Raw genomic sequence first — 144,179 nt, forward strand, 5'->3', positions numbered from 1 at the left:
TAACAATCTCTAATGTTGTCGCAGACCTCACATATGTATCTGGACCATTCGTCCCTGACATGAACTAGAACTGCTTGCATTACGCCTTTCTTTCTTGTGGTTTCCCATAGTTGGTCCAGTTTGCTGCGTGTAGGAGATATAACAGCTTCCACTGCCCTTGATGTCTGCTTCCACATCATCTTCAGTGTCGAGCTCCTTCTCTGACAGTACCTGTCTGGATAGGGCATCCACAGCAATTAGGTATTTCCCTGGCACATATTCTGCCAGTACCTTAAACCTTATGAACCCTAACAAGAGTGTCTGGCATCTTAAAGGAACTTTATCTAAATTCATACACTTAATCCAAGGAATCAAGGGCTTGTGGTTTGTCAAAAGACCTTTTTTTTTATAATAAACGTTTTATGGCAAACAGGGTCATAAGTTCAAAGAAAACAATGTACAATATTCAATTTTCCCCCAGTTTCTCCCCAACTCCCCTTTCCTACCCTACACAGAAACCTTGTCAAAAGAAGTTTAAAAGCATTCAGAAATGTTTGTTTGTTTTGTTTTCATGTGAGATTTTGCTATATTAAAAATGAAATGTATATTTTGAAAATATATTTGGAATCATTTGGTAGGTTGCGTATTTTGTAAAATGCTGGGGGCATATCACTATGTTCATGTGATTAATTTTGTAATTGTGTTTTAATTAGAATTCTTTGAATGTGTGAGTAGGCATGTGGAGAAAGGTGAGTTAGTTGACATTTTCATTCGCCTTCTGCAACTAGAAGTATACTAGGTCCCTCATAAGAGTCTCATCAGGAAATTAAAAAGTCATGCAGTAGGAGGCGAGTGTTGCGTCCGTTGGACTCAGACGGCTTTGTCCCACATGCCTCACCTCAATATTTGCTTTCTCCACCAGCCTCGGGAAACTGGCGACCGCCGCATCTGCTTGCCGCACTCTCCGGCGTCCCTGGAACGGCTATGGCAAGGCATTCCGCCATGATTCACCTGAGGGACTCCTAGGGTGCGCACGCTACCAACGTCTTTATTCCGACACTGGCGTGAATTTCGGGGGCATCCCCCTTGAGTGATGTCACAACATCCGGGTATTTAGGCTGCCCATTTGCTGACTGACTTTGAGTTAGCAAGGATTGGATTTGTCCGGTCTAAGCTGCTCTGCCGCTTCTTGCTGCTGGAAGCTCTCCTTACCCGCTGGGGTTCTACTAACTTGGGTACTGCTCCTCGGGGGCCTATGCTTCTTTCCAGGTGCCTATCCAGTATCCAGGTACTCGCTCCTCAAGGGCCTGAGCTGTCTACCTTGGTGCCTGCTACCAATACTTCTACCTGCTGGGAACTCCACTATTACAGCTACAAAGAGTGTGAGTAATCTAACATCTACCAGTCTGTCTCACCTATGTCTCACCTACAGCTTCTTATTGAAAATCTGCATCAGAGCTCCCTATACCATCATTGTGGGACAGGTCTCCACAGCCGAGGACCCAAGACTGCTGCTGCAGGAATCTGCTCACTACTGCCACCTCTGGTGAACTCTACAAGCTGTACAATAAAAACTATCTCTGTGTTTGTGCATCTGAGTCTAGCCTGGTACTGCAGTTCCCCGTGGGGCTCCTCCCCATGGGAGTGGCCATCACTGCAGCACCAAAGAATCCACCAAACACCTCACAACCATAACAGCGATGTCTTGCTGTGTTTAGGTAACTGATTAAAAGAGAGGAAATAAAGTTTAGCACTAAAGTCAGTTTGTCCAATAAAAAGAGGTAAATAGTGGAGTGTCTCAGGGATCTGTACTTTTAACTTATTCATTAATGATCTGGAAAAGGGAGGAATAAGTGAGGTGATCAGATGTGCAGATGACACAAAAATATTCAAGTAGTTAAACACAAGCAGACTGTGATGAACTGCAGAAGAACCTTGCCAGATTCGAGAGCCAAGCATTTAGATGGCAGATGAAACTTAATATGGACAAGTACAAAGTCACACTGACTGGGAAAAATAATCCTAATTAGAGGTAGACACATTAGGAATCACCACACCCAGGAAAAGGATCTTGGAGTCCTTGTGGAAAATACACTGAAATCCTCAGCTCAGTTTATGGTGGTGGTTAACCAAATAGAATGTTAGGGATTATTAGGAAAGGAATTGAGAATAAAACTGGGAATATCATAATGCCTCTGTATAGATACTTGGTGCCACCACATCTTGAGAACAGTGTTCAGTTCTGGTTGCCCCATCTACGAAAAGATAGAGCGGAACTAGAAAAGGCACAGAGAAGGGCAATAAAAATGGTAAAGGGGATGGAACAGCTCACGTATGGAGATAGGCTAAACAGATTAGGGCTCTTCAGCTTGGAGAAGAGACAACCAAGAGGGGATATGATAGAGGTTTATAAAATCATGAGTGAGATGCAACTGATAAACAGGAGCTGTTATTTACGTTTTCAGATAGTACAAGGACTAGAGGACACTCCATGAAACTAGGAACATAAGAAGTGCCATGCTGCCTGTTAGGATTGCCGGCTTGTGGTACAATCCTGCGAGCTGGCACACTCACTTCCATCAGCCACTGACACAGCAAGGCCTGTCTTTGCGGCTGCATGCTGCCGACCAGCCCCAATCCCATCACCCCAGCCTCTGCACTGTGCTGCATCCTAGGGCGCGCGCATGTGCACCTGCATCTCTGTTAAGGGTTTCGTGGTGGGAAATAGCCCTCGGCGCAGCCTGATAACGTCAGGACTTTCTGCATATTTAAACTGGCCAGCCCTCTGGATCCCTGCCTCAGCAATAGGTTTCCTGCAATGTGAGTTGCTCCTGCATTCTTGGTTCCTGTTTGCTTCTGCCTTGCCTTGTCCTGACTTCTTCATCCAGCCTCGCTTTGTCCAGCTCTTCCCTGCCCAGCTGTCTCACTCAGTGACTTGTCATGTGTCTTAGTACACCTATGGCCTGATCTCCTGGCTCTGACCTTTTGCTTTAGATTTGACCATGCTTGCCTGCCCCCTGGACTTGACCTCTTGCCTTGGATCTGACTATATTGCTTTTTGTCTGCTTCGGCCTTTGGCCTGTGCCTGATATCTTCAGCCTTCTGCCTGTCTGGACCCCGGCATGCCCTTGAACTCTTGCATCTGCTACCACCCTAGAGACCTGCCTAAGCCCTGCCGGCCATCAGAACTTGCAGGGGAGACAGCTGGTATAGGTGAAGCTCCAGTCTGTCTCGCTTAAAAGCGTGTTCGTCAGCTGTCGGTATGGGCCTAGTAGGTGTGCCTAAGAGGCTGCGTCAGTTATGCCACAGCACTAAGGGCTTACTTCCACACCGCTCATCACATTGAGTCAGACCAAGGTCCATTGGGCCCAGCATACTGTCTCCGATAGTGGCCAGTCCGTCACAAATACACGGCAGATCCCCATAGTTGATCTATGTCTTCATCTCACTCTCAGGGTTAAGCGCTGGCTTTCCCAAGTCTACCTGGCTAATAACTGTTTATGGACTTTTCCTTCAGGAACTTGTCTATTCCTCTTTTGAACCCTCCTATGTTAGTTGCTGTGGCCACGTCCTCTGGCAACAGATTCCATTGCTTGATTGTGCTCTGAGTGAAAAAAATATTTCTTACAATTTATTTTAAATCTGTCGATTGCTAGTTTCATGGAGTGTCCCCTAGTCCTAGTGTTGTTTGAAAGGGTAAATAACTGTTCCCTTCCACCTCACTCATGATTTTATAAATCTCAATCATATCCCCTCTCAGTTGTCTCTTTTCAAAGCTAAAGAGCCCTAATCTGCTTAGTCTCTCTCCATAAAGGAGCTTTTCTATCCCCTTTATTATTTTTGTCGCCCTTCTCTGTACCTTTTCTATATCTGCTATGTCTTTTTTGACATGGGGCTACCAGAATTGCACTCAGTAGTCAAGGTACGGTCTCATCCTGGATCTATACAAAGGCATAATGATATCCTCAGTTTTGTTCTCTATTCCTTTCCAAATAATTCCAACATCCTAATTGCCTTTTTGACTGATGCCACACACACTGAGCTAAAGACAAACTGGAGAAAGTATTTTTTTCAGTCAACACACAATTAAAGTGTGGAATATGTTTCTGGGGGGATGTGATCAAGGCATCTGGCACAGCTGGGTTCATAAAGGGGTTTGGACAAGTTCCTAGAAGAAAAGGCCACAAACATTTAGTAGCCAGGTAGACTTGGGGAAAGCCACCACTTTTCCCTGGGAGTGGGAAACAAGAAATGGACTTATTCTTTGGCATCTGCTAGATATTTCCTAGAGATCCAGACTGGCCAGTGGATGAGACAGGATGCTGGGCGAGATGGATTTTTGGTTTGACCCAACGTGGCACCACTTGTGTTCTTGTAATAGCAAGCCTCACAGCTCCGTAGGGCAGGACTTGATGGTTGATACTATGGCATTATTATCAAGGATGGGAAGGGCTACCTGGCCTGCTCTAGTCCATCCACCGGACGTTGTCGTGGCACTTGTTGTGCAATTGATAGCTGGGGATGGAGTTGTTGGTCATAATAACAGGAAAGTATCATAAGCTGTATGTGGATGATGGTCCTAGGGTAGAATGTTTACCCCACAATTATCAGTTTGCCGTGAGGGGACATGGCAGAATGATTTCCAAAGACCAGCTCTGGGCTAACCAAATACAGAGCAGGAGTGAGGGCATAGGAACGGTGCAAGACCTGCCAGCTGATTCTGAGTTTTAACCAGAGGGTAAAGCTCCTGAGAGAAAGATAAGGAGAGGGAATAATCTTTTTTAAATTTGCATTTTCTTCCCTGCAGTCTTCTCCTTTAGAGGGTCATTTATCAAATCGCGTTAGGGCGTTATTGCGGACCTTAGGGCCCTAACACATGCGATAAATACCGCATCGCAAATTGCGTATGCAAATTTTTCATTTGTTTTCAGGTGGAAGGAGTTTGGACGGAGTAAATGGAAATGAGAGTCAGAGTGGCGTGTGATAGGGTAACGAAGGTTTTGATGCTGGAAATAACTCCACCTTTTTCCTGTGCGTTGTGCCTGCATTAGCTGTGCGTTACCGGCCAAAAATGTTTTTATCGTGAATTGCGGTGGAGGAGGGGAGGAGAGAGAGAGAGAGCGAGCTCTGTGGAGGCGCACTTATATCTGAACTTTATATTCCACTGTAAGAGGGGGCACTAGTAACTTGGGGTGAGGTTTGTGGGGGACAGTTTTAAATGCACAGTCATACGTACGAACAGCACGTTTACCATCGGTGATGATTTAATGTGATTTGGAGTGATGAAAGGTGAAAGAAGAGTAGATTTGTTCACATTAAATCTTCACCGATGGTAAATGTGCTGTTCGTACGTATGACTATTCATGTAAAACTGCCCCCCCCCCACAACCCAACTCACCCCGAGTTACTAGTGCCCCCTCTTACAGTGGCATAGTTAACTTTTTATGTGAGTATCTACAGAGGCTCTCTCAATAAATTTAACACATGTTGTGGTAAAATACCTATGCGGCACCAGGAAAATTATCCTCACCACAGCCCTTTTTAAATCGCAGGCCCTATTTTTGCTATACTGATAGCAAAATGATGAATCTAGGCCTTAGTTTACCTGAAAGATGCTGGTTTGTTTTTTTTTCCTTTCTGTATGTGTAAAGAATTGTGGGTTACAGAATTTTCAAATGCCATTGATCCATTTTGAAATTTCCTGGCTGTCTCCAATATGTACGCACAGGAAGTTATGCCTACTTCCTGTGCGTACGTTTATAAATGCTTTCCCCAACTGCGTCCTCTGGAATATTTACCGCAACTGTGGGAAAAAATACACTCGTAACTGAGTTAAACCTGTACTTTTCCCCGCACAACCCCCCAGATAATTTTCAAAAGCTGATTTCTATGTATAAACCCCTTTGAAAATGGCCCACCGAAAGTGCTTTTGATGCAGGCTTATCTGAATCCTGCAACTCTTTGAAAGAAAGAAAAAAGGACACCCCTATCACATCTATTAAAAGAATGTAAGCAGGGCACCACAAGGTTAAAAAAATAAATCCTGAAAATAATGAAGTTACTTTATAAGAATTACTAGAAGAATACAATTCTGAAACCTGTTTTGAAAAGTAGACCTAGTTTTCCACAGAATCCCTTCTCTTTGTACCCAGTGGAACTGGCTGTAACCAGTGCAGCTCTGTTCAAAATACACGGCAGCTGCTTCCAGGAATGAATGCAATTTTTTTTTTTTTGCAAGCACCTTCTTCTCCCTCCCTGCCCGAAAGGTGAGTCAGAAAAGATGTCCCCGGCAACAGGGAGGTGTTGCTTTAAAGACGTCTGAGGGTGCTTTGCTAAGAAGGTGACATCAGCGGGCTGGGCTCCGATTCAATGGGAGAGCGCAGAGTGGATGCGAAGCGGAGAGAGAGTAACACACACGCGCGCACACACACACACTCACACGCAGTGACTGGCTGGAGGGGGAAGGAGAGGCAGCAGCGGCTGACAGACAGAGAGGAAGCTCAGCAGCGGCGCTCGGAGGTAGGACCCGCTCTCCCCAATCCCTCGTCATCCTGCCCTCCCGGGGGCTCCTGCCCCCTGCCACCCCCCGGAGCAGAAGCAGCGATCTCCCCTCTACCCTCCCAGCCCCATATTGCGGGGGTCCGGCCTCTTTTGGGGGTTGAAATCTAAGGGGAAAGAGGGCTGTTTCCTCTTTGTTTTTTGTTTTTTTTGTATGTGGGGGGAGGGGAGGAGAGCCGAGGCCGGAGAGTGACAGGGCTCCCCGGCAGCCCCCTTTCCGTTTTCTCTTAATGGGGGGGGGGGCGATCCGCTGCTTGGCCGGGGGCATTACTTTCCCATTGCTCGGAATCGAAGGGTTGATGCCCAGCCTTGGTTTAAGGAAGCTGTTTAAGTGTTATCTTTTTAACGGAACCCCCACCCTGTATTTCCATTAGTGCTGAAGATAAAATACCCCCCCCCCCTCAACACCCCTTCTTAAGTCATTTGGAGGGTGGCATGAGTTCCGACGTGTTTGGTTCTGTTATTATATAAATGAGATTTTGTGTACGGTGGGAGCCAGGCAGGGAGGCTGAGTGTAAGTCAGCTGTTGAATTGATTAATATCTCTCTCCCTTTTGTTCTCATTGGAAAGGGGGGGAGTTCGTTCCCTGTTTTTTTTTAGCTTTTTTTTTTTTTTTTGCCTACCTGCCAGAAAACATCAGGATTAAAAGCGAATCTAAATACCGCGTTTGACCATAAGCAGAAACTATAAGAGGTAGTTGGGATAAGAAAGCAATGGCTTGTTTTTTTCATTCTTACATAATGATCACAATAGTGAAATTGACTCGTTTTTTGTTTTTTTTGCTGTCTCTTGAGATATACATACATATTGGTTTCTGCATCTGTACTGTTCTTTTAAGGAAACAAACTGCAGCCAGGCTGCTTTTGGGATAAGTTGTATATACTAGGTCCTTTTTTTTGTGTGTTTACTTCCTATTTCTGACGGCATTGTGTCAGCCTAATGTATGTTTTGAGGGGTCTTGTTAGAAGCTGAAAAGGGGAAGCAGGTAATTACAAAAAATATTTCGACCAGAAACAAATCAGGTTTATTTTTATAATCAATGAGAGAGACAAGGATTCTCGTTTGCATCGTATTAGGAATGGGATGGGTTAGGGGCGCTTGCTTCTCTTTCTTCCTTTTAGAAGATGCTTTCTGGTTGAAGTACAAGTTGTGTGTGTTTAAATGAGCTTCCAGGACAGTACATTATATATATATATATCTATATCTATATCTCATGGCCCAGTGTTTATGAAAAAGGTGCAGTGCCTGTGTAAGCTGGGCTGGCTGGATTTGGTGCTCAAGGATTTAGAAGGAGGGATCTGTTCGCCTCTTGTTATCTTCTTGTTGACTCTGATAATGTTTGGTTTGCAACCCGTGTCTGCTGGGGGCTCAGGATTACTTGGGGTGTGGGAATACTGGTTTGACTGGTAAGTGTGCGCAGACTGATGGCCTAGAGGTTGGTTGTGAAGTCTTAGCTAGCATGACTTCCCCACCCACCCCCTACTTGAAGCAGTAGAAATACTCTCCCTTTCCTGCCACATCCTGTGATTTGGTGGCTTTATTTTGGTCTCCTGCATCTTCCAGGAGTGTGTGGGGTGGCCTGACCTAGGCTCTGGGCCAGAATTACACACACCTGTCTGTAAATGAAGAAATATTGTGTTACAGCATGGCTGTCCAGGTAGATAAAAGACTGCTTGTTTTCTTTTTCAATACATTATTCACAAGTAATATGTTGGAAGGTGCTGCAGGTCATCATGTGGCGGAAAGAAGATATTGTAACGTTTATAACTTTTGTAATGATTGCAGTACTGAATTTTGAGGCAAGCAGGCGCTTGGCCCTGGTGTATACAGGTATAGCAGCTCTGGATCTTTCTAGGAACCTCTAGTTGGATAAGAGTGCATGCCAAGAACTCCTTTATGAAAAATGTATCTAATACCAATGATTTGGAATCAAAACGTTGGTGTTTAGATATGTAAATAAAATGTTCATAGTTATGATTAGGCGCTAACTGTATTCTAGTGTTTGAAGGAGAAAAGTGAATCAATTTTTCTCAGAAAGGCTAACATTGGGTGCTTAGTTATGGTGACTCCAGAGGAAGGCAAATCCTTGGAGAACTTCAACCAGCTAATTTTTCACAGGTAAAAATTAAAAATAAATAAATATCCGCTCCCTAAGGTGCTGTTTGGATCAGCACCTATCATGATATCTCAAGCTTTGCAATGCCTTAGGTTTACTTAGATAAATGGAAATGAACAGGATGATATCTAATCTGCACACCAACTATCTTGGGCCACATATGAGACATGTATGTGCATTTAAATGTTGTAAATACATTACCGTCTAGATTTCATTCTGTTACTTTATTATTTTTTTATTGCCAGCTAAAGAAATTGCAGGTGTTCCAAAGCTCCAAAAAAAAGACAATTGGAAATTAGTCTCTTATTCATAAATCTAAAATTTCAAATAGATGCTCAGTTTAAATGAATTTCCAGGACAGCACATTTTATATAATTTTTATGCTGAAATCCCTAAGTTGCGGCTGCTCCTGGTTCTCCCAAGTTTAACTGGAACAGGATTGACTGAATACTGATGTGACGTTGCCGCCAGCTTTTGTGACAGCTGCTGTCTTCAGCCTTGGCCTTGTGACACTGCTAATGAGGTCAGATGGACGGTCACATCTGTGTACGCCGGCACCCCAGAATGCTGTGACCTCCATGATTGAGGTGTAAAGAGCTTATTTAAATGCTGTCTGGGCATTTTAATAATTGCCAAGTAAAACTGAACCCACTTAAATGGGCAGACTCTCATATATCCCCATCCAGCTCCTGCCTCTGATGCTTAGGGAAAACATCACAGATTTTCTTTGTGTATGTGTGTGTGTAACACACTTGTAATTAGATCCTGCAGAAAGATTTTCACAAGGAGTTTGTCACCCTTTTTTTTTGTAATATTGAGCCTTGCCACTGGGATGCAACATGCAAGAAGTAATTTGCATCCCTGTCGGGCAGAAACCGGTGGCAGCAGAGCAGCTGTCTTGTTGTTGATTTCACAGTGCAGCCTGCAGCAGGTCAGCTTCTGCTCTGGAAGCTCTTTTTTTTTTTTTTTTTTAATCTTGACATAAGTTTACAGAGACGGGATAACTCATGGGTCTTAAATGCGTAACTACGTTGTACAAACATAACCCCCTCTGAAAACATGATCTTGTGTGTACTTGGCCATGAGCCCTCCAGCACGGCTCGTGATGTTGTAAAGGCCAGGGTTAGCATGTTTAAAATTTGTAGCTGTCCAGCTGATACTGTAAATATTTGCTGTGTTGTAAATAAACATGCACATTTTACATTCATTTAAAACAAAAAGAACCCCCATTGGGGGAAACGCAGACTTCAGAACCAGCTGCCAATCCTCACGTGATCTGCTTATGGTGACGGTTTACTGTAGCTGTACGTCAAGAAGGGGGGGTTTGCCCCACTGCATGCAGGAAGACGTCCTATTTTTTTTTTTTTCCCCCTTTGGGAAATCGGAACTGCATCTCCCTGCATGCAGTGGGATAAGACCAGGACTGGATCAGCTTGCCTCCCTTGACAAGGAGCTATCTGGTTACCCTGTTATTGATGGAACATGTGATTTCTTGTTGTGACCTACCCATATACGTTTTCACTGGTTAGTGGGTGAGCTCTGCCATTCGTGATGACCCGGCTGATCTAACAATGTATTGGAAATATAAACATGTCTCCTAGAACATTGCTTCCCAACACCCAGTCTTTGTAGCCTTCAGTTGAGCTGAATTTTTTTTTTTCAAGGTAACCGAGTTATGTAAATTAACCCGAGTGTATGCCACAGTATATATTAATATATTTCTTGTTCGTAGCCATGTTAGATAGCCTTTATGTGGACACCCCAAGCAATTGAGCACCACAGTTTGTGTGTATGTTTGTGGGGAGGGTGGTTCTAGGAGTCACTATGGACTTTACTGCCCTAAAGATAAATTTGCTTGATAGAAAAATGTGTGAGGATGTGAAATATCTGTTGATAGAAATAATATATAGCCAGAGCTCCTGTGTTGTGTGTGTTGTTTTTTTGTTGTTGTTGCATAATCCCAGAACACATTGCATCTCGCAGTAGAACTGCGATAAAATAATGCTGATCTCCCTGAGATTGGACAGGAGCTAGGCGCCAGCAGGTGTAACGGCTTCGTGCTGTTTTCACTAGCAGGGATGGGGGGGTCCTGGCCATTGAGATTGGTTTGCAGTTTCTTGCTCTGAGACCCAGGTTAATTTGCATAGTTTGGTAATTCGGAAAACTGGCCCTGCTTGCGGCCCTCAAAAGCCTGGGCTGGGGTATCTCCTGTATCAAAGGGGGGGGGGGGTCACTTGAGGCTTGTTAATTAATGGGTATGCATGCCACTTGTAAAATCTTACGCACATGTACAAAATATCCTATATATGCAGAGATTTAGACTATTGCACAGCCATTTGAGTTGCAGGCCTTTGTAAAATTGTATTTGATTTATCACTCTTATCACCCAGTTTTTCAGTAAGGCATTCAAAGCAGTGTTCAAGACAATAAAATTTAATGTTAATAAAATACAGCGATAATCATCAGACAGGTTACCTGTCCACAGAAAGGGGAAAGAGAGGCTAAAAACCTGGTGTAAGGAAGAGTGTTTTGGATGTATTGGGGGCTGGGGCTGGGTAGGGAGCAGCGATAGTCTATAGTGTAAAGATGGCCTACATCTGTCCATGGCAAGAAGAAAGATCCTAAATGAGAAATTCAGATCATATGGCACTAGACATTTAAACTAAAGGACGGGGGTGGCAGAAAGAAGTTGGAATGTCGTTCCTGACAAATACAGGAAGTGAAAGAACAAATTAACAAAATCAGCTCAATAGTCCTACTTTTAAACAAAAGGGCAGAAAAGGTGTCCAGGAAGAGCCAGCAAGCTGCGTAAGAAAAGCTGAAAACCCACGAGCACCGATGCTCGTAGTCTTGAGCAATAAAATCCCAGATCTGCAGGCCCTAATGGCAGAGTTGGACTTGGATATTGTTGCTATTATGGAAACCTGGTTCAGTGAGTCTCGTGAATGGAATAACGGCCATATCGGGCTATGACCTGTTCAGAAAGGATAGAGAGGACAGAAATGGGGGCAGGGTGGCTCTAGATGTCAAAAACAATACCCGAGCAACTGAAATGCAAGGGGTGAGGGGTAAGGAAGAAGCACTGTGGGCTGTCTTAAAAAAAAAAAAAATGAAGTTTCCATTTACACTGCTGTGGTCTACAGATCTCTGAATCAGATTGAAGACCTGGATAGAGATCTGGCTGAAGACATTTGAAAAGTGGGAAGGAAGGGGGGGGATTTTATCTGCCGGATGTGGACTGGAGTTATCCCTGTTGTAGAGTATGTGAGAAGTAGAGAGATTGTGGATGGCCCTTCAAGATAAATGGTGATGGGACCCCCATGAGGAGAGGAGCACTACTCTCAAATGTCTGGGTGGGTGCCACCTAGGCACCAGTGATCATCAGACAGTATGGTTCGATTATGTCAATAGTTAAATTATGTTATATAATTATTAATAATTATTAATAATTAAATAATTAAATTATGTTAAATAATAATAAATAGTTAAATTATGTTAAATAGTTAAATTGTATATATTATACTCATATATTTATTTATTACTATGTTAAATTGATATTCGGTTATATTGTTCCATCTGTTCTATGGTTCCATGTAAAGCCCCTTCTCTTCTGGGCAGTTCATCGTTTTATGTAAACCGGAGTGATTTGTGGTTCTCACAAGAACTTCGGTATATAAAAATTAAAAATAAATAAATAAATGTCAGGCAAGAGGGAGGGAAGTCGCACGAAGATCAAGGTCCTGGATTTCAAAAACCACAGACTTTGGTGAAATGGCGGCATACCTTGAAGAGGAGCTAGGCTGGGAGGAGATGGGTGAGGTGGAACATCAGTGGACGAAGCTAAAAAGAGCTATAACACAGGCGACAAACCTTTTTATGCAAAAAAAAAAGGAAATAAAAGTAAGAGAAACAGGAAACCGATATGGTTCTCCAAGCTGGTGGCTGAGAAAATAAAGGAAAAAAAGAGCAGCCTTCAAGAAGTACAGAGGAACTCAAAAAGAGGAACATAGGGAAGAATATCTGGTGAAGCTGAAGGAAACAAGGAAAGAAATCAGGATTGCGAAAAGCTTGAGCGGAAAAAAGTTTGCCAAAGAGGTAAAGCGTGGTGACAAAATATTCAGATATATCAGAGAGAGAAGAAAGACAAGAGGTGGCCTGGTAAGGACTGAAATGAGACAAGGAACCACAGTGTGGAGAAATATGTGGACAATGCCATGGAGCGAGATGAGATACATCCCAGGCTACTTAAGGAGCTCCGAGAAGTGCTGGTGGGTCTGCTCAAGGACCTGTTCAATAGATCCATGGAGATGGGAGTCCTGCCGCAGGACTGGAGGCAAAGTCAGCAGGGCTTTACCCAAGGCAAGTCTTGCCTCACAAATCTGCTTCATTTTTTGAAGGGGTTAATAAACATGTGGCTAAAGGTGAACCGGTAGATGTGGTGTATATGGATTTTCAGAAGGCATTTGACAAAGTTCCTCATGAGAGGCTTCTAGGAAAAGTAAAAAGTCATGGAATTTGTTGCCAGGGGATGTGGTTAGTGTAGCTGGGTTTAAAAAAGGTTTGGATAAGTTCTTGGAGGAGAAGTCCATTACCTATTATTAATCAAGTTGACTTAGAAAATAGCCACTGCTATTACTGGCATCAGTAGCTTGGGATCTATTTAATGTTTGGGTAATTGCCAGGTTCTTATGGCCTGGATTGGCCACTGTTGGAAACAGGATGCTGGGCTTGATGGACCCTTGGTCTGACCCAGTATTTATTTATTTTATTTAGAAACTTTTATATACCGGTATTAGTGGGGCCATCATACCGGTTCACATTCTAACAAAAAGGCTTGGAAATACATATCAACAGGGAGGAGAACTGGGAGGGGGGTTAACCAAGGGCAGCATGGAAGAATAGATTAAAACAAGAACAAGTAACAATTAACAATATAGTTAGTTCCTTAATATAAGGAAAGTGAGGTCACCAAGGAGTGGTGTAAGAGATGGTGTGAAGGGGAGGATCTATTCTGAGTAAACTTGGTTGAACAGTAGTGTGTTTAGTTTCTTTTTAAATTTGGTCACATGTTCTTATATGGCATGTTCTTATGTTCTAAGGGCAGTTGCGGTCTCCCTTTTCAAAAGTGGTAGCAGGAAGGAGGCTGGAAACTACAGGCCAGTTAGCCTTCCCTCAGTGGTGGGAAGAAAATTAAATGGAGAGACTGCTAAAGGAGATAATGAACTATCTGCAAAGCAGGGGGGGTTACAGGATCTGAGACAACATGGCTTTACCACAGGAAGGTCCGGTCAACAAATCGGAGTGCTTTTTTTTTTTTTTTTTTTTTATTGGGTGACTAAAACAGTGCTAGATGTGGTTTGCTTAGATTTCAGTAAGGCTTTTGATGCAGTCCCAAATAGGCTCATAAATTAAATAATCCTGGGAGTGGGTCCCAAGGTGGTAGAAGTGGATTACAAATTGGCTGACTGACAGACATTCGCGAGTAGTGGTAAATGGAATCTATTCTGAAGAAATAAGAGTGGATCAGTTCTGGGACCCATTCTTTTCAATATCTTTGTGAATGATATTGTGGAGGGGATTAGAAGGTAAAATTTCTCTTTTCGCAGAAAACGCTAAAATCTGCAACAGAGTGGACATGCCTGAAGGAGTAGCAAGAATAAGAAGTGATCTAGGAAAGTTCAAGGAGTGGTCGAAGATTTGGCAGATGGGATTCAGTGCCAAAAAGGCAGAGTCACACACTTGGGGCGTGGCACTCTGAAGGAGTTTATTTATTTAGAGAATTTTATATACCGACAGCCGTTTGCACATCGTATCGGTTTACATATAACTTATAACTAGTTGGGAATGCCCTTACATAGAACAGGAACAAAATGTACAGTAACTTACAATAACAAGATAAACTGTGTAACTGAGAAACTATTTACAGAATTCGATGGTATATAGACCATAATTTGGTTAGAGAGTGTGTTTGAGTAACAGAGTTGTATGTGTAAGGGGGCGGGAGACTGATGTGCACGAAGTGGGAGAGAGACCTCGGAGTGATAATGTCTGATCTGAAGGGGGTGAAGCAGGTGTGACTAGACGATGGCTAAGGCCAGACTGGATGCTGGGCTGCAGGAAAAAGGAGGTGACAATGCCACTGTATAGATCCTTGGTTAGGCCTCACCTGGGATACTGTGTTCAGTTCTGGAGACCTCAACTAAAAAGGATAAGTACATAATAGAAGCGGTCCAGAGAGAGGCGACCAAAATGGTGTGGGGCCTGTATGGAAAGCCATGAGATGAGACTGAAGGACATACCCAGGAGGAGAGAAGAGATGGGAGAGATATGATAAAGACCTTCAAATACCTGACAGGAATTGATGCACAGAAGTCAAATCTCTTCCAATGGAAGGAAAGCTCCAAAACTAGGGGTCACGATATGGAACTCCAAGGGGGAAGGCTCAGGAATACTGTCAGAAAATATTTCTTCAAGAAAGCATGGTGAATTCATGGAATGCCCTCTTAGAAGAGATAGCGAAAGACAAGAACAGTAATGGAATTCAAAAAGGCCTGGGAGAAACAGAGAGGATCCCTGTTGCATGGAGAATGGAAATGATGAAAAGGAGTAACTTTTTTTTTTTTCTATTACACCTAAAGTTTACATTGCTGTTTGGGGGTGGCCTGGATGGAGCGGCAGCTGCTCTGACCCTTAAAAAAAAAAAAAAAAAGCTTGCTGGGTAGTAGATGAACCTTTTTGGTCTTTATTTGCTGTAATTCACTGTGCTACTATGTTGCTCTCGGTTAATAAACTAAATATCAAAAACATACAAATACAATAAATTAAATAAGCTAAGACACACATTGTGACACAAATAAAACTCTCTCCAGCTGATAGGCCACACTACTACATGGTTAAAAAACAAATAAAACAAAAAACCTGCATAGCTCAGCATTAAAAAGGACCCAGAATAAACAGTAAAAACATCAACTAGTGCACCCACTCACATAAATCTTGTTTAAAATACAACCTCAACATGCAGATCAGCTGACTCGGGTCTTGTGACTGCGTGTGTATAAGCTGGTTCTTGTGCTGTTCCTAGTTGTATTGTTTTGTACGTGCTCTCTCTCTCTCTCTCTTTTTAATGCTGTGGAGCGCTGCAGGGGTGAATGAGGGCTTCCGCCATCAGGGTTTGCAATTTCAGCAGTCTGGCTGTTGCACAGGGTGGGGGAAGGGGACACAGTAAACCCGCAGCAGGAGGCTGGGACCCCCTCGGGGTTGAGGCCGGGCTTGTCCTGTCCACCTTCCGATTTCTTGCACAAAGCCGATGCCAGTCCTGTGCCAGATGTTTGTGCTCAGCCTCTGCAGGCTGCTCTTCGTCCTGGCATGCCACCTTTTCAACTTTCGCGCCTTTCTCCCACTGTCTCTGGCTTGCGCTGTTACTTGCAGCCCCATGAATCCATTTAATAGCATTTGGGGCATTTCAGAAAGTGAACCTAAATTGGCTATTTACACACCTTCCTGTCCACCCATGAGCTTCTTTTAACATATTTATGCAAGGGGAAGGGCATTTTATTTATTTGTTTGTTTGTATTCTGCCTTTTTACATATGTGGCCTTAAGGTGGATTACAAAACAAGCTTTAATGAAGAGTTAGAGTACATTGGTCAAAGATCATTTATAGTCGCAGTTGAATCAAATTTACAATAAGAACACATAAGAACATAAGAAAATGCCATACTGGGTCAGACCAAGGGTCCATCAAGCCCAGCATCCTGTTTCCAACAGTGGCCAATCCAGGCCATAAGAACCTGGCAAGTACCCAAAAATTAAGTCTATTCCATGTTACTGTTGCTAATGGCAGTGGCTATTCTCTAAGTGAACTTAATAGCAGGTAATGGATTTCTCCTCCCAAGAACTTATCCAATCCTTTTTTAAACAGAGCTATACTAACTGCACTAACCACATCCTCTGGCAACAAATTCCAGAGTTTAATTGTGCATTGAGTGAAAAAGAACTTTCTCCGATTAGTTTTAAATGTGCTACTTGCTAACTTCATGGAGTGCCCCCTAGTCTTTCTATTATCTGAAAGAGTAAATAACCGATTCACATCTACCCGTTCTAGACCTCTCATGATTTTAAACACCTCTATCATATCCCCCAATGGATAGCATTGAGTGATAACTTCTTTTCCTCTCCACGCTCATTAGAGAATTCCGAGCCTCCCAAATGGCTCTTCTCCCCCCAAGCTTCAAGTAGACTATCCTCTACGAGATTTTGTGCTTTCAGCTGTTTATGCTCCAAAAACCTGGAACTGTCTTGCCTCGCTTTCAGGAAAAAAAAGCTAAGGAATGGCTTCTTTGGTCCCTTCGGCAGTGTCACTCTGGGGCCGATGCAATAAATTACGCCCAGCTCAGAGCATGAGTTAACGAGCCGTTGGACACGCCAGACCGAAACCACCCGATGCCATAAGGGGGATTAGCGCGTCCAAACAACTGCGTAGCTGATAGCGCTCATCCCGTGTAAATTCCATGCAGATAAGGCTATCGGCTGTTACCCTCCCCCGATGCAGTAAGTTCCCAGGCACCCAACACAACACCTCTCAAGGTGGCAAAGTTAATGCCAGCCCCGCAGTCATTTCGTGAGTCATGGGCTTATGAAAAAATACTGTTTTCTATGGTTCCTCCACGGAGAATGGTATTTTGTTCATCTAAAAACCTACAGGTTTTGGTGATTAACAATAAAGGATTAATGAAATGGGTCGATTACAAAAAAAAAAATAATTTCTAGATGCACAATGTACACGCTCCAGCTCGATTTCACCCCTTGCTATTTTGTGTGTGTATATAGTATGTACATCCAGAAACGTTTTTTTTGTTTGTTTTTTAATGGATCCATTACATTAATTCTTTCTTTAGCTCCCTTAGCAATATGTAAGCGCACAGCCGTGTATCCCGGGTGCCCTATGCATTTGAGTGCTAGGGATGCAAAATTTTTCCCTAGTGCGTCCCTTTTAATGCGCCAGCTCATTTAAATATAACATCGAGTGCCCAGGGGAGGTGGCTGTGCACGCGTTAGGAAAACAGGCGCTCAGTACGAGCACTTGTTGTACCGCTCGTTTTATTGCATTGGCCTATCAGTCTTTCCAACCCTTGTACCTGAACTGTCAAGGATTATAAATTGCGAGATACTTGGGGGCTTGTTTATTCACGCACTTGTAGACAAAGCAGAGGGTGTTGAATTGTATCCTGCTTTTGACTGGGAGCCAGTGCAGCTGGTGTAGTATTGGTGTTATGTGGTCGTGTGCTTTGGCCCCTACCAAGATTTCAACATCTGTATTCTGTAGAAGCTGGAGGCGCTTCAGACTGTATTGAGAGATGCCGTTAAATAGAAAGTAGCACTAGCCATTTTGGCTGGTGATTTAATGCGTGTATCACAGTAGTAAGATTGTGTTTATCAAGGTAGTTGCACAGTTGGCGAATCTGGTGAAGATGCATAAAGGGAAGGTTTTACCACCTTAGAGAGATGTTTCCTTTGTGAGATTCTGATCAAATTGAACCCCTAAGCTTCTTACTGACTCCTTAGGTTGTAAGGGGGTATCTGCCAGGGAAAGTAAGGATCGAAGGGTCCAACCTTGATACCTGAGCCAGAGGAGTTCTTATTTGATGGGATTTAAATTGAATTTGCGTTGCTAAGCCATTGGGTTACTGCCATAAGACAGTCATTGAGATTGGCAATGGATGCGGTTTGGTCTGATCCCATTTTTAAGTAGAGTTGGATGTCATCAGCAAAAAATGGTATTCAGTATTGAAGGATTGAATGAGGTCGCAGATTGGGAGACTGTGAATGCTGGAGAGGACGTATTGTATTCTTTTAGATAGTACCCTCAAGGTGTGCTTTAATGCCTAAATAACTTTTGTCTTCTCCTTTTCCTAGAACGTTCTGTGATTTCTTGAGTGTTTGCTGCTGTGGTATACTCACAAACCCTTTTACTCTTTGACTCTAATTACGTAGTTAGTTCTGGCTTGAATATATCCTATCCTCTTTTATTCTATGTTCAGTTCACACTGGCAAACTCATCCAGAATATTAAATTTGGCTGTATAATTTCATCAAGGCTTGCTTTTGGGGGAGGGGTGGCTGCCTCGGGCACCAGCATCACAGGAGTCTCCCCTTGGCAAAGCTGTGTGATATTCCTGATAGTGGCCAGGCCTGTTTCTTCGTTTCTGCTCTAGGCCCCAGTGTGACTAACACCAGTTCTGTGTTTTTATGTTCACACTTAATATTAGAATTGATTCCAAAACTCCATGCACACCCATTGAATTCAGTATTGGTTACTCTTGGAGCCACTAATCCAGGTGTGAATCTACCTTCCTGGGTGAGGTTAGTTTCCCCGGGATTAATGTGGAATTCGACCTTCAGTCTCTCTTCAGGGTATATGCATGTGCATTTGATACGTCACTAAGAGGGTGTGTGAGGAGCATATTAGATGTGACAGAATAGTGTTTGAGAAGAGCATGATATCACAGGGAGATTATAAATCTTCTTTTCTGGGTTCAGGTGCATGGAAGTCGTCTGTACTCTCGAGTAACCAGTGCTTAAGAGCAGTGGGTTGAAAGCCAGGCCTGAAATTTCACTTCTCCCACTGCTGCTCCTTGTGACTTTGGGGAAAGTCTCACTTTATCCCTCACTGCCTCAGGTACCAATTTAGATTGTGCGCCTTCTGGGGCAGGGGCAATACCGCCCGCACCTGGATTTGTAACTCGCCTTGAGCTCGGATTTGGAAAGGCGAGAAATTTTTAGATGTAAACCCTGCGGAGGTAGCCTGTGTTCCATCAGAGAATGACGAGGGCCAGTTCTCAGGCCTTACCCTGGGAAAATGTGCAGGGCTCAGAAGACTTGAATCGGGGCCATAGGGTGCATTTATTTATTTAATTATTCTGTGCCCCTTCCCCCCCTCAATTTATAAACTGCATCATTGGCCATTCAGTGCTAGAAGCGAAGGACAATGTGAAGGACAGGTTGGGGTTCTCTGCCACACCCACACAGCAGATATTTCCAGAACTAAATGTTAGGGGCTTTGTAGAGTTTCTCTTCTGGGGGGAGGTGCAGTAGAATTGCTGTCTTGTGCTTGGTGCTCTGCTGTTTAAGGCTCCCTCACCTGGAAGCAATGCAGTTGGACAGGATATATGCCCGGGGGCGAAAGCCAGGTCCCAAGAAATTTACATTCTGTCATTAGTCTTAGGGGTGGGTATTTTTTGTTTTGTGTTTTTTTTTTTTTTTTTAAAGAGAGCTTAATTAAAAAAAACAAAAACAAAAAACAACCCAGAAATCTCATGCAGAATTTGCTGCCGACATGTTTACTCTTTCTTTTGACGAGCTGCTCTCTCATTCTCCTTACGTGTTTGAAAGATCCTGCTGTAATTAGCATTTCATTTTCCTATCAGGCAAGTGAACTGGAGGCACCCACTAAAAGTACAGAGCTGGAAATGTAAGTTGTGGGGAGGCTGTTAGTGCTCCGCTCGGTGGGGTTCATTCTTCTTTGTTCTGTGTGAGTTTTATGATTTGTGCTCTGGGAAGCTGCCTTGCTCCAGCTGAATGGTAGGAAGCCTTAGGAACTGCTGGGGATTTGGGGAAACAGGATGTCAGAAGGGAAGGGATTTTCTTTTGGATTTGAAAAAAAGATGGTCTGTCTCTTTCTTTAAGTATAATTCCAAGGATCTTTGAAAGAGTGCAAACCCTTGTTAAGGTATATTTTTATTTTATTTTTTTGTGGTTTTATCCTAACATTAAAGAACTTCCCTGTTTTCCTTCTTCCCCCAGCAGTTGGACTGGGCTGGCCTATTGTCGAGGTGCGAGATATGCAGAGACATGGCGGCAGAAGTCTGCCCATCCATCCAATTCATTTAGCATTATATTCCTTATCACTTCCTTAGAGATCCCATGCTTTCTTGAATTCAGATACTGTTTTTATCTCCACCACTTCTCACATGCACCACCTCCCTCTCTCTGTAAAGAAATATTTCCTAAGATTACTCCCCATGACCCCTCATTCTGGAGCCTCCTTTCCATTGTAAAAGGCTCACCTCCTGTGCATGGAAACCTTTGAGATAATTAAATGTCTCTGTCATATCTCCCCCTATCTCGCCTTTCCTCTCTAGGGTATACAACTGGGGGGGGGGAGTTTGTCCTGTCATTGCAACATTATGAGGGAAGGGTGGAGGGGAGGGGTCCTGAGCTAACTCGTGTCACCATGGCAACCAGCGTTGGTGGGCGCGGCACTGGTAGCATTGACAGCAGTAGTGGCAAATTAAAAAAAAAAGGTTAAAAAAAAAAAGAAATGTGTTCTGTATAGGAATAGGACCACTCTTTATCTTCCCAGCTGATCACTGGTGCCTGTCCCCACAGCCAGCTGTTTGATTAGCCCAAAAAAAAAATCTGTGCTTTATTCAGTACCAGTCTGGAGCAAATTTGAGTAACAAATGCAAACACTTTACTAGTAGATTGAAATTTGATGGATGAATGTGCTTTTTTTTTTTTTTAATTACTCTTATTTTTTTCACACATTTGCTTTTTCTTCCCCCCCCCCCCCCACCCGTCCTCCCCAAAAAAGTGGGGGGTTAAGTTCTTGAACACCTTGAAGTGGTGAATGCATTGAAAAAAAAAAAATAAAGTTTTTCTTTGCAAAATCCTTTTTTTTTTTTTCCAGCCAGTTTGTGTTTTTTTTTCAGTAACCAGCACACAAGATTCAGTGCAATTGCAGTTAAAAGGATGCAGGGATCCATGATGCCTCAGCTGTTCATATGCGCAACACACAGAGGCAGGCGAGCAGATTGTTGAAAAATCACACTGCTGCATCTTTTATTTTGTTTTTTCCCACTCGACAACTTCCCCCTGCTCCCGGTTTGAGCTTCTGGCCCAGTCAGTACCTGTCCAAGCAGGTTTCCAATGCCATGAGCCTTCATCTGCTGCTGCGTGGCGCTTGGCCCCCTGTTTCATTTCCTTCCCGTAGCCCAGTCGATACAGCAGTAGCCCTCCGTTCGAGAGAGAGAGAGAAAGAAAGACTGCGCTCCCTCTGGAACATCCTCAGCCCCTTGTCAACCTGAGGAATAGGAGCCAGCTCCAGGAATCGACCCTGGGTCTCCTGCATGGCAACACACATCCCGCTGTTGGACTGGGGCCCTGTATGGCTGTATTTCTCCGGTTATTAGGTTTGTTTTTTTTATGTGTGGAATTATAAACTGTAATGTTTGGTTTTTTGGTTTTTTTTCCTTCCAGCCAGTCAGTTTGACCAAACTGACTTAAATGAGAGAAGGATGCGAAAGGGGGAAAACCGCCTTATAGAACTAGCACACTAGTAACATAATATCTGAGAGGCACGTTTTATCCAAGCAATCTCGGATAGTGGCAGCCCCTAAGGAGCAGGCTATCGCTCTTTTGGTAAAAACCCCTCATTAAATTTTAACACACTATATAATGAGTGATTTAAGTGCTGTGACTGTTTTTGGTTTTTTTTTTTTTTTTTTTTTTTTTCTGAGAATGGCCAATCTCGCCTGTCCCTCTGTTTGGACTGTTAATCTTCCTTATGCATGGCTCTTATGAGTGTAATGTGTAACTGAAGCAGTTTAAACAATATTATCCTCTCCCATAATCTACATAGATGGCAGGTCATAGGTTGGAATTGCAAAAGCTTTCTGTGGGTTTGAAAACTAGAAACTGTTTTGGGGTTTTTTTTCCACAGCTCGTCCTTTTCTGTCTCAACCCGTGTGTAGATTCGGTGGCCAAGATATATATGCGAAACCTCATTGGAATAATATAATATAGCTCCTTCTATGGTAGAAGTGGGAGATGCTGCTTAATGTACTGTAGAAATGTAAAACCCCAGCAAGGGCCACATTTTTGGTGTTTAAAAATTCAGCATTCATGTTCACACCTGTTAAACTGTTTATATATATATATGTGTATCCCATTTCCCTTCCACTACTTCCTTTCAAGCACTTAGGTATAGGTGTTCTCTGGCATTTTCATGGAAGATGCAAGGATTCTTGCCTCTTAAGGTGATCTTTGATGCTCTGTTTACTGCTTTTATTGTTGAATCTGCCTCAGAATCCTGAAGTCAGACTTGATTTCCTCAGAAGAAACTTTTTTTTTTTTAAATTTGATTCCTTTAATTGTATTTCCCTCTGCCCTCAGGCATTAATGTAAATTTTACATTAATATGAGCATATTTGATGGCAAGGTCTGCTGCTGCAGAATCACAAACCTAACTGCTTTGTTTATGATGCTTTTCTCTGCTCTAAGGCTCTTTTGCCCCCTTTTTTTCTTTTTTTTAATTAAAGCCCATTAGAATTCTTGTTGCTATAAAACATTATTACAGGCATAGTAGTGAGAAGCCAGTTTATATATGTGTAAGCACAAGCTCAAACTGAGCAGCAGTGCAGCCCTTGGCTAGCACCTTACACAGCTTCGCTTTGGCTGTTGGTTGCTGCTCAGTAGGAGTTGGTGCTTGGAAGGCAGCAGGAGTGGCGCTTTCCAGCCCTGCAGGTTTGGTGTCTGGTGACACCCTTGGGTATTGGGTGCTGTCCTGTTCAGCTGGGTTTGGAGGAGGTGCACGCTTGTGAAGTGTAACCATCTCTCTCTCTCTTTGTTGCGTGCTGTTCAGCTGTTTTGTCACTTCCTGTTTTTGAGCCTGTTTGCACCAAATGGCTTCCTGCAGGGTGTACTGTACTCTCCTTTCCTGCTTATTTCAGCATTCCAGTACCATTCGGTTTGTAGATGAAAGTGTTCAGAGCCCTCTGCAAGAACCCCACTTTCATAACTTTTTTTTTTTTTTTAATGAAACCACTTGGGTGTGTGGCTGTATCTGGAGACCCAACATTTCCAGGATAGTGTGACAGCTGGTTCAGGAATCCTGGTTTCAGATCACATCCTTTTGTGAAAAAGATGCTTACTGTCATCCTTTTTCACCTCCCAATCCCCCCCCTGCCCTTTTTTTTTAGTCTGCATCTCAAATTACTCTTTGTTTCTTAGGACTGTGCTAATAAATCTGGTTTCTCAAATACTCGCTGTAGGGTTTGCACCTGAACATGAGGAGGGGTGCGTGTGCTTGAGACTGTGCTTACCCACCTCTTTTATAATATCTGAAGCCAGGGAATAGGAATCCGATCGTTCATATAACCTATCAAAGCATTAGCTGAGCCCTGTAGCTATTGGACAAGATAATGACATGCTTACAGGTCTGAATATATTTTTTCTGGCATTCTCTGATGTCATGCTATTGCATCACAGTTGCTATAGAGTTTCTAGTGTCTATTGTGAGCTTACTTGATGGAATTTCTGTTGAATTGGTCTTCTGAGGCTGGTTGTCAGCTCTCCGGAAGATGCAGTATCAGGAAATACATCAACCAAGTTCATCACAATGGGGCAAGTAGTTCACAATACCTAGCGCCCCCCACTCAAAAGGAAAAAAAAATGTAACCGCCAATCAGAAGCCAAGGAGAGTGTGGATTCAGATACCCCCCCCTGGCCTACAGTCGGCTTAATCTGAAGATAACACGACTAGCAAATGTATGCTAAGCTTAACCAGAACTGGACACGGTGTTCTCAAGACAGGCATAAAAATGCACTGGCCAATGGAAAGTACGACGCCTCCTTCCACATTCGGGTTCCGTGGCCAAGGCTGGACAGCGTGGAAGCACTAGCATCCCAGAGCGTCTGTGCAAGGAACCGTCAGAGCGGGGCCAGGGACCTGCAAGACATGTCTGATACTGTAAGTGCCATTTCCCTGGGCACGGAGGGCTTTGGCAGATGCCTTGTTCTTCTAGGGGTTGGAGGTGGGGTGTTATTGGTTTCTACGGCGTGACTGCGACAGGCTAAGCCGCTTCTACTGTATTCTTAACATCCGTCCCCTTGCAATCCCAGTATCCCCCCCTCAAGAGAAGCTGTGCTGCTAATCCTTGATCAGCCCGACTTCTCCGTCATGACCTGGATCATCTGCTGACCCTGTCACCTGGGTCTCTTAAAAAAAAAATGTTCTCTCCTATCCTGAAGACTGGTGTTCATAGTGTTCCTTTCCCAGCTCTGAAACATACAAAAATCATACTGTACTATGAACTAGAATACAGGTGCTAAAGAAGGGAGTGATCCTATGGGCAAGAGGACGTTGGCCATTGAATCCTGGAAGCTGGGGAAATGGCGGAGGAGGTGGGATTCACCCCTTTTGGTGGTAAAGAAGGGAAGAAAATTTGACAGGAAGTGACATCATATGGCTCATTACTTAGATAAGAGGTGCACGACCCCATTCCTTAAGAGCCACAAACGGATGTGGATTTTAGGCTGTCCACAATGAATATTTGTCAGGCCTATTAGTACACATGTGGTATGAGAATCAGGGTTTATTTGAATAATTTGGTTACTGGGCAAATGAGATCTGTTGTTGGCCCTTGAGGACTAGGGTTGTAGGCCACTGCTATGTGGTATCCTATGATCATATTTAAACTAGCAGGACTGCAGGTACAAGCTACTGGTGGGTAAAGAAGAAAATGCTACTAAGTTTTATAAATATACAGACTGTTTTCCACTCATTTTTGTAAAATTGCCCTGTATCTTGGGTGCCCAAATCAGTGTTTCACAACCTTTTCAAACCCAAGGCATACTTAAAGTAACAAAAATATGTGTGGCACATCAACCTCCATAGAGCAGGCAGTGTGGACATGGAGAGGACTAGTATGGTCGAAAGAAGAGCTAGGAAATCACTGAAAGTCTCACCAGTCTCTCTTTCAAATTTTAAAAGAAAGGGAGTGAGGGGATGGAGAGACGCATGAATCCATCACAGTGGAGCAGCTGCCTGTAGGTATAAGTGCAGGAGAAGTCGGTGTAGTGTGGGCAGCTGGGCTCGGTGACTTATCTTGGCTGCTTCATGTGGCTGCCAGAGCTCTTCCACTGCTGCTACTCCCAGCACTCAGTGAGTCACATCCAGTGCTCTGTGCATGCTCTCTCTGTCTCATTCAGCCTGGGGATTAGACAGAGGCTGGAAGGACTCGAGGAGGATGCTGTGTGTGCCGCACAAAGCAGGATCCAGCTATCCATGCCCTGCATGCTGTCCATTAATTGTCACGCTCCAAGGCTCGTGCTGTAGCTAGGAGGAAGGGGCCTCTACACATTAAGATCCACTGCTGGTCTCTCTTGTTGCTGTGAGGTGCTGAGAGTAGAGCCCAGGTGCTGGCCTAGATCTGAGCATCAGGCAGTGGTGACTTTTCCATGGCACATCTGATGAGGACTGAAGGCACACTGGTTAGGAAATCCTGTGATAGACTTCTCGGCTAGTGACCTTGGTGCTGTGACATTACCGTTGGGCGCTTTTTAGAAGAACCTGTTGGGTCAGAGTTTCAGATCGAATGACTTGCCCTCTGACGATGACTACGACCGTTCTGACTTGGATGGTGTTGGAAAGTTCAGAAACAGAGAATCTGATGGTAGATAGATCTTAAGGTCGTTACCCCGTCTGCCTGGTTTCATTTCTTGCCCAGTACTATAGACCTCTGTTGACTTTTGGCTTTTTCTTTACAACTTTCAGGCCTCTGTGTTTATGCCATGCTTTCTTGAATTCTGTCTTTACCACCTCCTCGGGAGGCCATTTCATGAATCCATCACCCTTTCTGTGGAGAAATATTTCCTGATGTTGCTCCTAAGTTGTCTTTCTTGGAAACTCATACCATGACCTCTTGTTCTAAAGCATTTTGTTTCTCGTGAAAAAGATTTGTTTCTTGTTTTATTTGTATCTTTGAGGTATTTGACTATCGTATTCCTATCTCCCTCTCTCTCTCCTCTAGGGCAGAAGTGAACAAACTGGGGGGGGGGGGGGGAGGGGTGTGAATAATCCTGAAGAGGGCACATTGGCTGCCCCATCAAGGAAGGAAAAGCAAAATGGCTATGCTGTCAGATCTCAGTGCCATGGAGACACTGCAAGCTCAGGAGGGGAGGGAGCTGCCCAAACTAGTGAAAACACTGTAAGCATGCAATGCATCTCTTGGGCGAGGGAGAGGAGCTGCTTCCACTGTGACGGGCCTGGGCGGGGAGCCGCCTGCTCTGCGGCAGAACTGGGAGCAACCATTGCGGTGTTCTGCAACCCCCAAGGAGAGCTGCCACCCACAGGCCCCTCAGACTGGGAAGAGTTCCTCCTGTTGCTGGGACCCCTACCCAGGGAGAGAGATCACAGTTGTTGCCTGCCGGGGGGGGGGGGGGAAGCGGTGAGGTAAGAGAAGGAAATGGGCAAAGAATCCGAAGAAAGAGAGAGAGAGAGGAGGTGGAGAAGGGAGAATAAAGGCAAAAAGTGTAAGTAAATAAATAAAGTTAAATAAGCAAAGCATGAGAAGCTAAAAAAGATGTGCAAACTAAGAAAAATACAACAATTGAGACACAAATAGAAAAACTTTGAAAACGGTTAAAAAAAAAAAAAAAAAAAAAAAGCAAAAATAAATAAATATATAAATGAAAGTTGGGCAGGGTGGGATGGAGATGCTCTCAGCTCCTAAAACCAAAAGTCCAACCTTTACCAGTGGAGTGTGTGTGTGTCTGTGACCAGGTGTGGTGTGCCTGCCTCTGTCTGGGTGTGCTATGTCCATCTTCTGTTTCGGGAGAATGTGTTTGTGTGTTCTTTGTCTAGGTGTGGGTTTCTGTCTCTCTGTCTGGATTTGGGGTGCCTTTGCCTCTCTGTGGCTGTCTGGGTATGGGGTAACTATGTCTGTATGTGGGGGGGGGGGGGGTGTCTCTCTGTCTGTCTATGTGGGCGACTTTCTCTCTCTCTCAGTCTGGATGTGGGGTGCCTATTTCTTTCTGTATCTGTCCTGGAGGCCCACCAGATATCCACAATGAATATGCATGAGAGAAAATTTGCTCACCCCTGCCCTAGAGCAGGGGTGAGCAAACATTTTGAGCTGCGGCCCCCTCCCTTTCCATTCGAAATTGGTTGAAGCCCCCTCCCCCCCTCCAAGATGGGTTACACACACCCTATACAGAAAGAAATAGGCACCCCACATCCAGACTGCATGTTATGAAAATTTTCTCTCATGCATCTTCATTGTGGATATCCTGAAAACCTGACTGGCTGGTGGGCCCCCAGGACAGGGTTGGGGGACTACTGCTCTAGGGTATTCATAGTTAGCTCTTTTGGTGCAGATTTTCTAGTGTTTTTTGGTAGCTTTTCTCTGGACCATTTCCATCATGTCTGTCTGTCTCTCCATCTAGCAGTATGGATTCCAAAACTAAGAACATAAGAAATTGCCATGCTGGGTCAGACCAAGGGTCCATCAAGCCCAGCATCCTGTTTCCAACAGAGGCCAAACCAGGCCACAAGAACCTGGCAAGTACCCAAACACTAAGAAGATCCCATGCTACTGATGCAATTAATAGCAGTGGCTATTCCCTAAGTAAACTTGATTAATAGCAGTTAATGGACTTCTCCTCCAAGAACTTATCCAAACCTTTTTTAAACACAGCTACACTAACTGCACTAACCACATCCTCTGGCAACAAATTCCAGAGCTAGATAGCCTTCTAGGGGAGGTCTTGCCAAAAACCTCTGTACAGCTGTATTATTGCCTCCTTTATCTTCTACTGGTTCCCTCTCTCTCTCCCTGTGTGTTCTGCTATCCCTCTGGCACTGGCCTCCATCTTCTCACAGTATTTTGCTTCCTTGAAGACATGGGACACAATCTCCTTCACCTTCTGCCTACTCTGTTAGGGAAGTCCACTCTGCTGAAGACGCTCTAGGTAATGGACTTGCAAAGAGAATTAGGATACATGGGCTAAAGCACTGGAAACAGATTTAGTAGAAGTGCTGGGACATGAACTGAAGACCGTGACGGACTGGACATAAGCTATGAGATTGGGGAGGAAACCGCAGCATCTTTCTAAGCTTTGGGGACCCAGTTAACAACAACATGTGGAAGAGGCGAGAGAGAGAGAGGGAGTGCTCTTTCCAGCGATTGCCCATCCTCCGTGAATACATTTAGTACACCTTGTAGGAAATGCCACCGTTCATTTCCGTGTTGCTCTGCGTGCTAACCGGTAATGCCATATCTTTGGCACGGCTGGCCGATGTCGCGGTTCTCGCTTTTAAAGGGGGAGCAGAGGGCATTTTTTTGTTTGCGAACCATTCAGACCGCAGATAGACCCCCACAACTTTTTTAATCGAGGAAGGTGGCAATTTGTTTGGAAATAGGATGAAAAATGGCCTGTTTTGACTGTGGTGCTGGGACAGCAGCTTCTGAGGTTCCTGCAGGCACGTAGCAACGTTGGAAGTCAAGTTTCTGCAAATGTAAGGGCCTCAAAAAAAAAAAAAAAAAAAAAAAAGTAAATAAATAGAAACGTGGATGGATGTTTTAAAATGGATGCCACTTCTACAATCGCAGCCTCTCCCATGCTTTTGTGGTTACAGGGCTAGATGTATAGAAATAGTCTTTTTAAAAAAAACAAACCCCAGCGAGAATCCTAAAACCTGAAATGAATCAATCTCCTGGGGGCCTGGCTGAAAATAGGTTTCTCTGACCTACCCAAGGCCACTTGTGGTCGAGCTGTGTGCAGTGCTGTAAAAAGATTATACAAGTTCCCTCTTAGCAGCTTATGAACCTAAGAGAAGCAATATTAATGCTGCCGTCCATAGTGGCTGGAAATGTCTTTATAGATTAGTGATTGCAAATGGTGGTGATCCCTGCCGGGCGCAGCTGCCTCTTCCATTACCCTCCCCACTTCCAGTGGTGGTGCTGCTGCAGCGATATTGATACCCTGCCAGGCAGCAGGCTGGATGGGAAGCCACCTCTGGGGCTGAGCCCCTCTGTGCCCTCTTCCGTATGGTCAGCCCTTCCTACGCCCTGCACATGCCTACTGGGATGACTAATTGCCTGCGGCAGCGCTGCTTAGAGAGTGTAATTGAGACCAGCGGCTTTCAAGCGAAAGTTGCAGCGTGACACTTCTCACTTTCCGCACCCCCTTCACACAGATGGGCCTGCTGGTGGGGGGGGGGGGGGGGGCTGTAGGGCAAACCACCTTGGTCACATTTGAGCAGGTTAAGGAAGAGCAGATTCTTGGGGGGGGGGGGGAGTTAAAACCCCCATGGCAGGCATGGACTTCATAATCTTGCTGTTTATGAGGGACACTGACTGCAAGCCCATGTGAGCCACAAGGGTAATCCAAGTCTGGATATTGCTGGCCAGGAGCAGCCGCTGCCGCCCAGCTAATCAAGTAGGAAAGACCTGCTTCACCCAGTAGCCGGTCTGGTGGTTTGTGACTCCTGTGCAGAGATAATAAGCCACCTGAAGCTTGGTGGTGCTTTCTTTTTTTTAACTGGAAAATATGTGGTGGAGTTGGTTAATGGCACTAGCCGCATTCTGAGGCCGAGATGTGGGTAATGATGAGACCTTGGTACAGTAATCTCGCTGCACTTTTCTGGGTCACTACTAATGGAATTGGTCGAGTGTAGCCGAAACCCCTTAAGTCTCCTTCAGCATTTATTTATTTATTTAGAATTTTTCTATTCCGCTTTTCAGCACTTCAGAAGGTACATCAAAGCGGATTACATTCAGGTACTGAAGGCATTTCCCTGTCCCCACAGGGCTTACAATCTTAATTTTGTACCTGAGGCAACGGAGGATAAAGTGACTTGCGCAAGGCAACAAGGAGCTACCAGGCTACTCCTCCTCCACTCTGGCTGCAGAATAAACAGGCTGCTGCAAAATAGTCCTACCAGCTGGCTCCCTGCTGCGGATGTCAATGCAATTATCCCGCCTTGTGCTGAGAGCAGCTGCCTTCCCTTTCCTCCCACCCTCCACTCTTCCGCCCCTGCGGTGCTGGGGGGGGGGGGGGGGGCTGATTTTTATTTCACATATTCAATCAAGATTATTGTTGCCCTGATATAGCGGAACTAGAAAAGGTGCAGAGAAAGGCAACAAAAATTATAGAGGGGATGGAACGGCTCCCCTATGAGGAAAGGCTATCGAAGTTAGGGCTGTTCAGCTTGGAGAAGAGAGGACAGTGGTTTATAAATTCATGAGTGGGGTGGAACAGGTAAATGGAGAAATAGGGACATTCCATGAAACATAACAAACAGATTTAAAACAATTGAAGAGTATTTTTCACTCACCGGTGTCCAGAAAAGGGGCCGGGGGGGGGGGGGGGGGGGGGTTTGATAGTGAGCAGCCGTGTTTTCGCCCGCTGCAGTTGCGGCCACGCTGCACCCTATCACCCCTGTAGCACCAATGAAACAGCTCTAGCTATTTCCGGCGCTACTGCGAGCGATAAGGTGGGATACCTTATCGCCCTCAGTGCTGCAGCCCCCTACTTTGCCTAAACCCCGCCCAAACTCCTCCCCTTTCCCTAATTTGAATGTTGACATCGCAATGTGGTAGTTATCGCATGCGATAACGCCCTAATGCATCCGATAACAGCCCATTGCAATTCGATGAATGGCTAATGCACGATGAAAGTATGAAATTGGTTACCAGAGGTTGTGGTCAAGTTATCTAGCATAGTTGAGTTTAAAAGAGGTTTGGACAAGTTCCTGGAGGAAAAGCTCATAAGCAAGTTATTAGCCAGATGGACTCAGGGCAGGTGGGAGGGAATCCGCTGCCTATCCCTGGAAGAGAGCAGCAAGGATTTGGATGTAACTCTTTAGAGATGTGCATTCTTTTATCATGAAGTAGGCAATTTCAACGAAATTGCCTAATTTGTCGTGGTTCGGGAGACCCGAACCCCTAAACGGATTTTCCCCAAACTTAGTGCGGGGGGGGGGGGGGAGGGGCACATTTATTAAAAAAAACAAACAAACACCCCAACCCTTCAATTTTACTTTATTACAACCCCCCCCCCCCACCATCCTGATCCCTCCCCAATACTTACTAAAAGCCCTGGTGGTCCAGCGGGGTCCAGCGAGTGATGTCTCCCTCTCGGGCCGTCAGGCCTACCATGAATCAAAATGGCGCCGGTGCCCTTTGCCCTTATGTCACAGGGGCTACCGGTGCCATTGGTCGGCCCCTGTCACATGGTAGGAGCAATGGTCTGCTGGCGCCATCTTGTGCTCCTACCATGTGACAGGGGCTGAACAATGGCACTGTGGTAGCCCCAGTGACATAGTAAGGGCAAAGGCTATCGGCGCTATTTTGAATACTGGCAGCCGATGGCCCGAGTGCAGGAGATTGCTCCAGGATCCCCGCTGGACCACCAGGGACTTTTGGCAAGTCTTTGGGGGGAGGTCAGGAATCTTGGGGAGGGATCGGGTTGGTGGGAGGGGTGTTGTAATAAAGTAAAATTGAAGTGTTGGGGTGATTTTTTTCCGACTCGTTTTTTTTCCTGATTCGGGGGTTATTTTTTGATTCGTTTTCTGACTCATTTCCTCCGATTTGTGCCGCCGAAAAACAATCCGCGGGAAAACGAAATTTTTCAACGAAGCGCCCGAACCAAAATCCGACCCAACACGGAAAAACTAAGCTCATCTCTAGTACTCTTTGGGATCTGCTGCGTGCATCCTATTGACCTGGTCACCACTGTTGGGCTTGATGGACCTTTGGTCTGACCCAGCTTGGCACATCTTGTGATCTTTCACCAGAGTGAAATTGAGCCAGTCCGCATAGCTGGCAGAAGGGCTTCAAAGTAAGGGTTCTTTAGCTCATGTAGAGTATTCTCAGACCTAGGCACGCTGCCAGTATTGCTGCTGCTATCTAGTGGCCAGAAAAGAACTGCACGTTTTCACTGGGGCTGCTGATGCACCCAAAACAGAAGCAGGGTATTTAATTTGCTACTATTTTTTTAAATATAGTTTTTCATAATTTGTATTTTGATATGTACAAATGCATGCATATGTATTGCATTTTATTTTCTCTTTTCCCCTGTTTTTCTTCTCTCGGTGGCTTCCTTCTGCCTTGCCCATACTCTCTCCATGAAGAAAGTGTGGGTGGCTTTGGAGGCAGGAGCTTCATAAGAACATAACATATGCCATGCTGGGTCAGACCAAAGGTCCATCAGGCCCAGTATCCTGTCTCCAACAGTGGCCAATCCAGGCCACAAGTACCTAGTAGGATCCTAAAAGGTCAATAGTTTCTATGCTGCTTTTTCCAGGGATAAAACATGGATTCCTCAAGTCCACCTTAATAATGGTTTACAGACTTTTCTTCCGGGAACTTGTTCTACCTTTTTTTTAAACCCATCTACACTAACAGCTTTCATCACATCCTTCGGCAACAAATTGCAGAATTTAAATATGCGTTGAGTCAAAAAAATGTTTTCTCCTATTTGTCTTAAATGCAGTACCTAGTAAACTGTGTGTCCCCTTGTCTGTCTTCTTTTTTGAAAGAGTAAACAATTATTTGTGTTTATCTGTTCCACTCAACTCGTTATTTTATAGTCCTCTGTCATATCTCCCTCAACTGTCTCTTCTCCAAGGTGAAGAGCCCTAATCTCTTCAGCCTTTCCTCATAGGGGGAGCTGTTCCAGCCTCTTTATCATTTTGGTCGTCCTTCTCTGTACCTTTTTCTAATTCTATGTCCTTCTTCTTCTTTTTTTTTTTTTTTTTTTGGAGATGCAACGACCAGAATTGCCCATGTAACTCCTTTTTTATGGTAGGTGACACTCGTCTATGGCCCAGACAGGGAGTTGCTGTATCTAAGCAGGCAGGACCCAGGGCACTGGGTGTTCAATAATAATTTTACTGATTGGTTAAAGTAAAATTAAAGTCCGTCTTTAAATAAGAGTGCAGTTAGTTTATTTTAATACAAGTAGGGTGTCTCATCTTGAGTAGGCGTCCTTTCTTCAGCAAGAACATAAGAAAATGCCATACTGGGTCAGACCAAGGGTCCATCAAGCCCAGCATCCTGTTTCCAACAGTGGCCAATCCAGGCCATAAGAACCTGGCAAGTACCCAAAAACTAAGTCTATTCCATGTAACCATTGCTAATGGCAGTGGCTATTCTCTAAGTGAACTTAATAGCAGGTAATGGACTTCTCCTCCAAGAACTTATCCAATCCTTTTTTAAACACAGCTATACTAACTGCACTAACCACATCCTCTGGCAACAAATTCCAGAGTTTAATTGTGTGTTAAGTAAAAAAGAACTTTCTCCGATTAGTTTTAAATGTGCCCCATGCTAACTTCATGGAGTGCCCCCTAGTCTTTCTATTATCCGAAAGAGTAAATAACCGATTCACATCTACCCGTTCTAGACCTCTCATGATTTTAAACACCTCTATCATATCCCCCCTCAGTCGTCTCTTCTCCAAGCTGAAAAGTCCTAACCTCTTTAGTCTTTCCTCATAGGGGAGTTGTTCCATTCCCCTTATCATTTTGGTAGCCCTTCTCTGTACCTTCTCCATCGCAATTATATCTTTTTTGAGATGCGGCGACCAGAATTGTACACAGTATTCAAGGTGCGGTCTCACCATGGAGCGATACAGAGGCATTATGACATTTTCTGTTTTATTCACCATTCCCTTTCTAATAATTCCCAACATTCTGTTTGCTTTTTTGACTGCCGCAGCACACTGCACTGACGATTTCAATGTGTTATCCACTATGACACCTAGATCTCTTTCTTGGGTTGTAGCACCTAATATGGAACCCAACATTGTGTAATTATAGCATGGGTTATTTTTCCCTATATGCATCACCTTGCACTTATCCACATTAAATTTCATCTGCCATTTGGATGCCCAATTTTCCAGTCTCACAAGGTCTTCCTGCAATTTATCACAATCTGCTTGTGATTTAACTACTCTGAACAATTTTGTGTCATCTGCAAATTTGATTATCTCACTCGTCGTATTTCTTTCCAGATCATTTATAAATATATTGAACAGTAAGGGTCCCAATACAGAGCTTGGTCGAGCTTCCCAATTGGTATAAAATGTGCACTAAAGCTCTCCCAGCAGCTTACCTGGGAGTTCTATGTCAGGGTGCCCTTCTAGCACAGCAAAAACCATCCTTCCTCAATGTCATGTTCAAATCCGAACTCCCAGCCCTGGCTTCTGGTCCCATGGAGGAGGAGATCCGGTGGGTCTCCATGTTCTTACATCCTTCCTTTAGTTGTTTCTGAAAGGACGACAACTCGGGTTGAAAAGTCTGTGGTTCAGGAACCTGCTATAAAAGCCTTGCTACCAGCGAGGACGGGTGGCTTAAACCTCCTCACAACAGCCAGAAAAAAATATATAATACTTTCTTAATCAAAACTCTTCCCAGACTGGGGAGAATGGGCTCGCTGGTCTTCTGCCCCTGCACTCTTGAGTCCAGCCAGCGAGGATGACCTTCTTCAAAGGAGCAGGGTTAAAACACAATCCCTTCCAAAAATAGGATTCTTCTAACCTTCAAGTGCCTCACATAGCCAAGCCTATCGCAGGTACTTGCCTTGTTCAGGGAGTGAATGGGCTCACTGGTCTTCAGTCCTGGACTGCGAGTCCCACAGGGGTTCTAGTGAAAAGAGGTCCTTCCTGTAACTAAGGTTCCAGAGACCCTCTGGCAGGTGGGCACAGGGGAGTCTCCCCTCAAAAAGCAAAAACCTGATGAGGCAGGGAAAAACAGACATCATGACTCTAAATTTAGAGTCTGACCTAAACTGAATCTAGCCACAAAATGGCTGGGTTATATAGCAAGGAGCAACCAATCCCAGCTCTCCAAGGTGGGAGGAGGGCAAAAGGGGATGGAAAGCTCAGAAGTGGTTACTATCTAACTGGAATGGAATTAAGTGCATGTAGTGGCAGACTGGATGGTCCTGCTACACACTCTCACACACTCACTCTCACTCACACTCTCTCTCACACACACTCTCACTCACACTCTCTCACACACACTCACACTCTCTCACACACACACACTCTCACTCTCTCTCACACACACACACACACACTCTCACTCTCACACACTTTCAAGCCCAAGGCACACTTGCAATAACAAAAATAGTGTGGCATACCAACTTATATGGAGAAGACTCATATGGTCAAAAGAAAAGCTAGGAAAGCACCGAAAGTCCCACCAGTCTTACAAATTTTAAAAGAAAGGGAGAGAGGAGACGGAGAGTCGCATGAATCCGTCACAGTGGAGCAGCTGCCTGTATGTATAAGTGCAGGAGAAGGGAGAAGTCGGTGTAGTGTGGGCAGCTGGCTCTGTGACTTATCTTGGCTGCTGCATGTGGCTGCCAGAGCTCTTCCACTGCTGCTGCTCCCAGCACTCAGTGAGTCACATCCAGTGCTCTGTGCATGCTCTCTGTCTCATTCAGCCTGGGGATTAGACAGAGGCTGGAAGGACTTGAGGGTACTGTTTGTGCTGCACAAAGCAGGATCCGGCTATCCATGCCCTGCATGCTGTCCATTCATTGCCACGCTCCAGGACTCATAGGAAGAAGAGGCATGTTCAAGATGCACCAATATGCCATGGCACGCTTGTTGGGTGACAGTGTTCTAGGTGTGATCTCTCACCATGGAGCAATACCAAGGTGTTACGACAGCCTCCATTTTATTCTCCATTCATTTCCTAATAATTCCTAACTTTATGCTTGCTTTTTTGACCGCCACTGCTCTGGGCCAAGGATTTCAAAGTATTGTCCACCATGATGCCCATGTCTTTTTAATAGATGGAAATTCCTAATATGGAACCTGACGTCAAGTAACTACAATGTGGGTTACTTTTCCCTATGTGCATCACTTTGCACTTGTCCACATTAAATTTAATCTACCATTTGGATGCCCAGTCTTCTAGCCTCTTGAAATTTATCACAATCCACTTGTGATTTAACAACTTGGAATAATTTTGAGTTGTCCGCAAATCTGATGACCTCGCTCATTGTTCCCCTTTCCAGATAATTTATAAATATATTAAAAAGCACCAATCCCAGTACAGAACCCTGAGGCACTCCACTCCTATTCTCTGCTTCCTATCTTTTAACCAGTTAGCAATTTTCAATAGGATATTGCCTCCTATCCTACGACTTTTTTTTAAATTTTCTTAAGGGCCTATCATGGGAGACTTTGTCAAATGCCTTCTGTGTTCTCCTTGGAGGAACCACAGAGGATACAGTATTTTTGATATTTTTCATAAGCCCGTGACTCGTGAATGACTTAATGCCAGCTCCGGGGGCTGGCGTTAAATTTGCCGGGTTAAAAAGTGTGCGCTGGTGCCAGGGGATTTACTGCATCAGTGGATGAAAGCTAATAGACTCATCTACATGGAACTTACATGCGATGAGCGCTATCAGCTACGTGTTTCTTTGGACTCACTTTGGACGCACTAATCCTCTTATTGCATCGGGTGTTCCTCTAGCGCATCCAAAATGTGCGTCCAGCCGAGGTTAAACCTGTGCGCTAGAGTGGGCGCACTTTATTGCATCGTCCCCCCCTCAGTCTCTTGCAGGATCTTTATCCCGTTGGATTCTTTGCCATCCCTAACATAAAGCGTCGTTCGCCCACCGAGTTGATCCACCCTATCATTGCGCTATTATTTCTACTCTGCTATAGCACTGTACTTGTTGGCTTTACTCTTTCCATCAGGTCTCTGAGATGCTAATTATGTCTTTTCATTCACTGCTATGCGCTCCAACTCTCCCATCTTACTTTTTAGACTTCTGGCATTAGTATATAGACATTTCAAAGTATGATTTTTTTTGTTTGTATTAACAGCCTGCTCATCAGTTGACAGGGGTATGTTATGGTATTACATCTGCTTTAACAAAAATAGACATTTCAGGATTTGCCACCTTCTGTGATGTCCCTGTTTTCATTTTTCCTGTCAATGTGCTATTCCCTTTACTTGTTCATTCTGTTTAAAAAGTATTTAATTTATAACATTTAATTTTATTTAGTTATTTAAAATGAAATGTGACAATTTCTGCTGATACTGAGCATGGCTTTAGAATCCATGAGCTTAGAGATTCAAAAAGAAGATGAGAACTTTCCTGAGAAAATATAAAAAGAGTGGTCACTCTTATGTTTGTTTGTTTTTTGGGTTTTTTTTTAATTCAAGAATTCAAGAAAAAATGTGCGACTTCACAGTAAGTGTATAATGTATTGCAGGTTCTTATATGTTAAAGTAGATTTTTGTCTACATAGAAAATATATTTGTACGAGCTTAAATATTTAAACACTATGGGGTAGATTTTCAAAGGGTTGCGTGCGTAAGATACGCGCGCAACTTCCGAAAACCTACCCCTGCCTCCCCCTGCGCACGCCAAGCCTATCTTGCATTGGCTCGGCGGCACGCGCAAGACCCGGGACGCGCGTATGTCCTGGGGCTTGTAAAAAGGGGCGGAGCATAGGCGGTCTGGGGATGTGGCGTGGCCTGAGCCTCCAGGCTCAGGGAGGCAGGCGTAACTTCTTCAACAAAGGTAAGGGGGGGTTCTAGGTAGGGGAAGGGAGGGGAAGGTGCGGCGGGGTGGAGGGAACAGAGGCAGGCTGTGCGGAGCGGCGCGCGCAAGTTGCACAATTGTGCACCCCCTTGCGCGCGCCGACCCTGGACTTTATAACATGCGCGCGGCTGCGCACACATGTTATAAAATTGGGCGTAGATTTGTTCGCGCCGGGTTGCGCGAACAAATCTGTGCCCACGCGCAGGTTTTAAAATCTGCCCCTATGTAAATCACAGAATTGGCTTTGCTTTGTTGTTTGAGGTTTTCTTTTGGTCGATTTGATGTAAAGCTTTTATAAAGATTTGCCATCAAACTTTTTATTTACTACTTGGCTTTATATCCTGCCTTTCTGAATCCATAATCACTCAAAGCGGGTTACAGCATATTAGAAAAAATTTGCTTACAAACAGGTCATTTGTATCTTAACATTTTTAGGGAGTAACAGATTCAGATAGAAGCAGGATCTCAATAACAACTTGACAGTAAGGTGTACTGTACTTTATTCACTTTTAGACTTAGAATGTAAATAATCTGCAGTCATGACTAAGCTCCACACCTTGAAACATCGGCCACAGAACTTGCTGCCGCTGCCTGTAGAATCGAGCCACAGTCTGTCTTGGGAAACTGAGGCCCTGGGCACTTCCTGTGGATGGACACCTGGGAAACTTTATTGCCTGCTCCTTTAAAAAAAAAAAAAAAATTCCACTCCTTCTCCCTCTGGCTGACAGAGGCACTTGCCAGGGACTCGTACAGCAGCTTGTGCCGTAAGCTGCAGGGCTGACTGTGTGGCAGGCGAGGTGTGCAAGTCCACCAGCGGCACCTGGCTCACAAAAAGATAGGGGGGGAGGAGGGGGAAGCTTCTCTGGAGGGGTCACATTCTTGGATGCTTCTTGCCTCCATAATTTGGCTCCTCATTAGTAGAACATTTTTTTATTTTATTTTTTTTTATTTGATAAAGCGCCTATATGTATCTGGCCTACACAAGTCGTGCTATGAGCACTCTAATACAACCAGCAGTATTTTTTTTTATTTTTTTTTTTGAGAGGGGGTTTTAATACATCATTATAAGATAACAAAATGATCAGAAAAAGGTTACTTGGTAGTCTGCTATGTCTGCTTTTTAACATTTGTTTATTTAATGGTAAAAGAGGAAGTGAGAATTTTTCTAGTAGGACCCATGAACAGAACTGGTTCAACCAAAACATGCCACGTGACCTGATCCATAGACCAGACACATGCACATCTGTCTACCCAATATTCCTGGTAGTGGGCCTGTTTGGAGGACCCAGTATAGCAGGGTTCATGTACAGCCTGGTGCAGAGAGATGAAGCAGAAAGAACAGAACTGGTGAGATGGATCTTTTTTTTTTTCTGGCTCATATTCCTCATTTGGGAGGGAATGGAGGATATGTGCTGGCCAAGAGGCTGTGTTGTGAGCTCTTGGTAAGGAAAAAGCCCCCTTTTCCTATTGGAGATACAACATTTGGAGTGTGGACTTTGGTAATATTTGAAGCCCGATGTCCTAAAGGGCCCGACAGGCTTATCCTGACCCCATCACAGAACCTGAGTCCTCAAGCCTGCATGTGACTGGAGTGTGGGGTTCAGCAGGGAATGGACGTGTAACCCCCCTTGTAAAAAGAAAAAAGGGGGTTACATTTTTTTTTCTCCCTTTTTTATTTTAACTATTGAGATATATTTATAATGGTGCACATGAATTTATGGGCTGTTATATACCTAATTTATTCCCGTTTTCAAAGCAAACTCATGCACACAAGTTCACTTTGAAAATTATCCCATGAAAAACTACCTCTCCTGATGGGCTTAGAAACACGTGCATACCGGGGGAGTGTGTGTATGTGTTTAATTTTACATGTATAATGTGGCTGGGGAAATTTTCAAAGGGGCTATTTTTGTCAGTAATTCACCGTTGGGAAAATTGCCCTCCTTTATCTGTTATTTTGGTAACCCATGTACAAAGTGTCAGGCCAATAAAGTTCTTCAAATCTGAAAGAGGGGTGTGTGCCTGGAAATCACCATCTGGCTGGAATAATATTTACACGGAGCAGTAATGAGCCCACGACACGGCTCGCGTGACGCAGCACGCCGCTCAGGAGCAGTGCTCCCTTTGCCAGCTGAGTTGTTTTGGCTTGACGATAGCTTTTTACCGAAGAAAAAGTACTGTCCGGAGTAGAATCATGCAGAGGTGCCGTACTGGCTCTTCCAGCTATAGCAGGTACAGGTCGGACGCGGTCCCAGAAAAAGAATAAAGTGTGAGATCCTCAAACCACTTAAGTACTGGGGCAGGACTCTGTGGCGGGGGGGGAGCAATCCTTCCTAGTTCTCCTAAAGTTATCTTCTCCTCTTGTAACCCTTGGACTCCAGGAAGGTTCTCGTCTCCCGCACAAGAATGCTAAAACTCTGCCTGATGAGCGCCCAAGCTCCTTGGCAAAGCCTCCCTCCACCCTTGGAAGACAGGAATCCTCTTTCGTGTCGGAAATGGAGAAGAGAGGAAAACCACCCTCTGCCTTCCAGGAGCCACAGCCGTGCCTCGGGTCTCAGCACCAAGCTTCACTCAATGTCAAACTCCAAATATACCCCCCCCCCCCCCCCCCAACGTGGGACACATTCTGTCACCATTTACAGAACCGCTCACTAACCCATCTTTTGTGGGATGGACCACCTGTAATTTAATTCCTTTGGAACCTGCCAGTGCTGGAATATATATATATATATATATATATATTTTTTTTTTTTTTTTTTTAAACTTTATTTTTAATGCAGTTTTCAATTTTAACTACAAGAAGACTCCTTCACAGAAATTCAGGGCCTACAACCATCAGGAAAAAAAAAAACAACCAACCAACAGAAGAAAGAAAAGAAAAAAAACCCCAAAACATTCCACATTGGCCTCTGATATAGAAAGAAAAAGGAGGCAACCAAGGTAAAACTAAGACAGAAAAAAATCAAGAAAAGAGAAGAGAGAGCAAAATACGAAGAGACAACCTCATAATGACAGCCAGGTTAGTTAGCACTAGATCCCGGCAGTTTATAAGAATCCAGAAAAAAGAACCCTCCGTTGAGAAGGCTCATGGTACACATATCCAACATTATGCAATTTCAAAATTATGTTTACGTGGGTAACGGACAATAAACTGTGCTCCAAGAACCAAAGCCTTTTGGCGCATAGCCGGACATTTTTTCCTCTGACCCAAGTGGACCTTGTAAGTGCTGGAATATTCTTAATAGTTTTATGAGGGAAAACCTATCCCCCTGTACAGAAGCATGTATCTACATAATAGTAAAAATAACAGCAAGATAAAATTCTAGGTTACAGAAAGGACAGTAACACCCCAAGCTGCAGCTGGTGGTGAGGGGAGGGGGCCATCACAGAAGGAATTGGTTAAGAAGAGAGTTTGCCTTTTATTTTTTTCTCCTCTGCAGTTCCTCTCTAATCTTCCTATGGTGTTTGGGTTATGCAACATAGGCTAATGTAGTAATGAGGGCCTGGTTTTCTTTTTTTTTTTTTTTAAGAGGTTGGGGAGGGGGGAAGGGTTGCAACATGAACAGAAGCATTCGAGCTCTATTTGTTCGCTTTCTTTTTCCCCAGCGGTCTTTGTTGCTGGGACCTGCCCTGAAACAGAGAGCTGGATGTGCTTCCAGGAGCTAGGCGGAGGAATGAGGGCTTGCCGCCCGCTGGCGTCTGTCGGAACAGCCAGTTCCTGCCGTGGGGCCAAGCAAGCCACAGAAAGGAGTTCACCTGTTTTGCTGGCGAGGGTGACACGAGGGTTCCCATCCCACGTAATTTTTGTGTCTGCAGCTCTTGTCATGTGGGGGGGGGGGGGGGGGGGGGGGGAGTCCTGGTGACAACGTTTTCAAGCAAGAGAGAAGAAAATTCCTTCAGGGAATTGAACAGTTCCAGTGCAAGCTTGCCTTTTTTTTTTTTTCTATCCCCCTCACTATATTGCCGGCCTTGAGATGAGAGGACACTCTGTGCTGGGTACACGCTGCATGGGATAAGGAAACGGGTTCCAGAGCCTGTTTGTGAGGATGCGGTTCGGAGTATTTTTTTTTTTTTTTTATTGTTGCCGTACCCTGATGATGAAATAGGTGGAAGGACTGAGGTTGGCTTCCGTTGGCACGACCTGTGCTGGCCAGTGTATTGTCCCCGTAAGGCCGTCTCCATAGCGGACGTTTCTCATGATGGAGGGTAGTGGCATGAGCAAGCATTCGCTGCGGGGGGGATTTGCTTTAATGAGGATACACCGGATTTATTTAATAAAGTTGTACAAGCTAGATTGTCGCTTCCTCCTTTTCGGTCTTATTAATACTAAACCGTCTTCCTTGTTTTAACTTCGAATATATTTTTGCTTGCCCTCAGAATAAAAGGCGTGCACCTCTTTGTTGCTCTTATGACCCCAGTAAGCTCTGCCTGTGCCGTTGTCCTGCTTTCCCTGTGCTGGTGTGAGGCATTCGGGGAGGGAAGGGAGTGTCTCTGATGGCGAGCAGCACAGCAGTTGCTCAGTTCTCTTGAGACTCCATGGTGGAAAGAGAAAACCTTTCAGAGTCTTTAAACACCAGTGTCTCCTCAGAATTAGTAAAATAGAAATAGAAAGGGAGTTGTAGATCTTTAATAAAAACAGTCACTTGAATGACCTGTCTAATTCTTTTATTTCTTTTTTGGAAGTAATACAGCCCTTAATATAGTCCAGGGCTCTAATTTTCAGTCAAAGATTTTATTTTATTTTTCCTCTACCGGCAGCTGCCTCCTGCTGCTTTTCGGATTTCTGCCGAATTGGAAATCCGTGCCAGCTGGGGGCTATGGCAAACTGAGCCATCACTCAAAGCTACCTGGGGGTCTTCTCCCTCTCCTCCCTTTTTTTTTTTTTGTTAAATTGCCTCCAGTGTGGAAGTGGCAGCTCTTTGGAGCGTGAGTCCTGAGCCACACAAGAAGCTGTGGCTGTAACGAAATGAGTGGAACTCCTCCTCCTCCCTCCATGGCCTGTGAACATTGCCTCCCCAGTTATCCCCAGCCCCAGCCGGCCTGAGAAGCGCAGGGTTCCAAAACCGAACTGGGCTCTCCTGTGTGGCAGTGCGCGGCAGTATTCACTGGGCCTTCTGTCAGGGAGATGGAAAGGCAGCCGTCCGCCCTCTGCCCTTTTCAGATTTATCCCTTTTACATTCAGGTAGACTTGGGGACTAATTGATTAAAATATATCTGTGCCAATTCTTTTTGTAATGTTAACTAATTCCCAATGTTTGAATGTTATTTATATGTTTTAGATAACTTGATTAAATTCTATTTTACCACATGTAATGTTGTTTCTTTTTAATTGTATGGATTGTTTATGTATTTTATTTGACTGATATTCTTTTACAGAAGTGTTTTATTATCAGTCTTTGTAGTGTGCCTCTCTTTTGTTGGTCTCCTGCATTGTTGAGAAGAAGCATATATAAGAAAGGGAAACTACCACGGATACAGTGCTGGTCACCAGCTAGAGAGAGCAGATAAGAGCTAACCATATGCAAAACAACATCGACAAAACATCATCTGAGAACACCAGTTGAAAAGCGCTCATATGAGAAACAAAGGTGGGGAGGGAAGCTAAACTTAGAAAGAGGTCAAATTCTAGAGCGTGCAAGTAATTAGACAGGAGGAGTGCAGGTCTAAGTCAAGCAAGGACGGGGGCGCAACCTTCTGCTCAGGGCCGAAGGCCTCTGTGAACAACCAGGTTTTCAGGTTCTTCCTATAGGTCATCGGGTCCGGAGAGCATCTTCTGTTCAGAGGCAGGGCGTTCCGAAGGGTTGGGACTGAGCCAGTAAAAGGTCCTTTTCCTTGTGCAGCGGAGTCAGATTTCCTTAGGGTCAAGGACTGTCAGGTGTGTGCTCGGCAGAGGGCGAGCCGGGTTATATAGGGAAGGTCGATTTGCCAGGTAGAGTGGGGCCAGGCCATGGAGGGCTTTGAAGGCCGGGACCGGGGTTTTAAAAATGGAGCGGTGTGAGATCGGCAGCCAGTGCAAGGCTTTCAGCAGAGGAGTGATTGCATTGAGCAAGGTTCGTGCTGCAGAATTCTGGGTGATTTGCAGGCGGTGAGTGATTTTTTTTTTTTGGAAGCCATTAATAGAGAAAGTTGTAATAATCTACTTGGGAGATAACCTAGGCTCGCATGCTAGAGGTGTAGGCAGGGGCATCAAACATTTTGTCGGAGATGCTGAAATTGACACAGGTGGGGGAAAAAAAAGCAGGAAGATTGGAGACTAGTCGGTAGTTACTGCTCTTTCAGTCCCCTTCAAAAGGTGCGCTGTTATGGGACTGTGGGACGTTTGTGAGTAGTAGGAGGAAAGGAACGTCCTCCACTTCCCAATCCCTAGGGTCTTCCAGCCCCCACTCCCCAATCCTTTATTGATGCAAAACTCTTAAATCCGGCACTGGTTTAAGGCCTGCAGATGTGAGCATTGCATGTCTCTCACAGACACCTACTCTGTTATCACTGTCTGGGCCCGGACCTTTCTGCTCCTAATTGCTCCATTTGTGACCAGATGTCCCCGCAAGCGTAGCTATACTGTACCTGGAAGATGGGGGTCCCTGCAGAGCTGCTCTATTTCCTGGATCAAGGCCACGTCAGACTCCTGGTGCCACAAAGGAGCATACCAGGGCATCAGGACTCCAAATCCCCATACTCCCGCAAGTCTGTGGCACCAGCTCCTCAGGTCAAGGGTTGAATAGGAGGAAGAAGAGTGTGTCCAGGTGGCTTGAGGGATCTCCTCCAGGGCTGAAGAGGCTGGCGCCATCAGCACAGAGTTCTGCTGGGGGCGAACCTGTCCTCGAGGCTGAGAAGAGAGGTTATACCCTCAGCATAGGCGCCCCCCCCCCCCCCCCCCCATCCTTCCTGGCGCGGAAGAGCCCCATGGCACCGAGCAATTTGTTCTCCCCAGATATCCTGACACGATCTGTCTCATTGGGGCAGAGCATGCCAGCGTCGTCCAGGACTCAGTCGGTCCCCTTGGAGCAGATTGTCTTGGCACCCTCACTTTCACTGGCGCAGAGCGCTTCCGTGCAGGGGAGCGAGTGTCTTTCCACCTTGGAAGGTAAAGCCCCTTGAGCCGGTCAGCAAAATGCACCGGTGTAGCTTACATGGAGTGTGTCAGAACCAGGTGCTTCTCAGAATGCAAGCCCTGTGCCCCTGAGCTTTGTAATCTGCGCAGCCCGGGTCTAGGTGAGCCTATAGGGGTGTTTAGAAGCGGATGTGTCCCCTTCCCGCTCCAGAGCAGGGGATTCTTCAGCCAGGAGGAGCCCAGCTGTCAGAATTGGTGAAGAATTTCTGTGTTGTCAAGCAGTGCTGAATTTTGCCGTGACATGGTGACATCATCCGACAGCACTGAACGGATCACTTTCTCTGAGACCAATAGAGCTTTGCTCTGCTGAACATTTGTGGGAGTTCCCATGCGAACGTTGTCTCATGAGCCCCCTCAGTCATTGCTTGTCCATCCTGCTGTCCGGATGTTCATCTCTCTCTTTCGCTCTTTCTCTTTCGCTCTTTCTCTCTTTCTCTCTCTCTCTCTTTTCTTTAAGTTTTTCATACAAATCAGTTTCTTTTTCTGCCTTGCTACCTCAGCAGCCCCCACAACAGCATTTTTCATTACATGAAAAAAAAACAAGTTTGTTGAAAAACTGACAGAGTAGCATATCACCAGTGCTGAAAGAGCTGAAAAATGAAATTGTGGCCCTGCTGTTGGTAATTTGTAAACTATTATTAAAATCTTCTATGGTACCTGAAGACAGGAGGGTTGCCAATGTTAACGCCAATTTTTATAAAGGGATCAAGGGGTGCTACAGGAAACTACAGACCAATGTTCTGACTTCTGTGCCAGGCAAAATGGTAGAAACTATCATAAAGAACAAGATTGCTGAACATACAGATGGGCATAGTTTAAAGGGACAAAGCCAACATGGATTTAGCCAAGGGAAGGCTTGCCTCATTAATCTGCTACACTTCTTTTGAAGATCTGGATAAAAGAGAGCCAGCTGATATAGTGTATCTGGGTTTTCAGAAAGCAGTTGACAAAGTCCCTCATGAAAGACTCTTGAGGAAATTAAAAAGTCTTAGGATGGGGGGCAGTGTCCTCTTGGGGATGGGGAACTGGTTAAAAGATAGAAAACAGAGAGTAGGGCTAAATGGTCAATGAGAAAGGTAAACGGTGGAGTGCTCCAGGGATCTGTAATGGGACCATTGCTTTTTAACATCTCTATAAATGACCTGGAAATGGGAACAGTAAGTGAGGTGATCAAATTTGCCAATGACACCAAATTAGTCAAAGTTATGAAATCATAAAAGGATTGTGAGAAATTGCAAGAGGACCTTGCAAAACTGAGAGACTGTGCATCCACATAGCAAATGAAATTTAATGTGGACAAGTGCAAAGTGATGCACTTAGGGAAGAATAACCCAAAATATAGCAAGTTTCCACATTAGGAATCCCCATTCAGGAAAAGGATCTAGATGTCATCGTTGATAAATCGTTGAAATTTTCTGCACAGTGTTCAGCAGCAGCTAAAAAAGCAAAAAGAATGCTAGGAATTATTAGGAAAGGAATGGAAAGTATAACGGAGAATATCATAATGTCTCTGTATCACTCCATGGTGCAACTTCATTTTGAGTAGTGTGTGTGCAATTCTGGTCACATCTCAAAAAAGTGGAATTAGAAAAGATGCAGAGAAGGGTGACCAAAATAGTAAAGGGGATGGAACATTTCCCATATGAGGAAAGGCTAAAGAGATTAGGACTCTTGAGCTTGGAGAAGAGAGAACTGAGAGGAGATATGATAGAGGTCTATAAGATGGGTGGATGAAATGAGAAAAAATGAAATGGTTGTTTATGCTTTCAAAGAGTACAATGACTAGGGGACACACAGTGAAGTTAATAGGTAATACATTTAAAACTGAGAGGAGAAAATATTTTTTTACTCAACGCATAATTAAGCTCTGGAATTTGTTGCCTGAGGATATGTGAAAGCCGTTAGAGCAACTGAGTTTGGAGAAGTTCCTGGAGGAAAAGTCCATAACCCATTATTAAGGCAGGCTTGGGAAAATCTACTTCTTATCCCTGGATTAAGCAGCTTGGAATCTATCTACCCTTTAGGATCCTGCCAGGTACTTGTGACCTGGATTGGCCACTGGAAACAGGATACGGACCATTGGTCTTACCCAGTATGACAAATCTTATGTTATAAATGCCTAGGCCCAAGAAACCTAGTCAGCGGCTTCAAGGATTGCATTTGTGGATGAAAAATATCCATCTCTGGACATGACCTTTTATTGTAGGTGCATCGAGCCCTATCATGATTCCTCCAACTGCTACAATTGTTCTTAGATGTCTCCCAGGTCACAGAAAAATCGAGCCAATAAGATGGCTGAACTCCAGGGTCATCTGAGCTCCTCCTCCTCCTAAGTGAATTCTGTGTGCGATGAGTCAAGCAGATCTCCTCATGCTGTGAATATGGTATCAGAATCCGAGCAGCTTCAAAAAGCACTGGGCATTGACTGACACGATCCCCTTGGAGTATGAAAAACTGGCTCAGAGCTCTTCAGCACCTCTGTTGCAGGGCCCCAATGCAACAGTGTGGAAGATAGTCATTGTCATCTTCTAAACTAGAGGCATTGGCCCTGGCTGCTTTGGTATAGTCTGTGACGCTGAAAGCAAGGGATCTGGCATGGTTGGCACTGTCGGCACCACCTCTGCATAGTCGGCACAAAAGAGCCCTGTGTTACTGGTGCATAAGGTGCCATTGGCGCTGCCAAAGAATTTGACACCTGCAGAGCCCTCATATATAGGCGCTGCGCATCGGAGACCTCAACACAATCGTTGAGGGACCTACTGGATCTGAAGCAAGGGTCTTGGCAAGAGCTTGGGGGGGGGGGAGAGGAGCTGATTCTGTACAAGTCTACTGAGCTCGGAGAGAGTGGTTTGTTCACCACCAATGGATGATGCCACCACTTTTCCTGGCTAATTCATCTTGCTGTCTATAGAGAGCCCTGTTTACGGTAAGCAAATGTGCTTTCTTTGTATTTTTTTAGTTCGTGAAACAAGACGGGCAAGTTGGAGTCTCTCCTCTCTAGGATAGAGAAACTTTTCCCCCATAGCAAGGCCCCAGTGAGTCCTCGGGAGGTCCATACCTTTCTTGAGGGATTGCCAGCAGTGGGAATGAGTCCACTTCCTGACTTAGCTGATTTTCTCCTCCAAGGGAATCTCCCCAGGAGTCGGACTGGGAAGAGATCGTATCAGGAGTTCCTACTTATTCTTTCTCCTTTTGGACAATCAGAGATCACCTCATCTGTTAACATTGTCTTCATTGGGGTCCTGGCTGAATGACACACCGTGGTCAGGTGATGAGAATTCAAGGGATTCCCTACCAGTCCCCTACCACAATATACATGGTCAATTTTTTTTTTCTGTTTTTTTGTTCTTAATTTTTTATTTACTTTTTTTTTTTTTTTTACTTAATGCCATTTTTTAGAGCTGTGATGTAGGTGGCCTACAAAAACATTTAAGTAAATGAAATAAACCTCTCCAGAAGATCTCAAGTATTCTTGCTTTCTTGATAAATGGGCAAAAACATTGTCGATTTAATCTGAGAAATGGATGTTTTTGGATTTGCAATTTTTACAGCCACATGTGGAATCTGTATCTATCTTAATATATGGCCTCCTGAAAGAACTTCAAATGAGGATGTGACAGATTCATGCTTTCTGGTAGCTCGAAAAATTGACTTGCAGAGTCCAGGCAGCTCTAGGTTTTGGTGTAGTCCAGCTGCTGCATCTTTCAGTGTTGGGGAAGTCAGTGTTTAAATGGATGAAGTGCTCATGAGAGCACTCCAGGACACCTCCCAGGAAGGATCCACAGACATTAGATGCCATTGGAAGGGAGATTTTCTAGGATTTTATGCTTGACGTCAAGACTGAGGCGCACCAGCTGTTTATGGTGCAGCATTTGCACAAGTGCATGCTGAAACTAAAACCTTTGGTGAGTTCAGAAGACTTTGGTTAGGCAGAGATCCAGTCTGCCGCAAAGGAGCATGGAAAGTACTTCATCCGATCTGTGTACAAGGCATTCAACTTTGCAAACAGAATTTTGGCAGTGTCTATAGGAGCCAGGAGGCTTGCTTTGCTATGAGTGAGTGGGCTCTGTAACAGTGTTGACAACTGCCTTGTAGATGTTTCCTATATAGGTGACATTTTTTGGGGGGTAAGGTGCAGGAAATGGTGGTTCTAAACTAGGAGCATCAAGCCATTCTGCAATCGCAATATAAAACAGCAGGAGAGTAACCTGGTTCATCCAGTCATCAGTGTGTCTCTTAAAAACACCCGTTTTTCCAGAAGTGGCCTTTCCATCTATTTCAGTGACATCAAGCCCCTCTTATACTGCCTCTGGTGCTGCAGCAACTTCCCTACTGCCTCTGGTGAGGGGAAGGATACAGTCCTTTTTGCCAGAATGGATCTGCATCACCAAGGACAAGTGGGTCCTGAAAATTGTGAAGTATAGCTACTGTTTGCATTCCTTGCACCCTTTTCCAGTCCAGTGGAAATTGGTCTTCAGCTCCAACCCCTCGGTCGGCTCGGCTTCAGCTGAAAGTAGCCTCCCTTCTTCCACAGCAGGCTGTCAGGCATGGCAGAAGATTCTACTTTTTACTTCTTAATACCCCAAGAAGTTCAGGTTGCTGGGGCCTGAACAGATTGCTGGTCTGGGAAAATGTCAAAATTCCCTCCACTCAATTCTCCCCTTCATTTAGTCGAAGGACCAGATGTTCACGTTGGATATGAAAGATGTTGTACGCGCATTCTCATTCACCCTGCCCATTGGAGGTTCCTCAGGTTTGTGGTAGAGGGCATGTACTACCAGTGCAAGGTGTTCCCATTCAGCCTCTCGGCAGCACTGAAAGCGTTCATGAAGTGTTGCACAGTCATAGCTGCGCAGCTCTGCAGGCAGGAAGTCTGTATTTTCCCATACTAAGATGATTGGTTGGTGACAGGCCTGTCTTCAGAGAGTATATTTACCATATTTTTCGCTCCATAAGACGGCACTTTTTTTTTCCCCCCAAAAGCGGGGGGAAAAATGTCTGTGTCTTATGGAGCGAATGTAGCATCATAGACCATGCAAAACCTCTCCCTCGGCGGTTAGCCCTGTTCGGGCATTAAAATAAAGCTCACCGTTTCGACGCAAACCGGCTCCGTTTTTGGGCGGGGGATGGGCGTGCAGCGCAGCATGCCATACTGACTTGTCAATCACGGTATGCCGTGCTTTGCGCCCACCCCCCGCCCGAAAACGGAGCCGGTTTATGGCGAAACAGTGAGCTTTTTTTTATTTTAATGCTTGAACAGAGTTAACTGCCAAGGGAGAGGTTTCACCACCGCTGGAAGTCAGATTAGGCTGAAGCGCGTGTCGCTAATGTGGCATTTCAGATCTTGCCTTCTCTCCCCCAAACCCCCCCCCCCCCCCCCCCCCCGGGCTGAAGTTTCCACCTTCTGGTGCCACCATGGCGTTTGAAGCCTCCTCCACCCACTACTGCTGGAAGCCAGAGAGGGTGCAAGCACTTCTTTGTCAACGCAACAGAAATCAGCTTTCTACAGCTGGCAGCCTTGGGTCATCTGGACTACAGAATCATGGACAGTACTTGATATCCAGGGAGACCACTTGGACAAAATCAACTACGAGTTAAATTTTAGTTGCATGAAATTCAGGGGAAATGGTGCACTCAGTAACATCAGTGACCTTCCTTTTTTTTTTTTTTTTTTTTACAGAAAACTCTCATGTCTTTCAAAAAACAGCAGTTCAAAATAAACAGGATGTGAAAAAGGGCACAGGCTATTCTCCAGTGGATTTAAAGATACCACAAGTTCGAGGCATGGACCTTTCTTGGGAATCCCACAGCAGTGACCTGTACAACTGTAGCTCTTTTGTAATGGGTTCACAAACTTAGAGCGTGCTTAGTAAAAAAAAAAAAAAAAAAATTAAGGGCTATTTTTCCAAAATAAAACAGAAGTCTGCTGGATGCTGTACGGTCTACCTCTGGACAGCCATATCCCACCTCAGATCAAGAAGGTTATGCTGGGTCCAAACAACCAAGGAAGAAAAGAGGAAGATACAGACAGTATAACAGTGAGATACTAGAGGAAGCTATTGCAGTAGTTATGGAAAAATGAGCATTTCAAAAGCACGGGTAATTAGTCCTTTTTATTCTAGGATGTGTTTGATCAGTAAGGTAACTATCTCATTAGATCTATAGTGAAACATCTGTTGACCTGCAAATCTCTCAATGGTTTTTTTTCCTTATTTTCCTCCTTTAAACCCTAGGTGCATCTTATGGTCAGGTGTGTCTTATAGTGCGAAAAATACAGTAAGTCCTCTGTACAACAGTACAGCTTCTCAAAATCCAACTTGATCCCATCCCAGAGGATCCAGTTCATAGAAGCCTAAATACGCACTTCAAGAGCTGCCAAAAGTGTAGGAGTTTGGATGGGCCTCTTGAGATCCTTTCTACAACAGAAGAGTGACAGCAAGGTCCTAGTCCTTCTAGGTCATGTGGCCATGGCGGTACACATGGTTTCTCTGACTCATCTACACGTGCATGATTTCCAATGATCCTTCTGATGCCAGTGGGATTTGCTGTTGTAGCCATTACCCCACTATCAGTAATTTCCGAGATGCAATGATCCCTCTGCTGGTGGACAAACCCGGAGGTTCTGGAACTAGGTCTCTCATTGTATGTCCTGGTACATCAAGTGACCCTAACCACCCACACATCTATTTGAGTTTGCGGAGCAAGCACTGGTGCAGCTTGGACCCAAGGGACATGGTCCCGAGGATAGTGTTGCCTGCAAATCAACCTTCTGTAACTGCAAGCCATCTGATACATACTACAGGCTTTCTCTCATCTGCTCTTGTACAAGAGAATATTAATCCAGGTAGACAATCAGATGGCCATATTCTCTGTAAAAAAAAAAAAAAAAAAGTGACAGGTTGGAACGCCCTCTGCAAAGGGGCCTCTCTGAATCTGGTCATAGGCTGGCAATAAGACACATCTCCAAGCAGCCTACCTACTGGGAATCCAGAATACATTGGTGGACTGTCTCAGTAAAGTTATTTGACCACACAAGTGGTCCTGGGATCAAGAGGGCATGAATGACTTGTTCTGTCTTTGGGGAGCACTGTTAATCAATCTGTTTCCTTGGAGCATAATCGGGAAGTCGAAGCTCTGCTCCATACATATGAGCAACTACAGAGTAGCTCACAATACTCTTGTGTACTCACCAATTCCTCTTATTGCCAGGATTGTCCAAAAGGTCTTTCAGGACAAGGCAAAGGGGATCTTCACAGCCATGACCTGGCCATGACAAATATATCTGTACTTCCTCTATCTATTAGTTCTGCCTCTGAGTCCCTTGAGGGATGTTTCTGACCCTCATGACCTAGGAGTGCGGCAGGCTCTGCCACGCAAGTGTTCCATTGCTGGCCCTCACAGCATGGATGTTGAACGCTCAGTAGTCTCCTCCTTACTCCTTGCTGAAGAAGTGGAAGGCAATCTGATTTCAGCCAGGAAGCCTTTAACCAGAAAATCCTACATTTTTCAAGTGGAAGAGGTTCTTTTCATGCTGTGGGACTAGTCAGTTGGATTCTTTCTGTAGCCCAAAAGACTTGCTTCAGTATGTCCTCCGACCTCAACACCTCTTCAATTACAGCTCATCTTGGTGCCGTTTCAGCATATCATCAGCAGGTGGATGGCGCTTCAGTCTCTCTCTCCACCCTTTAATAGCAAAGTTCATTAAGGGACTAGGGCATTTCAAGCCTTTGGTTAGTAGATCTCCAGTGCAATGGGAACTCAGTGTGGTCTTGGCCCAGTTCATGAAAGCTCCCCTTGAACTTCTTAAGTCAGTAGACTTGAAGTTTCTCACCTGGAAAGCAGAGTCTCTCTCATAGCCATCACCTCAACAAGAAGAGCAAATTATAGGCTTTGATTTCTTATTTGCCGTATCTGCAGTTTTTTCACAACAGGCTTCTTCTTCTACAAACTTGCCCTAAATTCTTTATGAAAGTGGTGTCTGTATTCCACAATAACTAAAGTGTCGTGCTGTCAGGGTTCTTTCTAAGACCACATGCACACAAGGAGCGTGGACTCTTCAGTCCTTGGATTGCAAGGGAGCCCTAGCGTCAGGGCCGATGGAACCACTAGGCCTGGGCCTAGGGCGCTGACCATTAAGGGGTGCAAGCCTTGTGGGGCCATCGGCTGTGAGTGGTGGCAAGGAGGAGGAGTAGAGTTTCAGCTGCTTGCGGACCAGTACTGTCAGGGCTGAGATCGGGGTGGCGGCATGATTGGGGGGGGGGGGGCGGGTGCAAAGCAGAAGGTGCCTAAGGCACCTAATCCCCTTGCACCGGCCCTGCCTAGCGTATTACTTGAAGATAACTCGACCTCATGGTCAAGCTTCTCAACTGTTCGTGTCCTTTGATTGGGAAGGGGCCATTGCCAAAAGGGATGTCTAACTAGCAAATTGACTGTGTAGTGTACTGTTGCATTCTGGCTGGTTTACAGGTTAGAATCTGTCAAGGCTCATCAAGAAAGAGCCTTGGTGGCTTCGTTCACTCATCTCGGGGGAACTTCTATTGAAGACATTTGCAAAGCTGCTACTTGGTCATCAGTTCACTCTTTCACAGCCTACTACTGTCTGGACAGCATGTCCCAAAGAGGGAATATCTTTGGCCAAGTAGATCTGTACAGCCTTATTCACCAAGTAATCGACTGTTCACCAGTGGGGTCCAAGGTTGTCTGTTTAGTAGTTGCTCCCCAAAACAACTCTCAGCTTGGGATTTATGATTGCTTGTTGATGGAAAAAGTAAGTTTGCTTACATGTAAACAGGGTTCTCTGTAGACAGCAGCATAAATCGGCCATGCTTAATATCAGCTTGCCTCCCAGCGAGTCAACTACCTTGCTACGGATTAAGCTCTGGAAGAAACTGAAGGGATCAAGAGACAGCATCCGCATGTGGGAACTCCTCAAATAAAAAGTCTTTCAGAGCATTTGCCGAACTGGGTCCGTGTTAGCATCCTCAGATGATATCACCTACAGGTTATGACTGATTCATCCTGCTGTTTACAGAGAACCTTGTTTACAGGTAAGCAAACATGCCTTGCCTCTGATTTTGGCAAAATAAACTTGCTAGGTGTATATGCTTTTTCCCCCTACCTTCCTCTTTTCCATAAGACTGTGTCCCAATTCAGGTCTCCCTGTTAACCCTTGGAGATGGTAACATGTGAGGGTTGCTGGCTGCCGTTACTAGTTTGCCTAGGATAAAAAGGGAGCAGTGTTTTAGCTCAGCAAAAATAAAATTAGTTAAAATGAAAGTGTCATAGTAGTTGAGGAAGAGGAGCAGTGTCTTTAGATTAAGAAATGTTTAAGGAAGTGGGGGCTGACTGCCTTGAGGAAGGGATTTTAACAGGACTGGAAATGTGGAGGCTTTCGCAGCCTTTTGAACTGCCAAACCTTTTCTTCTGCTTTTTGGTTTTAAACTGTCTTTTGAAGGACTAGGCACTTTGCCACGGTAAAACCAGAGTAAATCAGTTTGAATTTTTAACTTTTTTTTTTTTTTTGAGCCATCTGAAAATTAAGTATTTCCTCAACATTGTTTTGTTTTATGTGCCAAAATAAAACCAGTTCTCATGAGTAATTTAAAGTTATGCTTGAAGGGAACTTGATCCCCGGTGGTTGAATTTGGTACATCTAGAACGGCTGCCTTCAAAAACAGTTTGGGATCTGATGTAGTAGAAGCCCTGACGTTTTTAACGTTTATTGGGAGGATGTTTTGGAGATGTGTTTATGGTGTGGGGTTGTTTGTTTGTTTTTTGGTTTTTTTTTTTGCTTGTGGATTCCTCCTGTTCGTTTGGTTTTCCAGCTCATTAAGAGCCAGGGCAGGGTCTGGCACCATGAACCTTGGTTTGCAACTAGCTGGGGATATTTTCCTCCGTATATTGTATTCTCTCCCAGTTTACATATATTGCAGACACTGCAGCAACAGACCTCTGTCAGGAATCGTGCACCAGGGCTCTTTCTGAAACCCTGTGATCATGGCCCCCTAAACCTTGGCCGCTAGATGTCGCTGTTGTGCAATGGCTGAGATTCCTTTACTCCCCCACCCAGGGCTGTAAGTGCTCCCAGCTCAGCATCCCCCAGCTGACCCAGGGAACAGAAGACCTTGCCCAGAAATCAAATCCAGATCTATTTCTATTGTGTTCTTTTTAAACAGAGCTGGGTAGCAACACAATTAGTTTTAGCTGTCTCCGCCTCTAAACTCTGAGGTCACCAGGACTGCCTGCTTCTCCTGGATTTTGTGACGCTGAAAAATAAAATATTGATAGCTGCTTTTTTTTTTTTTTCAACATACAAATCATTCTTGGCATTTCTGGATAAGATAAAAATTGCTAAGGTTAATGGAATAAGTCTTTTTTTTTTTTTGTTTAAGTACTGAAAAATGTATAAATTGTTTGTACTACTTAATTTCTCAGACTGTGAGCAGCCGAAAATCCTGGTGATAGTGTAATATCATGGAATGCAGAGGCGGAGCCCAAGACTTGTCGTGGTGCCATCCACTCCTGCAAAAAAAATAATCTTATCAGCTTTATAATTACAAGCCCCAATGGGGAGAGAGTGGCAGGGAACTCCAGATTGGACTTTTGTAAAGAATGTTAGTAAATGTAAAAGTTCAACATAAACGTTTAGGTTCCGGTTGAATCTGATGTGAGTTTTGGCATATATATATATATATATAATTTTTTTTTAGTTGTCTTAACACAAAATTTAATTCTACTTTTCAGACTCTTCCCCCACCCTCCCCTAACAACAATGCACAAAGGATTTTCTTGATAAACTTGTCTTCTGAGAACACAAATGGAGGAGAGTTTTATCTCCTGATTTAAAAAAAACAAAACAAAAACCAACTCTGCTACTTTTTCTGTGTTTGAACATTTACTTGCCTGCAGGGAGTTTCATTGGTTTCTTATCTGGATGAGTTATATACCCAGTTAATTTACATGGATAGGGTGTGGCAGCTGCTGGGGAAAAGATGATTTTTAGAGTTGAGCATCTGTCGATCTTTGGTTCTGAAATTGATGGTTTTGTATTTCATTTTTTTTTCTCATTTGCAGAGAGATTTAACCATGGAGCTCAGAGTGGGGAACAAGTACCGGCTGGGGAGGAAGATCGGCAGTGGGTCCTTTGGGGATATCTACCTTGGTAAGTGTGCTTGGGGTGCTTTAACTTAGGAGGGTTGGAAACTTTTTTTTTTTTTTTAATTCTTCTGCTGTATCGGTGCGTAGCGGAGTTAGAAGCCTTGCTCTATGGGCACGAGCTGATCGTGCTATCCAGGGTATCTTCTTCTTGACCTTTGGGGAGCCACTCTTCGTCTGGGGTCTCTGGGCATATGGGAGCGTGGATTTTATTGGCCGCATTTCATCGCTGGCATTTTGCCATGCTGGACTGGTGCGAGGTAGAAGAGGGTTGCATGGCCTTTCTCAGCCTAGTCCCAGACATTGTATCGGGGCTATTCTTAGTTCAGACATCCTGCTCACTCAGCGAGCCCTCGCCAAGACTTTTGTGACTTGGCCTTCTGGCTTTGTGCCACTATGACCATGGATTTCCTGGTGGCCACTCAACTTGTGTCAGGAAGTCCCTGTCCAGACAGCTCCCATTGTCCTCGTTCCCTTTGTCCATGTGGGATGATGTTCCTAGTCCAGCCATATTTGACAGCAGCAAGTCCTCCCTTCCCCCCCCCCCCCCCCCCAGCCATTTTAAAAGGATGAGACTTACATATATTAAGCAGGGCAGGGAACAGTGTTGCAGCAGTACTTTGCACATTCTTTCCAGGGTCATCCATGCTTCGGATTATGCTTTTAGCTTTTTTCTGCCTTTGGCTTTCTGTTAGCCATAAAATACTCCTAAAAGATGCTTCACTCTGGTTATAGTGTTCCTGCCTCCAAGTGAGGTTACGTGATTGACTCAGGGTTACACAGTGAGCAGTGGATGGGGGGGGAAGGGAAGAAGGGGGGGGCTGTGCCAGGGTCTGGATAGCACGGCACTACCCTTTAAGGCCGCTGCAAATGTCTCTCCCTGTCGTGTACGTTCTCTTGTGGTCCTGTGGTCGTCCCTTCCTCAGCCGGGAACCTGCCTTCTAGGAAAAAGCAGAATATCAAAGGCTTTATAAATAAAAAGAGAAAGAATCCGGTCATCGCTCTCCCAGAATTTGGTGACTTCGTGGGGGGGGGGAGATAAATCAGTGATATGGGGGGGGGGGGAAGCTAGGTACCTCTTGAGGAAGAGGGGTGGTTGTGGCTGTGCTTTGTGCATGCCGCACATACAGGGGGGGGGTCATTTTACTAAGCATTTTTCCCAGAGATGCAGAATGGGAGGAAAGCCTGAGTAAAGGAGGGGAGAAATAAGAGCAAGAGCAGATTGTTATAACATTTGTTCAGCATATTTTGGGTATGGATCATACATGTGCTGTAAACTTTCGTTCTTTGAAGCAATAAGTAACTCAAGTCGAAATATGTAGTATTCATATTTTTCTAGTATCCATCTTGTTACTTCAAATTTAAAAAACATTTATTTATTTTTCTAAACTACGTATTTTTCTCCCTCCAGTTAGTAAAATTGTTTTTGCCTCTGACGAATGTAGAGTTGTGCACGCGAACCTTTCTCAGCACAACTGACTGGTCTGCTCCATTGGGTCTGTAGTTTTTTGTTTTTTTTTATTTGCTATAAAGGGAATATTGCACCGTTTCTTTAGTTGGGTATGAGGAGGAGGAGGTGATTACAAGATCCTTCAGCTCAGTTTTGTTTTGCTGGAGTCTGAGCCAGGGGGACATAAAAAGGAAGAGGTGTTTTGGGAGAGGTGGCTGCTGTCGACCGCGTTTATTTTTGTCTTATGCTGAAAACATCAGGAATGAATCTGAGGCCGCCTGGGTGCCGGAAGCTCCAGGGCACATTTGGAGTTCTGCCCGAAATGCATGCAGACCCTTGCTTTCAACAACCCTCCTGGGAGAGTCAGGTTGCAAAGCGTACTGGGGATTTTAGGCCTGGTGGGCTCCCCTCTGCTGTAGAGGGGTTCCTTTTGTCTTACAGCTTTACTTTTTTTTTTCTCTTTCCCTCTCTGCCCCACAGTTCCTCCCCCCAGCTGTTCCCATCTGCTCTGCTGCCGTCTGTCTTCAGTCACTGAGCCGGCAAGGTGCTGTCCGGCTGCCTGTCAGGGCTTTTGTTAAGCAGGCGTTAAAAGCCGCTTCTGGGAAGAAAATGAGAGAATCTGCTCTCTTGCTGTCTGTTCCCCTTGGTTAGATAGTGACATTTAGGTCAAGCTCCCTCTCTCTCTCTCATCAGGTTCCCCCCCCCCCCCCCCCCAATTTTAAGATGGTGAATGAATATAAGGAGCAACTGGGATGCTTTTTTTTTTTTTTCTTTTTCAGTGCCCCTCCCAAAGCATTCTGGGACCGGTAGTGCTGTTTCAGCAGAATTAATGATTTTACAAATCAAATACTTTTGGCTGGAGGTTGAAAAATCAAGACTGGTACCAAATGGCCCAATAAGAGACATCAGGGCTCTGTGGTCACCCCCTTGTCATATCGGGAAGGAAGGTGCTGTTTACAGTAATTTTTGCACAATTAATCCTGTTATAATTAACAGATTTGGGAGGCCCTGATGCGACACCGGGGGCAGCAGCTTTGCTCTAGCACTGCTCCAGGTGGATGGGCGTTCATGCCAGGTAGTCAGAATACACCGTGTAATGCAGGCCCCCCCCCCCCCCAAATTCTGTGGTGATCTTATCAGCCCTTACGTTGAGTGGTTCCTCCCACACACACACACACACACACACACACACACACACCTTCGTGCCAAAGGACACAGAGATTTGTGGTCCTGCTTCTGCTGACACGGGTCTTAGGTTGTTAATGCAGGGATAAAAGGTTGCGGTGTTCTGGGGGGGTGGGGTCTCCTGGCCACCTAACAGTAAATCCTACCCTCTGTGAACGTGTAGGGGGTATCAGGAAGGGCATTTTAAAGGCTGGCCTTGGAGGCTCAGCTGCGAGTGCTTTTTCACCGTCGTGCAAGGGGGGGGGGTGTCCCCGGATTTGTTTCCTGGGCCGCGGGTCTTCCGCTGTCCATGTCACTTGGGACTGGAGCTGCTGCAGAGGCAGCGCTCGCAAAACCTCTTTGGGGTGGGAGGGGTCCACTCCTTGTTCAGCGGCAACACCTGCGGGCAGGATATAGGCTCGACGTTAGCCGAGGTTCAGAGGGAGCTGAAATTTGCAGTCCACAGCTGAGCCCTTGTGATGGCCGGGGCTGAGTTGGGGGTGGGTGGGTAATGCCCGGTTAGTTGGAAATGAAGTCTTACGGAGCTGTAGCCCGGTGGAGGCGGATTCCGATTGAGTCAGAAGCTTTAAGAAACAGAAGGAAACTGCTGAGCAAAAAAACTAAATTAAAAAAGGCTTTTTAGGTAATGGACGTGTCAATCGGAATGCTAGTTACTTAGCGGGACGAGAAACCATGGCTAGAACGATATTATCTGCCTCATTGCTGGCTGTTCGCTTACCTTCAGATACTATGCGTGCTGCTTTTAAAAAAAAAAGAAAAAATGTTTAGGGTTTTTGGGTTTTTTTTAAATAGATTTGCAGACACTAAATGTCATCTTCAGTAATTTTATTTATATTCCGATTCCTTCTCGGCAGTCGCCCATAACATTGCAGGGAATCATGCATTTAAGCCCTTTAAATCTCAGCCTCTCCTGCCAGGTGATCCTCAGTATCCGAAGCTGCTTCTGTTTTCCTTGTAGACTATTCTGCTGGGAGCGGAGTGGGGGATTGTGAGTTTTGGGCCAGGATCCAGCGGGACTGGAAAGGAATTATGAAGGGAAATCTTATTCTGCTCGTATGCAAGTTTTCTCTTTGGAACGAAAAGGGAGGAAGTAAAACGTGTTTGGAGGTTTGTGCAGGTTCTTTTGCGGGCACATGTGACCAGTTTGAGGTGGAGATGTGATCTTTGGCACCAGCGTGTGGACTGCTCCTCATGACATAAGATGGATGCCAGGAGCCAGGCGACCAGGAGTCAGGGGGGAACTGTGGCTTCCAGGCCCAGTTCTGATGGTGACCTTAGGTTAGTCTTTTGTGTACGTCACTTTATCCATTTCTCTATTCAGATATAGGAAGACCCCCCTTTTTTTTTTTTTTAAATACATAAAAAGAGCAGTATGTATTCGGAGGTGGGAATCCCTTTGCCCTTGCCAGCCCCCAGGTATTTGGGCTGCTTGTCAGCAGTGACGTGCGGAGGAAGGTAGGAAGGCCTTCCTCCACCTCAGCCTTGCACTCGGCAGCGTCGGGTTGTCGCCTGTTTTTCCCTTGCATTCAGGCTTTACCGCTCCTTGCGAGTCATAGCAGTGCGCTGCCTCGGGCCTGATCTAGGTGACTCATCCAGTGACGCGGCATCCACTTTCCTGCCATTCGTCAGCTGCTACCGGGATGGTGCTACTGTGTTCAGTCAGTCGGGGAATTCAAGCTGCCAATCGCTTTGTGGAAAAGTGGTATTAAAAAGAAAAGGGTTGGGGGTTTTTTTGGTTTGTTTTTTTTTTAGTAGTAGTAATAACCTTTTAAAAGATAACCGCCTTAGACTTGGGAGTTTGTCTTGTGTCTAGTTGATAGCACTAAGATATTTGATGAACATTAATAAGTGTAAGTTTTTTGGGGGTTTGTTTTTTTTTCAAAAATTGCATTTATTAAATACTTAATAGTCCGCATTTTCTAGTAGCAATTTCTCGGTGCGGATTACAAGCAGACAGCCGTAATGCTCGCAGTGGCAGAAAGTAGTGACATTTACCAGTGGTGATGTCATGCCTCACTCCCAAGTAAACAAACATTCCACGAAATCCTACTAGAAACTGCTCAGATATTTTTTCCCCCTTCTTGCATTTACTGTGCAGACAGTTCAGCCCTCCTCACCCACAAAAAAAAAAAAAAAAGGAGCATGTCTCCACTTCCTCTGACCCCTTGCAGTGCCACCAAAAAAGTACACATGGCTCCAGAGTTGCACGTTTCTTGGAACCTTCCCCTCGCTCTGCCGTTGCCCTACAACCTTATTCAGTTCTCATCTGTCTCTCCCCCACCACCGAAGATCTCTCTCCTCCAGTTTTTCCTTCCAGCCCCCTTCTCTTGCACCCTCGGCTTCACATCTGCCCCACCTGTCCCTTCTGTCTTCCATCTGTCTGTACCTCCCCTTCCATCGTCTTGCCTGTAGTCCTCTTCACTAAACCCCTCTCCCTCTGCCCTCTCTTGCAAAGCCATCACGGTTGCTCGCATGGAGCGAGCTTGTGAGTGGCAGTCTTGGCGACCGACGTTAGTCCAAGGAACGGAATGGCAATGCTTTCTGCTTCCTTTCTTGGAGCTGAGCAGGTTCATTGGACCTGCACAGAGTGAGTCTCTCGTTGAGGATGATGTTAAGCATCTTCAGCAGGTGCCTTTCAGTTCATTTATGTGGTGTTTGATGTCCCTTGACCTGCAGTTTAGACCAGAAGTGTTACCAGGTACTTTCATTTTATTTTTATTTTTTTTGATAATTAATCTGAAGAATCCCTGACTCCTTTCCTAAAACCCAACATTCATGTTGTGTGTAAACCGTCTTAATTAGAGTGGCCTAGAGATTAGAGGAGTGGGCTGAAAACCTGGGAAACCAGTGTTTGAATCCCCACTAACCCCACTGATGCTCCTTGGGACTTTGGACAAGTCACTTTATCTCCCATTGTCTCAGGTACCCACTTAGACTGTAAGCTCTTTGAAGAGGGGACTTAATGAACCTGAATTCTAAACCCCCCAAAATGGGTGTATACTGCCTTGAGCATTATTTGGAAAGGCAGTTTAATTAAATTAAACATGATTTTGTGTTCAGTCATTTTTATTAGTATTTACAACATGATTTTAAAAAGATCGAGTTATTTCACTTACATTTAATGTGATATGGGGGGGGGGGGCTGCCTGTTCTGATCTTCCAATCTGGAGCAAACGATGATTTGCTGCCTTCTTACCAGGTTTGCTCTTCTGTCACTTTCTCCCTCACTATTCTTATACACTCACTCTCCACCCCATCCCCCCTCCTTCACTCTCCAAACCCCTCGTTTGCTACCGCAAGCCCCCTTGCTCACTCTCCTCCCCTCAAACGCCTCTTGCTCACTCTCTCACCCCTTGAAGACCCCTGGCTCTTACCACGCTGGCCCTCCTGCCTTGCTTTGCCATCTCACCCCCTCCAGCTCCCCCTGCTGGCATCCCCCTTTGCTCACCATCCCCAATTCCTTATTCGCTCCTCCAGCCTTAGTTTATTCTTTCTCCCTATTTTTTTTTTATTTATTAAAACATTATGCCGCATTCTCTAAAATTCCAAGTGGCTTACAAAAAAAAAAAAATACATAAAATAACAAGTTGCCACAGTTTGTGCACTTTTATCTGTTTACAGGTGAGGAGGCGGCACACCATGACTCTGATGACCCTGCACTCAGGGGTCTGGCAGGAACCGGGCTGAAAGATCCTGTGGCATTCTCAGATCTTCCTCCTCCTTCCCGTAGCACTCTTCCTTTCCTCCTTACATCAGACCGCATCACAGTATCCACCCCCACGCTGCCACCAGCAGGAGGAAAGCAGCATCGGTGCTGTTTTCCTGCTTCCTGCTCTGCTGGCTAGATTATGAAGTTTGACAGCCCAGGCCTGGTTCCCTGAGCGGGGTTCGGATTTCACAGTGAAGCAAGACAGTCAGTCACTCCTGCCGGTAGGAAAGGCGATCATGCCGGGAGATGAGTTGGGGGGGCCTTACCCATCTGCTTCAGCCATACCCTAGACGTTAACAGCGGCTGGCACATCACTTTTTCCTCCTCGTCCGGTGTCGGGCCTGATGATGTAGGCCGTTCCTTTCCCGGAGCCTAAATCGGGTGAAACGCAAACCGGAACAGCACAGGTTAGAGGCGTGGGATGCGGATGAGACTAGGTGCGCCCATCGTTAACGATGACCCCCATTTCTAATTCAAGGGGCGCTGCCTTTTTCTGTCCCCACTGCCCTCGCTCCCAAGCACTGCTCAGTCTGACAGGCAGCATCCGGTTAGACACCCCCCCCGTCCTCTTGAATGCACAGGGGCGCAGGGCTGGTGGCATTCAGAGCCCTTGTGAAATGGAATCATTGCCAGGTTTCCACCTGCTCCTTTAAGGATGGCAGGGCCATTGTGACGTGGCTGCTCAAACTAAGCATAGTTGGGGGGGAGAGGGATGCAGGGGATGGAGAAGGAGGTGCCCCTCTCACTGTGGCACATCAGAAAGGGGGGGGGGGGACCTTCTCCCCTACTAGGGGCTCCTAAGAGGTAAATCCAGCCCCCGACTGCAGGGCTTTTGTCATCTGTGACATAGACAGCAAGAAAACGACTTTTATGTTACGTTTTGAAAATATCTTGGAAAATGGCAAGGTCCTTTTGCAGAAACTGGCTGTGCATTTGTGTTCTCTGACACTGAGATAAGGGTCGGTGATGCCACTCTACTGGCTTCGGCTCCACAAGAGTACTCACTCGTGAGATTTCTGGGTGCTACACTCAATGTCTTGAGCTCAAAAGAATTTATATAAACGTGATGCAATTATGACACAGTCCATTTTTTTTTCAAATGGTTTTCATAATGTGCAAAATTTCCTAGGACCAAAACACTTAATTTGCTTTCAAAATAGAACATACAAAGGATCGGTTTCCTACCCAGCCAACTTGTCATTTTTTGGCCACATTGTGATCATGTTGGGTATCGTTAAAACCTGCCTTGTCATTAGTTGGTGCTTCATGTTCTAGGACGGGGTGTTTGCAGTCAGAAGTGGCCAGTTCTTTCACTCCCCAGCAATCGTGATGTGCGACACCACTGCACGAGGAGTCACATGGAGGTCAGCAGCTTTACCCCAGTTGTATCATAGCACTTCCTGTCCTGTTGGACCCTCCTGTCCAGTCTCTCCTGCTGGTCTTGGGCGGAGAAGGACTCTGGCAGCTATTGCGGTGTATTAGAGGGTTCCTACTAGGCTCTGTCATGAGAGAGAACATTCTTTGCTGGCAATTTTGGGAATTTGGCGGCAGACGCTGCCTTAAGCTGTGATTGGAGCACTGGTGCTCCCTGTGGTGAAGGAAGGGAAGCTATTGTGTGTGGACTCCTTCTAGCTAACATCAGGGGTAGGGATGAGGAGGCTGCACAAGCACTAGGTTGAAGCTAGGTCTTGCCAACTATAATGCTGTAAGTATGGTCTGAGAGGCATGGAAGGCCTGGTTTTCTGAAATACAGCTTCATATTGAGACTGCAGAACAGTGCCTTTTGGAAGTAAGGTCCTTTTTTAAGACTGAAATTGAAAGAGTTGTAATCTAGATGTCTTGACAAAAAAGGAAATTACAAAAAAAGGAAATTATGCAGTTGACCACTGTGGTCTGCCATTTGGGCCTACTCTCCTGAATTGCTTCTTGGTTAAGGCACACCCTCCAGTTCGGCCTCCCTGACTCTTGATCCCCAGAGATAGTGAGGACTTCACAGCACAGATTTCCTGGACAAGCCTGAGAGTCTTGTTTACCTGTGAGCCATGGGGGCTCTGGAGGCAAACAGAGTTTGATAGTCCAGGTTTTCCCACAAAAGCTATCAATAGAGTCTGGGTCATAACTTGATAGCTAGCGAGAGGCACAGTAATGTTTATGGGATCAGGCTTCAAACTCTTGAAGCTGGATCCTTTTGGTTGTTTTTGTGTGGAGAGGATGACCTCAGGATAGTTTCTGGGCCTTCAAGCAGCTAGAAGCAGAGTTTGAAAATCTGGGACCTTCCGAATGCCTGAACAGACGCTCTTGAGATTCTGCAGCTACTCAAGCTAAAGCATTAGAAATAATGTGTTCAGGCAAACCTCCCACAGGCAATATCCTATGAGGGTCTAGTCTTTATTCTGGTATTGGAGTCACCGAGGAGGCTGATGGTTCCATCTTGTATTATGCAGGCAAGATAGCTGTGTCTTGCAGCATTTGATAGACAAATTCATCAATTAAATGCACACTTGTCCACTGTAGTGTTTAATGAAGGCATATATGGAACCCCAGGTCTCTCCACTGCATTTCTCTTCACTGAGGCATTAGCCTCCAGTGCATACAAAATAGAGAGTGCTCAAACCGAACTCTACAGGTGTTCTGTTGACTTTCTTGATACCAAACGTAATCCATCTGGAGATGGAAATCTTAGAAGTTCTAACTCTGGACACCCCCCCCCCCCCAATCCTTGTGAAACATTGCTCTGCTATTGGTCAGTTCTATAGAATGTGACTTTTCCATACCATTGATTATTGTTCTATTAACCTCCCATTAATGTTTCCGGTTCACTGCTTTGCTGTTGGTCCAGGTAGTACATAGGCTGATCTGCGGTACTGAAACACCAGCGAGACATGTATTTCAGATCGTGTGTTCCTTAAGACTTGCCTAGACTGGGCCGGAAGGACCAGTGCAGGAAGAGGAGTATGAGAAGGCGGGCTAGGGAAGAGCTGTGGTGCAACTTCCAGTTTGAAGCTGCTAGACTCAGTTACACTCCTCCCCCCAACTGTAATCCTCGCCAGTCATTCCTGCTGTAGGTGTTACTGGAACAAGGACTGAGTAGTAACGAGATGGATTTGGTCAGCCCAACAGCTGAACCTGCCTTGTAAGGATCCATGCAGCTGGTCAAGTTTTTGTCCTGTTCCCATCTGCTGCACCAGCTACCCAATCCTGTTTAAGAGGTGTTTGCTGTGCATTAAGTGAACAGTGACATGCGGCAGCAGGTTCAGTGCATGCTTTTAGCAGTTTCTTCACAGGAAGTGCACTGACATTTTTCTGTGCCTATGCTGGGTGGTGTTGCACATTATGGGATGTCCTAGCTCCGAAAGAATCATGCTTTTGAAATAAAAAGTATTTATGTTTCTGTGGTTTTTGCATTACTATGTTCTATTATCTATACTTCATTCAACGAGGTTGTAGCGCACTGTATTAACAAGTCTTGTTAATACAGTGTTGGTGGTGCCTTGCTGTTGGCCCATGGCCTTCTGTGGCATGGATTGTTCGGTGTTGGCTCACAATATGTAGCTAGTCACAATGCTAGGATTTTCTTAAGTATTTTATTTATTTATTAAAGGCTTTTATATACCGACTTTCTTGATACAAATCAAATCAACTCGGTTTACAATGAACTAAGCAGAAAATATAATTAACCAATCAACAAGAGATAAGGAGCATAAAAGTTACATTATAACAAGGAAGCCTTAACCTGGAGTAAGAAATAAAGAGGGGGTGAATGAAAACATAAATAAATAAATACTATATACAAAAGAGGGGGGCAAGGAGCCAACCTCCTTAATAGATACTATGCATGAAATATGGAAAAATTTGAAGCATGGCCACGTGATATTTGACAAATGCCAGTGCTTACATTTTCTGTCCACTCTTTCCTGAAGGGTTTCAGTGTTGTTCCTGGATGCTAAAGGCACCGGGATCCTCAAACCTTTTCTTTACAGTCTTAGAGATCTATGGTATATGTTAACATCTTTTGATCCCATGCAATGTCCTCTGTTAATGCTCAACAGCTACGCTAAGCAAGTATAGAGCCCATGATACGATAATGAAAGAGATGGGCTCTCATCTAGCTCCATTTCAGCGGCATGGGCAGAGTCTCTCTTCTTATCTGTGGATTTATAATCCTTGCTTGTCTGTCTTTAAAAAAAAAAAATAAAATATATATATATATATATATATAACTATGAGTTAATAGATGCAGTAGGCTAATACGAGGGTCAGCTTAGTTTGTGTAGTTGACATGGGTCTGGTTGAGAACTCTGGAGAACAGAGCTACAGATCTGGAGACCCCTGTTTTCTTCTGCTCTGTTCGTTTTGTGACCTCGTAGGGGTTGCTCACCTTCCCTGCACAGAAGCCTAAAGATGGTGGGCTCTTTGAAGATGTGACACTTGCAACAGTATGGATTATCTTTTATGAGACTGGCACTGTATGTATTAATCGTTACTTAATTTTGGAGCCTTTGCTAGATTTCTTTGCTCTGTGCTTTCCTTTCTCGGAACTATAGGGGGCACTACCTTCCCTTTCTGGCAGCTCTCTGTCAGGAGCTTATTGCGATCTCCCCTCCACCTTTTGCAGTGGGTTGCCAGTGAGGAGTCTGGCACTGTCACTGGTGAGCATACACCAGCAGACTGCAGACGTGAGATCAAACAGGGGTGGAAAGGTTTACCTGTCACTTTTACAAAGCTGGGGGGAAACTGCCAGCATGAAGCACATTTTTTGTAAGAGCATCTTGTTCTAGATGTTTCCACCCCTGTCTATACCCTTGTGTTAGCTCAAAGAGGTACAGCTCTATGATATGCACAGAGATTTGCTTTTACAACCTTTATTATAAGCAGGAAAGAGCAAATGCCTGTGGTGTCCCTCCATCCGGGAGGGAGGGAGGGCTGGGCTGGGTTATTTCCATTGTCTTTGGAGGCCTTCAGTTGAGGTTCCAGCTGTCCCTGCTGCTCCATCTGAGCGATTTGTGCTTGTAAGATCATTTAATGTACAGTATACAAGAAAACAAATCTTTGCATCATATAGATTTAAAATACTACAATGCAAAAGTTACGTATTATATTTTGCATATTTATACAGTTCTTTCCCTGATTTCTCCTTTTCTTTGTGCTGTTTTGAAAGAAATTGCTGCCTTTTGTTTGTTTGTTTTGTTTTGTCTTGGTCTTGCTTTCCTCCACATCTGCTCAGTTAAAACCTGTCCCAGCACTGCACACTGCCATTTTAGGATGGGAGAGACGTCCTGATGCCGAGGCCTCATTGGCCTTCATTTACAGCTGCCACGCGGTTCCTCTCCCACCCCCCCCCACCCTTTTCCAGCCATAACCCAGACATTGCAGTGAACATCCTCCCTGTGGCTCTTTTTCTGAACATAGCACACATTATTATGGTTTGAATAGCGCATACTAGACGTGCACACCATGGACACTCCCTGCTCCTCGCGGCTTGCCATCTAGTGAAGACCGACAAGACACGAGTTTGGAGTTAAGACAGCAAGGACATCACAGAGGATTTAAGACAAGTGGGGGTTACATTGAGGAGGGACAGTTTTTGGTTTTTTTTAATTGAATATCAAGATATGACATTTAGGGTCTGTAAATCTTACATGTACCCTGAATCCTACCCACTGTTCGGTAATGACCGCTATTTCTCTCCTCCCCCCCCCCCCCCCCTGGCCATTCCTACTCCTGAGGGGGAGAGGGGCCTGGGAATAGCACCCCCTCCATCCCTGCCAAATAATGCACTGAACAGAAGCTCTGAGTCTGGGAATCTAATCCGGCTCTCCTGCATGGTAGTCGCTGGGCCATTGGGAAAGCAGCCGAAATTCATGGAAATTTGTATTGGCATGAAACACATACACTTGTGTTGCCAAAAGCTGTACATTGAGTGGTTTTTAAAAAAAAAATGCAGGAGGCAGAATCTCTTCCATTTGATTTCTCTCTCTCACCCTTGCCTGTACTTTTTAACCTGCGCCACCTTTTTTTTTTATCTGTGTGTGGACTGCTAGCAAGCGTTGACAGCCTGAACTGGTTTCTCCTGGACCAGACGTCCTTGCTTCACACCTTCCTCCATCTGTCTCACCTGTCCTGTTCTTCATTTCTCTTTCCTTATCTACTGGTTTGAGCTGCAGCTAAAATCTTAACCTTCCAGTTTGGTTTTCTTCACGCACAGCACATGCAGCTTTCCTCGGCCTGGCCCCTTTGTGAGGGCGGCCTGTTCCCAACTCTGCTGGCAGCCTCTGCTGCTGTTGGATGGTGCGGTGTGTTATGGTGGCAGGGACGTTCGCTCAAAGAGCGGGTCTGTTTTTGGTGTTGAGCGATATATATATATATATATATATATATTTTTTTTTTTTTTTTTTCTTTCCTGGGAATTCCACGTAGAGCATGCCAGACTGCACCTATGAATGAACATGCATCTCTGCTTTGTAGCAGTAGCCAGCCTTACTAGTACATTTATGTCACAGGCAGTGTTATGAGGGGATATGAAAGATGCATCGCGCTGGAAGGAGGGTGGGGGTGCTCCCAGAAACAGGTCTTTGTTGTTGAAGAAACCTGGCAGGTGGTGTTCTGGCTATTAAACATGCGATTTAAAAATTTCAGTTAAACTGAACATTTTCTCTTGATTAAAAGGTATAATTTTGGTAATTTACGAAAAGTATTAAGACTGGATTGGAAAGCCTAGGTTATGGAATTTAGTGAGAATGGCTTTGAACAATTCACTCGAAGAATGTTTTAATACAGGCATCGATTTCAGTGAAACCATTGTCTAGCTGCGGCTGTGGAAACTTGTATTTGTTTCACCCAAAAAATGCGGTTTCCAGGCTCCCAGTGGTAGGAGACAGGCAGCTACTGTATCTCTGGCAGCTGCAGATCCACAGGCCCCCACCCCCCAGCACTCGGTGCTGTCCTTGTCAGTGCCTGTGATTTCCCAAAACTGTGGATTCTCTGGCTCCGTGAGTCACAAGAACGCATTCAAAAACCACGAGTGTAAAGTATAAATATATTCCTTTGTGTGATTGCGTTTTTTTTCCTTAGGTTGTTCCCAAAGGGTTCCGAGGAATTGCAGGGGAGCAGCTTAAGGAAATGCAAACATAACTTGGCAGGAAAAATATTTACAGGCTGCAGTGGGCGTGTGAACATTTGAAATCCTGCACAGTACATCGAGGGTTCAAACTTCTCTTTAACTAGTAAATTGTTAAGTGTCCACGGAAGAGGGGGGTGAGCTTAAAACGGACATGAAGGGTGGTCGTCATTGCCAGGTTTCATTAACAGCTGAAACAGATGAAGAGTTTGGTTGGTTTTGTTTTGTTTTGTTTTCAAGTAGTACATCTGCTACAGACCTTAAATAGAGGTGTTACGATCTTATTTTATCCCTTTTGTGTGTGTTTTTTTGTTTTTTTTTTTAATCTAGGTGCTAATATTGCCACGGGGGAGGAGGTGGCAATCAAACTCGAGTGTGTGAAGACTAAACATCCTCAGCTGCACATAGAGAGCAAGTTCTATAAGATGATGCAGGGAGGAGGTGAGAACTGACCCAAATGGCACGGAGGAGTTTGGGGGGGCGGGGGGGGGAGAGGATCAGAGGCCCGAGCAGCGGGAAGGCAGGTACAGTCCTGTGTTTTTCTCTACTCAAGTCGGTGGGGGGGGGGGGGGGGGTCTTCTACCTTGATACGAAGCTTACAGAAAAAGTGTCTAGTTTTATATTTAAACTAAGCGATAAATGAGAAGTTTTGCAAAACAAAGTCAAATGTGTGTGTGTGTGTGGGGGGGGGGGGGTGTATTCGTTGCTTAGGCCACAGCCCTGTGGGGGTGGAGCGCGTTGTGGAAGCGATCCACTCAGTCCCTGGGAGGCGAGGAGAAGAGGTGACTGCCACTTCTGCAGTGACCCCCGTTGACTGATGGAGCGGCACTAAAGGATAGTCACAAAACAAAAAAGAGAAATGTGTGTGTGTGTATTGCTTCAGCATGCAGCATGCCGTTTGAAATGGGGGGTTGGAGTGGGACAGGGTAAGTGGCCTTCCTGCTGCTTGACGGAATGAGAGCTTAGAAAATCTTTAATAGGATGTGTAGTTAATGGGCTTTTGTCATCTTTCCTGGTCTCTCTTCAACCTGCTCGTGACCAGTCGGGATCCCATCTATTAAGTGGTGTGGGGCTGAAGGGGACTATAACGTGATGGTGATGGAGCTGCTCGGGCCCAGTCTGGAAGATCTCTTCAATTTTTGCTCCAGGAAGTTCAGCCTGAAGACGGTGCTCCTCTTGGCTGACCAGATGGTGAGTTGCCTTTACGTGGAGATGGAATTGCCCGTGTGTGATCGCCATGAGGGTTCGTGGGGGTTGTGGCACCGGATGGCAGGGTGGACACCAGCTTTGGTAGAAGCCTCCTGGAAGCCGAGTCCCCTGGCTCGCAGGCCATTGCACGACTGTAAGGGAACCCCGTGTGACTTGCGGTAATGCAGTGGGATTGCATTTCAGATTGGAGGGTTGTTTTTTGTTTGTTTGGTTTTTTTTTTAAATGGAGGGTTTGTTTTTATTTTTTGTTGTTTCTAATTATAGTTTTGCAGAAGTTTTGCATTCTTAGATGCCATCTACAGCAATTTTAATAGTGGTCATTTATCTCACATGAACACTTAAGTGGGAGAAACGCTCCCTCTCTGAACTTTACAATATTTACTCAGGATGCAGAGCTGGGGTGCGAGGAGAAAGGACGGCAGAAGCAGTATCTCAAGACTTCAGCTAATACATTGTGACCCGCCTGGGCAGAGCCTGATGCTTTTCTGTTGTCCGTGTCCTTTAATTTATTAAAGAACACAGAAACTCAACGTGTGGCTTTAGCTGGCTGGACATTTTTGATTTTGGTGCTGTTCCGAAGTCACCGAGTTTAAATCTGGTGGCCAGCGTTCATGTGCTGAAACACATTGAGGGTGGATGGCATTTTTTGGGATACAAATAGGTTTGTTAACTAAGATGAGGGGGGGGCTGTCCTTTCAAAGGGATAGGAGGCTCCCTAGGGCTGAAGTAGCAGTTGATGGACCAGCCCTGCGAACAGCCGAAGGTTTACTAATGGAACCTGATCCTTTCCAGGATGGTCCTGTTGGTAAGGCGGATTCCACCCTTGCTGCTGACCCGGTTTCGTACCTTCCATGGCCCCATTGCTGGGAGCGCTCCCAGCGTGCTCTCTGCTGCCGGGAGGAAGCAGTCCGAAGTGGTTGCGCTTTTGACCAGGCCCTGGAGGGCTGGCTTCAGTCTGTTCGATTGAAGGAATTGCCCTTGTGGGGCTAAAGCCCTGGAACCCAGAGGATGTTGAGGGTTCAATGGGAGGGAAAACTCTCTCTTCGTTTTCCCATCTGGAAGCCTGTGAAACCACCTTGCTTGGGAACCGTTCCATCGTCCTGGTGGTTGACAGAGCTCTGAAGCTCCTGAAGTGGAGCCCGGGAGAGAGGATGAGAGTTAAAAGGGCCTGAAACGTCCAAGGGTATTGCCATCCCACCCTCAAACGGGGGGTTACTTGTGTGCATTGCATTGCAGATCAGCCGCATCGAGTACATTCACTCCAAGAATTTCATCCACCGAGACGTGAAGCCGGACAACTTCCTGATGGGGCTGGGCAAGAAGGGCAATTTGGTCTACATAATCGACTTTGGGCTTGCTAAGAAGTACCGTGATGCCCGGACACACCAGCACATTCCATACCGGGAAAACAAGAACTTGACGGGGACTGCTCGCTACGCCTCCATCAACACTCACCTGGGAATAGGTATGTCCGGGTATGGGTAGGGGGAGGCCACACATACCTCCTAGAAGAAACCTAGAACCCCCCCCAAAAACCCCTGACCGGGTTGTGGTGCCAGGTAGTGCTCGCAGGTGACGTGTGTCTGTGGGGAATTTCACTCCTCTTTTGATTGGCATAGATAAGGCTGTGTGGCCCTCACCCTCCTAACAGTGATCAAAGGAATGTGACCCTGCTGGCATCTCCAAAGGGGACTTCCCTAATCAGCTTGTGCCTGAGTGGATTGCTCAGCTTAACCTTATCCAAGGATAGGTCTTCTTCCAAGAGTTAATTTTGCAGCAGCAGCAGCATTGGTGCCTTCTCGAGGCACATCCAAAGAACATTATCAAAAGGTCTTCCCTGGTCACTAATGGTGGTTTTGTTCTAAAGTTTTTAATATTGGGGGGGGTTTTTCCGGTTGTTATTTAGGGTGGTGGTGGGCTTGGGTTGCTTTTATGTTTTTCTTTGTTTTATATGTTTGTTTTTCTATTTCATCCCAGTGAGGTCTGGGGCTGCCCTGGAGAACATAGCTTCGTTGTCTGTAATCCAGTTTCCTATAAGGAAACTCCTTTTTGTTAGGCTATGCTTCTTCCTGTAAGTGTTCCCCCATCACCCTTTCCTAATAATAATTTTTGAAGCTTTCATCCAATTTCATTTCAGATTCTTGTCATAGTTAGATAGTAAAAGCACCCACTGACTCCTGCCATCTCACACTTTTCACGTGCTTTTCCCACCCCAGCACTTAGAACCAGTCCCCTTTTTATTAGGGAGGCAAGCAAGTTTAATTCAATTAAATCTCTCAGAGAGTGCACTGTGATGTAATTGAGCATTTTTAAAGCTGCCCTGCCATTAGCTAGTGCCTGTGGTCACCAGCTGAATCCATTTTCTTTCCTGGTTTATTATAGGGGTAAAAACCCCAGCTCTAATATTTAATGATGTATTTATTATGCAGAAATTCACATTGTTGTGACTATGTGCAAATTTCTGTCCCAAAGAAAGAAAACTAGGTGTTATTAAATGTTCCTACATCTCCTGTTTTGTTTTGTTTTTTTTAACTTGAATTTTTATTTACAAGATTTGGAACTTTACATACGTATGGAAACAGCTTTAAAGCAACCAATTTAACAGGTTTTAATTTTTTCTGGTTATAAATTCATTTGGAATTTAAAACAAGCAAAATCATTGAGAGTCTTCTTTATGCATGTCAGAAATTTTAATTTTGTTCCTATAATAGTACGAGTGTGTTTGTTTTTCAAGGGTTTGTTTTTTTTTTTAAGTTGCTTTCCTCAGTCACTCCCACCATTGAGTCACCAGTGAATTGGGTGCTGCTGTGTTGCTCGACATCAGAGCCCCTAGTGTCACATGGACACACAGAGAGCAGAGAAACAGCTGCAGAGGGGAGTTGGGGAACATTTTCAAAAACAGCCTGTGGCTATAAGGAATGGTTCACACCTTCTGTGGCAAAGAAGTGTAAAATATAAGACTATATATTAATTTCAGCAAAGAAAGGAGACTAGTAATTCCAGAGGAAGCAAAAGAGCAAGCTGATGATATAAGGGCTCTGCTCTAGTACTGTTACTTTAAAATAATTCCATGCCATGAGGCAATAGCTAATGTTTCAAAGTCTGAACCTTGCATCAACACATTCTGCTTTTAAGACATTAGTGGTTTTGAAATTCGGTAGCCTCCGTGTTTGTTGTAACCCTCTTAGTCCAACTGTATCGCTGTAAATGGGCTATAAACACTTTTAAATAAATACATTTGAGTACGCTGAACAGTGTTTGGAAGAATCATACGCTCCTGATGGAGATTACTTTTGAAACAGGGTAGAGAGAAAGGTGCAGAAGGTCCCCAAAGACCGGCCACGTTTTGTTTTATTTTATTTATTTATTTATTTATAGGTTTTTGTATACCGATCTTCCTCAAAAGATATCAAGCTTGGTCCAGGCAAATGTAGATCTCTCTTCTCATCAAGCTGTCAGTACGTCCTTTGATCCCTCTGGGATCCAATCTGGCCAGGCTAACTCAAGAGGAGGGTTGTTTTGTTGTCTGAGCCTCCCTTCCCTCAACTTGATAGCATAGATGTTGAGCCCTCAGTAGTCTTCTCATTGTCACTATTGAAGGACATTGTGATTTTGGCCAGGAAGCCTTTTACCAGAAGAGCGTATAGTTTTAAATGGAAGCATTTTTCATTTTAGGGTCAGGCAAGCTCTCTGATCCCATCCGTCTCCAAACAATCTGCTTCAGTACTTTTTTTCCTCCTCTTTGGGCCTCAGTATGTCATCTGTTGCTCTGTACCGATATTCCCAAACCTTATGATACCCATAAAAATTGCAGCTAGCAACATTTTTTTTTAATGGATGATGAGCTTTCTTGAAAAGACAGACAGTGCTGCTTGATGTGCTTTCCTTATGGACTTGGCCTTAGAAGCAGTCCTGTGCTTTTTCCCTTATGTCTACGTATCAGTATCCAGACCTTAGAAGTTGAGCCCTCTTGGTTGTTGTCCGTTTCTTATTTCCCTTTTCCTCTGCCGCTGAAGCAGGAAGCAATGTTGCACTTGCATTAGAATCATCAAGGCATATTGGTTAAGGATAGTGATCTCCATGCCTTCTGTTAAACTGATGGGCGGTTACTACTGTTTTGTTTTCACCACCTCCTCCGGAAGGCATCCAACACCCTCTCCATGAAGAAATATTTCCTGACATTGGTTCTGAGTCGTCGTCCCCCCAGAGTTTCAGTTTGTGACCATAAGGTTCAACATCCATGTATCATTAAAACCTTTCAGGTCTGTATCATATCACCCCTGCACCTCCTCTCTTCCGGGGTATATATATTTAGACCCTTCAGCCTCTCCTCATAGATCTTCCGATACAGACCCCACATCATTTTGGTCGCCCTTTTCTGGCCCGCCTCCATCCTCTGTCTATCCCTTTTGATATAAGGACTCCAGATCTGAACACAGTACTCAAAGTGAGGCTTCACCAAGGTCCTATACAAGGGCGTTCCTTTTTCTTACTAATTATTCCTCTCTCTATGCAGCCCAGCATTTTTCTGGCTTTAGCTATTGGCTTGTGCCATTGCTTCACCATCTTCAGATCTGCAGATACTTTTATCCCAAGATCTCTCTCTTGGTCCATGCACATCAGTCTTTCACCCCACATCACATACAGTTCTTTTGGATTACCGCACCCCAAATGCATGACTTTGCACTTCTTGGCCTTGAATCCCAGCTACCAAATCTTTGACCACTCTTCAAGCTTTCTTAAATCTTTTCATTCTCTCTACTCCTTCAGGCATGTTAACTCTGTTGTAGATCTTAGTATCATCTGCAAATAGACAAACTTTATCAACTATCCCTTTTGCAATGTCGTGCACGAAGACATTGAACAGTACCAGTCCCAATGCTGATTCTTGTGGCTCTCCACTAAACACGGCTCTCTCTTCATAGTAGGTTCCATTTACCATTTCACGCTGTCTCCTATCAGTCAACCAGTTTATAATCCATGCCACCACCTTGGCGCTTACTCCCAAGCTTCTCATTTTATTTACAAGCCTCCTATGTGGGACCATATCAAAAACTTTGCTGAAAACTAAGAAGATCACATTAAGTGCTCTTCCCTGATCCAGTTCTCTAGTCACCCAGTCAAAAAGATCAATCAGATTTGTCTGACAGGACCTTCTGCTGGTGAATCCATGCTGCCTCAGGTCCAGCAACCCACCATATTGTAGATAGTTCACTATCCTTTCCTTCAGCAGATTCTCCATTAATTTTTCCACAACTTAGGTGAGGCTAACTGGCCTATAGTTTCCAACTTCCTCTCTGCTACCACTCTTGTGAAGCGGGTCCACCACGACTCTTCTTCTCCAATATTGCGGTACCTCTCCTCTTTCCAGGGATCTATTGAACAGGTCCTTCAGCGGGCCTGCCAGGACATCTCTGAGCGCTCTCAGTATCCTGTGGTGTATCTCATCTGGCTCTATGGCCTTGTTCACTTTCACTTTGCCTGGCTCCTCCCACACATTCTCTTCTGTAAATCAAAGACATTTGCTAAGCTGCTACTTGGACGTCAGTTCACATTTTCACGTCCCACTACTGTGTAGACAATTTCTCCAGAAGCAATAGTAGCTTTAGGAAAGCAGTTTTAAGTAGCCTGTTCACCCAATAGTCCACTCTCCATAGGGGTTTGGATTGCTTATTCATTAGTTGTTCCACCATACAACCCTCAGCTTGGGTCTCCCCAAGTTCATGGTTAATTCAGTCCTGCTATTTGATAGAGATAACAAGTTTGTTTACCATAAACTGTGTTCTCCATAGACAGAACGATGAATTAGCCATGACAAATACCCGCCTGCCTCCCTGAAGCGTCTGCTACCTAGCTAAAGCTAAGCTCTGCAATTGACTGAAGGGCTCACAAGGCAGTGCATTCCTGCACATGCTCAGTAGTAAATCTTTAATGAGCTAGAGAGATGTCATCAGATGAGATCAATCACGTGTCTTGGCTAATTCGTCTTGCTGTCTACGGAGAACCCTGTTTTTATGGTAATTGAACTTGTTTTTCTTCCTTCTTTTCACAAATTTTTTTGCGTTATTCTACCGCATTTGTTGTTAACTACCGAACATTACCATAAACTCCACGCTTTTCATTAATTAACATGCGTGTTAGGGCCCTAACACAGGCGTTAAGCTCTTATGGCAAAATGATGAATGACCCTGAAAGTAAGTACTCAATCAGTGTTACCAATGATTACAAAGAATACTAGAGTACTACAATGGCCAAGTGACTGTTAAGAACAAGTTACAATGCTTCAAAGTCCCACTCCACTCTGATTATATGAAAGTGTCATATCCTATTTGTGTTTTTTTTCTTTTTGTACAATTATAATGACTCCATTCTTGGAATTACTTTATTTTAGTTTGATAATAATAGTGGCATCATATCTTGGCCTTCCAAATAATTCACCAGTTGAGACAGCACAGCTTTCTCAAGAACTTTAGATAGAAAAGACAAATTGGATATTGGTCTATAATTATTCCAATTGTCAGTTCTTCCAGATTTACATTTCAAAATAGGCTTTATCACAGCTTGTTTTAAACCAGATGGAACAAATCCTTCTAATAAAGAGAGGTTAATTAAATTATTGTAATTAAATGCTAAAAAAAAAAACACTGTTAAAAAATTTATCTCAAAAAAACTTGTGTTGGAGATCAGTGATTACAAAGAATATTAGAATATCACAGCAGCCGAGTGATTGGTGAGCCCAAGTTACAGTGCTTCTGTGTCCCACTCCACTCTAATTATCTGAAGGTCTATCATTATGCCAGAGTTTGAAGTTTTCATACTGTTTTTTTTTCTCAGCAGGAGGCTGTCATTGTCCATTTCCAAGATTTCCACCCCCTCCCCCCCCCCCCCCCCCCCAACATATATCCTTCATTTCTGTAGAGTTAAAAGTCAGCCATGAAATGATAGCGGCCTAATAAGAAGAGATCTTGTATTGCTTTGCATTTCCACTAGCTTCGGCCCTCAGGGTCTTCCTCCCCTCTGCTGCTCACACCATTTCCCTTCCTTTCTCTCTCTCCCTCTTGCCAGAGCAAAGTCGTCGAGATGACTTGGAGAGCTTGGGCTACGTCCTCATGTATTTCAACCTGGGCTCCCTGCCCTGGCAGGGGCTGAAAGCGGCCACAAAGCGTCAAAAGTACGAGCGGATCAGCGAGAAGAAAATGTCCACACCCATTGAGGTTCTCTGCAAAGGGTATCCCTGTGAGTACTTTGTAGCCAGACCCTTATGGCGGGCCTTTTTGCACTTGTGTTTCTGGACACGTCTCCACGGACTCTTCATGCGCAGCGGTGATGGCGTTTTTATTAAAGCTGGTTTGATTTCACATCCTTCCCACATTTTGTGTTGCCTCTGACTGGCTTTGTGTCTCTGCCTCTCTGCAGCCGAGTTCTCCACATATCTGAATTTCTGCCGCTCCCTGCGGTTTGATGACAAGCCCGACTACTCGTACCTGCGACAGCTTTTCCGGAACCTATTCCATCGGCAGGGCTTCTCGTATGACTACGTCTTCGACTGGAACATGCTGAAATTTGTGAGTACTGTGCAGCCCATCTCAACAGGAAATGCAATGCGAGCTGTCAAGAGCCCTTGTGTGTCTAGCATGTAGGTAGGGACATTCATTTTTATTTTTTTAAATTATTTTTCCCGAGAATTCTATCAGGGTTTATTTTGACAAGAACAAAAGCAGGGGAAAATCGGCGGAAGAAAATTTTTCTTTTTTTTTTTTCTGAGAGAATATCGGAATTTTATTTTGGTGGACAGAAGCCTTCCACTTTCCCATTCCCTCCCAATCCGTGAATATAACCTCCCCTCAATTGATTCTTCAGGCGATCCTGATCCCTTTTTCTCTCTCCAGCATTTCCCCTTTGTCTCCCACTCTTTCATTGTTTCCCTTTCAAAAAATCTCCTCCTCCCCCCCCCCCAATAATCCACCCTTCTCTTGCCCCTCACAGAATATGTTCTCTGCCCCCAAACATTGTTCATTCTTAGGGGCTGTGGTGACTCCAGGCTCCTGCTCCCTCCATTTTCAGCAGCATGCTCATGTTTTCATGCTCCACACTGCACTTCTGAGCCTGCGCTGAGCCAGAGAGGCAGGGATCCTGCCAGAAACTTTTCTGGTGGGGGTTGGGGGGGGGGCAGCTGCTCCTCTGTGCTTGGGTGGGTGACTGTGAAGCCAGGCTCCTGTACTGGGGAAAGGGCTGGAACTGAAGCTTTGGCCAGAGCATGGCTTCACTGTCACATAAAATTAGGGTAGAAATCAGTTTAAACTGATTTTCATCTTTGGGAAAATCCGAGAACGGACGGGTGAAAGTCGGTTTAAATGGAAAATGAAGATCCCTACATCTAGGAGAGTGTCTGATCAGACCCTTTGCAGAAAACATCCCATAGGCTAGGGTTGTCCAGCTCCGGTCATGAAGGGCCAGGGGTCAGGTTTTCAGGATATCTCCCATAAATAAACATGAGATGCATTTTATTTATTTATTTTATAGATATTTGCTATTCTGCCTTTTACCACGAGTTGGCCTCAAGGTAGATCACAAAACAAGTTTTAGCTCACAGTTACAGTACATTGGTCGAAGGACATTTACAATCACAGTTGAATCAGATTTACAGTAAACAGCATTGAGAGGCCAGGATCCATAACTTATAATCCTTGTTTGATGGTTCAGGTAGATAGGATGGAAAGACTGAGTGTCTGTGCCAAGGGGACTCCAAGGGAAGGTGTGGCCAAAGAGCCATGCCTTGGCTTTTTTTTCCTGAAAGTGAGGCAAGGCAATTCGAGACGTAGGGGTAGCAGTACCTCGTTCCAGACTTTTGGTGCAGAACAGCTGAAGGCACAAAGTTTCATACAGGATAGTCTAGCCAAAGCTAGAGGAGGGCAGGATCAGAGCTCTCTAATGAAAGTATAGGGAAAAAGAAGTTGAGTTATTTGGGGGCTTGTTTATTCACGCTCTTGTAGACAAAGCAGAGGGTGTTGAATTGTATCCTGCTTTTGACTGGGAGCCAGTGCAGCTGGTGTAGTATTGGTGTTATGTGGTCGTTTGCTTTGGCCCCTACCAAGATTTCAACATCTGTATTCTGTAGAAGCTGGAGGCGCTTCAGACTGTATTGAGAGATGCCGTTAAATAGAAAGCTGCACTAGCCATGTTGGCTGGTGATTTAATGCGTGTATCACAGTAGTAAGATTGTGTTTATCAAGGTAGTTGCGCAGTTGGCGAATCTGGTGAAGATGCATAAAGGAAGGTTTTACCACCTTAGAGATGTTTCCTTTGTGAGATTCTGATCAAATTGAACCCCTAAGCTTCATACTGAATCCTTAGGTTGTAAGGGGGTATCTGCCAGGGAAAGTAAGGATCGAAGGGTCCGACCTTGATACCTGAGCCAGAGGAGTTCTTATTTGGTGGGGTTTAATTTGAGTTTGCGTTGCTAAGCCATTGGGTTATTGCCAAAAGACAGTCATCGAGACTGGCAATGGATGAGGTTTGGTCTGATCCCATTTTTATGCAGAGTTGGATGTCATCAGCAAAAAAATGGCATTCACTGTTGAAGGACTGAATGAGGTCACAGATTGGGAGACTGTGAATGCTGAAAAGGATCAGGGAGAGGACCGAGCCCTGGGGCACTCCACAGGCGAGATCTTTAAGGTTGGATGATTTGTTGACCCAAGTGACAGATTGTGTTCTGTTTATATAGGAACTATTCAAACCATTTGAGGGTGCTTCCTTTAATGCCAGTATCTCTTAGATTTTCAATCAAAAGTTGGTGGTCGATGATGTTAAAGGAAGCAGAAAGTTCCAGATGGAGTAGCACAGAGTCTCCACCTTGGTCTGCATGCAGGTGGCTACTGTAGGTAATGGCTATTAGGACACATTTTGTTCCATGGCCTTTTCTAAAGCCATATTGGAGATGGTATAGGATGTTGCCCTTTTCTGGGAAGTCAAGGAATTGGAAGTAAGCCACTATTTCCCCTAGCTTGGACAAGAAAAGAAGACTGGAGATTGGACAATGGTTGTCGGTTGTTTTCAGATCAGAGCCTGGTTTCTTCAAGATGGGCTTCATAATTACCTTTTTTAGCAAGAGGAGTAGGGATCCTTGGGTAAAAATGGCATTAATTATTGTGGTTAGGCAGGGGGTTAGGTCATGTTTCAGGTTACAGATGAATCTAGGGAGGGGGGGAATAGAATCCAAAGATCAACTGATTCTTTGGAGGACCTTCTCCATCTCTTGTGAAGAGATTATCCTGAAGTCAGACAGTGGGATACTGTCGAGAGGAAGTTGAATTGATCCGGTCAAGGATGAGGGAGGGGTAATTATAGTAGCGGGGCAACTTGGACCTGGGGTGAGTAACACCAAAGTAGAGGCAGTGTGCATGCAGATTTATCTCATGCATATTCATTAGGGATGTCCTGAAAAGCAGACCAGTTTGCAGCTCTCGAGGACCGGAGTTGGACAACCCTTCCGTAGGCAGTCCTGGCAGTCTATTATATTGAATCCTACTGGCAGCTCCTTCCAGTAGTGCCTCACTAGAGCTGGTGGGCTCCAGCTGCTACTGTGTGAACAGTCCTGGCTCAGCCCTTTAATCAGGAGCTGGGAATGCTTGCCTCTGTGTAAGACGTGGGCGCCTGGCTTGGAATTCAAGGGTCTTTAGAAGTGCAGGCATGCAGTTGGGGCAAATTGCTTTTTTTCTACAATTTCTTGCAGTTTTCTTCTTTAATGCAGTATGTTTTTGAGAAGACTCCCCTTAGCTGCATAGGCTCGGGTTCCTAGGTTCTATAGTTGGACCACCGTGGAGGAAGCAGATTCCCAGTTTTGACGCATTCAGTGGAACAATTCCAGCAGTTGCGCACTGAATTTCCAGATCTGTTGTCAAAAACAATCCTCACAGTTTATGTGAGAACTTGTGCAGTTTTCTAGTCTCTGGCCATCCTACTGATTTACTAGGTCACTGATGAAAAGGGCAGGTCAAATGTAAGGCTTCAGGATTTTAGGGTATGCGGTTTAGGGAGATTGCAGTATCGAGCTGCTGGCACTCATGACTGGGTAAGGCATTTGGGTCCTGGGTTGGCTGGTTCTCGTTGAGCAGCATGCTGGAGGTGGATGGGCTGGCTTCTTTGCATCCTTCTCACTTGGTTTGGGGGTCTCTCTATCTCTCTCTCTCTCTCTCTCTCTCTCTCTCTCTCTCTCTCTCTCTCTCTCTGCAGGGAGCGGCTCGGAACCCCGAGGACATGGATCGAGAGAGGCGAGAACATGAGCGGGAAGAGAGGATGGGGCAGTTGCGTGGTTCAGCAACGCGTGCCCTCCCTCCAGGTCCCCCTGCCGGAGCAGCTGCCAACCGCCTGCGGAACGGTGCCGAGCCCATGACAGCCACACCGGCATCACGAATCCAACAGACTGGTGAGCAGAGGGACTTCCAGTGAGTGTGTGCCCACGTCTTTCCCCCTCTTCTGCTGTGTCTTCTTCCACTCACTCCCCTCTCCCAACCACTGCTTCTGGGAGTTCCTCCTACAGTCCCTCATCCCAGAGTTGAAATTACCAGCCTATGGTACCTGAAGTCTTCTTTTACAAAAGGGCTAAAGCCTGCGTGCATCTTGTGAGAGATGGTCGGGGTATGTATTGTGTCTACATGTACTGGAGATAGAGTGGACTTGGGGGAGATGGATATGGCTATGAGGCATCCTGAAAATAGGAGTACCAAGTGTGGCCTCCAAGCATAAATTTTGTGGCCAGAAATTTAACCGTACAGCAGAGTGATGTCCTTCTTTTTTTTTTTTTTCCTGTACAGGTAACACATCTCCTCGTGCAATTTCCCGAGTGGACAGAGAGCGGAAGGTGAGCATGAGGTTACACCGGGGAGCACCAGCCAACGTGTCATCTTCTGATCTGACGGGTCGACAGGAAGTGTCACGGATTTCAGCATCACAGGTGAGCAAACCCCTCCACCCACTCCACCCTTCCTCCTCCTCCACACACCTAGGGGTCAGATTGAGCTTTCCTGCTGTCTGCAGGGTTTAGCTACATTGTACGTCAAACTGATAATCTTCCTCAAGTGCCTTCTCATGGTCTTGCCCTGTCTGTGCCAGCGGTGCCCCCACCACCACTTCTGCCCTTTCCATGTGTCCGCTTGCAACTCATGGCTGTCATCTCAATCTCTTTTTTACAGGCCAGTGTGCCATTTGACCATCTTGGAAAGTGAACTGGATGCCACTGGACCAATATTTGCTTAGGTAAGTATCCAGCTTTGCAGCTGCTTCTCTGGTGGTGTGCTCGCCCCACCCCCTTTAGCCTGCAGCTCCCCTGTCTTTTGGTGTCACTCTAGTGTCTTGTTGACCGATTTGGAAGTGAGGTGGGGGGAGCCTACAAATAGAGAAGGGGGCATAACCTTTTTCTCTAAACAGTGTCTTTCCGCAGATATTGATCTGTCGGTACCAAGGTAAACAGAGTTTAGAAGAAAAGTTGTCCCCTTTCTCCTTAGATGACGCTGTGACTTACCCAATTGCTGCCCACACAACCCATAAGCAAAAGAACGCTTAGTTTATCAAATGATTTTGATGGGAAGGACATTTTTCTAAAGGCTAACAGGCTGAGGAGGGTGTGCGTAAAAATAAAAAAAAAATGTCGGTGCCAAGTTTCATTTGACAGAAAGCAAAAACAAATTAAAAAAAAAAATGTCCTGCCGTAACTAAAGAAATCCCTTTTTTTTTTTTTTAAATGTCCATTTAGTAGGAGATAAAATGCCAGACCGCATTTTCCAGGCCCTCTTTTCTCTTCCATGTTTTAATCATCAAGGCTCCCCATGCCTGTGGCTATTAATTTCGGGCACATTGTTGCTTCAGCCATGGCAGTTGTCAGTCCTAGAGAACACTGAGCGTTTTGCTGGCTGCAATGCATTTTCTGCAACATGCATGCAAATTATCTGCACGCGATGATTTAAACGTGAGTTTTCCGGAGCTCCTTGGTCTCTTCCTTCGGATCTCCACCACCAAAAGACTCTCATGTGGACCACAATATTTAAGTCTTGTTGTCTTTGGATGATTGTGGAGTGTTTTCCAGGAAAAGGCCTCGCAGCCTGCAAAGATGTCTTCTCTTTGGGAGTGGGGGGGATTTTGCAAAGGTATTTTTCACTTTGGTCTTCGTTTTAAGTATTAGGGTACCAAAGCATGACAAATATTTTTTCCTCGTCTATTAAACATGTTGCATTAGGATGTCACTTAGTTTGGGGGGGGGGGGGTTGAGGGGAGGCATGTGGGGAGGGGGAAACCCAAAATAACCGGAACACTGCTAGGTTTTAATTTTAGATTCATATGCTGAATTTTTATGGGGGGGTTTTTTTGGGGGGGGGGTTTGTTTTTTTTTATTTTTTTTAGTCACGTTGGTTCTAAATAAAAATACTGATTTTGTTACTTGTCAGATGCAAAATCAGGATTGAAGGAAGACAGAGATATTACGTGTGACATGCAGTATTCAGACTGCTCAAGGACAGCCCTGCAAAATTCAGCCTTAAAAAAACGAAGTTTCTAGCTTGCAGTTTGATGTATGTAGGATTTTACACAGCTTTTTCTCAATTTAAAAATACCTCCCGTTTTTTTTTTTTTTTTTCTTTTCATTTTTCTCAGCTGTTACTTGGATTAAAATCTCTTTGAGACACAGCCCAGCAAGAAAATGTCATTTTTGCTTTAGAAAATCATGAACATATTTATCTGTAGTGCAGACAGATAGCTAATCATATATTGAGGTGTCATTTAGTGCAAGATAAAGCTTTTTTTTTTTTTCTCAGTACATCTTGGGGAGGGGAAAACAAGTTTTGATTGCTACTTTTTGCCTTGGTACCCTAATAGCTGAACGAGGCTGGCTTTTTCAAATGAACCTTTATGGAAAAGGGAGCCCCCTGGTGGCGATAACCACATGGGCCAAAGAATGCCGGGGTTCTGAAACCTTTTCTTCCTGAAGGGGATGTGTTGGGGATAATTTTTAAAGGCTCTTTTGCGCCTCAAACCTGGCTTTACATGCCTAAAATTGACATGGCTCGTATGCGCAGAGAAGCGCACGCACACCATGGTTTTCCGTGTATATTTTTACACACGTACTAATTAGACGTTATTGGGAGGGGGGGGAGGGGAGGGGCAGAATTGTGGCGGGAATTGGGATTTACGCGCATGCTTTTGATTTTTGATCGTGTGTGTGGAAATCACAGACTCAAAAGCCACACCTCTCAAGCAGATGTAACTTTGTGTACGCTGCGGGGGAGGAGGGGTGTTTAAATCCACTTTTGATAAATTCTGGCTAAAGTCCGCGGTTTAAAAAGTTCTGCAGATTTTAGCCTATGTGGAATGTTTTGAAAATGACTCTCCATGTCAGATGTGCTTAAATAAACTTGGCCCTCAAGGGCCACAGATGGGTAAGGTCTTTTGAGGGGCCAAGCCTTGGCAACTATCTTTTTCTTTTTTTTCTTTTTCTTTTTTTTGGAAGGAGTGGGGCGTTCTCAGACCAAACACATGCAGAAATATCGAGATAAATATTCTGAAAACCAGACCCATTTGTGTTGTCCTTCTGGATCCTCTGGGTTGCCTGCTTCTGATTTTAATATTAATCCTTTCCCCTCTCCTGTGCTGCCCGCACCACCCCCAAAGAAAAGGATCATATCGACTGTACGTGGGTAGAGTTGTTTGAGAAGAGCATGCCCCCATCCATAAGTTTAAAATTTACCTCCCTCTCCCAGCCCCTTTTTATTTTCTTCTTAAATTCCTTCCTTTTTAAGGAATGCATTGATGAACTTGTTGTGCAGATACCCAGCCCAAAGAGCCAAATAAAGCAAGAGGTACATATATAGGCTTTGAGTGGAGGGCGGGGGGGAGGGCATACGAAGGTCCCCTCGCCCCTACGAGCTTTCCTTCTAACATACCCTCGATGCAAAGCCACCTTTCGTGTACTCCCTGAGCTTCCGCACTGAATGATTGGCACCGGTCCAAACGAGACTTCTGCGTAATCTGAGTTGGAGAGAAGCCCGGTATGCTATGGGCAGGACGGCTTTGCTAGTAAAAAAAAAAAAAAATAATAATAATAATAAATTGTCCCATCCCGGCCCTAGTTCCAGTTGCTGCAGTGCCTCTCGGGAGCTGTCCAGGCCCCCCTTCCGTGGCCGCCATGTCTACACAAAAGTGTATTTGTGTGTGTGGGAGGGGGGGGGGGGGGTTTGAGATGATTGAGATGTCTTTGCCCTGACAAATATATATATATATATATATTTTTTTTTTTTTAATTCCTCACTCATGCACTGCTTGCATGGATATTGCTTTCTATAAATTGCAGGAAATGGTTAATTTTGGTCTCTGCCATCAAACTCCCTTTTCTTGGTGCCCAAGGCAGGGTGTGTCTCCACCGATAATTGTTCTGACCTATATCAGAGAGGGGGAGCGTACTTGGTAACTTGGTGTTTTGCTGGTTTCTCTGACCTGTACTCTTGTGGCTACTGTTTGGCACCTAAGCATGGACTGAGTACTGCCCCACTCCTCCACATACATATGGCCCATTTCTGCATTCTGTAAATAGGAGGGCTTTGTGTAATACTAAATTTAACCCTTCACCCCCTTGGTGATCCTTTAACACCAATTTGACTTTGAATCCATTTCAGTTGGCATGAGAGAATGGTAGCCATGGGTATGCATTTCTGAGTTTTATTAAACTTGCACGTATTTAAGTGGCCATGTAGGTTTAACAATCACCCGGGTGGGGGGGGGGGGGGGGTGGGAAGGGGTCCACTATCTTAAAACCCTCCACTTAGTCTACCCATTGCCATGCTGGTCCTTGGCCAGGCCCAAAGACCACAACTCTCTCCCTTGGTACATGTGCACCCCTAAGTCGGGGCTGTAGGTTTTACTGTGAAGCGATGGCTGAGGCTCCCCGCCAGTGGCAGTGCCTACTGTCTCTGTAGCCTGCTTTCCTTCCATCCCCGCAAAGTATGATTTCCCACTTTTTGGGCGGGCCTGTTTGCCGCGCTGCAATAAGGTAGCAAGCAATGTGTGTTTAAAAGGCCCAAATCCTGGGCTTAAAACCAGCGCGCTCATGCAGTATTAGCAGTACTCGCGTACGTGCTGCCAGGGTCTTTATTTATTTATTTATTTAAAATGAGCTTATATTTCGTGTGCATCGCAAAAAAAGGTTTAGGGCCAACACAAGGAAAATAGTCATGAGCTGTGTGTCACATACAAATGCATGCAAAGTAGTTCTGTATCAAAATGGCACAATGCAGATGGCGATAAACTTTGCGCTCCATGAGGTGTAGCTAGTGGACCAGCTGATACTCTCAGGGGTTCTCTCCCTCCCCTGGCTGTGATTTGTAAATGAGCAGTAAGCCCTCAGGAAGAAACCCCCACCCCACCCCAAAACCTAAGTTAAAAATTCAGGGCTGCCCCTTTTTACCACGTTTTCAAGAGTCAGAGGTTGCAGGTCCCTCATCCCTCTCCCTTTCCCCTGGGCAGGAGCAATCCTCATTGGCTTCCGATCCACTGATGCCGTCATTCAAAATGGCGCTAGCTGACTGGAGGCTCCTCTTGACTCTACACACACAGTAATGATGTGGCAGTAACATCCTATTAACTTCTAGAACAATGTTTTAATAAAATTGCATAAGTTATAGTTTAAAAGTATTTCTGAACTGTTCCTAAATTCTGTTTTTTTTCCTCCTCAGTGTCTTCACTGTACTTTTTATTTTTTTTTTTGGGTTTTGTTTTTTTTTTTGAGAATTTTTAAAACATTTTTTTTTCTTTTCTTTTTGCCAACGGATGGAGGCGAGTCCCTGTGTGTGTGTAGACTTTTTATCGCTGTGTTTTGGAAACAGGGCAAAAACAAAAAGGGGGGAAGGGGCCTCAGAAGAGCTGTGACGATGACAACGGAGGAGATATATCTGACACCAGTGACACCACTGCCTCTGACGATTCCACATTCACGGGTCCTCCTCTTCCCCCTCCTCTACTCACCCGGACACCGGCAGGCTGCCAGCGTCTGACCCAGCTCATCTTACACTCCACGCATCTCTGTACGGGTGGTGGTGGGCTGCCCCACCCCCACACACTTTTTTTTATTTAAGGTTTTGGGTTTTTTGTTTTTATTTTTATTATTAAAACAAATAGTTTTAACTGTATGTGATTGTTTATTGGCTGGCAGGGCACGATGGGGAGAAAGGGTGCTTAAGCGAAAGCATTTGGGATAGACGAGGGAAACCAGCACTGATGGGAAGAGGACATGGAACATTTTAACAAAAAAAAAAAAAAAATTTAAAATCAAATCCTAAAAAGACAACAGCAAGAGAAGATCCCTTACAATGTTAGCTATTTTGGGAGGTTTGGATAGAGCAGATCATTTCTGACATGTTTAAGTCCATCCTATTGCTGGCAAGGTGAAGAAAACTCCTGAGAAGGAAGCAACATGATTAGTGACAATTGGGGATTCATTTTTTTTTTCTCTTGTTTGAGTTTTAAGTGGGGTGGGTTGGGGGGAGGGAATGGGATGGGATTGAAAGGACTTTGATTTGCTTTCTGTACTGTGGGAGAAGAGGAGGAAGAGGAGAGGGGCTCACAGTTTCGTATGTGTTTTTATGCCTGTGACACTAGCCTTAGAGGCGAAAGAGGGGGAATTTTATTTCTTTTTGACTGATGGTGTGGCCACTGCATTTTTTTTTTAGTTTTGTTTTGTGTTTTATTAGGTTTTTTACTTTTTTTTTATTTTTAAAGCAAAACATGTTTAAGGGGAAACTAATAGTTAAAAGAACAGCAGAAACCTATTCTTGGTTATTTGGTTTTGTTTAAACAAAGCAAAGTAACCACAGTGTTGATGTTTTTTATGTTACTTTTTTAGACCTTGAGGTGGTGCACCAAGACTCTCTCGCTCAATTTTGAAGCCATTTTTATATTGAATGTTCACTGTTTTGTTTTTTTTTCCCCCTAATTTATTTACCTCCCCATCCCCCACCCAATACACACTGTTTCTTTTGGTTTTGTTTTTTTAATTAACAGTAACTTTTATTACTTCATAATTTAAAACAAAAAGAGAGCGAGCAACTTTTGGGGGGCGGGGGAGGGGGGATTTTGTACTTCCTGTGTAAATATTGACTTTTTTCAGCTTCACTGTGACTGTTCATTTTGAGGTAATAAAGTAGAAAACAAGTGATTAAAAAAAAAAAAAGACTGTTCAGTTTTTGTGCTATGAATTTCAGATTTGATCAGGGCTTCCGCTTGCTTCTGTTGACCTTTTCTGTCACTGACCCATGTATCCTGGTCAGTGACCTGTTCTCACAAGAAGACTGCTGGCAAGAACTGGTTTTTATTTGTTTTGTGTTTATTTCTTGTAATGATCATCCAATATTTCATGAATATTTTTCCCAGATTAGACATGTCATTGAAATATGGATATTTCGAAACGCAGAATAAATCTGTTTCAAAATGTGGATTATCAGATGGGTCCAGGTCATCAGGTGGAAGCGGAACCAGTCCTGATTTTTACCCCCATTGCATGTAGGAACTTGTTTTCATTGCTCAAAGATGGGGCATGATCGCAGGTTCCACGCCCCCCAAGCAAATTAGGACTTTCTCAGTCCATTCCTGGTGACCTGGAACCAGTTGGTGATCAATTATATTGGATTTGTAGTCCTGATTTTATTATGAAACAATAGCCAAGGACTCTATAGAACAGGAATTGATGGAAAATAAAAACAGTGGGGTGATCTTTTAACATGGCTCCCAATATCACATTTCCTACCTGGAAGAGATTTACATAGCGGGGGGGGGGGGGGGGATAGATTCACTAGCCTGGCTGACCTGAAGATTTTTTTTTTCTCATCTGTTTGGGAGATTTAATTTAAGGAAACATGCTTTTGGGGCCCTGTGAAAACATTTTTCTTGCTGTGTGGTTCTGCTGAAGGTGGAGCCACCTTTGTTGCACCTAATTGAGGGCAGCAACAGAAAATGGCTTCTGACTAAGATGAGCGCCCAGCTGCCTGATTGCAGGGGCATTGGGCTGGCATTTGGGGTAAAAACTTTCTTATTACTGTTAACTCTGGGCCCAGCCCAGTCCATCTCAACCTCAAACCATCTTTTCTAGTTATGCCCAACACACATGGGTTATGCCTTGATGCCTCCTGGAGGGCTGGCTTTTCTGTCAGAATAGTGCGAATGTTTAAATCGCAGAACATGCTGCTTGTAGTCAAAATGGCGTGGCTTTTCCACGGTGCATGCGCTCCCCCCACCTGGGTTCCATCTGGGGCCCCTGCTGCCACCGTGACACGTCCCGCTGCCACTTGGAACAGTTCTGCTGTTGCAGGTATGTTCCTGGTCGTCATAATGTTGGTGATAGAAGTGACCAGTGCGGTGCATATGCATGAGTTGATGGACGAAGCGTTCATTTTATACTTTCAAAGAGAGCATTAAAGTAAAACGTCGGAGACGTGTGTGCTTCCTGAATAAGAATGTAGGCATTCTTTATAGACTTCTTGGGTTTTGATATTTTTATTGCTTTTCCTGTAAGGTCAAACAGAGCAGTATATGGTGTGGGTGGAGTCCCTGATAGTAAGAGGGGCTAGCATTGTTACATCAGCAGAGTGTAAGATGAAGCATTACAGTATAAGCTGTGGGTAAAGTCCTGGGGTGAGGAGGAGGGGCTAGCATTGTGACATCAGCAAGATGTAAGCAGCAAGAACCAGTATATGCACACAATGTTTTCCAATCATGAATGGTCTCATTTTGGTTTTCCCGATTCCCTGCCGGTTTCTTACACAAAATGTTGGAAATCTGTTCAAGCAAAGCCTCACAAACGTGGTTACAAAGAGACAGATACATTGCTGAAACCTACAGATTTTTTTTTTGCATATTATGAAATGTGCCCAAAAAAGCTGTTTCAAATGATGTCACTAGTGTATTAGTTGAGCAGGTGCTCTAACTTTTAAAACCTTTACAAACAGCAGGATGATCTCAAGATAATGGGAAAGGCAAGAGGCAAATATCTAGGGAGTGATATAATTGGCAGAAATAAAAAAAAAAAAAAAAGGTGCTAAAAACTTCTGTCCAAATTATGGGTGAAATATCATGGCAGGATGTGGCCAACACTGGAAGTCCTGCCTCAAAAAAAAAATAATAAAGAGGGTGGATACAGATATAGGAGGGATATCAAACCATTGCAGTCTGCACCAAAAGCCCTAATAAAACGAGATTTAATCTCATGTTACATCGAGTGAACATACAAACAGGGTTGAATTAGCACCAGGTTGAAACTTGAGAGCAGTAGTGTCAGTTGTCGAAGCTTCAGTCCTGGTCCGTCTGGGTCCTCCCTGTGGTATTCCTAGTAAGGGTTTTCAATGTACTTTGGTAAGTTTCCTTTCACGGTCAATTGCTCGCAGCGGTGCTTCAGTGCCCATTGGCCATCGATGCTCGTTGCAATCAATGTTGATCTTGTTTCTCATTTGTTTGATCCTGTCATGGCCACTTCTGGTTTTAAGTGATACATTCTGTGCCCAAGGCCCATGTCCATCACGGGCCCCCATGATGAATGTGTCCTCTGCCTGGGGGCATCGCATGGCATCTGGGGTTGCTGCAAATGTGCCCAGATGACCCCAAAAGGACATTCTTTGTCTTGATAAAATGGAATTTCTCTGTGTCAAAGAACACAGAGCTATCAGTGGCATCGGCATCAAAGGACCATAGAGCCGCACCGATCAATACCGAGCCATCGACATCAGCGGGACCATTGGTACCGTCGGCTGATGGGGCACTGGAGTCTGGCCATCATTGGGCTCCCCCAGGCCAAAGACATCTGGTTCTTCATCATTAGCCTCGGCACCGGGGAAAGACCGTGCTGAGCATCAGGGAAAGCTGAAGAAGCATCGGCATCAGTCTCTAGCAATGCACGGTGCCTGGCATGGGGATGTGCCACCTGTCATGCTTTGATGTCCCTGAAGCGACCCTGCAGTAAGGAGTGCCAGTTGTCCATCAGTGCCAGGGGCCCGCATCGGTCTCCACCAGTCCTGATGCCAGTGACTGATCCTCCTCTTGGTTCCAAAAAGGATCTGGCCACCTCTCCTTCCCTCAGTTGGTGTTGGCATTGGCAGTGTTTGAGGAGGAGCTTGAGCGTCAAGTACAGCTGGCAGGCGATGCGGGACATCAGTCCTGTGACACCAACGGCACCAGAGTTGGCACTGTCCATCTTTGAGCCATTATTGGAGAAGCTCCATGCACTCATCAGCGCATTACCAACCCATCTGACAGTTCCTGGGTTGGCGTTTGTGCCTATCAGGGCACCGAGGCCTTCCCCTGCCGATAAGGTGGTCGTAGCCGGTTCCTCATCGGAAGCTCCACCTAAGCTGACAGACACTGAGGCCTGCAGCACCCCGTCCAACTCAGCCAGTGCCTGCACCTCTGGACGAAGGCAGAGAGTCTAGGGACCCACTCCTGTCGCTTTCAGTGAGGATGAAGGGCACCTATGAACCCTGGGGGGATGATATCATGGAGTTTTCCCACCAATGAGTCTGAGGGTCTCCCCTCACAGTTCTCCAGAGGAGTGAAGGAAATCTCCACTTGAAAACTTGACCTTTGTAGGTTTTGTGCAGGCGATGGCAGAAGCCATCCCTTTCAGTTGCTGACAGAGGAGGATGCCAGGTACAAATGCTTGAAATCCTCCAATTTGTGGAGCCTCCTAAGATGATTGTGGCAGTTCTGGTGCATGATATCCTTAAGGAGTTACTGCTGAGGATGTGGGAACACCCCCTCACAGTGCCTCCCATGAATAAGAAGGCTGACAGGGCTTACCTTGTCCAGAAGGCTCCCGGGTTTGATAAGTGACAGCTTCCCCACCAATTAGCAGTAGTCAAATCCACTCTCAAGAAAGCCAAGTGGTCTCAGACCCATTCCTTTGCGCCCCCAGGGAAGGATCACAGAGCGATGAACGCTCTTGGGAGAAAGATTTTTCAGGGAGCCATGCTCCTTGCCTACGTAGCTTCCTACCAGCTCTACATGAGCCAATACTTGTGGGACATCTGAAAGCAAATGCAGGAGGTAGCCGAGCAGCTGCCTCTGCAGAAGCAGGATATCCTCATGTCACTAGTACATAAGGGCCTAAAGTGCGGAAAACAGGAGGTCCACGCAACCTATGTTTTCGAAACAGCATCATGGGTTTCTGCAGCAGGACTCGGCGTCAGCAGAATGGCATAGCTGCGGGCCTCAGATCTCCGACCACAGGTACAGGAAAGACTCACTGATGTGCCATGTACTGGGGAGAATCTCTTCGAAGATAGGGTGAGGGATGCGGTGGCCCAGTTCTGGGACCATGAAACCCTTGAACAATGCTCCACCAGCACTCCGGACCTATCCTCTGCTAAGAAGTCGGCGAGATTGGGGCAGAAGAAGTCTTTCGCCAGAGGAAGTATTATCCTCCACCCCCTCACTCCTGTTAGCAGCATCAGGGCTCCCACAGCCATACCAGGCAGCAGAGAGCTCCCAAGGCTCAGTCAGTGCCTCAGTCAACTCCAGGGACAGGGTTTTGACTGGGTCGTAGGGAACATAGTTCAATTTCCAGTACCTGAGGCAATGGAGCCCCCAGTCAGGGGCAGGCTGCCCAGTATAAACTCAAACCAGTGGATTCTTTCTATTGTCTATCAAGAGTTCTATTGTCTATCAAGAGTACCGATTGAACCTATTGGGTGCCCTGCCAAATTGCACTTAAAGCCCATTTTGGGGGCCGTTAGCACATCAGGAGGTACTATTAATGGAGCTCTCCTCCTCCTTAACGGCCAGAGTGGTTGAGCCTGTTCCACCAGAACAAAGAGGGCGATTATTTTACTCCAGGAACTTCCTGATTCAAAAGAAAACAGGAGGACTCTGTCCTGTCGCATCCTAGGCCTAAGGGCCTTGAACGGATTTATCAGAAAGGAAAAGTTCATGATGGCTTCCCTGGGCACCTTGGTCCCGCTTTTACAAAAAGGGGACTGGCTATGCTCCCTTTTCCTGAAGGATGCATACACCTACATCGAGATCTTCCCAAGTCACCGGAAGTATTTCCAATTCATGGTGGGAAAAGAGCACTTCTAGTATCAGGTGTTGCCATTTGGGCTCACGTCAGCGCCATGTGTCTTTACAAAATGTTTGGCCATGGTGGCAGCGCACCTACGCAGGCTGGGGTTGCACGTTTTCCCTTATCTGGATGATTAGCTGGTCAAGAGCACATCGCAGGCAGGAGTCGTTGGGTCCATGCTCTTGACCATCCGAATGTTGGCGTCACTAGGGTTCGTCATCAACTACCCAAAGCCCCATCTCAGCACATCACTTAAATTGGACTTCATAGGAGCCCTGCTAGACACATCTCAGGCCAAGGCCTTCCTGCCTTCATCAAAGGACCATTACTCTGATGACCATCGCAGCAGAGATTCAGCAGAACCAGCAGGTGCAGGTGTTAGCCTGGCACATGTTGAGGTTATTGGTCATGTGGCCACAACCATCCATGTTACTACTTTGGCATAATTGACATACGCAAAGCCCAATGGACCCTGAGGTCACAGTGGCGCCAGGCCATGCAGAGCCTCCAGGATTGCATCCAAGTCACCTCTCCCCTCTGGGTCTCTTTGTCCTGGTGGCGGGTACTTGTGAATCTGGAACAGGGGATCTCTTTCCAAGGTCCTCCTACCCAAATTGTCCTAAGCACGGATGTGTGCACCCTGGGCTGATCATATAGATGGGCTCAGCACCAAGGATCACAGTTCTGCCCAGGAAAGCTGTTGTCAAATCAATTTCCTAGAGCTCCATGCGATCATGGGCTTTCAGAGATTGGCTGTCCAGCAAAGTTGTCCTGATTCAAATCGATAACCAAGTAGCATTGTGGTATGTCAACAAGCAGGGAAGTATGGAGTCGTACCTCCTGTGTCAGGAAGCAGTTGAGATCTGGCCACGGGCCTTCTCCCATGGGATGGTGCTCAGGGCCAAGTACCTGGCCATTATGGACAATGTGTTAGCAGACAGATATGAGTCGTACCTTCAGCCCAGTCATGGATCTCTTTGTGTCCCCTTGTAACAGAAAGGTGCCTCTGTTCTGCTCCCTGTAGAGGACAGATGGCAAGCCAACCTCAGATGCCCTTGCCCTAGTAGCGAAGACTCTCTTGAAGCTTCGCGAGGACAAGGGGATTATGATCCTCATAGCACCTTATTAGCCGAGACAGGTCTGGTTTCCATTCCTGTGGGAATTGTCTATTCAGAGGCCACCCAGTCTGGGGACTTCCCCAGATCTCATCACACAAGATCGAGGCAGGTTGAGACATTCCAACCTCCAGACCCTGTCACTCACAGCCTGGATGCTGAGAGGTTTTGCAACCACTCAATCTTTCAGAAGATGTGACTCATGTCCTGGTGGCTTCTAGAAAGCCTTCCACTAAAAAGTCCTATGGACTGAAGTTGAGGAGGTTTTTCATGTGGTGTGAGCAGAAGGCCCTAGATCCATTCTTCTGCCCCCCACAAAAACTGCTTGATTACCTTCTACACCTATTGGAAGCTTGATTGAAAACCAACTCTTATATTTCATCTGAGTGCAATTGGTGCATACCACCATAGAGTAGATGGTACGCCCATCTCTGTACAGTCTATAATTGTATGTTTCATGAGGGGTTTGCTTCAATTGAAGCCTCCCCTAAGGTCTCCCGCTGTTTCTTCAGACCTCAATGTGTTAGCTTAGATGATGAAAGCTCCTTTTGAGCTGTTGTTGCACACCTGTGACCTGAAGTATCTGTCCTGGAAAGTCATATTTTTGATGGCGGTCACCGCAGCTGTGCAGGTCAGTGAGCTCCAGGCCTTAATGACTTATCCACCTTACACGAAGTTTTATCATGACAGGATTGTCTTGTATACGCACCCTAAGTTGGTGATGGATTTCCATCTTAACCAGTCCATTATCCAGGCCCCATTCGCACCAAGGCGAACAAGCCCTGCAAAATTTCCACTGCAAGCAAGCCTTAGCCTTCTATCTGGAGTGGACTGAAGCCTATAGATAGTCCACCCAACTTTTTGTTTCTTTTGAAAGGAATATATTGGGAATTGCTGTTGCCAAACAAGCATTATTGAATTGGCTAACAGATTGCATCTCCTTCTAATATGAGGGTCATGTCAAGGCTCATTCAGTCCGAGCCCTACCAGCGTCGTTCATCCATTTCGAGCAGTTCCTGTGGAGGAGATCCGCAAGGCTGTGATGTGGAGTTCTCTCTACACATTCACATCTCGCTATTGCTTGGATAGGGATGGCCGACGTGACAGGTTTGGCCAATCTGTCCTTCAGAATCTGTTAGAGGTGTAGAACCCAACTCTCTCATAGGGCCTGTTGTTTGGGTTCAGGCTGCCTCCCCCTCTGTTACCAACAGCACCATTGTGTGCCCATTGGCACCTGGTTTTGGTGTCTGTTGACCCCCCTTTTTATATTGGGCAGCAGCCTGTAGCTAGGGATTCACCCATGTGCGAGGACTACCATCCTCATCCTCAGAAAAAGCAGAGTTGATTATTTGTACCAGGTGTTCTCCGAGGACAGCAGGATGTTAGCACGAAATCCACCCACCACCCTGCAGAGTTGTTTCTCCTAATTTTGATTTATATCTAATTCTATGTTATAAAACTAAAGAGGGTAGACGTGGTATAAGGCATGTTGGGCATGCCCAATGTGGCAAGTCAAAGTTCTAGAAACTTTTGACATAAGTTTTCCATGTCAGAGCTCCATCTGATGATGTCACCCTAACATCCTGCTGTCCTTGGAGAACACCTGTTACAGGTAAGCAACTCTACTTTCTTCAGTGGTGCCAGAAACAGCATGCCAAGGTTTTATTGACTATCATATTCCTGGAGGCTTGTATTAAAAAAAAAAAAAAATTCCTGAAGTGTAAAAATTGCTGTGTATGGAAACTGGGATTTTTTTTCTCTCATGCTGACTTAACACATAAAAGGAACCAGATGTTTGTTTATTCTTATTCAAAGAAAAAAACCCACTAACTTGTATTAAAAATATATTAAACGTCAACACAGCATGGGATGGTATATCAAAGCAAGCAGATAAATGAACCTCTCCACATGTTCTGCTCTTTGCTTCACAATAAGAGAATTGCATGGAACTATAGATTAAATTCTTAGGTATAATTTAAATGATCATATTTTGAATAAATGACTAATTTATAGATGTATATAGGTTGATTAAATGATACATCTACAAATTATCACAATTTAAACCTATTAAACTAAACAAATCTACTGTTTGTATATATATTTTTAAAGAATGTATTACCTCAAAGAGAGAAAACTATCTAACTCTTAAATTCTATCCATTATAGAAGGTCTGTTTTATCATACTTCAGTGGACTGGAATGTGAAAAAAGAGACTGGAGGCCTTTTTCACTGCTTTTTAGGAGCCAGTATCACAGTGACTCCAGCACAGCATGGCACTTACCTGTTTAAAAATAGCTTTGACTGCCATTTTCCTACTACACTGGCATCCCAACAAACAAACTGGGTCCCTTTTCCACCACTGTTCTGTCATCCTCCTATCACACGCACAGCACTGCCTGTACATATACTATACACATACACTCTCACTCCTGTACTCAGACCCATCATTCGTACTTGCCCATCACTAAATATTCATAAAAAAGCACAAGATGTTGAAGTTAACAGAAATACTTTTTTTTTTCTTGCCCTCTTCCCAAAGACTGGTGTCAATTTTTCAGTTGGGCAGTGACCATGTAATGCTTACATGTTTTTAGTGTCCACTGCCACTGCAAGGGTGGCACATTTCCACCTTTTAAAAGAGCAATGTCTTTTTGGCCTCATTTGATGCAACAGACAGGCTTCTTGTGCTCCCTTGTCAAAATATCTTATAGAGGAAGGGGGCAAGAATAAGTAGAGTGGAAACAATCATTCTTCAAGATTGTCCATTTATGTGTACACAGCATGGTTTTGTATGTGCTGGCAAGCAGTGAAAATAGGAAATGTACATGGCTTCCCATCATACACCGCATTGTCCCAATGTCGCGATAAATGAGGCCTCTAATGTGGCGGTGAGCAGGCAGGATTGGGGTGTTGGAAGGCAAAAACCTTTTAATATGGCATGACTGCTGGAGTGGAGGGTGGGTGGGGGGCATACAGAGCTGGAGTCCTCACGTGTGACAGATTCCCCACTGCCTCTGTCCTGGCTTTCCAATGTCGATGTTTTCCGAAGTCATCACAGCCAAGCAGGGAGTTGATCATTGCATAGTCACAGTGTGCTAAGGCAGAGGTGCGTGTGACCAGGACCTTGTCCATGCTGGACCTTCGTGGTCGGGAAAGCAGTTGATGAAGGATGGGAGGGTAAAGAAAAAGGTGTTTAACATTTTGATGCATGCTGACCTCGCATGACAGCATTCTCCCAGGACAAGCAGAATGGTTGTCCTCACGTATGGGTGATGTCATCAGGCGAGCCCTATTACAGAACACTTTTGTCAAAGTTTCTAGAAACTTTGAGTGGCAAACGGAACATGCCATGATCCCTGTGTCCACAGGGGTCCCCTTTTTTCCACGCTGCAGTTTGCCTCGCGTTTAGGAGCTCTGTGAAATTTTTCTCACAACTTTTCCTCATGGAAACACTTGAAGTTTTACTTCACAAATAATTTCCTACATGGGTCTCCCTTCACATACATTTCATCGACACTCAGTGAGTACTATGCCCTATTCTCTGGTCGGTTCCTGTCATCTCACTATCGGTTCCCCCGGGTTACCAACCGAATTGCCTTCTTTCTCCCTATGTCTATCACCCTTGATCCGCCCCACAATGTCCATGAGTGTCCTTGCGATCTCCCACCAGGGCTAGAGGGATTGCGATGTCCACGGTTCCCATTGCGGATGCCGCTGTCATAGCCCCGTTGGTGCCTCCGTCGATACTGTCGAGGCCTCTGTCGAGGCCCTCGATACTGTCGAGGCCTCCGTCGAGGCCCTCAACAAAAGAAAATGCTCCATACTTTGGGTTCTCAACCAGAATCCCATGCAATCCTTGGGCGAGAAACAATGCCAGGAGCAGTAGAGGCACGGTGACCATCCGTCACCAGTGCCATCCGGGTCATCGGTGGCATCTTCCTCTGTGCTGGAGAATGATCGGGCAGAGCACCGAGAGAAACATCGGCGCCAGCACAGATGTGGTTCTGTGTTCGGTGCCGGCACTGATACTGCACCGGCATCAATGTCCATTGAGCCATTTGCAACGTGGGCCCAGGTACAAGAGCCTTCATGCTCCGAGGCATTCCCCACCGACACCAGTGCCGGGTACTGAGCCATCACAGATTCATGTGTAAGTGCCAGTAACACCTAGCCTGTCTCCCCCTGTAGCTGCGCTACCTATACCAGCTTCTAGGGAGGAGCTGGACGTCCTTGTCCGTTAGGCTGTCCTCGATGCCTTCTGGAATCTACTAACACTGGAGCCATTGATATTCACACCATTGTATCTAGGCATCATAGTGGATAATACTTTAAAATCATCGGCTCAGTGTGCTGCAGCAGTCAAAAAAGTAAACAATGTTAGGATTAGGAAGGGAATGGTTAAATCAGAAAATGTCATAATGCCTCTATATCGCTCCATGGTGAGGCCGCACCTTGAATACAGTGTACAATTCTGTTCGTTGCATCTCAAAAAAGATATAGTTGTGATGGAGAAGGTACAGAGAAGGGCAACCAAAATAATAAAGGGGATGGAACAGCTCCCATATGAGGAAAGGCTGAAGAGGTTAGGGCTGTTCAGCTTGGAGAAGAGACTGCTGAGGGAGGATATGATAGAGATCTTTAAGATCATGAGAGGTTTTGAACGAGTAGATGTGAATCGGTTATTTACACTTTCTAAAATAGAAGGACTAGGGGGCACTCCATGAAGTTAGTAAGTAGCACATTTAAGACTAATCGGAGAAAATTCTTTTTCACTCAACGCACAATAAAGCTCTGGAATTTGTTGCCAGAGGATGTGGTTAGTGCAGTTAGTGTAGCTGGGTTCAAAAAAGGTTTGGATAATTTCTTGGAGGAGAAGTCCATTAACGGCTATTAATCAAGTTTACTTAGGGAATAGCCACTGCTATTAATTCCATTAGTAGCATGGGATCTTCTTAGTGTTTGGATAATTGCCAGGTTCTTGTGGCCTGGTTTTGGCCTCTGTTGGAAACAGGATGCTGGGCTTGATGGAGCCTTGGTCTGACCCAGCATGGCAATTTCTTATGTTCTTATATTCTTATGAATACCTTTTGGATTCTGGTCCCCAGACATCCTCCGCACGGGTACACCTCAGTTCCATCTCAGCGTACCACCAGGGAATAGGGGATGCCCTGTTAACGGCTCAACCCTTTATGAGTCGGCTTATCATGGGTTGTCTACGACTTAAGCCTCCTCTACGATCACCGGATACGGAATGGGGCCTAAATGTAGTGCTTACAAGGCTCATGTGTTCCCCATTCGAGCCTTTGCATTCCTATAACGTTAAAATTCTAACATGGAAAATGATTTTTCCTCGTAACCATCACCTTTGCTAAAAGGGTCAGTGAGTTAGAAGCCCTTGTTGCATACCTACCCGATACTAGGTTCCTTCGTGACCGAGTGGTCCTCCGTACTCACCCTAAATTTCTTCTTAAAGTGGACACAGCCTCTCACCTTAGTCTATAGTCTGCCCACTCTTTCCCAAGGCCTCACTCTCACCAGGGTGAGAGGGTTCGCACACCTTGGACTGTAAGCGTGCACTTGCATTCTATCTAAATCGCACTGCACTGCATAGAAAATCCACCCAACTCTTTTCTTCTTTGACAAAGACAAGCTGCAGGTTCCAGTGGGCAAACAAACTCTCTCCAACTGGCTAACAGACTGTATCGAATTCTGCTATGAGGAAGCAGGCCTTCCTCTGCAGGGATGAGTGCAGGCACATTTTGTAAGGGCCATGGCAACATCGGTGGCATTGTGTGATTTCAGGCTACCTCATTGCCAATAGCACCCCAATTATTGTGCCTGCTGCACAAGTTATCTGCTATTGGCCTGTTGTAATATGAGTCAGCCTGTAGCTTGCTAATCACCCACATGTGAGGACTACCATCCTGCTTGTCCTGGGAGAAAGCAGAGTTGCTTACCTGTAACAGGTGTTCTCCCAGGACAGCAGGATATAGTCTTCATGAAACCCACCCACCAACCCGCAGAGTTGGGTCCACTTACGTTTATTATTTTATTTGCTCGTGCTTTTTGCTACAAACGAGACTGAAGGGAGACCCCTGTGGTCACAGGGATCATGGCATGCTGGGCATGCTCAGTGTGCCATAATAGGGCTCTGCCTGATGATGTCACCCACATGTGAGGACTACCATCCTGCTGTCCTGGGAGAACACCTGTTACAGGTAAGCAATTCTGCTTTATCTTTGCTGTAAAGAATGATTTTATATTTATATAAATAAATATATAGACTACTGTTTTATTTTTGTTTGATTTGGGGGATTTTTAGCCATTTTATATTCCATGGAGCAGGGCCAAATATGTGTTGTCAAGGGTATGCAAAGAAAACAATGTGGGCCAAGGTGTTTGTTTTGTTTCTTACTGTTAATTTGGGCCTGATATCGTAGCCCAAGCATATTCCATGCATGTGCTCTGACTTTTTGTTTTCCTTTGGGAGCTGATAGCACATGAGCAGCTTTGCACATCCAGAAAGGACTAATGAGGTTTGTGCATATAATGTGGTTGGTAATACAATTGTGGAGCTTAGTCAGCCACAAATTCTTCTTTAGATCCTCCTTGTAGGCCAAATTGCTGCAGCTCAGCATCCCATGCATCCTCTTAATAAACTTTAGAGTAGCATTTTAGTATTTGCCCATGCTTCCGAAATAGCTGTTCTCCTTGGCTGCCTTGCCTGTCTCAAAGTGGATCAGTCAACCCCTAAATACATTTTCATTATGATACAAGCAGTGGGGAAAGGGGCACGTTGGTAATGTGAGCAACTCTGGGTGCTACTGTTGAAGAGTTGCCTTTGATATACCTCGAAAAAAAACTCAGATTTCACTCGGAACCCAAGAGGCCACCTTTGATACAGCAGATTAGTACCTGGGACAGAAAGTGCTGGCCCGGGTGGTGTCTTTGCATTGGGAGTTTCTGATTTCGTCTGGGGTGTGGAGTCATCACTGAGCCCTCCGGAGAGACAGGCTCCAGCATGCCAGGAATGTGAGATGATGCAGGTTCATGATGGGAGCACTCTGTTTACTTCTCTGAGAATGGCCTTGGTGTGGGAATGTGAGAGAGAACTGATAGGAAGGGGAGAGAAACCATGGTGAATGAGCCAGAGGCTCATGGGAAAAAAAAAACCAAGGAGCCCTGTGCTTGCTGTGCTGGTTGCTGGAGTATCTAAGGCTCCTCCACCACTGAAAAAGCCACCAGTAATGCCAGATGTCATTTGGGAGGCCCTGATAAGGTTGGATACATCAGTATCTAGATCTGCGTTGGCTGTTAATTCTTTGGTTAAACAAGTGGAAAGTTTAACTCCAAAGCAGGAGGAGAACTGATGCCTTGGGGGGAAAAAAAGACAAAAGATCTGGGGTGAAGGCCAAATTGATCCAGGATAAATTTATTCTCCATCAAAAAATGGAACAGTTTGAAAAATATTCAAGGCATCTGAATCTCTACTAGTTTTTGGCGGTCCAACTAGAGATTTATTTAAGCAGTACTTGAGTGAGATTGAGTGAGTGTACCTGCAGTTTCAACTCCTGTGAACAAAATCTGTTTGCCTTCAGTGAGGAGCTGAGGGCTGTGGGAGCTCCGTTGGCAGGTCAAGGTGAAGCTCAGATTGCCTTTGACAGTCTGAACATTACTGCTCTTTTAGAGAAGTCAGCTACAGATATTCAGGAGAGGACCGCATTGCTTGTTTGGTTTTGTTTTTTAGCAAGATTTGAGTCTAATTAATTAATTGTTTTTATTTATTTATTTAGAAATAATTTAATATCACCTAACAGAGTATCTTCCTAAGTGAATTATCACATCAAATAATTAGGCACTCATACTTTAAGAAATAACAATTGTTTCTTCAAAAGAGAATTTGGATATTTCCTGATATGGCTAGAGCCATGCAGGAGAGAATAAATTATTCCTAGATATGTGCCAGGTGACTCGATCTCTTGAGGCATCGTTTTTTTTTTTTTTTTAAATGTATCCTTGTAAGTATATTGTTCTAATGTACTGTATGTGTTTTTTGCCTGAGCAGCTTAGGTTTCTTTCTTGATTCAAAGAAGGTCACATGGACTCCCTCCAACCAGTGGCAATATGACAAGAGTTTGGATTGTCTACTGATTATTTCAGGATATACCTATGCTTTTTCTTTAATGATTTTAGCTCTCTTGTATTTATTTTCTCCGCTCTCTGTCCAATTTTTGAGGTTTAATTTTTGTATACTATATTGAAGTTGGTTTCTTACATTTTATATATATATATATATATATATATATATATATATATATATATATATACTTACTAATATCATTTGGTATACCATATTCTCTGAGGACAAGCAGGATGGCAGTACTCACACATGAATGACATCATCCTATGGAGCCCGGCACTGAACATGCATTATGACATGCAGGATCCCATCAGTCTTTCTTTTTCTGTGGATCTGGGTGGTTGTGGTTTTTCTGAGTCTCACTTCAGGATTTTTCAACTGCTACAAGTTCCCGTGGGATTTTTTTCAGACATTCATCATGTGGTCCCATGGTCTTCCCATAGTGTCCCTAGATAGGTTTTTTCTGAATGTTTCTTTATTCTTTTGTAATCAGTTCCCCCAGGTGGCAGTACCCTCTGTGTTTGCTGGCTATATGATTACTAGCCACCATCGAATTTGGTTTAGCAACCCTTTTATTTCAGGTCAACATTCTTCGAGGTTCCAGCGATGCACAAGGGCCATGTCTATCACAGATCCCTATGATAGGTGTGTCGGCTGCTTGGGGGCATCTCATTACATCCAGGGTTGTCATAAGTGCACCAGATGTCTCCAAAAGGATGCCACTCCCACTTGTATTTGCTGGAACATCTGTTTGGGCATTGAAAGACCGATCCATCATCATTAGAGACATTGACCTCAAAGGACCATGGAGCCATACCATTGGGTGTCATATCATTGGCATTAAAGGGACCCTTGGTTCCCTCGATGTCAAAGGCTGGTAGGAACACCAGAGATGAGACATTGCCCAGCTTCTTCCAGTCGAAGGCATCCTGTTCAGCTTCGACATCGGGGATGACTGATGCTGAGCATTGAGGGCAGCCAAAGAAGCATCTGCAGTGTTCCCTGTAGATGCACAATGCCAAGAATAGGGATGGTCAAGCTTTGGCCAAGAAATCCTCTAAGCGACCCTGTGGTGAGGAGAGCTTATCCTCCCAAGTCACCCAGGGGTTTACCACAGCCACCGATCATCCTCTCGGTTCCAAAGAGGACATGGCCACTCCTCCTGCTTCCCAGTTGATCTTGATGTCTGCGATCTTTAAGGAGGAGTAAGACACATACAGATGGTAAAGGAAAAGGTGCTGCAGAGCCTTGGTGTTGGAGCACCGCCGGTTTGGACACCAGCACTTCTTTTCTCAAACCGCTGTTCAGCTTGCTGCAAGCACTCGGCATGCTACCAATATCACCATTGGTGTTGATGCCTGTGGCCTCATCAGAGATGGTACCAGCCAACCTGATGGTCATCCCAGGTTCCTTGGAAGTGGAAACTCAATGGTGCTGGACGCCTCAGGGTTCAGGCCCCATCAGCCAGACAAACCAGTCACTGAACCACTGACTGGGGACAGAGTGTCTAGAGATCCATCCCCTGCTAGTATCAGTGGTTGGAGTCTTTTTATTCTTGGGGGTGTGGAGACTCTAACAGTAGTTTGGATGATGAGGTATCAGATGGTCTCCCCTTCAATCCCTCTCCTTCTGTAGGGTAAATGCCAGTGCTGGTGTCTAAACAGGATGTGCATTATGAACTTTTGAGGCCTACTGCTAAGCAACTGAGTAAAAGTGCAGGCCTAAAGCAATGGAATTTGCAGCCATGTAATGTTTTGGGCAACTTTTATATGAGACTGTTTCTTCAAACCAGAGAATTTTCATCAAGTCCTAAATGAGAGGAGAATCTTGGACCAGAACTGAGAATACGTCCTTGGCAAAGCTTCGTGTCCAGCCTAAGACCAGCTATGAAATGCATATTTTGCTGATGGACTCTAATGAGCATATTTTGCTGATGGACTCTGAGCATGTTTTGCTAATGGACTCTAATGAGCATATGAGAATATTTCTATGCATCGAGTCCTGGATTACTTCATTTGCATCCCACCAATCCTGTATCTACAGGAGGTAGTAATATCCAGTCCAGTTAAACAGTGGAACCTTATGGAACTGAATATGCAATGTTTGACTTGGAAAAAAGAGAATGAGTTCCCGGATGGACTTTTGATTTGGACTCTGACATTATCCTGGGGACATTATCCAAAAGAGTCTTTGCTAAGGGCTTTCCCCATAGCTTTTCCACGGATTCCCAAAGCTCTGCCAAGAGAGCTTTAACTGGAAAGCTGCAGGCTAAACTGGGTTTCAGGTACTCAGTACAGTCTGCTCCTTAACCAAGAGGCAGATGTTCTTGCCAACATTCCTTGAAAGATTTTTGGCCAATTAGTGAATCTTATCCTTTTTCTGCCATCATATCTCACAGAGACATCTGTGAGGCTTTTGCGGTTTTATCTGTCATCCACTCAAAGGGATCTTGCTGGATTAACCCTATGGGTGACAAGGCAGACCCCTGGACTTGGGCAGTACTACAGAGGGTCAGAATACTGGCCTAAATTACCTTTCAGATGGGCTAATCTGATTTGGCAATTGCATAATTCTTAAGGGCAAAGTTGACCTTAAAGATAACATTTATATTCTGCTTATTTTACATGACAGATACAAAGAAAATAAATAATTTTACCGTATTAAATCTTGTTTTTACCATATGCTGCTAATAAATTGACTACCTCACAAAAAGTGTCCATATCTGCTCCTAAAACTATTGAATTCGTATTATAAGGCTATTGGTTAAATCTGATAATCTACTGTAAGGTTATCTAAACTAGATCTTCCTACACTCCCCCAGACTGAAGGAAGTCCCTGCTGAAGGAACTTGCCACAGGATTTTTCAGGTTGATGGCAGAGGTTATCCCATTTAATTTAAAAACAGAGGATGACTCTAGGCACCAATATGTGGAGCCTTCTAAGGAGATCGTGGCAATCCCAATGCCCGAGATCCTTCAGGAGTTATTATTGAGGATGTGAGAGAACCCCTTCTCAGTAGCTTCTGTTAGGAAGGTGAATGCTGTTTATCTCATCCAGAAGGTTCCCAGATTTGACAAGTGTCAGCTCCCCACCAATCGGTGGTGGTCGAATCTGCTCTCAAGAAGGCCAAGTGCTCTAGGATCCACTTCTCTGTGTCCCTGGGGAAGGACCCTAGATCCATGGATACTCTCGGGAGAAACTTTTTTCAGGGCATCATGCTCATTGCCCACATAGCAACCTACCAGCTCTTCATGAGTCAGTATATGTGAGACAGTCTGAAGCAGGTGCAGGAGGTGGCCAAGCAGCTTCCTCAAAAGCAGTAAGTCTCCCTGCAGCCACTGGTGACCAGGGGTTTGGAGTGTGGAAAACATGAGGTCCATTTGACCTACTATGTTTTTGAGGTGACATAGAGATTCTCTGCCATAGGTTAGGGTTTGGGTCCCACAGACTTGCCTGGCTGTGTGCTTCTGATCTCCGTCCAGAAGTGCAGGAGTGATTTGCTGATATGCTGTGTACGGGAGAGAATCTCTTTGGAGATCAGATTAAGGATGTGGTAGCACAGATTCATGATCACTGTGTGATGCTCCAACAGCTCTCCACTCCTACCCCAGACCCAATCTCCTCCTCTAGGAGGTACCCAATATTGGGGCAGAGAAAGCCTTTCTTCCACCCAAGGAGACACTATCTTCTCGGTCCCACAATCAGCAGGCCCCACCCGGCCACCTTAGGCAGCAGAAGGCACCTAAGCTCCAGATCGCATCCCAGCCAACAACTGGGATGGTGTTTTTATTGGACTGTAGAGAGAATGGCACAGATCCTAGTATCCGTGCCAAGGGACCTTCTGGTCAGGGCAGACTTCAGTTCTACATGAACCGGTAGTCCAGTATAACCTCAGATTAATGGATTCTTGGCATTGTTCGGAGAGGGTAAAGATTAAATCTATTGGGTGTCCTGCCAAATCACCCTCCACGCTCGTCTTTGGGGCTCATAGTGCATCAGAAAGTACTCCTTATGGAGCTCTCCTCCCTATTAATGGCCAAAGTGGTCGAGCCCATTCCAGTAGGGCAGAGAGGGAAGGGATTTTCTTCCATTTGGGCTTGCGTCTGCCCCATGTATCCTTACAAAATGCTTGGCCATGGTGGCACATCTGCATAGCTTTGGGGGTGCATATGTTTTCCTGCCTGGACAATAGGCTGATCAAGAGGAATTCTCGGGCAGGAGCTGAGAAGTCCATGCCCATGACCATCCGGGTATTGGAGTTACTAAGGTACATCAGCAACTAACCCAAGTCTCTCCTCTGCCCATTGCCTAAATTGGAGCTTATTGGAGCTCTACTAGACACAAATCAGGCCAGAGCCTTCCTACCCCTAGCAACAGGCTTTCACCTGAATGGCCATTGCAGCAGAGATCCAAGAGAGCAGACATCAGCTGGGTAGGTGTTGAGGCTGTTAGGCTACATGGCTGCAATCATTCATGTTATCACAATGGCATGCCTTTATATGGGTCATGCCCAATGGACCTTGTGATCCCAGTGGTGGCAAGCCTCTCAGGATCTTTAGGATTGCATCCAAGTCACTCCACTGTTCTGGGACTCTCTGTTCTGGAGGCAGGACATTTCTAATTTGGCATGGGGGGTCCCCTTCCAAATTCCTCCGGTGAAAATTGTCCTAACCATGGATACATCGCACCTGGGTTGGGGATCTCATCTAGATGAGCTTCACACCCAGGGCTACTAGTCCATCCAGAAAGATCAGTACTAGATAAACTTCCTGGAGTTCTGGGCCATTCTATACATACTATAAGCTTTTAGAGATCACCTGTTCAACAAAATCATACTGATCCAGACAGACAACCAAGTGGTGATGTATTACAACAACAAGCAGGGAGGTACAGGATCCTACATCCTATATCCAGATATGGGCCTGGGCACTCTGAGGATGGTGCTCAGGGCCACCTATCTAGCCAGTCTGGAGAGTGGGGTGGTGGACAGTCTGAGTTGAGCATTTAGACCCCACAAATGGTCCCTGGACCCAGGGGGTGGTGAATCAGAGCTTCCACCTGTGTGGCATCCTGGAGGTGGACCTATTCGCAGATCCCTGGAACAAGAATGTCCCTCTTTTCTGTTCCACTTTCAGGATGCACTTTAAGCTAGTCTCAGATGCCTTCACCCTCCACTGGGGCCAGGGACTTTTATAAGCATATTCTCCAGTTCCACTGGTCATGTAGACTTGGTTGAAGCTCAGGGAAGAAAAAGGGACTATGATCCTCATAGCCCCACATTGGCTGAGACTGATTTGGTTTCCTCTCCTTCGGGAGTTGTCCATTCATAAAACCGAGCTGGGGACTTCCCCCTCAGGATCAAGGCAGGTTATGGCATCTCAATCTCCAGGCCCCATCGCTCACTGCCTGGATATTGACAGGGTGATTCTGTAACCTCTTGATTTTTCCAAAGATGTGTCTCATGTTCTCTTAGCTTCCAGGATGCCTTCCACCAGAAAGTCCTATGGACTGAAGTGGAAGAGGTTTACTGTGTGGTGTGAATGAAGGGCTTTAGACCCTTTTTCCTATTCAACTAAAAAATTGCTTGACTACCTTCTACATCTTTCTGAGGCTGGTCTTAAAACCAACTCTGTCAGGGTTCATTTTAGTGCAATTGGCATATATCATCATCATGTAGAAGGTAAGCCCATCTCTGTACAGCCATTAGGAGATTACATCTCCTTCTGTTATGCCCAGGTGGGCTTGACTCTTATGAGCCATGTTAAGGCTCACTATGTTCGAGTCATGGCAGTTTTGGTGTCTCATTTGCAATCAGTCAATGTGGAGGAGATCTGCAAGGCTGTGACATAGAGTTCTGTCCATTCACATCACATTACTGCTAGGACAGGGATGGCCGATGCAACAGCATGTTTGGCCAGTCTGTACTCTGAACTTGTTTGGTGTTTAGAACCCAACTCTGTTCCCACCTGTTATAATCTGGTATGGTTGAGGACCCTGGATCATAGTGAGAGCTGACTCTGCCCACAGGGACGAGCCCTGTGGGGACTCACTACGATAGGCGTGGCCTCAGCTGAGACTGGAACATGGGTAATACCCACAGAGTGGAATGAAGACACAGTCCAGAGTAGCGAGGTTGCTCAATGATGATATCCCTGGTAGTGGCCTTCAGAGTGGGGTACGCCAGGAACTCCTTTCCCAATGACACACCTCTCAGGGTAGATCCGGTAGTGGCCCGCAGCACGGGGTACGCCAAGAATCAGTAAGTAGTAGTTCAGAGAGGTGCAGGAGGTCAGCAGAGCAAGGTAGATGAATGTACTGACTCCGAAGTGTAGAAGAAGGCAGCTGAGATGAGCACGGTAGTGGCCCGAGGCACAGGGTACACTGGCGGTTCCGTCAGCAAGCTGTTAGAAACAAGCGTACTCACAAGGCTGAACTAGGCATGATCCCAAACAAGGATAGATGGATTCTCCAGGTGGGAAGGCCCTCCAAGGAGTGGATAGCCAGAACGTGACAAGGCCTCCGAGGAGCGGGTACCTAAAGCGTTCTAAGTCCAGGAGTTCAGGAACGAGTTCAGAGTAGCGAAGCATCTCCAAGAGGAGTGGAATAAGCAAGAAGGAAGACCTTGCTAACTTGTAGGAAGCATAGGCTGGATGGATTAAATACACTGGCGGGTGACGTCATGCGGAGGGGACGCCCCCAAGGTTCCCACCATGACGTGAATAAGAGAGGGCCTGGCGCACACCCTAGGTAATCCCCAAGATGGCGGACGGGATCGCCAATGCCGTCCCGGGGACGCCAGAGAAGGTGGTGTTTGCAGGCTGAGGCTGCCATGGCTCTGAGAATTGCTGGTGCTGGTAAAAGAGAGGTGAGCAGCAGAGGTCTCAACCGTCTGCGACTGATGGGCGCAACAGTACCCCCGTTCATAGGGCCCCTCTCAGGGAGTTTCGGCTTCCTTGGATGAGTTAGATGAAATTGTCGAATTAGATCCTTGTCAAGGATGTTATTAGCAGTCTCCCAACTATTTTCTTCCAGCCCATATCCTTCCCAGGATATGAGGTATTCCCATTGCTTTCCACATTTTTGTACAACGAAAATGTCATCTACTTGGTACGTGATATCTTTTTTGAAAACTCGGAGAGGATGAGTGGCTTCAAGAGAGATACATGGAAGGCGTTGTGTATCTTCATGGAAGTGGGTAGTTGCAAGCTGTAAGTTACAGGTCCCAGGCGGCGAAGAATGGAGAAAGGCCCAATGTAGTGTGGAGTGAATCGAACAGATGGCAGCTTGATGAATTTGTCTCCTGGTTGGAATTGAGGTACTGCTCTGTGATGAGCGTCATAACATTTCTTGGCCCATTGTCCTGCCTTCTGCAAAAGGCCTTTGGTTTGTTCCCAGAGATAATGGAGTTCTTCAGCCGAAGCCTGGACTGCTGGAGATGAAACTGACAAGGGTATTGGTAGTGGAGGTAATGGCTGACGGCCATACACTACCTGGAATGGTGATGATCCAGTAGCAGCTGATGGGTGCGAATTCAGGGCGACCCCGGCCCAGGGGAGCAACTCTCCCCATTCGCTTTGTCTGGAGTTGACGTAGGAGCGGAGGAACTGTTTAAGTGTACTGTTCGTTCTTCCAATTTGACCATTTGATTGTGGATGGTATGCTGACGTCAGGTCTAAAGAAATATCAAATTTCTTTCAAAGAGCTCTCCAGAACTTAGCTGTGAACTGTACGCCTCTATCTGAGAGGATTTGATTCCGCATGCTGTGCAGGGGAAAGATATGCCATATAAACAGCATTGCCAATTCAGGGGCAGATGGTAGTCCGGGTAATGCCACGAAGTGCGCCATTTTCGAGAAGCGCTCTACAGTGACCCATATGGTGGTGTTTCCACTGGACACTGGCAGGTCAATGAAGACGTCCATCGCAATGTGCATCCAAGGATCCTCTAGAACTGGTAAAGGCTGGAGAAGGCCCCAAGGGCAGCCGGCTGGAGGCTTCTGTCTTGCACAGGTGGCACAAGATTAGGCCATCAATAGTATCTTTCTAGCCCAGGATGACCAGCTAATCGGGAATCATGAACCCATTTAAGAAGTTTCTTTCTCAGGGTCTGAGGTACTACCGTCTTCCCAGCTGGAACAGAATGGGCAGTGGCCAGAATCACTTTATCAGGGTTGATTATATGGCGAGGTGCATCCGGAACATCTTCAGAAGTGAAGGAGCGTGAGAGAGCGTCTGCACGTGTATTCTTGTCAGCAGGGCGGTACTTTAGTAGAAAGTCAAACCGATTAAGAAACAAAGACCATTGGGCTTGTCTATGATTGAGTCGCTGCGCATGACGCAGATATTCCAAATTTTTGTGGTCTGTACACAGTTATCTGATGTTGTGTCCCCTCGAGCCATGGGCACCACTCTTCGAATGCTAGCTTGATAGTCAACAGCTCTTTATCTCCTATGCCATAATTTATCTCTGCTGGAGAAAAACGCCGGGAAAAAAAAAAGCAAGGGTGCAGTGTATGGGTATCACTGTTCTGGCTAAGAATGCTCCTACACAGACATCGGAGGCATCAGCCTCGACTATAAATGGACGTCGAGGGTCCGGGTGGCGAAGGCAAGGTTTTTTGAGAAAAGCCTCCTGGAAACCACTGCAAAGGGTTGGCTCCCTTCTTTGTCATGGCAGTAAATGGTGCAGACAGGGTAGAGTAGTGGTAGATGAATATGCGATAATAATTGGTTAAACCGAGGAAGCGGCGGAGTGCTTTGAGTCCAGTGGGTTGAGGCCAGTCCTGTAAGCTTTTGGTCTTATGGATCCATCTGGAAACCTCTACTGGTCACCACGTAGCCCAAAAAGGGAACAGACTCCTGGTGGAAGGCATACTTTTCAAGCTTAGCGTAAAGACAGTTATCCCGTAGCCTTTGCAGGACTATGGCAACATCTACCTGATGACTTTGTAGATCTTGGGAGAAAATTAGTATGTCGTCTAAATACACAACCTCGCATTGGTAAAGCATATCTCGTAGGATCTCATTCATCATATTTTGGAATACGGCCGGAGCATTACACAGGCCAAAGGGCATGACCAAGTATTCAAAATGGCCATCGTGAGTATTAAAGGCCATCTTCCACTCGTCCCCTTGATGAATGCGGACCAGATTGTATGCCCCTTTTAGGTCTAGTTTCGTGAAAATCTTGGCTCCCTGGAGTCTGTCGAATAACTCTGAAATCAGAGGTAAAGGGTATTGGGAGAAGGAATAGCCTAGTGGTTAGAGCAGTGAACTATGAACCAGGAGACCAAGGTTCAAGTCCTGCTGTTGCTCCTTGTGCCCTTGGGCAACTCAATTTACCCTCCATTGCCTCAGGTACAAAAACTTAGATTGTAAGCCCTCTGGGGATAGAGAAATACCTACAGTACCTGAATGTAAACTGGTGTGATATCTCAATTGAGATCAAATGTCGGTATACAAAAATAATAAATAAATTAAATCCTCTGTAGTCTACACATGGACAAAGAGATCCATCCTTCTTGCCAACGAAAAAGAATCCAGTTCCAGCAGGTGATATGGAAGGCCAGATAAATCCTTTTTGCAAATTTTCTTGAATATAGGCCGACATGGCCTCAATGTCTGAGAGAGAAAGTGGGTATGCCCTTCCTCTAGGGGGCTCAGAGTCAAGCTTTAAATTAAATTAATAGCACAGTCGAAGGACCGGTGTGGTGGTAATACGTCTGCTGCTTTTTTCGAAAACACGTCTTGAAATGACGAATATTCTGGCAGCAAACCTGGGAGAGAAGTAGAGGTTGACATGCAGGGCATAGATGTTACTTTCTTCAAGCAATGGTCGTGACAAGCCACTCCCCATTGTGATAGTTCCAGGATGCCCCAGTCAAACTGGGTTGTATGGTCTTGCAGCCATGGTAGACCAAGTACTACTGGATGAATGGTTTTGTCAAGGACCAAAAATGAGATGGTCTCGGTATGAAGAGAACCAGTGCGCAGGCATATTGGTTGCGTGGTGTAGGAAACTTCTGCTGGTAGTGGCTCGCCGTGTATAGAGGAGTGGAGCAGCGGACTTGGTGTTGGAACGATAGGAATCTGAAGATGTTCCACTAGCCTTTTAAGTATAAAATTGCCACCTGCTCCAGAATCAACAAGTACAAGAATCTGAAATTCAAGAGTCCCGGAAATGATTGAGACTGGGAGAGTGGAGGAAATGGTGTAGTAAGACCTAGGAAAAGTCCTCCTGCGGATCCTAGGTCTGCATGTTTCCTGGACAGATGGAACAGGATTGAACCAAATGGCCAGGTTGTCCGCAGTACATACAGAGACCTAATCTTTTACGGTAGCGCCTCTCTTTGGCAATTAGATGACTGCGGCCTAATTGCATGGGTTCATCTTCTTCAGTGATAGGAGAAGGCTGAGTCTGAGTTGCAGGTGTTGGTCATGAGCACATACTCCCTGATGGATGTTTCTTGGGACTCTTTACCTCAGATGAACATTCACGCAGGCGGTGATCAATTCTGCCTGCAAGGTCAATGAGCGAGTCCAAGGTGTCAGGCAAATCCACGTGCTGCCAATTCATCCTTGATGCGGGAGTGAAGGCCCTCTAGGAAAATTGCACGTAAACACCCCAGGTCCCAATGGGGTTCTGAAGACAGGGTCTTAAATTCAATAACATAGTCCGGAAGTTTCTTAGCTCCTTGTTGGAGGTGTAAAAAAGCAGATCCAGCGACAGTCTTGCGAGCTGGGTCGTCAAATACTGACTTGAAGAGAGCAAGAGTCTCTGAGAATTGGGTCATTGCGTTCCCAGAGAGGTGAAGCCCAGGCCAGGGCTTTCCCGTTTAAAAGAGACAGGATATATGTAGTCTTGACTGTACATTAGGGAAATAAGTTGGTTGTAGAGAGAAGTGCATACAGCACTGGTTGAGAGAGCCCCTGCAAACAGGGGGCTCCTGAGAATCGAGTAGAGGCTGGTAAAGGTACTGCAGTTCGTATGGAAACTTGCAATGAAGCATCTTGATCAGACATGGTAGAAGTGTTCAGTCGGGAATTCAACTGATTAAAAGCATTAGCCAATGTGTCTAAGGTCCTCTTTTGTTCAGCAACATGTTGGGCCAGGCCAGGAATGGCCTGCAGGGCTGAGACCTGAGCCGGGTCCATGGAGTTAGCAATCTGTTATAATCTGGTATGGTTGTGCACCCTGGATCATAGTGAAAGCTGACTCCGCCCACAGGGAGGAGCCCTGTGGGGACTCACTATGAAAGGCATGGCCTCAGCTGAGACTGACACAGAAGTAAGAGACTATTAGACTGGAACATGGGTCATACCCATAGAGTGGAATGAAGACACAGTCCAGAGTAGTGAGGTTGCTCAATGATGATATTCCCTGGTAGTGGCCCGCAAAGTGGGGTACGCCAGGAACTCCTCTCCTGATGACCCACCTCTCAGGCCAGATCCGGTAGTGGCCCACAGCGCAGGGTACGCCGAGAATCAGTGAGTAGTAGTTCAGAGAGGTTCAGGAGGTCAGCAGAGCAAGGTAGATGATGGTACTCACTCCAAAGTGTAGAAGAAGGAGCTGAGATGAGCACGGCAGTGGCACGGGGTACACCGGCAGTTCTGTCAGCAAGCTGGTAGAAACGAGAAGCGTACTCACAAGGCTGAACTAGGCAGGATCCCAAACAAGGATAGATGGATTCTCTAGGCAGGAAGGCCCTCCAAGGAGAGGATAGCCAGAACGTAACAAGGCCCCCGAGGAGCGGGTAGCTAAGGCATTCTAAGTCCAGGAGTTCAGGAACAAGTTCAAAGTAGCGAAGCAAAGCATCTTCAAGAGGAGTGGAATAAGCAGGAAGGACGTCCTTACTAACTCGTAGGAAGCATAGGCTGGATGGATTAAATACACTGGCGGGTGATGTCATGCGGAGGGGACGCCCCTGAGGTTCCCGCCATGACATGAATAAGAGAGGGCCTGGCGTGTCCGCGTGCCCTAGGTAATCCTCGACTCAAGATGGTGGACGGGATCACCCACACCGTCCCGGGGACGCCGGGGAAGGTAGCGTTTGCAGTCTGAGGCCGCCATGGTTCTGAGAATCGCTGGTGCAGGGAAAAGAGAGGTGAGCAGCAGAAGTCGCAGCCGTCTGTGACCGGGTGCAACACCACCTAGGGCCCATTTTTTTTGTTCCAGGCTGCCCCCCCCCCCCTTAAGTATATACGTATGAAAAAGGCATACTACCAGCAAAAACGTTAGTTATTCCCGTTGGCGTTGTGTTTTGTTGTCCCCTTTTTTGTTGTGGGCAGCCTGTAGATAGGAATTCACCCATGTGTGAGCATTGCTATCCTGCTTGTCCTTAGTGGCTTACCTATAACAGGTGTTCTTCGAGGACAGCAGGATATCAGTCCACATGAGACCTGCCCTCCTCCCCCTGGATTTGGGTCGTCACCACATGGTTATATTGTTCTTTTGCTATTGTATCCTGAAGGGACCCTGCATGGCATGCATGCGTGGGCATGCTGAGTGAAACTCTTGTCAAAGTTTTAGAAATTTTGCCGGGCTCCAATGGAGGATGTCACCCATGTGTGAGGACTGGCATCCTGCAGTACACAGAGAACAACTGTTACAGGTAAGCAATTCTGCTTTTCTTAAGATAAGTATTTGACTTGTAAATGGAAAAGCTTACTAAATAGAACATATTTGTAATGAAATTTTTTTTTAATTTTTCATCCTGTGGCAAGAAAGATGCCTGATATAGAACAAGAACAATTTTGTCAGGTAATCATTTTGAATTGTATCTGAAAGCGTTGATCATAATGCCATTTGATTTGCATTGACGAAGTGCATAGTAAAATGATGATAAGGTTTACATACCCTCCCAGCTTCGGGTATACCAGTTTTAGGATGGCCATGCTATGTAGACTTAAAACATCACAAAAACATTTGCTAGAATAAGAATGGGTAACAGTCCCGCTCGTGACCAGGGCTGGTGCTAGCTTTTTTGCTGCCCTGTGCAAACAATTACTGTGCTGCCCCCCACCACCTACCACACTTCATACTCTGTCTCGGGCCTTGCCAAAAAAACAGCCCAGCTCCTTCCAGCAACCTAAACTTTTAAAAATTGTCACCCTCTATCCTCCAGGTCTTCACCCCCTCTCCCGGACCCCATTACTGGTGCAAGAGTATTAGGTGCCCTAGGAAAATCTTATACCCTTGCACCCCCGCCTCCTACTCTTTCCACATACACAGTTTAAAAATTATGCATTTATAATAGATTTTGCATGAAAAGAATATTCAAAGGACAGTCTTCTGAGGTAAAAAAATAAATATATATATATTTATTTATTTATTTATTTACCTCAGAAGATATATATATCTTTATCATAAGTATTTGCACGCACTTCTTTGGTGCCAAGCAGAAAATCCTACAAAAATACCTACTTGGAACCATATGGCATTAGGGCTACTGTAATGTGTGTTAGGTGTGGATTTGACCCTCAGAAAGCTATGAGTAAATTATAATTACATTATAATAAACCTCTCATACCAAAACAGTACTAACTGTCAGTTCGTAAAAAAGTAACAACCCTACACCGGGCCCTAAAACACCAATAAACCTGCTAATTAGGAAACTAGAAGAAATCAAGCTGCTATATATTCCTACATACTAGCAGAATACACCTCCACATCACACATGCAGAACCTCACCATATACAGGAAAACGAAAGCATAAAATATAAATAGAAACATGCAGGCAAAAACCAAAGAGTGGTAAATCACCTGGACCGGATGGTATACACCCCAGAGTTCTGAAGGAACTAAAAAATGAAATTTCAGACCTATTAGTAAAATTTGTAACCTATCATTAAAATCATCCATTGTACCTGAAGACTGGAGGATAGCTAATGTTAACCCCAATATTTAAAAAGGGCTCCAGGGGCGATCCGGGAAACTACAGACCGGTTAGCCTGACTTCAGTGCCAGGAAAAATAGTGGAAAGTGTTCTAAACATCAAAATCTCAGAACATATAGAAAGACATGGTTTAATGGAACAAAGTCAGCATGGCTTTATCCAAGGCAAGTCTTGCCTCACAAATCTGCTTCACTTTTTTGAAGGAGTTAATAAACATGTGGATAATTGTGAACTGGTAGATGTAGTATACTTGGATTTTCAGAAGGTGTTTGACAAAGTTCCTCATGAGAGGCTTCTAGGAAAAGTAGAAAGTCATGGGATAGTTGGCGATATACTTTCGTGGATTGCAAACTGGCTAAAAGACAGGAAACAGAGAGTAGGATTAAATGGACAATTTTCTCAGTGGAAGGGAGTGGACAGTGGAGTGCCTCAGGGATCTGTATTGGGACCCTTACTTTTCAATATATTTATAAATGATCTGGAAAGAAATACGACGAGTGAGATAATCAAATTTGCAGATGACACAAAATTGTTCAGAGTAGTTAAATCACAAGCAGATTGTGATAAATTGCAGGAAGACCTTGTGAGACTGGAAAATTGGGCATCAAAATGGCAGATGAAATTTAATGTGGATAAGTGCAAGGTGATGCATATAGGGAAAAATAACCCATGCTATAATTACACAATGTTGGGTTCCATATTAGGTGCTACAACCCAAGAAAGAGATCTAGGCGTCATAGTGGATAACACATTGAAATCGTCGGTTCAGTGTGCTGCAGCAGTCAAAAAAGCAAACAGAATGTTGGGAATTATTAGAAAGGGAATGGTGAATAAAACGAAAAATGTCATAATGCCTCTGTATCACTCCATGGTGAGACCGCACCTTGAATACTGTGTACAATTCTGGTCGTCTCATCTCAAAAAAGATATAATTGCGATGGAGAAGGTACAGAGAAGGGCTACCAAAATGATAAGGGGAATGGAACAGCTCCCCTATGAGGAAAGACTAAAGATGTTAGGACTTTTCAGCTTGGAGAAGAGACGGCTGAGGGGGGATATGATAGAGATGTTTAAAATTATGAGAGGTCTAGAACGGGTAGATGTGAATCGGTTATTTACTCTTTCGGATAGTAGAAAGACTAGGGGGCACTCCATGAAGTTAGCATGGGGCACATTTAAAACTAATCTTAGAAAGTTCTTTTTTACTCAACGCACAATTAAACTCTGGAATTTGTTGCCAGAGGATGTGGTTAGTGCAGTTAGTATAGCGGTGTTTAAAAAAGGATTGGATAAGTTCTTGGAGGAGAAGTCCATTACCTGCTATTAAGTTCACTTAGAGAATAGCCACTGCCATTAGCAATGGTAACATGGAATAGACCTAGTTTTTGGGTACTTGCCAGGTTCTTATGGCCTGGATTGGCCACTGTTGGAAACAGGATGCTGGGCTTGATGGACTCTTGGGCTGACCCAGTATGGCATTTTCTTATGTTCTTATGTTCTTGTGAGGTTTCATAACAATCCAATTTGATAAGATTTGTTAAAACTAAATCTAACGTATGGCCCGCTCTATGAGTGGGTCCCTTGATCAGTTGGTCGTAGCCAAGACTAGCCAAGGTCTCTATAAATGTATAACAAGTAGTATTGAGTATCGACATGGTACACTGGCCATTTCTATTTCGCACTCTGCATTACATGGTATTTGGTCCACATTTCTTAAACTGGGTACAACAGTTATATGAAGCCCCGAAGGCGCAAGTTAAAGTAAATGGTGGTTATGGTGAAAGTTTCCCAATAGAGCGAGCCACAAGACAAGGTTGCCCCCTCTCTCCACTACTTTATGCCCTATTTTTAGAGCCCTTCACCACCAAAATCAGATCAACGGCTGATCACTCTTCATGGGCAACATCCTGTTCACTCTGACCAAACCGTTCTCTTCCCTACCTGCAGTGATGAGGGAATTACAGCAGTTTAGTGCTGTTTCCGGTTTTAAGGTGAATCTGGATAAATCAGAGGTGTTCAATATCAATACCCCAACCACAGTTATTAAATCTTGCAATCCACTTTACCCTTTAGATGGACTAACAAACCCATTAAATATTTGGGCGTATACCTGGGTCCTGATATTCAGCAATTGTACACATTAAACTATGACCCCTTAATGAAGGTTATAGATCGAGATATTACCCGATGGTACAGAGTCATTGTCGTGGTTGGGACGTTTAGCCACCATCAAAATGAACGTTTTACCCCGTTTGCTGTATCTTTTTCTGACACTCCCAATCTATTTAACCCCAGCTTTATTGCGCAATATGCAGAAAAAGATTTTTTATTTTGTTTGGAGGAAAAGACCGCCGTGGGTGGCATGCTCGATTCTCTTCGACCCAAAAGAGAGCGGTGGCTTGGGATTCCCCAACCTGAATTGGTATTATGCTTCAGCAAAACTAAGCCATTTTAGATATACAGTCACCTAGCCCATGGCAACTAATTGAACAGTATATGGTGGGAGATATAGGTTTAAAGTTTATTGTCATTTATATACCATTGTCTCAGCATAGCCTTCACAGCGGTTAACATTACATTAAATATACTATAAGAGAAATTACAATCAATTATAAGAATAATATACCCTGGCAACCAAAATATACATGGCGCGCTATATCCACCCTACCGACGACTCTCCAGATCACCCTGAGGGTATGGGATTAATGGCGGTCTCACTTATTGGGAATACACCCATATCACCACATGTCTCATTTATTTCACAATACCACCTTTCCTACTGGTCTACCTAAAGGGGCGTTTCGTGCTTGGAAGGAGAGACGACTGATGCAAGTGAGACACTTTATACAGCAAGGAACTATCTGCTCTTTAACATCGTTGTTGCCCACAGCTCCACATATATATCCTTTATATAATCATATATACATATATTCATGTTGACAAACATATTACCATGTTATTTACTTATTAACTTGCATGTTTATTAGCTGTTTAGTAATATACACTAATTTGTTACTTCGATTAACCTGTTCAATGTAAAACCGCTAAATGAAGCGATAGTTACGGTTCCTTGTAAACCGGGGTGATATGTATATTATACAGGAACCTCCGGTATATAAATCCTTTAAATAAATAAATAAAATAAAAATACATCGCAACTCATTTTGGAATATGCACAGATTTCTTATTTTCTACGAAAATTGCTCTCCTCTAACCAACTTCAGTTGGCAGGACTATGTTCGAAGCTTTTTGTATTTCACAGACAGTTTTCAAAGGTGCGGTCTCTAAAATCTATAAACTGCTCCAGGCTTATCGGTTTGTAAACCAGCCTTTATATCTGCTTGGGAGTCAGACCTCGGATTGCTTCTGAGCCATGATGACTGGGAAAAAATTTTCCTCGGAGCACAGAAGTGTTCTGTCTCAGCCACTTACCAAGATCATTGTTTAAAAATTCTTTATATGTGGCATTATACACCGGAGAGGTTACATCACATGTACCCACAGATCTCGGACCACTGCTGGCGCAATTGCGGTCAAAAGGGAACCTATATTCACATATGGTGGCACTGCCCTCGAGTAGTACTGTATTGGCGGCAGATTGCTGATTGGATTAATCAAGTACTGGAAACTAGTCTTGTTCTTAACCCATATTCTATGTTACTGGATGACCCATCTCCAGATTTGTCGACTCCTCAACAACGACTATGTCAACAGATGTGCATCCTGGCTCTCCTCGAACTAGCTTGTTTATGAAAATGCCCTGATACTCCCCAACTTTCCACTCTGGTCAAACGATTATGGACTATACAATCCCTGGAACAAACTACTTCGACACGGTATAATCATCTACCAGCATACTTTCAAGGGTGGTACTCCTTCAACAACTGGAGTAGCTGTAATGCTCCTTGAATCTCCGATTTGGATGTTTACTGACTCTTTACTGACCCTTTGCATTTCATTTCAAATTACTTTATCTCATACTTTCTTCATTCTATTCAGAGTTTCCTTGTAGGTTCATTACAGGTGCTGCCTTTCACTTAATTACTTTAGCTATGTTTACAGATAGCTTTTCATGTTACTTACGAACATGGCCTGGTGGGGTTGGGGGGGGGGGGGGTACAATGCGTAGCCGAACAATGTTTGTAACTTCACATTGTATTGTGATATGCATTGTTATGAACCATTACATTGAAAAGGAGGGCAATTATGAGTATTGCCAACTTGTTATTGTAACTGTTGTGTTTTGCCAATAAAAGATTTAAATACAAAAAATAAAAATCATTGGTTTCTAACTGAATGTGGATAAATGTGAATTAGGTTCTATGTTACGTAACGCTAAGATTGAAAAAAGTAATAAAAATAATTATTTTAAAAGCACCGAGAAGTAGCCTTTGCAGCTTAATAAGAACTTTGATCAGGGAGGTTTAATAAGTGTTATTACTATTATTTTAAAATTATTACACAAAATTATTACTCATACACTCCACTCTTTGTGGTGAGTTGCATAAAAACACTCACAATTTAAAATAAACAACATAAAAAACTGAACAAACCCTCTGCAGATCAACATCAACACAAAAGAAGCTTATATAATAAATCTAAGGCCATAAGTAAAAATTTCTTACCCTGAGCACTGAAATGCCTGTCTAAATAAGTATGCCTTTAGTTGTTTCTTAAAGTATTCATAGCACAAAATAAAGCATAACTCAACTGGGAGTGTATTTAAAAAAAACAAAACAAAACAGGACTTGCAACTGCAAAAGCCTTGTCATGAACTAACTTAGGTGATGGAACTTCCAAAAGGCCAAGACTACAGGAATGAAGTGTACATGTCAGCCAATATATTTTCAAGACAGATCGATCATACAATGATACTTGATTATTTAACGCTTTAAGCACAATAATCATGATCTTAAATGTTATTCGCCATTTGACTGGAAGCCAGTGCAAAGATTTTAGACCTGGAGTAATATGATCCCAAAGGCAAGATCTAGTAAGGATACAGGGTGGCTATATTCTGCACAATTTGCAGGGCTCTGATAGTAGATTCTGGAATCCCAATGTACACAGAGTTACAACAATCCAGTCCCGATAACATAGCCTGCACGCTAATTGTAACTTATAAAAACAGTTCTTAACAGTTTTTACATGGGAACGTAAAGAGAAATTGGTTTCATACGTAATGTCTAGCTTTTTCAATCGATGGACAATATGAATTGTATATTTATCCATTATGCATACTTTTTAATGGAAAAATTAGGTCCTAGAAACCTGCTGAGAATGATTGCTTCAGTCTTATTGATATTTAGAGCTAATTTGTTTGCATCCAGTTTTCGACTTCCAGAAGACAGTGACACAAATTTTAAAGTCAAAACTTAATCCTCCTCAACACTAGTTTAACATATCTTCATACTAGGCTTCATCAGAGTAATGTACTTAAACATTTTCACTGTCTTCAGCCTTATTATATAATCATCTGTCTATAAAATGTCCCACTATTTTTATTATTTCTTGTAAATGTCCCACAATTTTTTTAAATTTTTATCTCTTGCAGCTAAAATCACTCATAGTATCAAAACTGAAAATGATCCAAGAACTTATCTCATGCAGAGTATCAAAGAACGCCATCACTGGATAGTAATCCCTTGCAAGACGCCTGTCTCCTTGAAGTTCTTGGATCATTTTCAGTTTTGATACTATGAGTGATTTTAATTGCAAGAGATAAAAGTTTTAAAATATAGTGGGACTTTTACAAGAAATAATAAAAATAGTGGGACATTTTATAGACCAATGATTATATATAAGGCTGAAGATAGTGAAAATGTTTTAAGTACATCACTCTGGTGATGACTAGTATGAAGGTCTAAGATATGTCAAATAAACTAGTGTTGAGGAGGATTACGTTTTGACATTGTTTGATATCCACTCACTTTGATTTTGCTTTGGGGATTAATATTGGTTGTTTACAAATTTTAAAGTGTCAGACCTTATGTTGCAAACAAAGGAACAAATTGATCAGTTTATGGCTAAGCTATGTGAGAAATGATTGCTCTGTTTTCCTTATGCTACAAGATGGCATGTCAAAGATTTTTGCACCATGCCAAAACAGTGTACACTGGTGATTTTAGTACTTCAAGTGCTGTAAATATATAATTGTATAGAGGGTTTATTTTTTCCCGTGATGGCAGCTTTAAATGGCTACACTATGTGGGTGCGCTGACATTATGTGGGTGCGCTGTCTGACGTTTTTCCCCCCTATTTTCCATTGCTGCTTATATACGTGCGGTTATATGTGGACTTTAAGTTATAAAAGTAACTATAGTAGAAGATTAAAAAAATATTATAAAAATCTTCAGTCAAAATTTTGGCACAAAAAAGTGGGGTGTACACTTGGTTATTGATTATAGATCCAATGAAATAGATGTCATATTTGGAGTCAAGTATGATTGCAGGTCAAAAACTGGACAGTTTGAAACAGCTCAGATGCCTTATTCAGAGAAGATTGAATCCTTTTAGAAAAATAATCTTGTAGCTGCATCAATAGCTATTCTATATGTCTCAATTAGGCTTTGTTGGAATTTGTCTTGTGATGAGTGAGAAATGCCAAAGGTGTTCCATCTTACATAACTCTTGCTTGAGTTTCCTTAATCTCCGAATAAACCATGGAGACACCTGTACTCAACCAAATTTGACCATTTTTTAGAGGAACTACTTCATCAACAATAATGGCTAGCACCCAGCCAGATGTTAACAGCATGGTCGAAATTATCATTGTCAATAGTTAATAATTAGGGATCCAGCAAGCCCATAGTTGATCCAACTCTATATGGCCTCTTTCATTCTGAACATTTAAAGACTGAGATTTCACAGCTGAATCATAAGGTATCATCAGGGAGAATGTCAAACTAAAATAATCAGATCAAGGAACTTTCTGAATATCAATATGTGAGTGCTTAGAACATAAAAAGTTAAGTCATAAAAAGACCAATGTCACACTCAGCACTTCACAGGAAGACCCCCAAGCTGCCTTTCTTACCTCGTTACCACCTGCCAGCCAAGGAAACTTCCCTTCGCGGCGGACCACCACCAACAGGCCACAAGGCACGATATTGTCCTCACAGGCTCCTCCTGATGGCCCATCTAGGCACGTGCTTGGCTGTTGTGTCCAAAGTTAAAGGGCCCACAGTGGGAATTGGCTGCAGTGCCACCTGATGATATCATCAACTTCAGCCCTTAAAAAAAGGACTCCTTGGATTCCTGACCTTGCCTCAGCAAGAGGTTCCCTGGTGCTTTCTTTCCCAGCGTATGTTGCTTTTCCCTGCCTTGTTCTTGATTCCTTGTCCTGATCTGTGTTGTCTTGCCTTTGTTCTTTGTCTTCTACCTAGTTCCCTCATCCCTGCCTGTGTGGTTTGTTTATCTTCTGTCTCTTGTTCCCTTGGCTGGCCTTTCTGGATTTTGACCTTGGCTCTGGACCTGACCTGAATCTGACTCTGGCCTGCCCTGACCTCTGGCCTGTCTTCCAATTCTGCCGTCTGCTGCCTGCCCCAGCCTCTGACCTGTCTTCTGGTTCCTCTGCCTTTCATTAACCTGGACCCATGCATCAACTTGGATTAATCTCAGGACTGCCCTAGGGACCTACCTAAGATCTGCCGGCCTCCAGGACCCAAGGATTCAACCTGCGGGGGAGGCAACTGGTATAGGTGAAGCTCCAGTTAGTCCTGCCTCTCTGCCTTTCCACCAGCTGACTGTGTGGGCCTAGAGGAACCCCCACTAGCAATGCCAATCACACCTTAGCAACAAGGGTCCATAATGCCGTCGGACCTTACAGATTGCTGAGGCCATGGACCTACTGGATCTCAGCTCCCTTCAGGCCATTTAAGGTTTGTCAAAGAAGATAGAGCAGGAGCAGGGGGTCCTTGACCAAGTCATAGGGCTATTAGAATGAATGGCCATCCGGATGGATACTCTAGTGACCGCTCAGGCCCCTCCTTCCAGTCTCATCTCCTCTCCAGTCTGTGCATTCCTACAGGCCAGACCTGATGCTCCCTCCTCCTCCATGCTATCAAGGAGATCCCAAGGAGTGCTGCGGCTTCCTTAATCATTGCCCAATGTTCTTTGAACTTTAGCCAGCACTATTCCCTCAGACAAGACCAAGGTCTATATATCCTCTCCCTGCTGGGAGGCACTGCTCTTGCCTGGGCATCATTTTTGTGGGAACAATATGATTCCTTGCTCCAGAGCCTTCCAGAGATCCTGTCCCAGTTCCACATGGTCTTCAAAGTACCTGGGAGATCATTGTCACAAGCTTCAGAACTCCTGCAGTTGCAGCACTGCTTGAGAACATTGGAGAGTATGCTATTCGATTTCATATCCTCACCTTCGAATTGCAATGGGGCTAAGACTGCCTTTTCGCCATCTTCTGGCAAAACCTGGCTGGAAGGATAAAAGATGAATTGGCTAGCTGGGAGGTTCCCATGATGTTGGATTCCCTCATCACATTGGTACACTGCATCAAACAGCAATTCCAAGAGTGGGTGCAAGAGAGCAAGGCTTTATGCCATCCGGTCACCCTGGCACCCCATTTCCAATGCCTATTGGCACCACCACCAGCTCCAGAGGTTAAAACATTCGAGGAGCCCATGCAGCTGTGCCAATCTAGACTTTCTCCAGAAGAGAAACTCTGGAGAAGATGAGGTCTGTGCCTATATTGTGTCAGGGAAGGGCACATGACTGCATGGTGCCCCAAGAAATCGGGGAAACTTTCAGGCCTAGGCTTAACCGGGAAGGAGACTCTAGGTTGTACTCCATCCTCTCCTCAACTGCTTGTTCCGGTTTCCCTTACCATGCGCCTAATTTCTACAAAAGCATTTTTTGATTCAGGCACCAGTGGGAACTTCATTTTGGCAGACCTTGTCTGTATGTACAAGATTCCCACATCCCAACTGGAATGACTGATGACCACCATTGCTTTGGTCTATGGGGATGCACTCCCCTGTCAGCTTACCAAAGTGACCGACCTACTCACCATGTGGACCGGCATCCTCCATAAGAAGGCCATTTCATTCTATGTTATACCATGAATCGTGAACCCCATCATCCTAGGCCTCCTTTGACTGCAAAGACATTAACCAATGATCAACTGGGAGTCATTTGATCTGACCCAATGGGATCCTCCCTGTCATATTACCTGCCTCTCTAACATGCGACCCTCAACTGCTCTAATCGCAGCCGCCAAGTTGCCGGGACTCTTGCTGCAATATATGGCATACAAAGACGTTTTCTCCAAAATCCAGGCAGAGATCCTTCCACCGCACCAAACCTTTGATCGTGCCATCGTCCTAGTTCTGCGTAAGATGCCATCTTGGGATTCCATGTACCCACTATCCGCCCCCACAAACTGATGCGATGAGCAAATATGTTAAGGAAAACCTAGATTGAGGATTTATTCTCCTATCTTCTTGTCTGCCAGGGCAAGGTTTTTCTATGAGGGCAAGAAAGACAGCTCGTTGCGCCCATGTATTGATTATCGGGGTCTCAATTCCATCACAAGGAAAAAACAATACCCACTCCCCCTGATTTATGGAGCAGTTCAATTGCTGTGAAGCGCCTGAATATTCACCAAGCTGGATCTTCAAGGAGCATACAACTTAATCCGAATCCGCAAGGGCGACAAGTGGAGGACTGCTTTTAAGACCCGTAATGACCACTATGAGTATTTGGTGATGCCCTTTGTGTTATGCAACGCTCCAGTAGTGTTTCGGTTCATGGTGAATGAGATTTTCAGAGATTTACTCTACTCTTACATGATAGTATACTCTTGATGACATCTTGGTGTTCTCCAAATCCCTGTCTGAACATCAAGACCAGGTGAGGGGAGTTCTCCAAAGACTCTGTGAAAACCACCTTTACACTAAATTGGAGAAATGCATTTTTGAATGCGAGGAACTTCCCTTTTTGGGATACATTATTAACAGCCAATGACTCAGCATGGACCTGGACAAAGTGAAGGCCATCACGGATTAGCCCAATTCAATAGGGCTCAAAGCATTGCAATGCTTCCTTGGCTTCACCAATTATTATAGACAATTTATTCCCAACTACTTCTCTCTGGCAGCCCCACTTACAGCATTGACAGAAAAAGGAGCAGACATCAAAAACTGGACCATGCCAGCTTTCCAAGCCTTCGGACAACTTAAGGAGGAGTTCACCCTGGGCTCCTGCCTGCACAATCCAGACCCCACTAGGCCGTTCATCCTAGAGGTAGAGGCGTCCATCTGGTGGATACCCTGGTGACTTGCTCCTACTTCTCATGGAAATTCTCCGCAGCAGAGAGAAACTATACGATAGGGGATCGTGAACACCTAGCAATCAAGCGGCACCTGCTGGAAGGGGCTAAATACCCAGTGACTATATATACAGATCATAAAAACCTTGAACATCTGGCTCAGACGCAAAGACTAAACCCCCTGCAAGCCCACTGGCCACTGTTTTTTAACCACTTCAATTTTGAATTGTGGTACCGACCAGCTGAAAATAATCGTCTAGTTGATGCCCATTCTCAATCTTTCAATGAGGAAGGGACGCAAGAACCACCACAGTCTGTCATCAACCTGGCTAGAATCATGGCAGCTATCACATATACTGTTCCCCCGGTAAAACGGTGGTTCCTCAATGCCTGCGGCAAAAGGTCCTGGAATAGGCCCATGACTCCTGTCTCGCAGGTTATCCTGGCATCAACTGGACTTTGAATCTTATATTGCGACACTACTGGTGGCCCCTGCTAAAAATGGACATACAATGCTATGTAGGGACCTGCACAAAAGTGTCAGAACATGACTGTGGGGCCTATTAAAGCTGATGCCAGCCTCCACGGAACCCTGGAAACATGTGGCTCCAGATATCTGTGACTGTCTTCTCTCTAGCAGCCACAACACTATATGGGTGGTTGTGGACAGATTTTCTAAGATGGACTATTTAATTCCTCTTTCTGGATTTCCATTTGCTACTAAATTGGACAAAATATTAGTACAGCATATCTTCCACCTACATGGACTACCACACCATATACTTTCGGATCATGGAGTCCAGTTCACGGCTTGTTACTGGAGAACTTTGTGCCCAAAGTTTGGAATTAATTTGCACTTTATCTCCACCTATCACCCACAAAGCAACGGGCAGGTCGAACGGGTAAATTAAGAACTCAAGAACATTCCAAGAGCATACATCAATTCGAGACAAGACAACTGGGCCACCCTACTCCCTTGGGCAGAGTTTGCCCACAATAATCATATCAACGTGTCCACTGGTCCTCTCCTTTTTACCTTGTCTTTGGATGGCACCCCCAGATACCTAAGCCCCTGCCTATGACAGGTACATGTCCAGCTGCCACCCTAACAGGTCGACAACCCCATGCCTTATGGCAGAAGATTCATCATCTTCTATCCCAAACTGCTGCTCGCTTCAAGGCCCAGGAACCCCAGTATAGTTAAGCACAAAAAACCTCAGGTTAAGGATGCCCTCCTTAAAGTTGGTGCCTAGATTCATTGGACCTTTCCCCATAGTCCAAGAGTCAGGCCTGGTTACATACAGACTCTGCTTAGTACCATCTCTCTGGGTATACAATGTGTTTCACATCTCTTTGCTAAAACTGGTCTCCCTCTCATGGCTAAGAAAATCAGTACCCTTGGCGCATCAGATTGAGGCAGAAGAAAATACACAATATGACGTGGAGGAAATACTAGATGTAAGATGGGTGCGTAACAAACTCCAGTATCTGCTCTCATAGAAAAGATATGGCACAGAAGAGAACTGTTTGGAACCGGCCTCCAATATCCAAGCTCCCCAACTGATTTGAGAATTTCATCATAGGTTCCTCAAGAAACAGAGACCCAGAGGACGGGGAGGAGGCTTTGTAGAGGCGGTACTGTCACACTCTGCAGCTCACAGGAAGGCTCTGCAAGCCGCCTCATACCCCGTTGCCTCCCGCCAGCCAAGGAAACTTCCCTTCGCTGCGGACTGCCGCCAATGGGTCACACGGCGAGACACCATCCTTACAGGCCCCCTCCCGATGGCCCCTCTAGGCGCACGTGTGGCTGACGTGCCTGAAGTTAAAGGGTCTGCGGGGGGAATTGGCCACAGCACCACCTGATAACATCATCAACTTCAGCCCTTAAAAAAAGGGCCCCTTGGATTCTAGACCTTGCCTCAGCAACAGGTTCCTTGGTGCTTTTGGTCCGGTGTGTATTGCTTTTCCCTGCCTTGTTCTTGATTCCTTGTCCTGCCCTGTGTTCTTTGTTGCCCTTGTTCTTTGTCTTCTGCCTAGTTCCCTCAACCATGCCTGTTTGATTTGTCTTCTGTCCCTTGTTCCCTTCGCTGGCCTTTCTGGATTTCGACCTTGGCTCTGGACGTGACCTTGACTTGCCTGCTGCCTGCCCCAACCTCTGGCCTGTCTTCTACTTTTCACTGATTCGAACCCATGCATCAGCTTGGATTCATCTCAGGATTGCCCTAGGGACCCACCTAAGACCCGCCAGCTACCAGAACCCTCGAGCTCAACCTGCGGGGGAGCGGCTGGTATAGGTGAAGCTCCAGTTGGTCCCTCCTCTGGGCCTTTCTGCAAGCTGACAATATGGGCCTAGTGGGCCTCCCCACTAGGCAGCACCAATCACACCTCAGCACCAAGGGTCCACAACCCCCGTCGGACCATACAACCAAATCAAGAGTATGGCCTTTGTTGTGAGTTGGTACATGAATGAGTTGTACTGATCTTTGGTAGCATTTTGTCTTTGAAAGCCTACCCATCCAGTTCTGATTGTGGACACTGGATGGCAGAATCACATTACTATAATTTCATATTTCAGGTTCCCTTTGAGAGAAGTAATGTGATTTCCCTGTTAGGTCAGTTAACAACATAGAAATTAAGGTCAGCCCATAGGTTGCAGGCAATAAAAACCTTTTTATTGGACTAAGCTAGTAACTTTTATGACTAGCTTTTGAGTTATACTCCCTTTATCAGTTCAGTGCAAAATGAACTCAAGATACAAGAACATTTGTTATTCACACTACGTAATTGGGTTTGGGAGGGAGGTTATTAGTTGGGGGGAGGGGGGGGGGAGTTTGGTTTGGGTTTTTTAGGGACTGGGTAGTTTGCTCCCACATTTTTATAATTGCAGCACAGTCTGCACTAAGGCTGGGAGGTTCCAACAGCATGGATCTTCATTTACAACTAAAGTAAGTTGGGAAGGATGTAAAGCAGGCAGAAAAATCCCCAGGCAATAGTGAACGAAAGCTCTTGGAGCTAGGAACCCAGCCCTGGTTCTGACTGAGCTGGAAGAACAAAGGAGCAGGAAGAAACTGCTGGGTCTAAAAAATAAAGGATTCTTTGTACAGTTTTAGATTCTGCCTTCTTCTTTTAAGCTTAGCACCTAATGTAAACATATTGTCAAAGTGACTCACATTTCAACCTTTCAAGTGCTTATAAATAGTAATCATATCATCTCTTCGCTCTCTGGAGTAAGCATTCCAAGATGCCTGCCCCCTTCTCTCAGATGATGAATGTTCCAGACTCCTATTTAACTTGAGTTGTTTTTCGCTGTGCTTTTTCTAGCTCTGTCTATCTCTCTGAGAAGGGAAAACCAACTTAGTATACCAGTGATCCCTCCACCTTTTGTCACACCATGTACTACTTCAGCAGGAAGCAAAATCTTATTCACACTTTTTTTTTTCTTTTCCTGTTTCAACAGTTTCATCCTGTTCCTTTGTGCTTCCAGTTCAGTCTGAACCAGGGCTGGGATCCTGGCTCCATGAGGTTTTCGCCCGCCACCCGTTTTATATCTCCTGCCACAGTGCATTTAGACCAGCCACTACAGTGCCAGTCTTGTGGCCGAGATGTTTCCCACAGTTCCTTCTAGAATCCTGCAATCATGAACCCCGAATCCACCCACTCACTGCCTTTGCAACATCCCCAGTCCCGGCCAACCCTGTGCACAAAAGACCTGGCCTGGGGACCTTCCACATAGCAGTGCACAGCACTTACAAAGTGAACCACCAAGCCAGCCAGAGTATTATTTTATTTTCCATCTTTTATGTAATTGTTAGGATTTGTGGGTATGTGGGCCCTTTGGTCGAAGTGAGAGAGAATACCACCCAGGGGAGGAGCCCCACTGAGCCTCACCGTCAGGAGGCGAAGTCTCAGCTGCGGGATGGTATACAGCAGAAGAAGAAGAGAAGGAATGAGAGAGGGTGACCCCAGGAGGCGGGCCATGGAGTGACAGCGCAGGTGCTGACGTCAGACTCAGCTCGGGACAACTGGAGTCAGGCAATAGGTGCGGCACTACCTGAGGAGCTGGGGATGCCGAGTGAAAGTACAGTCACTGAAGTTACATGGGGTCCATAGAGATGGTACACAAGAGGGTTCCTCGGTGGGAGGTCACGGTAGTGGTCCGCAAAGCGGGGTACACCGGCGAGAGTTCTTCTAGGATATCACAGTTCTGGTCCGCAGAGCGGAGTCCACCGGCAAGGTTCTACATACGATATCACAGCAAAGGTCCGCAGAGTGGGGTAGACCCGGAGAGGGCTCCTCTAGCGATATCATGACAATGGTCCGCAGAGCGGGGTACACCGGAGAGGATTCCAACGTAGATATCACAGCAGTGGTCCACAGCGTGGTTACTCACAGTGACTGAAGACAAGGGAGTAGTTCCGTAGAAAGCCTCGGGAAGCGAGGCAGACAGGAGTCCAGGCAAAGCCCTCCGAGGAGCGGATAGCCGAGAGACAAGGAAGGGCCCCCGAGGAGCGGGTACCCGGTAGTCTCACGCCATGGAAGCAGGAACTGGAACAAGTACTGAAGCGAGAGTAAGTGGATTCAGCAAGATGAACTCGTTGCCAAGTCACTGGCTGTCTGGGCCGGCAGGTTTAAATATCCAAGATGAGTAATGTCATCTGAGGGGGACACCCCTGAGGCTCCCGCCATGACATGGTTAAAGCAGGCCTGGGAGTGTGTGTGCACACGCTTAGGGGACCCCGAGGGTAAGATGGCGGTCGGCAGCGTCCATGCTGCTCAGGTGGGCCTGGGAATGGAGGCAGGAAGGCCGGCGGTAGCTGGCAGAGGCCGCGAGTTTGCCCAACGGAGTTAAGGCAGAGAAAAAGGAGGTGAGCAACAGAGGTCGCAGTCACCTGCGGCCACAGAGCATAACAGTACCCCCCTTCTTAGGGCCCCCTCGGGGGGGTTGGGTTTTCTTGGGTGAGAAGTATGAAACTGCTTGATCAGTTCTTTATCAAGAATATTGGCTGCAGGTTCCCAACTATTCTCTTCGGGCCCAAAGCCCTCCACGATATCAGATATTCCCATCATCTTCCTCGCTTCCATACATCCAGGACGTCCTCTACTTGTCTTGATATGTGATGTCCTCCTCCGACGTCAGAGGTTGAGGTTTAGGTGCCCTTTTGGAAGATTCAGACAGAATGAGAGGCTTAAGTAATGAGACATGGAAGGAGTTATGAATCTTGAGTGATGTGGGCAGGTGATGGCTGTACGTAACTGGGCCCAGGCGACAAAGTACGGGAAATGGCCCAAAGTATCTGGGAGCGAAGCAGGCTGAAGGTAGTTTCAGGCGAATAAATTGAGTACTAAGCCATACTTTATCACCAGGATTGAATTGAGGGGCTGTTTGATGATGGGTATCATAGCACTTATTGGACTTCTGAGCAGCTTGTTGTAGAAGTCGTTTAGTGTCGTCCTAAAGTTGATGCAACTCTTGAGCGGTGGCCTGTGCCACAGGAGAGGCCACAGGAGAGGCCACAGACACAGGTAGCAGAAGCGGAGGCAGGGGCTGACGTCCATATACCACTTGGAAGGGTGAGGACCCGGTGGATGCGGAAAGATGAGAATTAAGGGCAAACTCAGCCCAAGGGAGTAACTCAGACCAGTCATTTTGTCGTGAGTTTACGTATGCCCGGAGAAACTGCTTCAGGGTCCGATTTTGTCCTTTCCGTCTGACTGTTAGCCTGTGGGTGATAGGCCGACGTGAGGTCCAAGGCAATGACACATTTTTTTACATAAGGCCCTCCAGAACCTGGCCATAAATTGTACTCCCCGGTCAGAGAGTATATGCCTTGGGAGTCCGTGGAGGCGCTCTGTTATTTGTAATACGTTGTTACGTCTGTAACCTACTTGTTGTTATGTTCTCAATTTTTCAATTTTCCATTTTCAGCTCTGTTATATGTAATAAGTTGTTACATCTGTAAACCGTTGTGAAGGCTTGCTCCAAACAACGGTATATAAAAAAAACGATAAATAAATGTGGCGGATGAAGAGTCTCGCCAGCTCCGGGACTGAAGGAAGGCCAGGTAGAGCCAAAAAGCGAGCCATTTTTTAAAACCGGTCCACTGTAACCCAAATGGTGTTATTGCGCTGGAAGGAGGAAGATTCACTATGAAATCAGTGGCAATGTGTGTCTACGGTTCACTGGGCATGGGAAGTGGTTGCAAGAGACCCCAAAGTCGACCCATAGGCGGCTTCTGATGGGCATAAGTGGGGCACGACTCCATGTATGCTTGAGCGTCCTTCTTCATGGTAGGCCACCAGTAGAACCTCTAGAGTGAGGAAAGAGTTCTAACTTTCTAGCTTGACCTGGATGGCCGACCAGCAGGGAATCGTGTGCCCATTGGAGGATTTTTCTACGAAGTGGGCGGGGAACCACTGTCTTTCCAGGAGGTACGGTGAACACGGCGTAGAGAAGAACCTTGTCTGGATCAATGATGTGTGACGTGGAACATCCGGGACATCCTCAATGGTGAAGGACCAGGAGAGGGCATCGCCTCGAGTGTTCTTGTTGGCTGTTCGGTATCGTAGCAAGAAATTGAACCGAGTAAAGAAGAGAGACCAGTGGGTCTGCCAGTGATTAAGGCATTGTGCATGATGCAGGTACTCAAGGTTCTTGTGGTCTGTATATACTGTGATCTGATGCTGAGCCCCTTGAGCCAGGGGTGCCACTCTTCAAAGGCGAGCTTAATTGCCAATAATTCTTTGTCCCCTATTCCATAATTGCGCTCCGCTGGTGAGAAGCGGCGAGAAAAGAACAAGCAGGGGTGCAAGGTGTGATTGGCAGAATGCTGGCTGAGAACCACACCAACTCTGACATTGGATCGTCAACTTCGACGATGAAGGGTCGTCAGGGATCTGGGTGGTGTAGACATGGTTCTCTAAGGAATGCGTTCTTAAGTTTCTGAAAGGCCGACATGGCCTCGGGTGACCACTGCGAGGGGTTGGCTCCCTTGCTGGTCATGGCCGTGAGAGGGGAGGTTAGTGTGGAATAATGTGGAATGAACGACCGGTAGTAGTTAGTAAATCCCAGGAATCTACGGAGTGCCTTGAGGCCCGTTGGTTGGGGCCAATCCTGGATGCTTTTGGTCTTCTGGGGGTCCATCTGAAAGCCCTGACTCGAGATCACATAACCGAGAAAAGGGACTGTCTCCTGTTCGAAGGAACATTTCTCCAGCTTGGCATACAAGAGATTGTCCCTTAGGCGCTGAAGAACTTTGCAGACATCTCCGTGATGATTCTGGAGGTCTTGTGAGAATACCAGATAGACTACGATGCACTGGTAGAGCATGTGTCTGAATACCTCATTCATCATATTCTGGAACACCGCTGGAGCATTACAAAGGCCGAAGGGCATTACTAGGTATTCAAAATGGCCATCACGGGTGTTAAAAGCGGTTTTCCATTTGTCGCCCTGGCATATCCAGACCAAATTGTAAGCCCCCCTCAGGTCCAATTTGGTGAATATTTTGGCCCCCTGGAGCCTGTCAAATAGTTCAGAGATTAGTGGCAAGGGGTATCGGTCCTTCTGGGTAATTTCGTTTAAGCCACGGTAATCTATACACGGCCAGAGGGAACCGTCCTTTTTCCCCACAAAAAAGAATCCCGTTCCAGCGGGAAACTTGGAAGGCCGAATGAAGCCTTTTGCCAAATTCTCTTGTATGTAGTCTGACGTCGCTTTAGTCTCTGTTAGCAAAAGTGGGTACACCCTTCCGCGACGAGGCTCTGAGTTCGGTATCAAATTTATCACACAATCAAATGAGCGATGAGGTGGTAAGGTGTCCACAGCCTTCTTCGAAAATACATTGGCGTAAGCGGAGTACTGCATCGGGAGACCTGGGAGAGACGTTGTGGTAGTTAGGCAAGGCATAGGTGACACGACCTTCAAGCAATCCTTATGACAGGAATTATACCATTGGGATAGTTGTAAGATGCTCCAGTCGAATTGTGGAGTGTGAAGTTTCAACCATGGTAACCCAAGAACCACCGGGTGGATGGCCTTGAACAGCACCAGAAAAGAGATGGTCTCTGTGTGCATGGATCCGGTGCGAAGTCGGATGGGAACTGTGGAGCAAGTAACTTCACCAGGTAATGGCTTCCCTCCAGAAGGGATAGTATGTATGTTGTCTTGGTAACTACATCAGGAAAGTATGCAGGTTATAAAGAAAAGTGCATGTTGCACTGGTTCAGGAAGTCCCTACCGGACAAGGGGTCACCTGAAAAACGAAGAGGTGACAGCAAGGGCACTGGTGGCCGAAACGGAGGCATTTGTGGAGCTGGGTTCAGCTTGGCAGACGTTGAGGCAGTGTCCAGCCGGTTATTTAAAAGATTTATGGCATTAGCCAAACTCTCCAACACTTTCTGCTGGTCTGAAATGCACTGGGCCAGGCCATGGATGGTCTGGAGGGCCAAGATCTGGGCCGGGTCCATGGCCTTGGCAATCTGTTAGGATTTGTGGGTATGTGGGCCCTTTGGCTGAGATGAGAGATGGTACCACCCAGGGGAAGGAGCCCCACTGAGCCTCACCGTCGGGAGGCGAGGTCTCGGCTGCGGGATGGTATACAGCAGAAGAAGAAGAGACGGAGCGACAGCGCAGGTGCTGATGTCAGACTCAGCTCGGAACAACTGGAGTCAGGCAATAGGTGTGGCACTACCCGAGAAGTGGGGGGTGCCGAGCGAAAGTACAGTCATTGAAGTTACACGTGGTCCATAGAGATGGTACACAAGAGGGTTCCTTGGTGGGAGGTCACGGTAGTGGTGCAAGAATGGGATACATCGGCAAGGGTTCCTCTAGGATATCACAGCACTGGTCCGCAGAGCGGAGTCCACCGGCGAGGTTCTACATACGATATCACAGCAAAGGTCCACAGAGCGGGGTTAGACCCGGAGAGGGCTCTTCTACCAATATCATGGCAATGATCCGTAGAGCAGGGTACACTGGAGAGGATTCCAACGTAGATATCACAGCAGTGGTCCACAGCATGGTTACTCACAGTGACTGAAGACAAGGGAGTAGTTCCGTAGAAAGCCTCGGGAAGCGAAGCAGGCAGGAGTCCAGATGAAGGCCCTCCAAGGGGCGGATAGCCGAGAGACAAGGAAGGGCCCCCTGAGGAGTAGGTACCAGTACCCGGTAGTCTCACGCCACGGAAGCAGGAACCGGAACAAGTACTGAAGCGAGAGTAGGTCGATTCAGCAAGATGAAATCGTTGCCAAGTCGTCGGCTATCTGGGCCGGCAGGTTTAAATATCCAAGATGAGTGACCATCATCTGAGGGGGACACCGCCGAGGCTCCCGCCATGACGTGGTTAAAGCAGGCCCGGGACCACATGCGCCTAGGAGACCCCGAGAGTAAGATGGCGGTCGGCAGCATCCATGCTGCTCGGATGGGCCCAGGAACAGAGGCAGGAAGGACGGCAGTAGCTGGCAGAGGCTGCGAGTTCGCCCAATGGAGCTAAGGCAGAGAAAAAGGAAGTGAGCAACAGAGGTTGCAGTCGTCTGCGGCCATGGTAATAAACAGTAATTTATGGTGTTTATTAGGTTTTTCCATATTTAACAGTGGTACCAACAGAGAAAAAAACCTTGTGTGGCAAACTGGAGAAGGTGTAAAGATTAGGAAATACAAGAGAAATAGATGCCTTTAGTCTTTTTCAATTCCTTTATTGAAGTGGAGACGTAAAAGAATGATATAGCCTGACTCTGGCCGAGTTTCGCCGTTTATAACGGCTGCCTCAGGGGCTTAAATGTACAATCATGGACATGTTTGTTATCACAAGTGGAGACCCGATTCCAGAAGTGGACTGTAAGGAGTATTAATGATTTCTGCTGTATCACATGACCAGTGTAATTGTTGAATCCAGGAGCGATTAGATACATCGTATTCATAAGAATATGATTGACTGTACAAGCGATAAGATCTAATATTGTTGCGGATCAGACAGACACAAACACAATTAATAAACAAGTACACGACTTGTTCCAAAATCAAGAGTCCATGATTGTACATTTAAGCCCCTGAGGCAGCCATTATAAACGGCGAAACTCGGCCAGAGTTGATCTATATCATTCTTTTACGTCTCCACTTCAATAAAGGAATTGAAAAAGACTAAAGGCATCTATTTCTCTTGTGTTTCCTAACGGCTTTCATAGATCGCCTACCTTTGTGCTTTTTGGAAGGTGTAAAGACTGTCAGGCTCAGCCACACTAGGATACAGTTTAATAGGTTTATTGGGGATGGTAGGCCTATACCAGCTCAGCTTCCTAAGCTGCAACATGAGCAGAAGAAAAATACAACTTCCTGGCAGCAAATACACAGGAATAAAAATACACTTTCTCTTCAAGCAGGCATATGCAAACTTACAGGCTGATGCAGAAAGGTGCATTCAGTTGAACACACCTTTTGGCCTGCATTTTCTGGGTACAAAACTTACTGCCAATGCAGCAAGGAATTTTGTGTGCAGAAAATGCATGTTCCTAAACGGGAGTACTGCTTAAGTGCCCTCTCATGGAAATCCCATGCAAATGAAAGCATTAAGCAGCATCCTCCAATGCAGAGAGATTGCATCTGGCCAGCATGCCTTTTTTTAGCACTGGAAACTTAACTCCTGGGTCAGAGCTGGAGTTAAGTTTCTAGGGCTATGAAAAAAATAGTAAAAAAAAAGTTAACAAAAAAGGGAACTCTCCGGCTAAATGCCAGCAGCTGCTGCCACTTAACCAGATAATTACTGACTTATCCGGGTAAGTGGCAGCAGCCGCTGCTGCTACTTAACAAGATAAATACCGATTTATCTGTCTATCTGGCAGTGGGGAGAGGCCACCAGATAGAGAGAGAAATATGTGTTCGGTTTGTGCCGAAGGTACATTTTAAAGTTAAAGCAAGGTTAGGACTCTTCAGCCTGGAAAAGGGACAGCTGAGGGGGAGATATGACAGTGGTCTACAAAATAATGAGTGGAATGAAACGAGTAAACGTTAATCAGTTGTTTACGCTTCAAGCGGTCCAAAGACTAGAGGACACCCAATGAAGTTACTAGGTGATAAATTTACAACTAATAAGAGAAAATAGTTTTTACTCAACACATAATTAAGCTCTGTAATTCATCGTTAGATGATGCGGTGAAAGCTATTTGTGTAGCTGTGTTTAAAAAAAGGTTTGGACAAAGTCCTGGAGAAAAAGCTCCATTAAGATGGAGTTGCAGAAATCCACTTCTTATCCCTGGGATAAATAGCATGGACTCTATCTACTCCTTAGAATCCTGCCAGATACTTGTGACCTGGATTGGCCACTGTTGGAAACAGGATACTGGGCTTGTTGGACCTTTGGTATGACACAGTATGGAAAAAATTATATATTTATGGACTTATGTACCACCAACATTCGGTGGTTTTGGTCTCTACCACTTACCCCATCATATAAGCACAACAGCATTAGTGGGCCTATGCACGAAAGCTTAGTATGTATGCTAAACAGGTCTGAAATGACGTTAATGTGCACATGCTAAAATTGTGTGTGTGCGCATGTAAATGAAGTAACGACACATACAAGTAAGGTTTTAGCAGGTGTAAGCTATATAGTATGGCATGCTGTTCTCTACATGCCAATTAGTATATGCTGACTTACAACACATTTTTAACACTTACCTTGGACCAGCTGCTTAACATTTCAGTTTACATGCTATTGGAATGGCTCAACTAATATGATACATTGGCAATGGAGAAGATGGGGCTGTTGCAACAGAAGGAGGTCTGGGAGATATGGAGTACAGTACAGGGAAGACAAGGATGAGGGTGATTGCAAAACCAAGGAGACTACAAGAAAGGAGAGAACTAATGCACACTTGAGCACTTCAAACATAGTTCTGCATTTATTTATGTAACACAAATGATTTTCCAAGTAAAGGGTCACAGAAGACAATCACAATATATAAAGCAATAAATAGTAAGCAATAACTACAGTTCATAAAATAGAATATAGATACAATATGTGACAGGCCTCCCTCCAAGGAGCCTTTTCGTCACTTAGGAGAGCCCCTGGTAGAATTCTGGGTGGTGAAGATTGCTCGACTCCTACTGGAGTGTGTGTATCTAAGGGGAAAAAGGTTCCTAAATCTGTGATATTCATAATGACCACTAAATGGCATATTGTCATGGTGAGCTTGGGGAGAGGTAAGTACCGTGTGTCATGGTGACTGTTTGGGGGTTAAGGATTAGGAAACTAGATCCTGTAGAGCAGTGGTGGGCAAACTATGGCTTGCGGGCCAAATCTGGCCCTTAAAGATTTTTTTTCTGGACACTCTCCATTATGTGCGGTCCACTGATGCTCCAACCTGCCTGCCAACGTCATCATCAAAGGCCAAGTTATCAACCTTGATGCTTGAGCAGGGAGGTCAGAGTATTGGTGCATTTTAATGCTATGCTGGCAGGGTTCCCTTCCCCGCCAGCAAGGAGAAGTCCCATTTGTAGGTGCACTGGTGGGATTCACACCCTCCACCAGAAGAGGAGAGATCCCATTTGTTGGTGCTGGTGGGGTTCTTACTCCCATCCAGCGAGGAGAGACCTGGTGCATCGGTGCTGATGGGGCTCCCACCCACGCCAGCAAGGAGAGAACCCCATTTTTTAGTGCTGGCAGGGGGTTCCCTGGCACTGCTGTGAGGAGTAGTGGTGAATAATAGCGGAGGAAGGGAAAATGGTGAGGATGATGAGTGAAATGGAAGGGAGATGAAGGAGAGGGTGAGTGAGAGGGAGGTGGCGAGTGAAGTCTACATTCTCAGGGTGACTGGAAATGAAAAGTTTTAAGGTATGAAGAGGGGGGAATTATTTTATATCCTTATTAGTTTTAATTATTGGGTTTTTTATATGTCTGCTGTTTTGAAATATTTGATTGATTTGAGGAAAAAATTAAAAGTTTTTTTTTTATTCTTATTCTTCTTAATCATTAAGTGGTGTTCTATTTGTCATCTGTTTTGAAATATTTTTATTAGTAATGTTTCCTCACTGTTATGATTGATTTTTGTTTTATGAGTAATGGTGATATTATGCTTTTTTTGATTTATTGCACTGCATATGAGTCTGGCTTTTAGTTGTTTGCAGTCCAGTTTTTTGTCTACACCTGTTGCACGCAGCGGTCTGCGGCCCCATGCCATGAACCGCCATTCTTTCCTCCATCCCCGACCCATATTCGGGCTCCCCCAATGCCATGGCAGGCCTCCCAGTAGCTCGCGCAGCCATCCGCCGCATCCAACCAGGCCTTGACACATGCTGCTCAAAGACGCTGCCAACTCCAGCAGGGGCTGCTCCTAGGCATGCCTATGCCCAAACAGCCCCTATTTAAAGGGCCAGCAGTGGGAAATTCCCCACGGCGCCTCCTGATGACATTGGAAGTCCATGCCTATTTAAGGCCACCTCAGCAGCACCTCCTTGCCTTGGTGTGTCCTGCATTCCTGATCTTTTTTTCCTGAATCATCAGTCTTGTTCCTGGGTTCCTGGTCTGTGTTTCTAAGTTCATTGTCTTGTCCCTGGTTGTCTTCGCTTCTATTTGGTCAGTCTTCAGTTCCTTGTCTCCGGTTCTTATCTCCTCTTCGTGATCAGTCTTCCGTCCTGTTCCTCAGCCTTCTGTCTTCCAAGTTCCTTGTCTCCTGCCTGCCTTTTCTGCCTAGATCTCATTGGTTGGATCACTGGTTTTGACTTCAGCTTGCCTCTTGACCTTGATTGAACTCCGCATGACACTAACCACTGCCTGGACCTTGACCTTGATTAAACTCCACCTTCCATTGACCACTGCCTGGAATTTGACTCTGCTGAAAGCCACCTGCCCTGACCACTGCCTGTCTTTGACTCCGCCTGTCTTCAGCCTGCCCTGGACACTGGCCTGTGACTTGACGACATTGGATCTTCACCTCAACTGCAGAGGTCCACTCCTACGTCCTGCCGGCCCTGGCACCCAAGGGCTCAACCTAAGGGGAAAGAAGGCTGGTAGAGGTGAAGCGCCAGTTGGCCTCTGCCACAGCTAGCTCTGCCATCCGATGGTGGAGACCTAAAGAACTCCTCCTTGCAGGTTGTGTCAATTCCACTTCGGTCCAAGGGTCCATGCCCACAACAAAACCTTACTATTTATACTTTATGGCTTGCATTTCTGACTGAAGTGAAGTAGTCTGCTAGCTGGGAAAATGCCTTGTACCTGTTGGGTTGAAGGTTTTACAGATTTTGGTAGAGGTTGGGATCCATGATTGAAGGGGCTCCCTGGGTGCTAAAAATGATTGCGCTTAAGCTTAATCCTGCTATATACTGCAATGCATGCAGTAAGTGGTGGTGATTTGATTTCTGTGTTAAAGATTTGCCATGCCCTGCCCCGCCCCACCCTCCAGCCCTCATTGCATTCGATAACTTGTAATGTGGCCCCAGCACAAAAAAGTTTGTCCGCCCTTGCTCTAGAGGGCATGCTGTCCCTTATAAAAAGGATGCTTTAGGATTTTAGTGGGGAGTCGAAGAGAGGGTTCAGTCAGGGGCTGCCTCTCAAGTGAGAGAATCCTATAGGGTTTTCACTCTCAAGGGGAAAAGCCTGAGGTGGTAGGCAGTTCTCACAGGAAAGCAGCCAAAGACTGGTGCATCTGCTAATGGAGAGACCACTGGAGATCCAAACTGAATCCCAAAGCTGGAAGTAGAGCTCTGGGGAGAAGCCCTGGGTGTTGAAAGAAGAGAGATGAAGAAGAGAAACTTTGAAGGGTGAGAACCTGGGGAAGTTCATGACTACTGCCTGAATGAGAACTGGGAGAAAGAGCTTCCTGATACTTGGAGAAGGGATACTGTGTAAGAAGTACTTAGTACTGAAATGTTTGGTGATGTAGATGTGGATGGTTGGATTATGATATCCATGGTCTCTTATAAAGAAGGGACACTATTGGCAAAAAATGATAGGAATGTGAAAATTGTATCTGTGAGCTGTGAGTCCTGTGAGCTGTTGGATATGAAGAGGGGGTAGGGTAGACATTGTTGTAAATGTGAATTGCTTCTCCCATTTTATAAGGGGACAGCTGTAAATAACTGTGAAAGCATTCATACCTGTACTTTTTTCTGTCTTTTGTAACTAACTCAGCTTAGCTGCATAAGCCTCTGACCCTGATTTGATCAGTGAATCCATCCTACTCTATTTTATTCTCCAACTGAAGGTTTTATCATAATAATAAAAATAATGTTTATTAGTTTAGAATAAACTATTGGAGTTTCTATAATTTTGAAGGGTGGAGAAAAGAAAAATAGTTGCTAGAAATGGGGGGCTCATAAAAAGCAGTGAGAGATGGGGATGTTCCTAGGAGGGATCCTCAGTAGGCGAGAGACCTATCCATCTAAAGACACCAATTCACTCTATTTAGGCTCTGGGCCAGGGTTCACTACACCATCTGCTTGACCCAAACTCCTATTGAACCCTATCCAAAGAGACTAGCTTTCAGCCTACAAGCAGTGTCAGACCCTCTCAATATTTTGTATAATCCCCATTACAAATATACCATAAATAAAATCATGCATAACATTAAATCAACAGACTTCATCTTACAACAAGAGAATATAAAGACTCCAACACTACAACAGCATAAAATAATCAGAGTTAAAAACATAAAAGAAAATAACTAGCAGCAGATGATTATAATGGAGGCCTTCGGGATATTAATTCACTACATTCCTAAATTTAGAATAATTCATCTCCAATCAAATTTCATATGGCAAGGTATTCAATAAAAGTGGACCTTCAAAAGAGAAAGCAGAATACCATGTATTTTCCATCCTAATTTGTGATGGTATAACAAGATCTTTTGAGAAAAATGTAAAGGTCCTTGAAGGCTGGTAGTGAGTCAACAAATTGGATAGGCATTGTGGTTGGCCTCTATAAAAAGCATACATAGATTCTTAAACTTGTTTCATTTCAACATGCAATCAACAGTCAGTCATTTTTTTCTAGAAAAGAAGACACATGATCATACTTCTTAAATCCAAAGATTAAAAATGCTGCAATATTCTGTAATTTATGAAGTCTTCTAATTGAAGTGCATGATAAACCTAGGTAAACATTACAGAAATATATAAAAAAAAACATGAATACATGTACAGAGATTATGCTTCCCAACAAAAGCTCTTAAACAATGAATAAATCACAGATGATAAAACAATGATCTGATCACAGCTGAAAATTGTTGCAATGAGGTAAGATTGAAATTCATTCTGATTCCCAGAGATGTCAGTACATCTCTTAATGGAATATCAGTGGACTTCCGGTCATGCGAGCAGACTAAGAGGTCGCAAGAAGAGGGCACTCCTCGAGGGCCTATATAATTCATCTAATTTTTGTCACTAACTTGGGCTGCTATCTCTAATTTTTCAGTCTCCATATCTTAGAGACTGGATGTGAGTGGCTGCTTTTGGATGTCGACAAAGTGCTTTGCATGCCAAAGGAGACAATAAAGTATACAGAAGCTAAAATGGTGTCTCCTAATGCGCAATTTCTTCTAGCTATCAAGGATAATCTGGTTCGGGATATTAATACAAAGAGTGTTTCTGCTGCTTTACAGGATCAGCTAAGTAAGATACAGTTGTCTCTTGATGAAATGAGAGATACCTTGGTAAAACATTCGGAGAGCTTGACGACCTTAGACCAGTGTGTCTCATCGCAGGAAATGGTGATGGCTCAAATTACTACTAA

General features: G+C 45.1%; 1 protein-coding gene across 4 annotated transcripts; it reads left to right on the top strand.

Moving 5' to 3' along the window:
• The first annotated feature begins 6,360 nt into the window (after positions 1 to 6,360).
• Positions 6,361 to 88,324, top strand: CSNK1E (casein kinase 1 epsilon). Of its 4 annotated transcripts, XR_003854661.1 has the most exons (12): positions 24,004 to 24,399; positions 56,190 to 56,277; positions 70,062 to 70,172; positions 70,774 to 70,922; positions 72,177 to 72,405; positions 78,006 to 78,176; positions 78,357 to 78,505; positions 82,176 to 82,368; positions 82,757 to 82,896; positions 83,135 to 83,198; positions 84,383 to 84,505; positions 87,659 to 88,324. XR_003854661.1 is itself a non-coding variant. In XM_029590230.1 (11 exons), the coding sequence occupies exons 2-10, from the start codon at positions 56,202 to 56,204 to the stop codon at positions 83,165 to 83,167; spliced, it is 1,251 nt and encodes a 416-aa protein (XP_029446090.1). In that variant the 5' UTR covers positions 6,361 to 6,498; positions 56,190 to 56,201; the 3' UTR covers positions 83,168 to 83,198; positions 87,659 to 88,324. The 4 variants fall into 4 exon arrangements, 3 of the variants coding, with proteins under 3 accessions (XP_029446090.1, XP_029446088.1, XP_029446089.1); XM_029590230.1 differs by lacking the exons at positions 24,004 to 24,399; positions 84,383 to 84,505 and adding an exon at positions 6,361 to 6,498; XM_029590228.1 differs by lacking the exon at positions 84,383 to 84,505.
• Positions 88,325 to 144,179: the final 55,855 nt, after the last annotated feature.

The sequence above is a fragment of the Rhinatrema bivittatum genome, chromosome 2 (assembly GCF_901001135.1).
Source record: "Rhinatrema bivittatum chromosome 2, aRhiBiv1.1, whole genome shotgun sequence".
Taxonomy (NCBI): Eukaryota; Metazoa; Chordata; class Amphibia; order Gymnophiona; family Rhinatrematidae; genus Rhinatrema; species Rhinatrema bivittatum.

Bases quoted from the DNA above. Each gene is read 5' to 3' on its own strand.
- CSNK1E (XM_029590228.1), top strand. From the start codon at position 24,196: ATGTATGCTAAGCTTAACCAGAACTGGACACGGTGTTCTCAAGACAGG. The intron at 56,278-70,061 runs GTAAGTGTGCTT...TTTTTAATCTAG, and splicing joins CTTTGGGGATATCTACCTTG to GTGCTAATATTGCCACGGGG. The intron at 82,897-83,134 runs GTGAGCAAACCC...TCTTTTTTACAG, and splicing joins CACGGATTTCAGCATCACAG to GCCAGTGTGCCATTTGACCA.